The sequence below is a fragment of the Schistocerca gregaria genome, chromosome 7 (genome assembly GCF_023897955.1).
Source record: "Schistocerca gregaria isolate iqSchGreg1 chromosome 7, iqSchGreg1.2, whole genome shotgun sequence".
Taxonomy (NCBI): Eukaryota; Metazoa; Arthropoda; class Insecta; order Orthoptera; family Acrididae; genus Schistocerca; species Schistocerca gregaria.
The window spans coordinates 239,800,596-239,944,774 of record NC_064926.1 but is presented as its reverse complement, the minus strand read 5'-3'; positions in this window follow the sequence as shown (position 1 = coordinate 239,944,774).

Below are 144,179 nucleotides of genomic sequence, written 5' to 3'. Positions count from 1 at the left end.
GCAGCCGCGCGCCCGTGCCGCAGTATTTACGTCGCGCTCCGACTGTGACATTAGTTCTGTGCGCTGCACACGTTTGGGTGGCGCCTCTTTAAATTCTTCCCGGCCGCTGCACGCGCGCATAATTGCTGTCGCCTCGTCTTCCGAGCCGGCGCGCGCGCGCAATGGCCGCTAATGCCCGCAGCGTGTGGTCCGGTCAGGGGCTCTCTATTTGCCCGTCGCGCGCGGCCATGCGAAAGTCCGGCGCGATCAGCGGTGCGCGAAACTCGCGCCCCGGCTCTTGTATTCCTTTTAAAGCTATTCATTTCCCTCCCTGTCTCTGCCGTCTCTATTGACCGAATGCTACAAAAATACACTCACGCTCCAACTCACATCTAGAGGTTTATTTGGCGACAGACTTCGAGGTGTGAAGGCTTTCACACGGCGGCACGAGCCACGCACAACTTCACATCACTTTTCCTGTTACGCCTTTCATTTCTGTGAACTGTTCAACAAGATTCTCGAGTAAATTTTATAAAAAACAGTTTGTTTTATTCTGCCAGTGCGACTTAAATTTTAGCTTTACTTAGAGTTAAGATGGGTGTACAAACTTATGAGGACACAAACAGTCCATACATCATGCAGTTGAACGCCCTGAAACCAATAAAACTGTACCTACATATTCCGCAAGCCACCAAACGGTACATGGCACAGGGTAGCATATACCACTACTACACGACTAGTCATTCTCATTCTTGATCTACTCGCAAACGACATGAAGGATACTCGATGTCTATATACCTCCCAAAGAGCCCTGATTCCTATTATCTTCGCTGTTCTGATGCGAGACGTACGTTGCTGGCAGCAGAATCGTTCAACAGTCTGTTGCAAATGTCGGTTCTCTAAACTTTCTCAATGACATGTTTGTTTGCATGACTATCCTCCGCAGCAGCTGTTAATATCAATTATCCTATTACTGGTTTCTCCATCTTAAACTTACTGCAATAATTAAAGAAAATTTTACATCAGACGCGTTTCACTTTTATTTACAAAGCATCTTCTGTGGTCATTCTGGAAACATGGATACCTTTGTTCTGCAAATATGGATACATTTGTTTGTAAATTTTAGTTGTTATAGATTAAAAAATATTTATTTATAAGCTTAGCGTGCAATTTACTTACCGTGTTTCTGCCTCTTGTTCACATATTACGCAGATCACTGCTTTTTCCTTCTTTGTTATCGGACACTGAGGTCGGCGGAAACTTCGCTCTAAATCTACATTTGGCAACGTTTTGCCTCTTTGCTCTTTCTGTTTTGCTACATTGGTGTTATTTGCACTTCCTCTCACTTTAGAATAACACTGCAGTTCCATGTGTTTGCACTCAGCATAGTATTAGAGTGTTTATATTTGTTCATTTGTTTTTCGTGTAGGTTGAGAGCTTTGCCAACCTATTAAAAATAATTAACTAGTTGGCAACGCTCACAAACTACACGAGAAAAAAATGAACTAAAATAAACACTGCAATACTGCGCCGGATGTGAAAACATGTAATTACAGCTCTATTTCTAAATTAAGGTGCAGCGCAAATATCGTCAATGTGGCGTGAGAGAAAGTGCTGTAGAAAAAGGCAGAAAACTGCCAAGTGAATATGTACAACGAAGTTTCCACCTCAGCCTTCGCTAACAACAAAGAAAAAATGAGAATGTGTTAAGAAGAGCCAGAAACACCATAAGTAAATTGCATGTCAACATTATAAAGAAAAATCTACGTATAACATCAAAAGCGTAGTACAAACGTATCCATATTTCGAGAAAGACCACTAGAAGACGCTTTGTAAATAAAAGCGAAACACATCTAATGTAAAATTCTCTTTAATTAATTGCAGTAAGCTCAAGATGGAAAAACCAATAATACACTGAAGAGCCAAAGAAACTGGTACACCTGCCGAATGTCGCATAGGGCACTCGCGAACAAGCAGAAATGCCGCAACACGACGTGACATGGACTCGACTATTGTCTGAAGTAGTACTGGAGGGAACTGACACCATGAATACTGAAGGGCTGTCCACAAATCCGTAAGAGTACGAAGAGTGGAGATCTCCTCTGAACAGCACGTTGCAAGGCAGCCCAGATATGCTCAGTAATGTTCATGTCTGGGGCGTTTGGTGGCCAGCTGAAGTGTTTAAACTCAAAAGAGTGCTCCCGAAGCCACTCTGTAGTAATTGTGGACGTGTGGGGTGTCGCATTGTCCTGCTGAAATTGACCAAGTCCGTCGGAATGCACAATGGGAATGAACGGATGCAGGTGATAGGACAGGGTGCTTACGTACGTGTCATTGTGTCAGAGTCGTATCTAGACGTATCAGGGATCCCTTATCACTCCAACTGCACGCGCCCCACACCACTACAGAGCTTCGACCAGCTTGAACAGTCCCCTGCTGATATGCAGGGTCCATGGATTGATGAGGTTGGCTCCATACCCGTAGGCGTCCGTCCGCTAGATAAAATTTGAAACGAGACTCGTCCGACCAAGCAACATGTTTCCAGTCACCAACAGTCCACTGTCGGTGTTGACGGGCCCAGGCGAGGCGTAAAGCTTTGTGTCGTGCAGTCATCAAGGGTACTCGAATGGGCCTTCGTCTCCGAAAGCCTCTATCGATGATGTTTCGTTGAATGGTTCGCACGCTGACATGTTGATGCCCAGCATTGAAATCTGCAGCAATCTGCGGAAGGGTTATACTTCTGTCACCGTGAACCACTCTCTTCTGTCGTCACTGTTCCCGTTCTTACAGTATCTTTTTGCGGCCGCAGCGATGTCGGAGGTTTTATATTTTACCAGATTCCTGATATTCATGGTGCACTCGTGAAATAGTTGACGGGAAAATCTTCACTTCGTCGCTACCTCGGAGACGCTGTGTCTCATCGCTCGTGCGCCGACTATAACACCATGTTGAAACTCAAATCTTGATAACCTGCCATTGTAATAGCAGTAACCGATCTAATAGCTGCGTGGAACACTTTTTGTCTTATATAGGCGTTGTCGACGGCCGCGCAAGCATGAGATACGTACCTCTGTATTTGAATACACACACCATACCATTTGGAGATATTACCACTCAGGACGCCATCGCACTACTTGAAAAGTCTACGAACCACTCACAAAACTGAGTACGTAGTTCGTAAGCTCGAACCTCTCTCTGCAGTGTGCCAGCTTATCAAAAGCTCTCCGGATAGCTAGGAATATCAACTCTGCATGTTATCCTTGATTCATAATCTGAAGGATATCGGACGATAAACGCGAAGCTGACTGTCGAACGAACGATGCCTTCTAAATCCAACTGGTTCGTGGAACACTCTTCGACAATACTGCGATTTGATTCAGAAAATATAATACAGCTGTTGGTTTACAACAGAAATGGCAGCTTATATAAATCATTTCTTCGTAAGGAAAATAGTACGATTCATTAAAAGCAGAATATCCACAACTATTACGTTAATGACCAATTTGTGTGCAGAATATGGTGTCTTATGATAAGATACTTGTTACGGAATAACGTCAAGCACAGGCACGCAAGTCGCGAACAAGGGAGCAGAGAGAGCTGTGAAGAAGACGTCAGCCAATAGCACACTGACCGATCCCTCTCCAGTACGACAATGCGACAGCAGTGGCCTCTACGCAAAGAGAATATAAGCGCCCCGCCCGACTGGCCGCGGCCAGTTGTACGGAGGCTTACCGACTAGCGACGTGAATAGCAGTCAACTGTATTACTTCAATTGTATTAGGAATTGTATAAACTGAGGTGTTTTTTATTTGCATATCGCCCTTTGCTTGTGACACTTCTGTGTCATTGTCATTGTTCATTTCGTAATAAAACTCGTTAATACGATTTGAATGTTGTCTAGCGATCCGAGAAGGCAGGCTTCCTAGACCCTCCCCATATTTGACGTCAAGGCGGGAGTCAACAATACTAATTTGAAGGAGACAAAAGAAGATCTAGAGGAAGTCCTCAGAACAACGGAAAAAATTCTATACAATCAGTATGGAATGAGAATAAACAACAAAAAGACTAAAGTGATGGTATCAGTACAGGTGCAGATATGAACCTCTGAGAATGAGAATTGGAAGAGAGGAGCTGAAGTGATAGAGGAATTTACTTACCTCTGAAGCAAAATCACGAGGGATGGTAGAAGCCGGAAATAAATTGCGAGCAGAATACAAAAGGCCAAAATTACATTTAATCGGAGAAGGAACTTACTCACCAGCAACAACATGTCTGAAAATAAGGAAACGTATCATGGAAGGTTTCGTTTGGAGTGTGGCCCTATACGGATGTGGAACTTGGACAATTGGAAGAGAAGAGAAAAGACGGCTAGAGGCCCTGGAGATGTGGTGCTATAGAATATGATGAAGATCGGCTAGAGAGACAAAGTAACAAATGAAGAGATGCTTAGAAGAGTACAGAAAACGATATCTGTGTGGAGGCACATCCAAACAAGAAGATACAAACTTGTAGGGCGCATCTTACAAAACAACAGCATCATTGGAACAATAGCAGAAGGAGCTATTGAGGGAAGAAATCGGAGGGGGCGACTAATGATATCATACATGAAACAGATCATGAATGACGCTGGATGTAAGACATACGTGGAAATGAAGAGGAAGACAGACAGAAGAGAGGAATGGCGCTCTGCTGCAAACCAACCTCAGGGTTGAACACTTAAAGAAAGAAGAATTTGAACAGTGTTTTAAGAAATATATTATACGAAAGAAAATACAGTATGGCGCATGGAATAATAAGTTTATCGCCACACAGTATGCAAGCGACACTTTTTACTGTAGCATTTTTTTAGTAAAAAACGCCGTCTATGGAAGAAAATGGTTGGGTGGTGGTTACATATGGCACAGGCAAGACGTCACCGAACGCCGAATAGTAGACTGGAAACGTAGTTGTGTTGTGCTGTGCCACTGTAGGTAGTACGAGCTGACTTCAATTGCCATAACGATCGCATAGTCTTCGCCCAAGCGGAATGAAACCTTCTTCTGCGAACGGCAGTTTGACAACATACACAAACTAATAGTCCCTTACAGACACACGACATGTCAGGCTTTCTTTACCATTCTGGCTGTTACTTTCGTATTTTTTGAACATTAAGAGTAAATAAAATGATTGTATTAGTGGTCCAGAGTCGAAGTTATTCGGCCGCCCGATATAAGTCTTTTTAACGCCTTTCCAACGACTTGCCCTTCAATGACGATGAGATGAAAAGATTAGTCAAGTCCCCGTACCCGTACAAGATCCAGACCGTGCAGCAACTGAAACTTCATGGTCCGCAGCAACGTTCTAAATTTGCTCTTCGGTTTCTGGCACGGATCGAAGTTGATGACGTGTGGTCGGGCAATATTCTGTGGTGTGACGAGCCACATTTTACAGTACAGGATGCAGTGAATACACAGTACTGCCAACTTTGAGGTGCTGTTAAACCGCGTTTTGTGCACTAAGAGCCACTGCACTCGCCGTCTGTGACTGTTTGGTGTGGATTCCCGAGTACCTTTGCACTTGACGCGTTCCTCTTTGAAGAGAATACCCAGAGGGCCCGTCATGTGTATAGTGACACTTGCACGTTTTCGAGACCTCCTTGTGCAGCATGTGATTGCTGCTTTGGAAGAGCGCAACTGCGAGGAAACCACTGTTTCCATGCAAGATGGGACAGTATCTCATGTCGCTCGCAAAGTGAAAGATCTGCTTGATTCAACCTTCCACAAACATTTTGTCTCCAGAGGTTTTACACATGCTTGACTTGCAAGATCGCCTGTTATCTGAATCCATGACACTCTTAGCTCTGTGAATATCTACAAGTATGCGTCTATCAGGAACACGTTCATTCGGTCTCTGCCTAATGTGAAGGCAAGTATGCGGGAACACGTTGCTTAGATTCTACCGTAACTGCTGCCAGCAGCTACTGATGACGTCGTTTTACGGATACAGCACCTCGTCAACGTCACCGGTGCTCATATTGAACAAACTGTGTAAGCGACAGTTAATAATAAAACCAACATTGATGCCTTTCTCACTTGTTTGATCTTCCCTGCTCATGCCCAGTTCCTAGTCCATAACACATAGAAATATTTCTATACGCCTTTCTTGCATTCACAACGCCGGACTTGGAGCTGGTGGCCAAAATAGGAAATATTTTTTCCATTGTAAATCGGTTCCGCATTAACATATTAGAATATCTACGAAGTTTCGCAGGCATTCGAGAATTACAGCCCACACGGGACATCTGTGAGTAGTGGCACTTTAATTGTAACCACCATGTACAATATAATGGGTCTTTACTAAATGCACGTGTTGTTTGTAAGTTTTAATCGTTTTATAAACAGATCTTACAAATCATATGGGGGACGATGGGCGGAGCTTCTCTTCTGTTCCTTGCTTGCTAGTCAGAGTTTGATGACGGATAGTTCGTGGCAGTTCACAGAAGCTCCTCATCAGGACTGTACAAACTGTGTGTTTTGTTTCTTACTAAGGTTGTTTCATGACTAAGGCTCAATGTTGCTGAAATATGACTCGTTTTTTATTATACTGCAAAGATAGATTGAACTCCGGTGGTTGGGGTTGATTTATAGTACATACATGAAAAATTAGTTTTTCATCACCCCGGTTCCCACAACTCCTGAAGAGAGACGTTGACTGTGGATATTGTATCACAGACACATTGACTGTTCAGAGATGTCTCTAAACCCTTCCAAAGATGTAAACAACCATGCATGAGCAGCGCCTATTAGACAGAGGGGGTGCGACAGCCGATCAGTTCCAGTCATTCCACCAGGAAAGAGGTTCACGGCTCTGTTCTCTGTAGTTCAACCATGCCTTGACGGTCAATACCATGGTTCTATCGCGTCCGCACTATTACTTTGTGCCAGGAAGGGCTGTCTACAAGGGAAGTGTCCAGGCGTCACGGAGTAAACCAAAGCGATGTTGTTCGGACATGGAGGAGATACAAAAAGACAGAAACTGTCGATGACATGCCTCGCTCAGGCCGCCCATGGGCTACTGCTGCAGTGGATGACCGCTACCTACGGATTATGGCTCGGAGGAACCCTGACAGCAGCGCCACCATGTTGAATAATACTTTGCGTGCAGTCACAGGACGTCGTGTTATGACTCAAACTGTGTTCAAAATGATTTTGATGTCAGATAGATACACAGTATGGAGAGAAACTTGTGATGCGAAAGATCATCTTAACGTAGAGGCACTCAATGAAAAAAATACTTCGCAAGCTACACTTACCACAATTCGCATACGAGTCTTCAAAACATCAGCCGTGATTGATAGAGAACAGTGCCTAACAGGTTGCTCAAAAGCTAACCTGATCAAGAAAAGTTTGGCAACATCCAAGTGACTTGAATAGCTGGCGTTTTGTGCTCGGAAGCGTCTTTCTCAATACTGTACTGACCACAGGAAATTGCTGTGTGTGGCCAAGTGTGTGATGTAAGTAAAATCGCATTCTCGCAGCATCTCAGTAGAACGCGCTATGCCTCCAATCGTGAATGGACCAATGGGGATTTTGTGCGTTGTTCAGTCTGTAAAATTAGTAACGTATTCCATTGATCAATTTCACGGTAACCTTTATGATGTGGAACGTGCCAAGTGCATAAGAAATGCACACATGAATGAAGGTTTTTTCCCCATTCCCTTAAATGGCACAAAATGCGTATATTGTACGTATAGATTTATTTATTCCTACTAAAGAATTCATCTATGGTATAGAAGGAGTTGTCAAGGGGTATTATCTAAATTTATTTTTAAACCTGTTACTGCTGCCTGTCAGACATTTTATTTCAGCTGGTAATTTACCGAAAAGTTTTACACTAGCATATTTTATCCCTTTTTGTGGCAAATATAGGTTAAGTAGAGGATAGTGTACGTCTTCCTTTCTTCTGGTGTTATAATCATTAATGTCACTGTTTTTAATCTGGTCCATGTTACTGAGAACAAATTTCATTACTGAGTACATGTACTGTGAGGCTGTTGAAAGAATTCCTAACCTTTTAAAGAGATTCTTACAAGATGTGCGGCTATTAGCCCCACACATTATTCTAACAACTTTCTTTTGAGCATTGAATACTTTTTTTGGAAACCTATTTCCATTAATTTTGCGACCACGACTGCTGAGGTGTGTGCTGGTGCATTGTCGTGATCGAACAGGACTTCTTTGCGGTCTAATCACCGGCGTTTTTCTTGCAGCTCGGTTTTCAAACGGTCCAATAACGCTGAATAACATTCACCTGTAATAGTATTACCCTTTTCCAGATAGTCGATGAGGATTATCCCTTACGAATCCCAAAAGATAGTCGCCATAACCTTTCCGGCCGAAAAAATGATCTTCGCCTTTTTTGGTGCAGATTCTCCCTTGGTAACACATTGTTTAGATTGTTGTTTGGTCTCAGGAGTATAGTAATGTATTCATGTTTCATCCACAGTGACGAAACGACGCTTAAAAGTCCTGCTGATTCTTCCTGAACAGCTGCAAACCATCCTTGCAACACTTCACACGATTCCGTTTTTGGTCAAGCGTGAGCAATCGCGGAGCCCATCTTGCGGATAGCTTTCTCATGTCCAAATGTTTATGCATAATTATGTACCCGTTCATTTCAGATGCCCACAGCACTAGCATTCTCACGCACTTATCTCTTCTGTCATCCATCAACATATCATGGATTTTATCAATGATTTCTGGAGTCGTGACCTCCACGGGGCGTCCATAACGTTCAGCATCACTTGTGCCGATATGACCACTCGGAAATTTTGAAACCACTTAAAAACTGTTCTAACCGAAGGTGCAGAGTCACTGTAATGTTTATCAAGCTTCTCTTTAGTCTCCTGAGGCATTTTGCCTTTCATAAAGTAATGTTTAATCACCACACGAAATTCTTTTTCGTAAATTTGTTGACAATCACTAGACTTCCTTGATTCACACGAATGCGAAACACAAAAAATGGATCAATATGGCTAAACTTGGTGTGTGTTCTTTCCAAAGATGCTACTAACTATACATGACCTCGAAACGCGCCGGTGGTGCCATCTCTCGGACTTGGCATGGACTTTTCAAACACCCCACGTACATATTAGCTAAAGAAATATTTTTTAATTTTGTTCTCTTTTTAACTGTGTAGTGTGGGCTGAAGATATTATCCTTGATGACTTATTCTTCTAGGATGGGATATAAGGATAATAGGAAAACACTTTATTACACATTCAGTTAGGCTTGGGCACTCAATGGGTCCTTTAGCCTGCTGTCTTTGGTGATGTCTATCTGCTGTGGAGGGTGAGATGTGTCTAGGCTGTTATGTGTGACTGCTTCCTCGTGTTACGACAGATTGCCTATGGGGGTTGAAACGTTATTGACTTCGGCACTTGATACTTGTGCCATCTTGCAGGGTTTACCGTTCCTACCGATTCTAATTGTCAAACTTCGTCTTTGTCAAAAACTCGTAGAGCCTTGTCATGGACCTTCTCTTGTGTAGTGGTCTCGTGGTGTGCGGTGTGGATGTCGACGTTTCTAGTCCACCATGGAGCTCCTGTGATCCTGTGATCCATCGATAGCAAATGTTTTGCAGAGTTTGGAGTTTGTTGTAGGTGGAGACGCACGTAATTCCACACGAGGTGGAGCCATTTAACATTGTGGTTTCCACCGTTGTCATATACGATTGGAGTTAAGTCTCAGGGTTGAGATCCTTAGTCTTCAGGAACGGAATCAATAACCTGGCCATCTTCTGGGCTGCTGTCTTCTTGTTGTCAATATGCTGCGTAAAGAGCAATTTTTTGTCAAGCTAGACACCGAGACACTTCACTCCCGGCGACCATGGGACAAATTGATCAGCTATTTGGAGTCTGTCGTTCTAAACTGGTTTCCTCCGTGTGAACATAAAGGGTGCCGTCTTCGTCGGGTTGATCGTTATCTTATTTCGCAGCAAGTTGCCGTTGCATCCTAGCGAATAGCTGGTCCAAGTGTCGTCCAGTTGTCAGAAAGGCCGTATCGTCCGCATAAAAACACGCCGTAACAATGTGGGACTACAAAAAAAGGGCTCTGAGCACTATGGGACTTAGCATCTGTGGTCATCAGTCCCCTAGAACTTAGAACTACTTAAACCTAACTAACCTAAAGACATCACACACATCCATGACCGAGGCAGGATTTGAACCTGCTACCTTAGTGGTCACGCGGTTCCAGACTGAAGCGCCTAGAACCGCACGGCCACATTGGCCAGCAAGGGGGGACTATTGGGATGTCATTTATATATATAAGTTGAAAAGCAGAGTCGAAATAACAGAGTCCTGCGTAATTCCTGCGGAGATCAGTTTCATTTCGGAGTTTTTACCGTCGACTCGGACACACAGTTTCCTGTCCTGCAGAAAGCTGTCTGTGAGTCCAATGTAACAATCAGCAATAGGGGTAGTGCGATGCAGTTTGACGATAAGGTAGGGCCGCCACACCTTATCGTAAGCTTTTTCGATGTCACTGAATACACTAATCGTGAAGTGCTGCTTGTTGTATCCTTCTTGTATCCAATAAAAAGTATACGGATAACCCATGTAATGCACAATTGACCACTAGATGTTACGAAAAGTGTATACAAAAGAGGTGGAGAGTAATTTGTCGTTAGTAGAGGAGCAGGAATAGCTGAATGGGTCGATCGGCAGAACTCAGTGCTTTCGAACATGATCAATGAGTGACATATCACCTATTCTGAACCAACCCATGTCGACTGCTGTGGAATGGAAACGCGAAGGAACAGCCGCAGATAAACCAAGACGAGTCAGACCTGACGTAATGACAGACAGGGATTGTCGGGCACTGCGGAGGGTGATTGCTAAAAATGACATGAAAACTGCGGGAAGAACCACTCGTGAGTTCCAAAGCGCTACCAGCAGTCCATTTAGAACAATGACTGTGCGTAGGAAGTTAAAAAATGGGAAACAGTGGTCGAGTAGCTCCACATTAGCCGTACATTCCTGCAGTCAGTACTAAGCAACTCTTGACACAAAGGACGACGCAACTCGACGTTGTATGATAGGAAACGAGTGATTTGGTGTGATGACTCACGCTATACCATGCGCGGCAAGGTAATGGAATGGTTTGAGTTTGGAGAATGTCTGGAAAAGTTAATTATCACAGTGTGTAGTGCTGACTGTGAAGTGCGGTGGAAGTGGTATTACGGTATGGGGGTGTTTGTCATGGTTGCAGTGTGGTCCTCTTATCGCGCTTGAAAATGGTTCAAGAACTAGTTAAACCTAGCTAACCTAAGGACATCACACATATCCATGCCCGAGGCAGGATTCGAACCTACGACCGTAGCAGCATATGACGCATAAGAAGGCGCTGAATGTTGAAGTCTATTAATGCAAGGGCGTGCTGAAAAGTAAAGCTTCCGAATTTTTTATGTGAGACTCTTCAAAAATGGTTCAAATGGCTCTGAGCACTATGGGACGTAACTTCTCAGGTCATCAGTCCCCTAGAACTTAGAACTACTTAAACCTAACTAACCTAAGGACATCACAAACAGCCATGCCCGAGGCAGGATTCGAACCTAAGACCGTAGCAGCATATGACGCATAAGAAGGCGCTGAATGTTGAAGTCTATTAATGCAAGGGCGTGATGAAAAGTAAAGCTTCCGAATTTTTTATGTGAGACTCTTCAAAAACGGTTCAAATGGCTCTGAGCACTATGGGACTTAACTTCTCAGGTCATCAGTCCCCTAGAACTTAGAACTACTTAAACCTAGCTAACCTAAGGACATCACACATATCCATGCCCGAGGCAGGATTCGAACCTACGACCGTAGCAGCATATGACGCATAAGAAGGCGCTGAATGTTGAAGTCTATTAATGCAAGGGCGTGATGAAAAGTAAAGCTTCCGAATTTTTTATGTGAGACTCTTCAAAAACGGTTCAAATGGCTCTGAGCACTATGGGACTTAACTTCTCAGGTCATCAGTCCCCTAGAACTTAGAACTACTTAAACCTAGCTAACCTAAGGACATCACACATATCCATGCCAGAGGCAGGATTCGAACCTACGACCGTAGCAGCATATGACGCATAAGAAGGCGCTGAATGTTGAAGTCTATTAATGCAAGGGCGTGCTGAAAAGTAAAGCTTCCGAATTTTTTATGTGAGACTCTTCAAACATGGTTCAAATGGCTCTGAGCACTATGGGACTTAACTTCTCAGGTCATCAGTCCCCTAGAACTTAGAACTACTTAAACCTAACTAACCTAAGGACATCACTAACAGCCATGCCCGAGGCAGGAGTCGAACCTGCGACCGCAGCGGTCGCGCGGCTGCAGACTGTAGCGCCTAGAACCGCTCGGCCACTCCGGCCGGCCAAGAGTGAAACTCTCAGAGCTATTTAAATGAATCACACGTTATTAACAATCTAAATCTTTATTTTACATGTCTGCACCTTTACAGCCTTCTGCCGCTAGAGGGCTTTGAACCGGAACGTGTAACATGTCGGTACGTAGCTGTATCGGTGCTGGAGAAATAGCGCGCTGTAGTAAAGTTTCGGATTCGAAGAGTTCGTCCATATATGGAGCACGCTCGCCGTTAGCACGACAGTGCCAGACCACACACGAGCGCTGCAACAATCCGGCTCCTTGGGTTCGCTGTAAGTATCGTCCTCCATGCAGTCCCGACTAGGCCCATCCGATTTTCATCTGTTTTCAAAACTTGTGTAGCACCTTCCAGGGCTTCACTTTGACAGTGATGAAGCGGTGCAAGCAGAGGTGGGGGCTGTGACGTGGCCAACGAAGTCAAACACTCTACAGAGGCGGTATCAAAAAACTGGTCTCTTGCTGGAAGAAATATTGTAAGTAGGCTGTTTAGGTTTTTATGTTGGTAACGCCACGTAGCGCTCTAAATGAAAATCACTGGCTGCGCTGTGTGCAGTCTGTGGCTGGTTTGCATTGTTGTTTGCTATTGTTGTGTTTGGCAGTTGGCTGTGAACGGCGCGTAGCGTTGTGCAGTTGGAGGTGAGCCGCCAGCAGTTGTGGATGTGGGAAGAGAGATGGCAGAATTTTGAGAGCGGACGATCTGGTCGAGTGTCTGTCAGAAAAAGGAGATTTGTAAGACTGGATGTCATGAACTGATACATATATTATAACTTTTGAACACTATTATGGTAAATACATGGTTTGTTCTCTATCAAAATCTTTAATTTGTTAATTATGACTACCAGTAATTAGTGCCTTCAGTAGCTAGAATCTTTCATTTAGCTGGCAGTATTGGCGCTCGCTGTATTGCAGTAGTTCGAGTAACGAAGATTTTTGTGAGGTGAGTGATTCATTATTGTTAGTCAGGGTCATTTTTTTGTAGGGATTATGGGAAGTCAGATTGCGCTGCGCTATATAGATATATTCTTTGTGCCAGTTTAGTGATGATCAGAATAAGTAAAGAGAGAAATGTCGGAGTACGTTCAGTTTTACTCAGCTGTTTGAACGTCAAATAACGCAAAGAGGTTTATCAGCACAGTCATTTATAATTTTTCTAAGTGGACGTTACAATATGTTCGTCAGCAGGGTGACTGTTGAGAAAAAAATATGTAGACACGAAGAATGAAGACGCAGAATGTTAATAACGTTTGCTTTATTAAAATTCTTAGAGTTTTCGAAAAAATTCGAAGCCATTACTTTTCGGCACGCCCTCGTACATTTTACAACATTCTGTACAGTAGAGAAACAGTTTGGAGACGATGGTTATTTGTGTCAGCATGACAATGACGGCTGTCATCCAGAATCCTTAAGGCAATGGTTTGTGAACAATAACACTCCTGAAACTGACTGACCTGCACAGAGCTCCGATCTGAACCGAATGGAACATACGAGCGAAAAGAGGTTGTTAGCTAGTGAGTCGTGCGCGTGCAGATAGGTATTCGCGTCTCGCGCCGTCAGCGGAAACAAGAGACTCCAGCGCTGTGTCAGGAGCCCCCAACTGTCTTCCCTGCCATCAGTGTCAGCACACAGAGACAGTCACTTTCTTCTTCATACACAAGGTGCTCCGAAGATCCTAACAATATCACGAAATTCACGGTGAGTAAAATGACGACATCGGTTGCTTAGTAGGATGTGTTTAATGTCTTCAACGTCAAACCGTTGTACAATTCGTTCTAATACACATAACGATAATAAACATTTTTAGCATCATGATAAGTGTTTCTGGTGGTTATAACTATCATTTCGACTCTTAAGTAACCTTCAATGTATTTATTACAGTCACATTACATCAGCTGTTCCAAGTTTCTGCTGCTGGTTTTTATTGAGGCTTTATTAATTCGTTATATGTCAATCGCGACTAGCATGTTTCGGCATATTCTGACATTTTCAAGTGATCCTGCAATGATGATACATTTTTTCGTAAAAACGTACGTCGAAAATATGTTGCTGACGTCTATAGTATAACGTGGAATTATATGGCTTACTTATATCTTTCTAGTAACTTGCTTTATGTCTAAGATATTTTGACAAATATTACGTATCGCATCCTGGAGCGTACAATGAATCTTACTAGCGGAAATTTTACATAAGGTACTCAAATGACATACAAAGAATATCCTAGTACGACACCCAGGTAGACGTATATCCAAACGAAAATCTAAATGAACAAGCAGAACGAAAGCACAAATAACATCTAGAAAACTTTACTCACGTCTTAAAAGAAAAAGGATAAATTTTCAACATTTCAAGACACGTAAAAGGCAATAGAATATTTAACGGCTGGCCGGGGTGGCCGAGCGGTTCTAGACGCTACAGTCTGGAACCATGCGACTCCTACGGTCGCAGGTTCGAATCCGGCCTCGGGCGTGGATGTTTGTTATGGACTTAGGTTAGTTAGGTATAAGTAGTTCTAAGTTCTAGGGGACTGATGACCTCAGATGTTAAGTCCCATAGTGCTCAGAGCCATTTTTGAATATTTAACGTAAGTATTTTCGTGGCTCTTGGCTCTACATCTACATCTACATAACTACTCTGCAATTCACATTTAAGTGCTTGGCAGAGGGTTCATCGAACCACAAGCATACTACCTCTCTACTACTCCACTCCCGAACAGCGAGCGGGAAAAACGAACACCTAAACCTTTCTGTTCGAGCTCTGATTTCTCTTCTTTTATTTTGATGATCATTCCCACCTATGTAGGTTGGGCTCAACAAAATATTTTCGCATTCGGAAGAGAAAGTTGGTGACCGAAATTTCGTAAAAAGGTCTCGCCGCGACGAAAAACGTCTTTGCTTTAATGACTTCCATCCCAACTCGTGTATCATATCTGCCACACTCTCTCCCCTATAACGTGATAATACAAAACGAGCTGCCCTTTTTTGCACCCTTTCGATGTCCTCCGTCAATCCCACCTGGTAAGGATCCCACACCGCGCAGCAATATTCTAACAGAGGACGAACGAGTGTAGCGTATGCTGTCTCTTTAGTGGACTTGTTGCATCTTCTAAGTGTCCTGCCAATGAAACGCAACCTTTGGCTCGCCTTCCCGACAATATTATCTATGTGGTCCTTCCAACTGAAGTTGTTCGTAATTTTAACACCCAGGTACTTAGTTGAATTGACAGCCTTGAGAATTGTACTATTTATCGAGTAATCGAATTCCAACGGATTTCTTTTGGAACTCATGTGGATCATCTCACACTTTTCGTTATTTAGCGTCAACTGCCACCTGACACACCATACAGCAATCTTTTCTAAATCGCTTTGCAACTGAGCACTATGGGACTTAACATCTGAGGTCATCAGTCCCCCAGAACTACTTAATCACACACATCCGTGCCCGAGGGAGGATTCGAACCTGCGACCGCAGCAGCAGCGCAGTTCCGGACTGAAGCGCCAAGAACCGCTCGGCCACAGATGCCGACTATTTTCGTACCAGAAAAGAAAAACTATAATTATTTTATCTTTGTAAAGTGAGTCAACGGCCTTGCCGCAGTGGTAACAGCGGTTACGGCCGGGAGAGTGGTGTGCTGACCACATGCCCCTACGAGTCCACATCCAGTGACGCCTAATGTCTGAGTATGACACGGCAGCCGGTCGGTTCCGGTGGGCCTTCCATGACCTGTTTTGACAGTGTTTTTTAATCTTCGTAAAGTATTTAGGATCGCTGATTTTCCGCAAATAAAATTCATTATAGATAGATAAGCTTTCCTGGAGAAAACTGTCAAATATACACAATTGCTACATAACTTATGTTATAAACGTGAGCAATAGCACTGGGAAAAAAATCTAAAAAAACGCTCCAGCATGCATATATGCAATTACGTCACAAAATCTGAGAGAGAAAACCAGTAACGACTGACATATACGTAAACCGTATAATTCTTTATTAGACCCTACAGTACACACGTAAGCAACATCCGTTTATCGATCTTTTTTTACGAAAAATTCTATCATCATTCCACGCTCACTTGAACATGGCAAAAATGCTGAAACGTGCTCATCGTGATAGACATGTAACTAATTTATAAAGTATCAATAAAAAAGCAGCAAAAAGTTAGAAGAATTTATGTAACATGTTGTTCTTCGACTTAATAAGGACTGCAGGTCGATCAGAAAGGAAACTGTTGGATTTATTAACATGTTGGATTTATTACCAGCCAATTAGACGCACATTTATGTATGTGTTGCTGTAATGTGCTTCAGTCCGAAGACTGGTTTGATGCAGCTTTCCACACTAATATATCCTGTACACGCCTCCTCATCTCTGAGTAACTACTGCACCCTAATCTGCCCCCTCTACAGTTTTTGCCCTCCCTCCGCTACCAAATCGACAATTCCTTCAAGATTCAAGGTGTGTCCTATCAACCGATCCCTTATTTTCTTCAAGTTGGGCGCCCTAAATTCTTTTTCCCCAGCTCGATTCAGTACCCTTTCGTTAGTTGCTTTATCTACCCATCTAATCTACAACATTCTTCACATCACATTTCAAAGGCTTCTCTTCTCTTCTTGTCTGAACTGCTTATCGTCCACGTTTCATTTCCGTACAAGACTAGAGTCCAAACAAATCAATAGCTTCAGAAAATATTTCTTAACACTTAAATTCATATGAGACGTTAACAAATCCCCCTCTTTGCTAAGTGCACGGATTGAATAATATAGAGGATAGGCTACAGCCCTGTTTCACTCCCTTCTGAACTACTGCTTCCTTTTTCATGTCCTTCGAGTCTTACAACAGCAGTCTGGTTTCTGTGCAAGCTGCAGATAGCCTTTCATTCCCTGTCTTTTATCTCTGGTATTGCCAGTCAAAATCCTTCTCTAAATCCAAACGCTCTAAAATATTTTTAGGATAAGTCGTGGAGTTAGCGTTACCTCGCGTCTTTCTAGCGGTCACCTCAGAGTTTCGCATTCCTTCAGTTTTTCCGTCCTTCAATAAATAATTCGTGTCAATATTTTTGCAACCATGACTTATTAAATTGATAATTTGGTAATGTTTACAAATTCAGCAGCTCCCTTATTTGAAATTGGAGTTATGATATTCTTCTTGACGACTGGAGGTATTTCCTCTGTCTCGTACATCTTACACGGCAGTTGGAAAAATTCTGTCGTGTCTGTCTCTCCCAGGTACCTCAATAATTTTAAGGGGGATGCCGTCTACCCCAGGTGTCTTGATTCTACCTAAGTCTTTGAGCGCTCTGTCAAATTCTTCTCTCAGCATCGTGTCTCAGCTCATCTTCACTTACTTTCTCTTCTTGTTCTATAATATTGTCCCCGCGTTTTACTTATGTAGATCCACTGTATACTGCTTCCAGCTTTGTGTTTTCCTTTCTTTGTTTGGGTCTAGTTGACCATCTGAGCCCTTCATGTTCGTGCAGCTCCTCTTCTTGTCTCCTAAGGTCTGTTTAATTTCTTACAGGCAGCATCTATCTTTCCTCCAGCCACGCATATTTCTTCGGCCTTTAAATTGGCCTATAACCATTTCTGTTTAGCCATTTTGCATTTCCTGTCAGTCCCACTTTTACAGACTTCTGCTTTCCTCTTCGCCTGGTTCGTCTGCTATATTTTTATATTTTCCTTTCCATAAAATGAATTCAGCGTCTCCTGGGGCTTGTTTCATCTATACATATTATAAAAACGGATGTACACAGACACACACACACACACACACACACACACACACACACACACACACACACACACACATATATACTCCTGGAAATGGAAAAAGGAACACATTGACACCGGTGTGTCAGACCCACCATACTTGCTCCGGACACTGCGAGAGGGCTGTACAAGCAATGATCACACGCACGGCACAGCGGACACACCAGGAACCGTGGTGTTGGCCGTCGAATGGCGCTAGCTGCGCAGCATTTGTGCACCGCCGCCGTCAGTGTCAGCCAGTTTGCCGTGGCATACGGAGCTCCATCGCAGTCTTTAACACTGGTAGCATGCCGCGACAGCGTGGACGTGAACCGTATGTGCAGTTGACGGACTTTGAGCGAGGGCGTATAGTGGGCATGCGGGAGGCCGGGTGGACGTACCGCCGAATTGCTCAACACGTGGGGCGTGAGGTCTCCACAGTACATCGATGTTGTCGCCAGTGGTCGGCGGAAGTTGCACGTGCCCGTCGACCTGGGACAGGACCGCAGCGACGCACGGATGCACGCCAAGACCGTAGGATCCTACGCAGTGTCGTAGGGGACTTCCCAGCAAATTAGGGACACTGTTGCTCCTGGGGTATCGGCGAGGACCATTCGCAACCGTCTCCATGAAGCTGGGCTACGGTCCCGCACACCGTTAGGCCGTCTTCCGCTCACGCCCCAACATCGTGCAGCCCGCCTCCAGTGGTGTCGCGACAGGCGTGAATGGAGGGTCGAATGGAGACGTGTCGTCTTCAGCGATTAGAGTCGCTTCTGCCTTGGTGCCAATGATGGTCGTATGCGTGTTTAGCGCCGTGCAGGTGAGCGCCACAATCAGGACTGCATACGACCGAGGCACACAGGGCCAACACCCGGCATCATGGTGTGGGGAGCGATCTCCTACACTGGCCGTACACCTCTGGTGATCGTCGAGGGGACACTGAATAGTGCACGGTACATCCAAACCGTCATCGAACCCATCGTTCTACCATTCCTAGACCGGCAAGGGAACTTGCTGTTCCAACAGGACAATGCACGTCCGCATGTATCCCGTGCCACCCAACGTGCTCTAGAAGGTGTAAGTCAACTACCCTGGCCAGCAAGATCTCCGGATCTGTCCCCCATTGAGCATGTTTGGGACTGGATGAAGCGTCGTCTCACGCGGTCTGCACGTCCATCACTAACGCTGGTCCAACTGAGGCGCCAGGTGGAAATGGCATGGCAAGCCGTTCCACAGGACTACATCCAGCATCTCTACTATCGTCTCCATGGGAGAATAGCAGCCTGCATTGCTGCGAAAGGTGGATATACACTGTACTAGTGCCGACATTGTGCATGCTCTGTTGCCTGTGTCTATGTGCCTGTGGTTCTGTCAGTGTGATCATGTGATGTATCTGACCCCAGGAATGTGTCAATAAAGTTTCCCCTTCCTGGGACAATGAATTCACGGTGTTCTTATTTCAATTTCCAGGAGTGTATATTCCACATCTTCTCCTAAACCACTGGATCGAATTCAACCAAACTTGGTGAACACGCCACTTACTGTCTGGAGATAATCATCGCTGTGAGGGTAAGAACCACCTGCCTATCAAAGGGATGGGGACGGCGGTGAAAAAGCAGTGTAGCCCATGACGGGCGAATATCCATACTTTATTCATCAAGTAGAATGAGAGCACTTTGTGACTTGCAACTAACTTTACACAAAATTTCAAACATTTACGAAAGTTTTCCTAACTGACAATCCCTACAAAATTATGAAAGCAAAACAGTTTATCGCTTACAACATTACAGTAAAACTGCCACATCAAGTATATTGTTTTAATATATTACATTTTTGTTAACAACTGTATTAGCGATACATTTTGGAGGCAGTATTCACATATACAACTGAATCTACCAGCAAAATTATGTAATTGTGCAATTCACAGTTCAGGAAGTATGAGGCCACTAACATTGAGACGCTTGAAAAACTTCAGCATCATGCAAAACTTTTCAATTTATTACTTCTCATTTCGCAGACAGTATCCACATATGCCGCTGTATATATCTACAAAAATACAACATTGTACGACAAAGAGTTCAGTGGATATGAGGTCAAATGCTTAGACTTATCAAAAACTACACTTCTTTGCTACTAGCCCTATTCACCATACATTTCGCACACAGTATCCATATACTCCACTGAATTTACCTACAAAAATATATCATTGTACGACACACAGTTCGGGAGGCACGACGTCATAAACACTGAGCTGGGTCAGGGCGAAATTCACTAGAGATAAATGCGAAATGTATTCAAATACATTACTGGCCATTGGAATTGCTACAACACGAAGATGACGTGCTACAGACGCGAAATTTAACCGACGGGAAGAAGATACTGTGATATGCAAATGATTAGCGTTTCAGAGCATTCACACAAGGTTGGCGCCGGTGGCGACATCTACAACGTGATGACAAGAGGAAAGTTTCCAACCGATTTCTCATACGCAAACAGCAGTTGACCAGTGTTGCCTGGTGAAACGTTATGGTGATGCCTCGTGTAAGGAGGAGAAACGCGTACCATCACGTTTCCGACATTGATAAAGGTCGGATTGTAGCCTGTCGCGATTGCAGTTTATCGTATCGCGACATTGCTGTTCGCATTGGTCGAGATCTAACGACTGTTAGCAGAATATGGAATCGGTGGGTTCAGGAGGGCAATAAGGAACGCCGTGCTCGATCCCAACGGCCTCGTATCACTAGCAGTCGAGATGACAAGCATCTTATCCGCATGGCTGTAACGTGCCGTGCAGCCACGTCTTGGTCTCCGAGTCAACAAATGGGGACGTTTGCAGGACAACATCCATCAGCACGAACAGTTCGACGACGTTTGCAGCAGCATGGACTATCAGCTCGGAGACCGTGGCTGCGGTTACCCTTGAGGCTGCACAACAGACAGGAGCGCCTGTGATGGTGTACTTAACGTCCAACCTGGGTAGACGAATGGCAAAACTTCATTTTTTCGGATGAATCGAGGTTCTGTTTACAGCATCTTGATGGTCGTATCCGTGTTTGGCGACACTGCGGTGAACGCACATTGAAAGCGTGTATTCGTCATCGCCATATGGCGTACCACCCGGGGTGATGGTACGGGGTGCCATTGCTTACACGTCTCGGTCACCTCTTGTTCGCATTGACGGCACTTTGAACAGTGGACGTTACATTTCAGATGTGTTACGACCCGTGGCTCTACCCTTCCTGCGAAACCCTACATTTCAGCAGGATAATGCACGACCTCATGTTGCAGGTCCTGTACGGGCCTTTCTGGATACAGAAAATGTTCGACTGCTGCCCTTGCCAGCACATTCTCCAGATCTCTCACCAATTGAAAACGTCTGGTCAATGGTGCCCGAGCAACTGGATCGTCACAATACACTAGACACTACTCTTGATGAACTGTGGTATCGTGTTGAAGCTGCATGGTCGGCTGTACCTGTACACGCCATCCAAGCTCTGTTTGACTCAATGCCCAGGCGTATCAAGGCCGTTATTACGGCCAGAGGTGGTTGTTCTGGGTACTGATTTCTCAGGATCTATGCATCCAAATTGCGTGAAAATGTAATCACATGTCAGTTCTAGTATGATATATTTGACAGACGTAAACATGAGCAAAGCCAGGGGTAGTGAGCTCATCCTAATCGCATGGAACGGTTTGGTACACATATTAGTTACGATCTGGAAAGAAATACTGTGAGGGTAAGAACGATCGGTCTCCTATTGGGTTGGGGAAATAACGTAGAGAAAGAATGGAGGACGACGAAATGGACAGAGACAGGTGAGAGGAACAGATTGGAAGAGAGAGAGTGGGGAGGGGGGGGGGGGGAGAGATTGACAGAAGGGGAAAGATCAGATTGACACGGGGGGACGAGCAGATAGAGAGAGGGAGGAAGAGCAGATAGGGAAAGATAGGGACAGGTGGAGATGGACAGAGAGAGGGGCAGGAGGAGATGGGCGAAAAGTGAGGGTGGAAGAGATGGACGGAAAGAGAGGGAAGGCGGAGATGGACTAATATAAGATTGGAATAAATACATACTCGAGCAACGCCGGATTCCTGGCTAGTATATACATAAAACAACAGAGAACAAAGCTGTAAGCAATAGTAAAAATGCTAGGACCGGAGGAATATTGAAGACTGAGATTTTGTTTATACACTGAAGAGACAAAGAATCTGTTACAGCTGCCTAATATCATTCGTCGCTGGTCCCCATTTTGCAGGATCTTTATTCGGCCGCAGCGATGTCGGAGATTTGACGTTTCTCCGGATTCCTGATAGTCACGGTAAGTGAAATGGTCGTATGAGAAAATCCCCACTTCGTCGCTAACTCGAAGATGCTGTGTCCCATCGCTCATGCTTCCGCTGTAAAACCACGTTCAAACTCACACAGATCTTCATGACCTGTCGTTGTAGCAGCAGTAACCGATCTAACAACTGTACCAGACCCATGTTGTCTTATATAGGCCTTGTCGACCGCAGCACCGTATTCTATCTGTTAACGTATCTCTGTATCTGAATACGCATGCCTATATTAGTTTCTTTGGCGCTTCAGTGTATAATCTCAAAGCGTACCCACTTTCCTCTCTTTTTATCGCAGTCAAAGACATACAGCGAGGGATATAGTGCCGTGGTTACCACATTGGTCTTGTTTTCAGGCTGGTTAAGTGTTTCCTAATCTGAAGCTGTGAATAGATTTGTATACCCAACTTTACACTAAACCACTTCAGGTAAACGTCCTTATGCTTCATCCAACAAGATACCGCACTCACACTCGCCCAACTTTCTCCAAATAAGTCAGTGCTCCATCTATCACGACTTTAATATCGACGTGTAATGAACCCTATGTCTCTGCCATTCGCCTCCAGACCGAGCATGTAGTGTCTATGTGTGAGTGTGTTTGTTGGGGTCTTAGGGTGTAAAACATCTACGGCGAGAAGCACCCAAATCGTGACTTTAACTAGGCCGTTTTCTAGGGAAAGCATTCTGTGTCTCTTCAAGTTACTTAAGACACACGAGCCTAAACAGCACTAGCAGGTGGGGAAAACTATAATGAATAGCGACAGTGAACTTGGAACGATAGTTAAAAAACAACAAATATAGTGGAAAGATAAAATGAGCAATTGGAACGATCCTAATTTTTTGATAGACTGTTCGTTAGTGTCTGTAGGAGAAACGAGGTCCAAAATTAAATTTCCTCTGCTCTCTCTCTCTCTCTCTCTCTCTCTCTCTCTCTCTCTCTCTCTCTGTGTGTGTGTGTGTGTGTGTGTGTGGGCCTAGGTGCGTGAACACATGTTACAGGATACGGTACTAACAGCCGACAGAGAGAAAGTAAAATGAATGAAAAAAAAGATGTCCTTCAGATAGTTTACCTCTTTGTAAATAATCAACATCAGCCCTTCTGTTTATTTAAAATCTACATCAATATAATAATATTAAATTCACCACGGCAACGCATAGCCGTTATTTTAAGTAATTAATGTTATCTAAAATGACATGATCCACCACCCGTTAGTGCCTGTGAGCGCTCCATCAGCGCTGCGGATCAATACTTAATGAAATGCTGTACAAAGCCAGTAAACACGTGATTTCCTCGCCCTCATGTAATATTCATGCTCGGAGTTGAATCACGACAAAGATATAATGTTTGCACGGAGCAGCAAAATATTTCACTTCGGCGTTGAAATGCAAATACGACAGTACGGGCCGTGATTGTGACCGGGGTTTTTTGCCTCAGCTAACCGGAGCGTCATAAACGATGCAAATTCTGTACGCCAGATTGCATGCGGTGTAATCACAAACGTAATACGCTTTGCGCCATTCCCATGTTTCAGGCATGGTTGCTGCTATTTTGTGTGCGAACGTCAACTTCGGTCGCCTGATTTGAATATGAGAGAAGTCGCAGTTTAAAAACACGTGAAAAACGGATCGCAGCGTTCCGAAGCACGTGTTGCCAGCAAAATTTCCTACTGTACTGGCAGTACTCCTCTTATGCTAATAGCTGACTCTTACTGTTTCTTTATCACTTGGTGAGAGAAGTATTGTGTGCCAGCAACGAAGATATTCAGCGGTATTACTAACCCTCAACGAAATTAGATACCGAACTGCATCTGATTTCTGCAGTAAGTTCTGGAATTCGGCTTTCTCTAGTTAGCTCAATGTTCACGTCGTTGTTTTCCCTTCTAGCTTCCCTTGTAGGAACACTCGCCGGTGCTACAGAAAAATTTTGTATATCCTGAAGGGCCAAAGAACCTGGTACACCTGCCTAATATCGTATAGGGCCCTCTAGAGCACGCAGAAGTGCCGCAACAAGACGCGGCATGGACTAGACTAATGTCTGAAGCGGTCGTGGAGGGAATTGACACCATGAATCCTGCAGGGCTGTCCATAAATCCGTAAGAGTACGAGGGCGTGGAGATCTCTTCTGAACAGCACGTTGCAATGCATCCCAGATATGCTCAATAATGTTCATGTCTGGGGAGTTTGGTAGCCGTGGGAAGTGTTTAAACTCAGAAGAATGTTCCTCGAGAAACTCTGTAGCAATTCTGAAACTACAGGGTGTCGCTCTGTCCTGCTGGAACTGCCCAAATCCGCCGGAATGCACAACAATGGACATGTGATGCAGGTGATAAGACAGGATGTATACCCACGTGTCACCTATCAGTCGTATCTAGACGTATCAGGGGTCCCATATCACATCAACTGCACACGCTCCACATCATTACACAGCTTCCACCAGTTTGAACAATCCCCTGCTGACATGCAGGTTCCGTGGATTCATGAGGTTGTCCCCATACCCGTACACGCCCATCCGCTAAATTTCCAGTCATCAGCAGTCCAAGGTCGGTGCTGACGGGCCCTGGCGAGGCGTAAAGCTTTGTGTCGTACAGTCATCAAGGGTACACGAGTGGGTCTGCGGCACCGAAAGCCCAAATCGATTATTTTTCGTTGAATGGTTCGCACGCTGACACTTGTTGATGGCCCTGCATTGAAATCTACAGCAATTTGAGGAAAGGTTGCACTCTGTCACGTTGAACGATTCTCTGCAGTCGTCGTTGGTCCCATTCTTGCAGGATCTCTTTCCGGCCGAAGCGATGTCGGAGATTTGATCGGAGATGCTATGTCCCATCGCTCATGCGCTGACGTTCAGACTCACTTAAATCTTAATAACCTGCCATTGTAGAAGCAGTAACGGATCTAACAACTGCACCAAGCACTTGTTGTCTTATATAGGCGTTGGCAACCGCAGCGCCGTATTCTGCCTGTTTGCATATCTCTGTATGCCTGTTTGCATATCTCTGTATTTGAATATGCATGCCTATACCATTTTCCTTAGTGCTTCAGTGCTTAATCCTCAAGTATTTCTGAATTCACGTAATATTTCATACCTTTCTCCAACAGCAATCTTTCTTTAGTGCTTAGAAGTTGAGTATTCGGCGTTGGCCGGCTACGTATTTATTCCAATCTTCTATTACTCTGTCTCATCCCGCTCGCCCCCCCCCCCCCCCCCCTCTCTGTCCATCTTCTCCTCATACACCTGTCTCTGTGTCTCTGTCCCTCTTCTCCTCATTCTGTGCTCTGTGCATTCCCTCCTGCACCCTCTCTTTGACCGTCTCCTCTTTACCCCCTATCTGTCTCCGTTTCGTCCTTCCTCCTTGCCGTCTGTCGCGTCTCCTCCCCCCTCCTCTCTCCACGTATCGTGTTCACCCCGATAGGAGGTTGCTGGTTCTTACCCCCACAGTATTTCGTTTCGGATAGTAACTAATATGTGTACCAAATATTGTTGATATAGTTCCAGAGGTTTAGCACAAGATTTCCGCCCGTGCTTTTACCCGCATACGCTCATGTAAAATGTTAAAAAAAAGTTCAGATGTGTGTAAAATCTTATGGGACTTAACTGCTAAAGTCATCAGTACCTAAGCTTACACACTACTTAACTTAAATTATCCTAAGGACAAAAACACACAACCATGTCCGAGGGAGGATTTGAACCTCCGCCGGGACCAGCCGCACAGTCCATGACTGCAGCGCCAAGACTAGCCGGCACGGTAGCTCATCGTGTTCGGTCAGAGAGTTAGCTGCCCTCTGTAATAATAAAAAACTGAGTTAATCGATCAACAACGAAATTAAACGGATGTCGTACGACGTCCGCCCTGAGCAGATAAAGCGAGCAATATGAGACTAAAAAAAAAGACCCCTCGGCTAATACCGCGCGGCATGTAAAATATATTTCACGTATTCCATTCGTATTTGTACACATATTTCACCTGTATCTCCAGCGATTTTCGTCCTGCAGCTTCAGTGTTTGACGACGTATCTTCTGAACTATGTGCTGTATGATGATATAATTTTGCATGTACATCTGGTGGTATTTGTGGGTACTGCCTGCGAAATGTTTTGTCAATAATCAGAAGTACGGAAGTAAATAATTTAAACGACATACATGATGCCGCAGTTTTTCACGCATCTCAGTATTTGACGTCCATCTCCTAAATTGTTTGTCGTACAGTGATATATTTTTGTAGGTACATTCAGCGATCTATATGAGTATTACCTGCGAAATGTGTTGCGAATAGTGTTAGTAGTAAAGACGTCATAAATTTAAAAGTCATTCATAATGTGGAAGTGAGTTGTATTTGACGTCATATTTTTTTTAATGTACGGTACATCCATTTTTATAATATGTATTGATTTGTACGTCTGTAAGGTTTACATTTTTTCAGTAAGATTTGTATCTTCTTTTTGGTTTCTCTAGCGATGGAGGGGCAATGCTAAGACACTGGACTCAAATCTGGAGAATGCCAGTTCAAATCAGTCCCATCGCCAGCCGAGGCAGATTTACATTTACCACGACTTTTCTAAATCGTTTAAGACGAATACCGGGATGTTGCCTTTGTGAGGGCACCACTAATTTCGTTTCCCATCCTTTACAGGACGACTTTGTGTTCTGTCTCCAATGACCTCGTCGTCGATGGTAAGTCAAATCCTAATAAATAACCGTTCATGTTGCTGTACTTTTAGTTGAGAGTTTGAAGTGTATTTAGTCGAATAACAATCTTTTATTCTATGTACTTCTTCTACTTCTTTCACAACCTGTATTGATTCTCAATCTGGTTGAACGGATGACAGAAAATGGCAATATTATTAACGCGTTTTATAAGTTGCAAATGAGTCTTACATAGCTTATTACTTAAGGCTTCTTTTTTAGGAGCAGAAACTCTTCATTTCGTATTTAACGACTGTTTCTCAGAAGCAAAAATGGTTCAAATGGCTCTAGGCACTATGGGAGTTAACATATGAGGTCATCAGTCCCCTAAACTTAGAACTATTCAAACCTAACTAACCTAAGGACATCACACGCATCCATGCCCGAGAAAGGACTCAAACTTGCGACCGCAGCAGCAGCGCAGTTCAGGACTGAAGCTCTTAGAACCGCTCGGCCACAGCGGCCAACTTCTCATAAGCATTTATTGCTTTTTGGGTACTGGGAGAATCGCTTTATTTTATCTTTACACTGATATTCTGTTAGGTACAAGACCACCGAATTTGCAAATGGTGTTGAATTTTGTTTTGTTTGGTTGTACTTAAGTTGAAGAGCTTGACGTATCTGGTGCCTCTTCTATAAAATCAAGATTTGTGAGCGAAGGGAGACTTTCCTTTCGTCTTCTATCAAAGTAATACAATTACAACTCAACAACCAGCATCAATGTGTAATATTACGCTCAAATAGTAGCATCGCATCATTCTGGATAAAGCTCACAGGACATCATCCTGTGCAGATTTTAGTACACTCAGGGACTGCCGTTGACGTTAAAAGAGATAAAAGGTTTTCGCGGAAACCGACGATGTTTGGAAGTTTACTGAAAAGGAGGTCAGAATGAAAGAGAAAGAAAAGTTGAATGAGTTAACGCAATGTTGATGGTGCACAGCAGCAACCAGCCGGAATTTGATTTTGGTTTACTTTATCGGAAAAGCAGTTATTGGTTTTGAATTTATACATTCCTCATTAGACGGCTTACATGCTGTTTTTAAAATACGTGGACATTGTTTTAAAGAGAAATTTCGTAGAATATACATAGATTCATGATTTTAAAAAAAATGTGACAATCGTGATGGTGTTACAACGTCGTGTTACACGCAACTTACGTGAAATGACCACCAGAACATTTGTTTTTGACGTCTTTCTCGAACGAATAACACGTTGTTCTTCATGTTTACATACTAAGTGTTATTCGTTCCAGAAAGATGTTCCCGCTGGTCAGTTCCTGTAAACTGCGTTCTAACACGAGCTTGTAGCGCAACAAAATTTCAGGTTTTTTTTTCTTTTTCAAAAAAGCATGTGAGCCATGCGGAGATGAATGTATAAAATTGCAACCGGTAATGGTGTTTTTCAATAAAATAACTGTTCGCCATGTCCCGGCGGAGGTTCGAGTCCTGCCTCGGGCATGGGTGTGTGTGTTTGTCCTTAGGATAATTTAGGTTAAGTAGTGTGCCAGCTTACGGACTGGTGACCTTAGCAGTTAAGTCCCATAAGATTTCACACACATTTGAACATAATAAAATAAACCAAAAACAAATTGTCCAAAAATGTCCAAATGTGTGTGAAATCTTATGGGACTTAACTGCTAAGGTCATCAGTCCTTAAGCTTACACACTACTTAACCTAAATTATCCTAAGGACAAACACACTCACCCATGCCCGAGGGAGGACTCGAACCTTCGCCGGGATCAGCCGCACAGCCCATGACTGCAGCGCCTGAGACCGGTCGGTTAATCCCACGCGGCAAAAAAACAAATTGTGATTACTTGCTGCTGCGCACCAGAACCTTCTGAACCACATAATTGCCACAGTTCTTCAATAGTATTATCTGACAAAACTGCATGAAGGAGGTATTTTTCGAAAAAGTTCAACATAGTGGCAGAAACACATATACGAGTAGCAAATGGAAGCGTCCTCGGCTTTGGCTTTATTGACTCCTACATCACGGTTCATGGCTGTGAAGATCGTTTGATTCTCACTGTGTCCGATACCTTGAGACGCCCCAGTAAGGAATGCGGCGGGCGCTAGAGTTTCGCACGCAGGCTGTGTTATTCCAGCGCTCGAGCCGTAATACGGTAGGCGTTGGCGCGGCCGCTGGTATTTATTGTTTATACAGGACTCGCCGGCCGGCACAATGCATTCCGCAGTCTTTGTGTGTCGCCTCTGACAGCTAGACGCCGCCCACCTCTCCAGCGGCTCAGCTGCCAGCTTCTGGCATTCCCTGTGTACCTGGCGTGGTTGATTTTTCACCATGACTGTGCTTACATGTTATCTCACAGTGAAACCATTTCTGCAACAACTCAGGGCCGCATTTACGCTCAGGCGATTAAGACTACAAGTTATAACGATATTTTTACGTAATGTGTATATATAAACATACAGTTATAAATGTCCCCGTTCGTAGTCGCTAATTATAACAATATGTTTACTTTTGTACTGTAACATATAGCTATAATCAGCGGTGGAAATATATTTGCGAACGCCAACCGTGTGCAGCTTTTTTTTTTCTTTTTGGGTTGTCTAATCGGTCGGAAGTTGCATCGCAGAGGAGAGCAAACGCCTATTCAAAATACAATTATTTTTGGGTAGCTCAGCATGAATTTCCTAAGGAACTGTAGTTTGTCATGCATTTACCAGTAGAACATGGCGCGGAGAAAATATTTCGCAGTATGCAACTTCCGTCTGATTTCGACGAAAGAATTCGGGACTGTGAACTCTCTACTTGGTAGAAACATAAAGAAAATTAAATAACTTCGTGAAGGAGTGAGGCATAGATTCTATACTAAATAAATAGTCCACACACAAGTTCCATTTAACTCTGACTTTATGGCAATTAATAGATGAATTTACACTGCAATGAAGGATCTAACATGGATGCCGTTTTCACTGGCACTTCTCGTAATGAAAATAATTCCTTTGAAGTTTTCACATACACACCGCACAGTAAATCTACTGCTATGCAGTATTGCATTTTTAGTATTACACTTTTACTTTACACTAAAATAACATTATTTTTAACAATAATAATACGGCCTTAAGACATGTGCGTCCGACACAAGTTACAAGAGGCGAGAGAAAATGAGTAACCGAGTAACTGTTCATCGAGAATATCTCGTACATCAAAAGAATGTGTAAAAGTGTTCTTCTTCTGTCCGTTTTTCGCGCCGCGGTTTTAAAAGTCAGCAACTCACTGCATCTCTGAAGGCGCTTCGACAATAAACACGTTACGTCACAGGTCGTTCTCGCAACATTATTTGCTAACTGTAGCTGTTGCCGAGCGACTGCTCGATTAGTGAATGATTTAAAATGATAAGGCAATCACATAATGCTACAAGCTACGGGACCGCAACACAGAAGTTTAAACTGTTATAAATTCTTCATATTAATACTGGGGTGCCCTTTTACCAACTGTATAATACTTAAAGGTAACTATTTACACGGGTTTATTCGGCTGAATTTTTCACTGTACAGATGAGGTAACCCCGCCCCCACCCTTTGCCACTACGATTCATTTAAAGAACCGAACTCACGTGTTCATAACGAATTTCTCCTGAACTATGTGTCGTACGAGGGTGTATAGAAAAGAAATGTATCAGAATGTGTTATTTGAAAACCCTTAAAGCTTTGTTTTATTTAGAAACTTCATTGACAATAAAAAATTTTACTCTTCATTTCTACGCTCAAAACTGTAGGGAGTAAAATGGCGGTGTGTAATGTAACTACACTGAAGAGCCAAAGAAACTGGTACACCACCCTAATATCGTGTAGGGCCCACACGAGCACGCAGAAGTGCCGCAATACGACGTGGCATGGAGCAACAAACCGATGTTAAGGATATTGGTCTATAATTTTGAGGATCCGTCCTTCTACCCTTCTTATATACAGGCGTCACCTGCGATTTTTTCCAGTCGCTCGGGACTTTATCGTTGGGTAAGAGATTGGCGATAAATGCAAGCTAAGTAAGGGGCGAATGCAGTAGTGTACTCTCTGTAAAACCAAATTGGAATTCCATCAGCACCTGGCGATTTATTTATTTTCAACCCACTCCTTTATCGCTACCTCGGAGATGCTTTGTTCCATCGGTCGTGCGCCAATTATAAAACTACGTTCGAACTCTCGAATCTTGATATTCTGGCACTGTAGCAGCAGTAACCGACCTAACAACTGCGCCAGACAGCTGTGGTCGTATATAGGCGTTGCCGACTCCAGCGCCGTATTCTGCCTATATACATGTCTCTGTACTTGAATATGCATGCCTATATCAGTTTCTCTGGCACTCCAATGTGTATCGATGTGTGAGAAAGGGCGTGTTGTAGTCGAGTTTCGAATTCGATGAATCCACATAGGGTGCTCCTTCTCCTTAAGCATGACAGTGCTAGACCATACACGAACGCTGCGACATCTGCAACTACTCTACTCCTTGGGTTCACTGTAAGCGACACTGCGCCATACAGTTCCAACTTGGCCCCAACATATTTTCGCCTGTTTCCATAACTCAAAGGACATTTTCGAAGGCTACATTTTGACAGCGATGAACTGTTGCAGGCAGAGTTGGGGTAGCGCCTTCGTGAACGAAGTGAAACATTCTACAGTGAAGGTATCACCAACCTAATCTCTCGTTAGGAGAAATGTACTCGTCGCCAGGGTGATTATGTTGAGAAATAAATATGTAGACATGATGAATAAAGATGTAGAATGTTATTACCGTTTTTTATTTAAAAATTCTTGCCTAAAAATTCTAGGGAATTATTTTTCAGCACGCCCTCGAAATAAATCCTATTGAATACCTTAATGATTTCAATATATTTTTTTTAGATTTCAGCAACTCATTAAGTTCTAAATTTCATAATAAATCTTGCGTTGTAGGTGTCTCAGTGGTAAAGTGCCAGATTACGATGACTGGTGTTGTGTGCTGTCCTTAGGTTAGTTAGGTTTAAGTAGTTCTACGTTCTAGGGGACTGATGATCATAGATGTTAAGTCCCATAGTGCTCAGAGCCATTTGAACCAGACTACGGATGCAAAGGTTGTTGGTTCGATTCCCTATGTTTTATCACTTTTCCGCCGTTGGAAATGTTTGTTATTATAAAAAATGGAGATTTACACTGTGGTTCGTAGTCTATGTTCAACTAGAGCTAACACTGTAACTGGTTGAGTAACTGAGTTCAAAAATCAGAGGAAAGCAGCGGCATACCAACTGCAATAGGACCGTGCCAAAACCGACGTCCGGCTAGTGACAAGTTTACCTTTATAAGCTTTAGAAAATTGCTTTGAAATGCTATTTTTGTGGATTGGTTATCACAGAATTTCGCTTCGTAGTGATGCCCCCCCCCCCCCCCCCCCATCCCCGCCTTCTCCTTCCTCCATCCCACTGTCAGCTCAGGGACTTCAGAGCCTCAATACGGTCCTGCAACCACTGACTTGCATAACACAGTGCCGAGCTGGGTGGCATAATCGAGCTCTGTCAACGGAATCTTTGTGTTCATTGTGTAAAAGTACGAAGATGAAAGTATTCAAAGGTACCATTAAACATAATGAGGTACCTCGATCAGGAAGCCCTCCTCCACGCCAACCACCTCGGATTACGAAAACATCGATCATGCGAAACCCAACATGAGCCTTTCGTACACGATATCCTGAAAGCCATGGGTCAAAGTAACCAGCTGAATATACACCAACGATTATTAACAAAAGTACAAATATACAGGGGCGTTCAGTAAGTGATGACAACAGGTTTTTTCACGAGTAATTTCACTTGAGAAATTGAAGAATTTGTAGCATGAAATTCCCATAGGTGGCGGCGCTATATTTGGCCTTCAAAGTGGTGTCTGTAACGGAGACGCGTTCCGAGCAGAGAGCTGTCATTGAGTTTCTGATGTCGGAAAACCTGGTAATGAGAAAAGCTTGATGAGTCACGGTGAGGCGTTTGCCACCGTCGCAGAATGTCACGCAAACCTGTCGGAATAAAACCAACCTACAATATTGCCATATGATGACATGATGGAGACCGCGGCTGTTGTTTGAAGATAAATGCTGATGGCGTTGGGACAGCAACCAGCCACAAATTTACTTTCAGTTCCTTTATTCAAAGGGTACCGTTACCGGTTTCGAATCGTTGTGATTCATCCTCAGACGGTTTACAAGCTTTCTTTATGACATGTGTTGTGTTTTTTATAGATTAATTGTCCTAAAATACAAATAATACATAATTATAAACATTCCATACACAGATGGTTGCGTTATAGATTTTCGTTGCATGTGACTTACATGAAATGTCGGTTTGGAGTGTTTGTTTTCATAACATTCGTCCAACAGGTTTGAATACATTCTAACTGCATTCTTATTGTTGCACATGTAAATTTTTCTCAATGAACACTTTAGATTTGTCACTGAGAAGATTTCTATCACGCACTGCATGTTTTGATACGTACAAATAACTTACAAACATATGAATATCAAAGATGCTGTGATATATCGTAACATTTGACGATGATGTCCTATGTTTGGAAAGGATCATATATTCATTTACGCAACTGTAGTGCATTTGACACTAGTAGAGAGACATTGATTTTTTGAGTTGATATTGTTACATTAACCACAGTGTATAGGTAAAATAGGAAATTATTTAATTACATTTAGCATCATGAGAATTATAGTAACACATAAATTTGCTACTTGATCTGCAGATAGGCGTACTAATATTATTTGCTTTTAAGGTTGGAAAATAATTTTTGGAAATATTTCAGGAAAGGGGTGTTAGCTACTCCGTTTGTTCATTAAGGATATAGTCTGGGGTGCTGTTTTTGTGTGTGTGTATTTCTATTTCTTCTAATATGTTCATAGTGGCTCCTTTTTCTGCTAGATGTAAAATTTTTAAGCTGTCCTCAATGATTCCCACAGAATTGTTTTCTTCAGCAATATGGGCTGCAAATGCGGATTTGTTCAAGTTACCAAGTCTTAAAGCATCAATGTGTTCCCTACATCTAATTTCAAAACTTCTGCCTGGGAATTTTGGGCATGTATCGCATTTGAGTTTGTATGTTGCTGATTTACGGTAGGGACTCTTGGAGGTATTTACATCATGGATTACTTTTTGTTGTAGTTTATTATTTGTGTAAAAGTTGATTGTGATATTTTTCTTCCGAAATAAATTTGCTATTTGGTATGAAAGTGGGCCTATGTATGGGAGAGTAGCATATTTAGGTTTGGCTTCAGTGGCAACAACCTTCTTTCAGAAAAAAAAGGTGTTGCGTAACTTATTGAACGCCGCTCGTAGATGGCTGTCCAGCGTTTTTCGATTATGCCAGAGCTCTGAGCACTATGGGACTTAACATCTGAGGTCATCAGTCCCCTAGAACTTAGAACTACTTAAACCTAACTAACCTAAGAACATCACACACATCCACGCCCGAGGCAGGATTCGAGCCTGCGACCGCAGCGATCACGCGGTTCCAGACTGAAGCGCCTAGAACCGCACGGCCACACCGGCCGGCGACAGCGATTCAGTAAAATGAAAAGATACTCCTCTTATGACATCAAACGTAATTATAGTGCTGCAGAATATTAAATGAAATGCTGTTTAGACTGGGTTGTGAGGGAGTATAAGTTTCTCTAAAGCTATTTCTTTAACCGTCTTTGCCCCCAGGGGCTCAGCACTCATTTGCTGGGTACGGGCTTGGCGACCCCGGGGTTCCTGAGCTGGGGACTGGTAAGCGCCGCCAGTCCCCTGTCGCCGTAAGCTCTGGGCATGCTTCAACGACCACCGTGCGGCGCGGCGGTGGAATGTTGTGTGTCTCAGGGAGTGGGGATCTTGGCTTGGCCGCCCGGATCGCGAGGATGGAATAAACCTCTATAAGCAACCCCTCAATCTCAAGGTGTGCTGCGCGCCGATGAGAAGCATGGCTGTTGAGGTGGAACAGTCATTAGCGGGCAACCTCTGGGGAACCTGCCGCACCTCAGTTGTATAAGGCTTACCTAGGCGCGCGCGGCTCTGTCTAGGTGGACTTCTAGTTCCCTAGCTGCTCGTGGGACCGAGATGGATCCTTCGAAATCTTTTCCTCCTCCCAGCGGAAAGGGTGGGCCGCTGGAGGGTTCTAACACCCAGTCTCTGAAGAGGGCTCGTGCAGTCAGTCCCCCTGACTGCAGCACATCCTTGACAAGTGAAGTCTTTAGTAACAGGCTGCATTCTGGTACTCAGAATGTGTTTCTCATTGTGAAACGGAAGGAGGGTAGTTTCGAGAAGGTTTCGCCCTTCTATATACAAAAGGGATTGGAGGGCATCTGTGGCTCCTTGAAATCGGTGAAGCGCTTACGTAATGGGACCTTGCTAGTGGAAACTTCCACTTCCCAGCAAGCAACTAACCTCCAATCTGCTAAATGTCTTGGAGAGTATGCCATAGACACTGAATTGCACAGCACCTTGAACTACAGCAAAGGTGTAGTGACATGCCAGGATCTAGCTGACATTCCCAAGGACGAACTGCAACGTGAGTAGGCTCCGGAAGGTATCGTTGATGTCCAACACATCATGAAGAGGGTTGATGGCAATCTTGTCAAATCCGACTCCTTTATTCTGACCTTCAGTAGCACAAAACTTCCTGAACTTGTTAAAGCTGGCTTCCTTCGCCTTAGTGTGAGGCCTTATTTCCCGAGCCCAAAGCGTGTTTTGGGCATACCAGCTTAGGATGTAAAGGCGAAGCGACTTGTGGCAACTGTGGTAAGGCTGCTCATGAAGGAGTTGGTTGCTCGTCTCCGGCTAAATGCATTAATTGCTCTGGGAACCGCCCTGTTTGGAGTAGGGACTGCCGAATATTTTTAGAGGAACGCAAAGTCCAGGAAATCAAAATAACCAAGCGAATCCCCTATGGTGAGGCCAAGAAGATCTATAAGTCGATGCAACCTCCCGCATTTGCTACATCTTTCGCATCCCTGGTTCAGAAGCCTACTCCAAAAGTCGATGCCTCAACGCAGACCGAGGTGGTGAGTGTTGGCACTAACACTTGCAGCTGTCAGTGCACTTGCAACACAGCCAGTGTTTCAGAGCCGGTAGCCCCTACTCGAACGGCAGACAAGGGTATAGTGGGAACTTGGGCCAGCCCCTGTCGCCTCCAACAGCTGAGGCTTTTCCCAAGCCCAGTGCGCCAATTACCACTCCCACATCAGCTCCCGGAAAGCCCGCCAAACCACAGAAAGCTCCTGTACCGCAGCAACACCGGATCAAATCCCGTGGTAAACCGTCTGACCATGCGGCTGTTGTTTTACGTGAGGCTTCTGACTCTTCCCCAGAGTTGATGGAATACGACGTATGTGTGGGGCAATCAGCTCACCCCACACCTGCCCCTCCACCTGCTGCGGTCTCCCCGCCCCGTCGGAAAGACAGGATGAAGGTGCTACCCCCAACATAGATGGCTTCCATACTTCAGTAGAACTTGCAAGGGTTCAGGACGCATGTGGCGGAACTTCGTCTACTCTCTCAGGGTAGACCACTGTGTCTCTGTCTCCAGGAGACTTATTTCCATCCCTCATACTCCCCTGAGCTGCGAGGCTATACACTCCACAAAAAGGACGACCTGCGTGGAGAGAGAGCTAGAGGGGGTGTAGGTATTTTCGTCAGGACGGACTACCACTCCTCGCCTCTCTCGCTTATGACGACTTTACAGGCTGTCGCTGTGTCTGTGGAAGTACGTCATCCATTGACTGTCTGTTCACTTTACTTTCCCCCACATGATGCACTTGATGAAGTGGCCCTCACCGACCTTCTTACACAGCTCCCCCAACCATTTATTATTTGTGGTGATTTTAATGCCCACAATGTGCTTTGGGGCTCTGCAATTACCTGCCCCAGGGGTAGAGCAATTGAGAGGCTTCTCCTGTCATCCTGTGCCTACTTGCTCAATGGAGGACAGAGTACTCATTTCTGCACAGCGACTGGGTCGTTCTCTGCCATTGATCTCTCGCTTTGCTCTCCAGCTCTTGCCGCCAGTGCTCACTGGGAAGTGGTCGCTGACTTGCATGGCAGTGATCATTTCCCCATCTGGATTCACCTGCCAGATGGCGTGGGCCCCAAAAGGAGACCACCACGATGGGTGCTCAGTGGAGCTGACTGGACACTTTATAGCCAGTTGGCCCAATTCGAACACTGTGCGACTGTTGAGGTGTGGGTGGATCATATTACCGAAACGGTCCACCACGCCGCTGCAGCATCCATTCCACAGTCCATGGGCCCCCGGAAGAGGCCACCTGTGCCTTGGTGGAGTGCCGACTGCCGCTCTGCAATCAGGACCAGGCGTGCGGCTCTGCGTCGGTTCAAGTCTCGGCCGACTGCTGAGAATCTTGCAGTATTTCGGGTGGCGAGGGCAAAGTGTCGCCGCATTATTCGTTAAAGCAAGAAGAGGTCATGGCAACAGTTCCTGAACACCATTAATCATTCCACCAAAAGTTCCATTGTGTGGGAGACCATCAGGAGAATGTCTGGCAGAGGAGGGAGGTGTCCCATAGCTGCTGTAATGAATAACGGCGCTCTCCACACGGATCCGCGAAACATTGCCCAGACTATGGCAGCGTATTTTGCCACAGTTACTGCAACAACCAGTCAGCATCCGGGTTTCCAGCGCCATAGGGCCGTTGCTGAGAGATGTAGTCTGAACTTCCAGTCCACATCTCATGAAGTTTACAACTGCCCATTTTCTATGTGGGAGCTGGATTCTGCATTGTCTGGAGCTCGTGACATCTCCCCTGGTCACGACAGGGTCCATTACAGTATGCTATGGCACCTCACAATGCGCAACAAAGAAATCCTCCTCGCACTTTTTAATGGAATTTGGGCGTCGGGTCACTTTCCTGACGCGTGGCGTGAGGCAGTTTTAATCCCTTTTTTAAAACCTGGGAAAGACCGCACGAGCCCGAGTAGCTACCGTAGTGTTGCCCTCACTAGTTGCATAGGGAAAACCTTGGAGCGGATGGGCAACCGCCGCCTTGTCTGGATGTTAGAATCCCGGCAACTCCTTAGTCGCTTTCAGTGTGTGTTCAGGAGGATTCGTTACACCTTCGATAACCTGGCCCTACTGGAGGCGGCTATACAACAAGCTTTCCTACGCCATCATCACCTTCTAGGCGTATTTTTTGACATTGAGAAGACCTACGATACGACTTGGAGGCGTCTCATCCTGGAGCAACTTCACGAATGGGGTTTTCGGGGTTGTCTTCCTCTTTTTATTCAGTCTTTCCTCTCGCCACGATATTTTCGATACCGAATTGGTGACGTCCTGTCTGATCGCTTTGAGAAGGAGAACGGTGTCCCTCAGGGTAGCGTTTTAAGTGTGACTCTCTTTGCCATCGCTATTAATAGCATAACGTCCATAGTGAAAAGTCCTGTCCAGTGTTCTTTGTTTGTGGATGATTTCTCTTTGTTGTGCTCTTCTTCAAGCCTTGCAACGACAACTCGTGAGTTGCAACTTACGATTAGACGTTTGGATGACTGGGCGCGGAAGAGTGGTTTTAAGTTTTCCACCGAGAAGTCTGTATGTGTTCTTTTTAACCGTTCTCGATCGATTTTAACCTTTCCTGAGTTGCGGATGAGGGACACTATTCTCACTTTTAAAGACACGGTGAGGTTTCTGGGGATCATTTTTGACTCGAAGCTCACGTGGTTACCTCATCTTAAAGACCTGAAACGGCGGTCGCTTAAGGCTTTAAGTATTTTAAAATGTCTTAGCCACAGTACATGGGGAGCTGACAGGACTTGTCTGCTCCAGTTTTACAGGGCGTTTGTGAGATCTCGGCTCGATTATGGGTGCACAGTGTATGGGTCTGCGAGGCCTTCTTACTTAAAGATGTTGGACGTTGTGCACCATGAAGGGCTTCGGTTGGCCACTGGGGCATTCCGAACTAGCCCCAAACCAAGCCTCTGTGCAGAGGCTGGTGAACCGCCACTTCCTATGCGGCGACGGCTACTTACAGTGCGCCAGGCATATAAAACTTTGTCCACACCATACACCCCTGTATACCCTGCCATTGCTCAGCCTCCTCTGGCACAGTTATTTCATAACCGGCAACGTACGACGCAGCCCTATGGGATTCGCGCACAGGATTGCCTCGCTCCGATGTCTATGGCTGGTCTTCGTGTTTTGCGTCGCGGTTGGAGCAGATCCCCACCTTGGCTCCTCCGGAGACCCAAACTTATTTTAGATTTGACTAGTTTTAAGAAAGATCGCACACCAGATTTTAGATTCCAATGTCTGTTTTTTAATATTTTAGATGTGCATCACGGTTTCACTGTCGTGTACACTGATGGCTCCAAACAGGAGATTTTCCTTGGCTGTTCTGTAGTGTTCCCTGATCAAGTTACCCGGATTCGCCTCCCTGCTGAATATACTGTTTTCGCAGCGGAGCTCCACGCGATCCTGAAGGCACTGGAGCAGATGAATCGTGCTCGGGGCGATCGATTTCTTCTCTGCTCCGATTCTCTTAGTGCCCTACAATCACTGCAGAACCTGTACCCGACTGAGGCGATGGTTCAGCTGATACATGACCAACTGTACTTGCTCCAACGGCGGGGTACAGAAGTATCGCCGGCCGCGGTGGTCTCGCGGTTCTAGGCGCGCAGTCCGGAACCGTGAGACTGCTGCGGTCGCAGGTTCGAATCCTGCCTCGGGCATGGATGTGTGTGATGTCTTTAGGTTAGTTAGGTTTAATTAGTTCTAAGTTCTAGGGGACTGATGACCACAGCAGTTGAGTCCCATAGTGCTCAGAGCCATTTGAACAGAAGTATCCTTCTGCTGGGTGCGTGGTCATGTTGGCATCTGGGACAATGAACAGGCCGATCGGGCTGCCAAGGAGGCCTGCAGAGAGCAGGATGTGGTCCAGTGTCCTATTCCCTTGCAGTCAGTCATCGCTGCACTCCACAGGAAGTGCATGGAGTTGTGGGAGAACGAATGGCTGGCGGTGACGGCCAATAAACTGCGGTTGATAAAGTCAACCACTCGGCCGTGGCGTTCCTCCTGCCGGTTGCTCAGGCGGGAGGAGGTGGCCCTCACACGTCTTCGGATCGGGCACTGTCCTCTCACACATAGCTTTTTATTACGGCGGGAGGATCCACCGTTTTGTGATGCTTGTGGCGTGCACATCTCTGTCCGGCACATTTTAACAGACTGCATTTTATACCGTGATGCACGGGCAGAAGCATAAGTTGCTGGGGATCTGCCTTCTGTTTTAGCTAATGATGAGACGTGTGTGTCTAGGGCTTTTAAGTTTTGTGATGCGTCTGGACTCTGGCCTAAAATTTTAGGCTGGAGGTTTTACTGTATTGCAGAGTGGCTGACTCCTCCCCTTTTTTTCCTTGCGGTCAGCCAGCCACTTCCATCTGCTACATTGTTTTAGCTTCCTCTATCATTTTCTTCCTGTGTTGTCCATGTTTTACTGCTGACGCTCTGCTTCATCCCACGCTTTGGTGTGGGTGAGCACATGTTTTTCAACGATTGTTACCCATGTTTTCTGTTCCGTTTTATATTCCTGTTCTGGGATTTTTCTTGACACCCGTCTCACTAAGTTACTGAACGGGCGCTGAAGACCTTGCTGTTGTGCGCCCAAAACCGCTCTACTACTACTACTACTTTAACCGTCTTTTGGAAAGTATTGAATATATCATTACATAAGTTAAAAATTCGTAGATTCACATTCTAAATGCTTTACTTCAGCACTGTAGGAATCAGCATGGGTTTCGAAAAAGACGATCGTGTGAAACCCAGCTCGCGCTATTCGTCCACGAGACTTAAGAGGGCCATAGACACGGGTTCCCAGGTAGATGCCGTGTTTCTTGACTTTCGCAAGGCGTTCGATACAGTTTCCAACAGTCGTTTAATGAACAAAGTAAGAGCATATCGACTTTCAGACCAATTGTGTGATTGGATTGAAGAGTTCCTAGATAAAAGAACGCAGCATATCAATCTCAATGGAGAGAAGTCTTCCAAAAAAAGAGTAATTTCAGGTGTACCGCAGGGGGGTGTCGTAAGACCTTTGCTATTCACAATATACTGGGCGGTCAAAAAGTCAGTACAAATTTGAAAACTGAATAAATCACGGAATAATATAGATAGAGAGGTACAAATTGACACAAATGCTTGGAATACAAAAAAATACAAAAGTTCAAAAATGTCCGACATATGGCGCTTCATCTGATCAGAATAGCAATAATTATCATAACAAAGTAAGACAAAGCAAAGATGATGATATTCTTTACAGGAAATGCTCAATATGTCACCATCATTCCTTCCTCAACAATAGCTGTAGTCCAGGAATAACGCTGTGAACAGCACTGTAAAGCATGTCCGGAGTTATGGTGAGGCATTGCCGTCGGATGTTGTTTTCCCTAGAGATGTCCGTCGATCACGATACACTTGCGACTTCAGGTAACCCCAAAACCAATAATCGCACGGACTGACGTCTGGGGACCTGGGAGGTCAAGCATGACGGAAGTGGCGGCTGAGCACACGGTCATCACCAAACGACGCGCGCAAGAGATCTTTCATGCGTCTAGCAATACTTTATTTATTTATTGGTTCTAATAAAACCCCATGTCATTCCAAGCATGTGTGTCAAATTTTACCTCCCTATTTACATTATTCCGTGGTTTATTAAGTTTTCAAATTTATACAGACTTTTTGATCACCCGGTACATAAATGACCTTGTGGATAACGTCGGAAGTTTACTGAGGCTTTTTGCGGATGATGCTGTAGTATATCGAGAGGCTGTAACAATGGAAAATTGTACTGAAATGCAGGAAGATCTGCAACGAATTGACGTATGGTGCAGGGAATGGCAAATTGAATCTAAATGTATACAAGTGTAATGTGCCGCGAATAGATAGAAAGATCATTTATCATTTGGTTACAATATAGCAGGTCAGCAACAGGAAGCAGTTAATTCCATAAATTATCCGGGAGTACGCATTAGGAGTGATTTAAAATGGAATGATCATATAAAGTTAATCGTCGGTAAAGCAGATGCCAGACTGAGATTCATTGGAAGAATCCTAAGGAAATGCAATCCGAAAACAATGTAAGTAGGTTACAGTACACTTGTTCGCCCGCTGCTTGAATAATGCTCACCAGTGTGGGATCCGTACCAGACAGGGTTGATAGAAGAGATAGAGAAGACCCAACGGAGAGCAACGTGCTTCGCTACAGGATCATTTAGTAATCGCGAAAGCGTTACGGAGATGATAGATAAACTCCAGCGGAAGACTCTGCAGGAGAGACGCTCAGTAGATCGGTACGGGCTTTTGTTGAAGTTTCGAGAACATACCTTCACCGAAGAGTCAAGTAGTATATTGCTCCCTGCTAGGTATATCTCGCGAAGAGACCATGAGGATAAAATTAGAGATTAGAGCCCACACAGAGGCATACCGACAATCTTTCTTTCCACGAAAAGTACGAGACTGGAATAGAAGGGAGAATCGATAGAGGTACTCAAAGTACCCTCCGCCACACACCGTCATGTGGCTAGCGGAGTATGGATGTAGATTAGATGTAGAAATATGTTTATGTTTTTCGCCTGCAAATTATCGGAGTGAGACGCTCTTATATCCACGACAATCGTTTGTCAAATAAGCCAGTCGGACGAGAAACTTAATTGTATCTACTGATTGCAGATAGTCGTCGCTTCCTATTACCACATGCGGCAGCTCTCTGCAAGAATCTAGATCTACAAGTTGTCTAAAAGTATTATAACTAAAATTATACAGATGGCAAAGAAATATAAATTGTATGCTTTGACGGAGTAGGCTAATCGTTAGAAATTAATTTTTTTCATTGACATAAACACTTTACTTTTTTAGGATCGCGTCTGTATAGCAACTAAGTATTTGACTTTTTGGTAGCTACGCCAGCACCTAAAAACAAGTTTGCAAGTTCCTTTAAGAAGTAATGCTTGGTTTTCGACAATCAAACACGAAATGTTAAAAACAGCGTGGACAATCACGGCATACTGCGTACGACAGTTTGTTGATACCTTCATTGCAGAATGTTGACTTTGCTGACGAAGCCCTAACTTCATGTCTGTTGCTCTGCTTCATCACCATCAAAGTGAAAACATCGACGTTGTTCTTTAAGTATTGGAAACAGATGAAAAACAATGAGGCCACATCGGGACAAAATGGAGGATGATCGGTACAGTGAACCCAAAGCGTCGGACTGTTGCAGATGTCGCAGCGTTCACGTGTGGTCGGCATTGTCATGCTGAAAGTGAGATTGCTCCATGGGTGGACGGACTCTTCGTATTCGATACTCGACTCAGCACGCTGTTTCTCGCGTATCGTTTTTTCTTTGGAAGGCGACTGGCGACCTATGCTGGAGATCTGCTCTAGTGTTTGGGAACCGCATCAGGCCAGATTGAATTAAGAATCAATCTGCTACATTTGTTGCCGGTACGTTCGAACAACACGTAAGTGTTACGGAAATGCTTTGGGAACTCAAATAGGAATCCGAAGAAGGAAGGTGACGTTCTTTTCGAGGAAAACTATTGATAAAAGTTAGATGACCGGCATTTGAAGCTGACTCCAGAACGAATCTACTGCCATCAATATACCCTTCGCGTAAGGACCATGAAGAAAAGATGCGAGACATTAGGACTTATACGGAGGTATAAAGTTAGCCGATTTCCCCTCGCTCTGTCTGCGAGTGGAACTGGGAAAGGAAAGACAGGGTATAGTACGCCACGCACCGTATGGTTCAAAATGGCTCTGACCACTATGGGACTCAACTGCTGTGGTCATTAATCCCCTAGAACTAAGAACTACTTAAACCTAACTAACCTAAGGACATCACACACATCCATGCCCGAGGCGGGATTTGAACCTGCGACCGTAGCAGTCGCACGGATCCGGACTGCGCGCCTAGAACCGCGAGACCACCGCGGCCGGCGCACCGTATGGTGGCTTGCAGAATATGTATGTAGATGTAGTTACATCCCGCCATTTTATGCGCTACAATTCATAGTCTTCTGGCGGCAAAGGGTTCCAACTCGCGTCGGCGGAGCAGGAAAGTCTACCCAGTAATATGCATGACACTTGATAGCTCAACCTACAGTATATCGAGAGCAGGATAAAAAATTCTGACGCATTATTTTTAAGAACGCCCTCGTTTAATCTAGAAATGTCTACTCCTAAAAGGCGATTTTTTTTGTCCGTTCTCGACTTGCGTGAGACTTGAGTTACAAACGAAGCTGAGGCTACGTTCAACCTGTTCTGTGAAATCATACTTTCGGAAGACAGAAGATAAGTCTGTGTCTTTAGAAGACAGAAGGCGAGTAGAACTTCTGTGATGTGTGCCTGATGTGCAATGTCCACCTGGGAAGCAGCACATGAAATGTCAAGTTCTTGACCCCAATTGCACGTCCTTGGTAGTAATACAGAACTAAGTTCTTCCTTCTAATTTGTGAATGTGATAAATCCTGCGATTAAGATGTACTTGCACTTTCTTTCATTCCAGAGGAGAGGAAGTTTGTCAAAACGCAGCCCGTGTATCACAAAGAACACTGACGCGAGGTGACGGTCCGGTATTTCTTCAGCAGCCGTTTCAAAGACGAGGATACAGAGAAACGCTGGCATGGAGGCTACAGCTTCGTAGAAGTGTTTCATTGCGTTCCGCTAAAAGTGACGAGCAGGTTGCCGCCGGTTGTTGAAACACGTCTTAACTATTTCGGTCCTTCTTTTTAATTTAGCAATTGTCCCTGGAATGCCGAAAACTTTTAAAGCCCTCCTGCGCTGATGAAAGGTTCTCCGAGCGCAAAAAACAGCCGCAAGAAGAGCCGCCCGTCGCTTGATTTGGGTTTTTGTGGAGGCGGCCGTGAGGTGACTGGCGGAAACGGATCGCACGGAACTCCTGACAGCGGAAGTTTTCAAAGGCTGCCTAAAGCGATACCGCCGGCGGCGGCTTCTTAAAGCTGGACGCCTGTCATGAGCTGGGCTCTTACCCCTGCAGCCGGCGCGGCTAATTATGCGTTTTGTGGTAAATACATTTTATTAGCATTTTCGCTTACGTCACGCTTACCTTAAGTTTTTCCCTCCGAAGGGTGTCATTTCGTGCTTTGGTACGTTATTCACTTTTTGCTTCTTCCTTGCCGTCCTTTTTCGTGTCTGCTAGGGTAAGTGATTAAGTTACAATGATATTTGGGATGATCAAAATCTGGTGGAAGTACGAGGGGAGTTTGAAAAGTCCGTGCAAAGTCCTAGAGATGGCACCACCGGCGCGTATCGAGGTCATGTTTTGTTAGTAGCATCTTTAGAAAGAACGCACACCAAGTTTAACATTACTTTATGAAAGGAAAAACGCCTCAGAAGACTAAAGAGAAGCTTGGTAAACATTAGGATGACAATGCACCTTCGATTAGAACAGCTTATAAGTGGTTTCAAAATTTTTGGAGTGGCCATATGGGCACAAGTGATGCTGAACGTTCTGGACGCCCTGTGGAGGTTACGACTCCAGAAATCTTTGATAAAATCCATGGTATGGTAATGGATAACAGAAGAGTTAATGTGCGTGAGATTGATAGTGCTGTGGGCATCTCGAATGAACGGGTACATAATATTTTGCACAAACATTTGGACATGAGAAAGCTATACGCAAGATGGGTTTCGCGATTGGTCATACTTGACCAGAAAACGGAATCGTGTGAAGTACTGCAAGGATGGTTTGCAGCTGTTCAGGAAGAATCCGCACCGTGGATGAAATGTGGATACATTTCTATAATCCTAAGGCCAAACAACAATATAATCAATGGTTTACCAAGGGAGAATCTGCACCAAAAAAGGCGAAGACCAATCCTTCGGCTGGAAAGGTTATGGTGACTGTCTTTTGGGATTAATGGAAATAGTATTCAAACTAGTTTCACATGCCCCTATTCTCCGGTTTTGGCTCCCTTGGACTACTATTTGTCCCCCAATTTGAAGAAATGGCTGGCGGCACAGAAATTTTATTCAAACGAGGAGATGATTGCAGTAACTAATAGCTATTTTGCACACTTGAGCAATTCCTCTTATTCTGAAGGGATCAACAAATTAGAACAGCGTTGAACGAAGAGTATAAATCTAAAAGGAGACTAAGTCGAAAAATGAAAAATGTTTACCCCAAACACGAAAGTAGCTTTTATTTTTGCACGGACTTTTCTAACGCCCCTTGTATCTGGAGCTCTCGCTACTACACGGAAACATCAGCATCTGACTATTGACGACATTCTACGCAACACAAAAATGGTTCAAATGGCTCTGAGCACTATGGGACTTAACATCTGAGGTCATCAGTCCCCTAGTACTTAGAACTACTTAAACCTAACTAACCTAAAGGACGTCACACACGTCCATACCCGAAGCAGGGTTCATGCGACCGTAGCCTAGAACCGCTCGGCCACCGCGGCCGGCACGCAATACAATCGACGTAGAATAGGAACAGTATTTGCACGACAGGGCACAGCATGAATACTCGTGTTTCGAGAATCACACCGTAGTGCTGATTTTGTCTAAATGTACACTAGGGCCGTGCGCTGTGGCCGAGCGGTTCTAGGCGCTTCAGTCTGAAACCGCGCTGCTGATACGGTCGCGGGTTCGAATGCTGCTACGGGCGTGGATGTGTGTGCTATCCGCAGGTTAGTTAGGTTTAAGTAGTTCTAAGTCTAGGGGACTGATGACCTCAGATGTTGAGTCCCATAGTACTTGGAGCCATTTGAACCATTTTTTGAATCTACACTATCCTGACAACGCAGATACACTGTCCATTCATATTAACTTGACCACCCACCTATCAACGGACTCAACAATTACCTTTTGCGGCACGGTTCGCCGCGAGACGTGCATGAAGAGAGTCAGTGAGGTTCTGAAAGGTACCGACACAGATGTGAAGCCATGCAGACTCCAGTCCAATGGCCAGCTGTGCTAGGCTTCTCGGTTGAGGATACATGGTGCGAACAGCCCGATTGCGGTGCTCCAAAGATCCTCGATTGATATTAAATTCTGTGAGTTTGGTGGCCTGGGGAGTACAGGAAACTCGTCCTAGCGCTCTTCGAACAACGTACGTATACTGCGAGTTGTGTGACACATTGAATTGCCCTGTCGGTAGACGCTACCGTACAGAGAAGAAACAAACTGCATGTGGGGGTGGACATGGTCCCCAAGGGCAGATGCATACTTAAATTGAACCACTGTGCTTCTCAGAATGGCGAGACCATCTAACAATGCCACTAAAACACTCCCCAGAACCATAACCCTCCCTCCTCCGGTCTGGACCCTACCGACAATTGTTGCAAGGCCATCTATCAGATGAAGCATAAAACGTACATCTGAAAAGGTTGCTTGTTATCACTCAATGGGCGTCCAGTTGCGGCTGTAGCACGCAAATTCCAGGCCTCGTCGCCCATCAACAGCAGTCAACACGGGTGCACGAACCCGGCGCCTCCCGCGAAGGCCCATACGCAACAACGTTCGTTTAACGGTGTTCAGGAGATACTGTTGGTAGCCCCTTTGTTCATCCGGGCGGGCAATTGCTCAACAGTCGCACGTCTATTCGCCCGTACACATCTCCACAGTCATTGTTCACCTCTGTCTTCAATGGCCCATGGTGCACCAAAGTTGCCTCGGCGCTTTTTTGGATAGCGCCATCTTGCGATGCATGGTGTACTTCAATCACGACGGTACGCGAACAGTATAGAAACTTAGTCTTTTCGGAAATGCACCCACCCTTGGCCCGAAGTCAGTGAAATGCCATTTTGGTCGTCAGATAAATCGCTGTTTCCGCATTACGACCAAGAATGCGCTGTTTCCGCTCTCCCCTACGCGCTGTATATAACCTTCACTGCTAGTGTTGCGACCTGTAGCCTGTAAGCGGTTACAGCACGGTGATGTCGAACGTAGTCGGTTGTCACATTAATCCAACTGCACCATGTGACTTCGAGATTACATTACGAGGGTTGCCCAGAAAGTAATGCAGCGTATTTTTTTCATCAGCCGAAAACAATGCTACGAATGAGAAACGTTACGTATGTATTATATGAAGTTTCCTGAGTGAGCGCGCCAAGTTTCCGTACTTCCGACAGATAGCGCAGCTGCAGGACAGTTTCAAAATGGCGTCTATAGGTAACGTATGCCACAAGCAACATGCCGTCATTGAATTTCTCACTGCAGAGAAAGGAACCAAGGGGAATATTGGCGGACGCTTGTGCAAAGTCTATGGAGCATCCACTGTCGACGGAAGTACAGATAGTTGCTGGGCACGGAAAGTGTTGTCATCAGAAGATGGTTCGGCGGAGCTGCACGATTTGCAGCGGTCGGGGAGACCATCCAAGGCTGTCACATCTGACATGTTGCAGCGAGCTGATGTTGTCATCCACGAGGACAGACGCATTACGATTCGGCAGTTGGCGATGCATCTGCCAATCAGCAAAGGAAGTGTGGATGCAATTATCTGCATTCTTGGGCATTCAAAAGTGTGTGCAAGATGGGTCCCGCGGTGTCTAAGGAGAGATCACAAATCGCACAGAAAAAAAAAATATATTGGTTTGTTGCAACGTTTTGAAGCTGAGGGAGAGGTCTTCTTGTTCCGGATTGTGACAGGTTCGCCATTTTGAGCCCAAAACAAAACGACAGTCGGCTGAATGGCGACTTTCCCACTCCCCACAGAAGAAAAAATTCAAAGCAACTGCATCCGCCGATAAGGTCATCATCACCGTGTTCTGGGCCTCTAAAGGTGCTATTCTCATTGATGTGATGACAAGAGACGATACCATTAATTCAGAAGCAGGTGTGGACACATTAACAAAACTCAAGACGCGCTTCCGGCGACTTCGGTTGCACAGCACCCAAGGGGATATTTTGCTGCAACGAGATAACGCTCGGCCTCGGCAGTCTGAGGACTGCTGATGAAATCGCAAAACAATGTTGGACAGTGTTACCCCATCCACTCTACAGCCCTGATCTAGCCCCGTCGGACTTCCATTTGTCTGGGCCATTAAAGTATGCCATTCGTGAAAGACATTTTGAAGACGATGAGGAGGTGATTCTAAGAGTGAAGCACTGGCTCCGACACCAGGGCAAGGATTGGTACCGACAGAGCATACATGCCCTTGTTTCGCGCTCGAGGAATGGAGATTATGTAGAAAAATTGGGTGTGTCAGTAATTCTCATTATGTTCAATAAAGAATTGATGAAGAAAAAATGAGGTGCATTACTTTCTGGGCAACCCTCTTAATAAAAAAAATAGAGAAATTTTAAGTTGGTGGTTGTAATGCTGCAGGTGTTCTACATAGTCTGCTCTCACTTTAGAACATTCAACACACGAAACATTGCGTACAACCATGTGAAACTGACAAAAAAAAAATCCTTCTTTGGAAGGAGGTTCAAGTCACGCGTCCTACTGGTTGTGTGGTCAATGTGTTAACCCTTCATGTAAAATTTTGCGCTTTGTCGTTTTGTTGTTGGTTCGTACTGGTAACACTAAGCCTCGTTACCCTTGACAATTTATTCCACAAAAGAACTGTCCGCGTTTTGCATTCAATCCAAGTTGCAGAAGGCGTCCACGCGCCTTTCTGGTTCGGGAGTCAAGGGGTTGCGCGACAGACTTCGCACACACTTTTCTCTTTTTCGAAACAGCCTATAGGATAACTTGAACACGTGATTTAGAGATGCGATTGTGTCACAGCGAAGACAGAAACGGCGGCACATCCACTGCTTAGCACAGCCGATTGACTGGTCGGACGCACATCTGTGTTGATAGTTAACGTGCCACCCTAGTTATTACGCTAACATCGCTTAAACCACAGAAATAATATCAGTTTTGGAACTTTTTGTGCAGACAGTTTGCTCATAGGTTTAAGAGATAGCGCTTGGAAAGTCCGAGGTACGTGTGATGAGACCGCTGTCTACATCTACATCTACATTTATACTCCGCAAGCCACCCAACGGTGTGTGGCGGAGGGCACTTTACGTGCCACTGTAGTTACCTCCCTTTTCTGTTCCAGTCGCGTATGGTTCGCGGGAAGAACGACTGTCTGAAAGCCTCTATTCGCGCTCGAATCTCTCTAATTTTACATTCGTGATCTCCTCGGGAGGTATAAGTAGGGGGAAGCAATATATTCGATACCTCATCCAGAAACGCACCCTCGCGAAACCTGGACAGCAAGCTACACCGCGATGCAGAGCGCCTCTCTTGCAGAGTATGCCACTTGAGTTTGCTAAACATCTCCGTAACGCTACCACGGTTACCAAATAACCCTGCGACGAAACGCGCCGCTCTTCTTTGGATCCTCTCTATCTCCTCTGTCAACCCGATCTGGTACGGATCCCACACTGACGAGCAATACTCAAGTATACGTCGAACGAGTGTTTTGTAAGCCACCTCCTTTGTTGATGGACTACATTTTCTAAGGACTCTCCCAATGAATCTCAACCTGGCACCCGCCTTACCAACAATTAATTGTATATGATCATTCCACTTCAAATCGTTCCGCTCGCATACTCCCAGATATTTTACAGAAGTAACTGCTACCAGTGTTTGTTCCGCTATCATATAATCATACAATAAAGGATCCTTCTTTCCATGTATTCGCAATACATTACATTTGTGTGTGTTAAGGGTCAGTTGCCAATCTCTGCACCAACTGACTATCCGCTGCAAATCTTCCTGCATTTCGCTACAATTTTCTAATGCTGCAACTTCTCTGTATACTACAGCATCATCAGCGAAAAGCCGCATGGAACCTCCGACACTGTCTACTAGGTCATTTATATATATTGCGAAAAGCAATGGTCCTGTAACACTCCCCTGTGGCACGCCAGAGGTTACTTTCACGTCTGTAAACGTCTCTCCATTGATAACAACATGCTGTGTTCTGTTTGCTAAGAACTCTTCAATCCAGCCACGCAGCTGGTCTGATATTCCGTAGGCTCTTACTTTATCAGGCGACAGTGCGGAACTGTATCGAACGCCTTCCGGAAGCCAAGGAAAATGGCATTTACCTGGGAGCCTGTATCTAATATTTTCTGGGTCTCATGAACAAATAAAGCGAGTTGGGTCTCACACGATCGCTGTTTCCGGAATCCATGTTGATTCCTACAGAGTAGATTCTGGGTTTCCAAAAACGACATGATACGCGAGCAAAAAACATGTTCTAAAATTCTACAACAGATCGACGTCAGAGATATAGGTCTATAGTTTTGCGCATCTGCCCGACGACCCTTCTTGAAGACTGGGACTACCTGTGCTCTTTTCCAATCATTTGGAACCTTCTGTTCCTCTAGAGACTTGCGGTACACGGCTGTTAGAAGGGGGGCAAGTTCTTTCGCATACTCTGTGTAGAATCGAATTGGTATCCCGTCAGGTTCGGTGGACTTTCCTCTGCTGAGTGATTCCAGTTGCTTTTCTATTCCTTGGACACTTATTTCGATGTCAGCCATTTTTTCGTTTGTGCGAGGATTTAGAGAAGGAACTGCAGTGCGGTCTTCCTCTGTGAAACAGCTATGGAAAAAGGTGTTTAGTATTTCAGCTTTACGCGTGTCATCCTCTGTTTCAATGCCATCATCATCCCGGAGTGTCTGGATATGCTGTTTCGAGCCACTTACTGATTTAACGTAAGACCAGAACTTCCTAGGATTTTCCGTCAAGTCGGTACATAGAATTTTACTTTCGAATTCACTGAACGCTTCACGTATAGCCATCCTTACGCTAACTTTGACATCGTTTAGCTTCTGTTTGTCTGAGGGGTTTTGGCTGCGTTTAAACTTGAAGTGAAGCTCTCTTTGCTTTCGCAGTAGTTTCCTAACTTTGTTGTTGAACCACGGTGGGTTTTTCCCGTCCCTCACAGTTTTACTCGGCACGTACCTGTCTAAAACGCATTTTACGATTGCCTTAAACTTTTTCCATATACACTCAACATTGTCAATGTCGGAACAGAAATTTTCGTTGTGATCTGTTACGTAGTCTGAAATCTGCCTTCTATTACGCTGTAATACACTTTACACATACATGATGTGATGGCCAGAGTGAGCAGCGATCTGTTGCTGTTTGCTGATGACTCTGGGAAAGCGTCGTCTTAGTGTAACTATAGAAGGATACAAGATGACTTATACAAAAATGATTAGGAAAAACAATCCCATGATATTCGAATGCAGTATTAGTAAGTGCGACTCGACATATTTATGTCGATTAAATATCTAATCGTAACGCTGCAAAGCGATATGAAATGGAACGAGCATTTTAGGGCGGTAGTAGGCAAGGGGAATGGTCGACTTTGGGAGAATTTTTAGGGAAGTGTAGCTCATCTGTATAGGGGACGGGCGTAGAACACTAATGTGAATCATTCCTGAGTGCTGTTAAAGGGTTTGGGTTCCGCACCAAGTTGGATTAAAGGAAGACAGCGAAGCTGTTCAAAGGTCTGCTGTTAGACCTGCTTCCAGTATGTTCGATCAACACGCTAGTGTTACGGAGATGCTTCATGGAACTCAAATGGGAGTCCCTGGAGGGAATACGACATTTTTTTAATGATTTCTTGAGGCCTTCAGCTGCCATTTTCCTTACTTCCCGTACGATTGTGTAATTTCGGCCTTAGGCTATTTTCAAGTATCTAAAGCGGAAGTTTCATATAGTGCATACATGAGTGACACTTGTGTTTTTGATATTGGAACAAGTCATATCTGTAGATATACTAGGCGCATTATAACTTCCTTTACGGAAGATTTTTTGGTAACAGGTTATGTTATATACGTCGTTGCTCCTATGACATCATATCATGCTCATAAGTTAGTTTGAGGTGTTCACGCTATTTTAGGAGCACGTTACTTTCGAGCAGTTGTTGCAAAGCTCTTTTATATAACGTACTTAACACTAGGAAGGTTATAATTATTTTACAGAATTTTGCTACTCAACCTGCATATGCTTTTGTTCTCAGTTATATTTAATTATCTTAGTACAAAGATCTTACATATAACATTTATCACAGTATTCTGGCGAGATAGTGCTGAGAACCACGAGAGTCTAGTAAAAACGGCTTTATGGTTGCTTGATATTTCGCGTTACATTCATTCATATTTATTAATGAGTGCAGTGATAATTTTACATTCTATGCTTCTGTAGCGCTTCGCACTAGAGCTGATAGAAAATTGTCTAGGAGTTTCCCATTTCGCAGGTCTTTTTGCTCATTTAAAACTTTGTCTGACTGATCTTTTATGTATATGTAGATTTCAATTTCTTCCATTACGTCCATGACTTTTCCTTTCTGTAGCTTATGTAATATTTGAAGTGATCCATCTATATTAGGTATTTTGTGGTTGGTGTCTTTTAAGTGTGCAGCAAATGTGGATGGATTATTGTCGCTTATTGTCGTGTAGTCTTTAAATCGTGTACTAAATTTTCTTCCTGTTTGTCCAATACAAAATTTTGGGCATTCTTCACAGCTAATTTTATAGATTCTTCATTGCGGAAACGGCTCTGATTTACCTGGTATATGTCTCAACAATCGGTTTAGATTGTTAGTGGTTCTGTAACTGGTGTATAGTTTTATATCCTTGAGACATCCAGTAATTTTGTAGAAAATAATATCTAGATATGGCCATACAAGAACTTTATTTTTCTGTGGTTCGTTTTTGTCTCTAGTTAAAGGTATTTCATCCATGCGACTGCCACGTGTTTGGTTGGTTTTCTGGACAGAAAGGAAAAGTCGTGGACGTAATTGGAGAACTGAAATTTACACACATCTTAAAGACCAGTCAGACAAAGTTTTAAATGAGCAAAAAGACCTGTCACTAATGTATCCACTGTATGAAACTTTCGTTTTAGATATTTGAAAATGGCCTAAGGCTGAAATTGCGAAATTGTACAATCGTACAGGAAATAAAGAAAATGACAGGTGAAGGCTTCAAGAAATCATTCAAAAAATTCATCACAGCTGCGGACCCTATCGCATTGAAAGTTATAGAATAAGACTTTATTTTCAAGAAACACTATTGAGAAATTTTAGTGAACCCGCAGTTGGAGTTAACTGAAGAATGATTCTGCCGCCGACGTTAATTTCGCGTACGGACCAAGAAGATGAGATGACAGAACTTAGTGTCCTATGGAGGCATATAGACAGCTGTTGTTCCATTGCTCCTTTTACGAGTTGAAAATATCCTCTACCATACACCATACGATGGTTGGCGGAGTCTGTATGTTGACGCCTTTAAGGGCTTCCGTCCGTTTCCAACCGATCTGCGCGCTGGTGGTTACAACCACATGTTTGCAGTTCGTTTCGAAATTAGTTTGTTGTTTTAGGGGTGCCGGTTATAGTTGGATGTTAGACGCAGCTCTACGTGTATGCAGCTATTGCTGAAGAAGTTGTTTATTATGTTGGTAGCTGAAGCTAATTCGACTCAAAAAAAAAAAAAAAAAAAAAAAAAAAAAAAAAAAAAAAAAACCAAAATGTCAGATTTCTGAAGGCTGAATTGGTCCAGACATGGGTTATTTGAAACATAATAAATAAATTTATATTATATTCTTTAACAAAAGGTGATCATTTACAAGAAGTGAAAACAACAGATGCTGCAAAGATTAATTATCGTTACAACTTTGAAGTAGACAAATGAAGGGACGTAGACAGATTGCAATGATGCTACCAACAACAGTACCATTAAACTGGAGTTATTACACTGGTTTTTGAAACTGCTTCAATTATGAAGTTGCAATAAGTATTTCAGATTTCGAATTAAAGATAGCTATCAACTTGGTGAATCTGGAAGCAAATACCTTCGATGTGGCGAAGCAACTTAAGCCATGTAATAACGGAAAGTAAGTTGCGTCATTTAATATATTTAACGAAGAATGGTCTTCCAGTCCAGACTGTATATAATCTAGATTCCTTTAGGAGTAAGCCGATGAAATAGCTCAGTTTTTAGTAATCGTATACAACTGCTCGCTCGACGAAAGATCCGTACATAATGACTGGCAAGTTGCACATGCCACGGCAATGCGCATGGAAAGTAAATAGAAAAAAAAAGTTCTTTGAATTATAGATCCATGTCACCGACATTGTTTTGTAGCAGGATTTTGGATGTGTAATGTGCTTCAAAATCACGGAATACCTCAAAAAATAGTTGATAGCTAACCAGCACGAATTCAGAAAACAATGTTGGTGTGAAACATAACTAGCTCTTCACTCTCACGATGTAATGGGTGATACAACAGGAGATCGCAAATTGATTTCGTTCTTCTTCATTTCCAGGTGGCTTATGTCACCATTTTCCAAAGGCCGCTTCTAACTAAGTTACTTGTCTAAGCAATATCTCCCAGCTGTATGACTGCATTCGTGGCTTCTTATCATAAAATCCACAGACCGTAGTAATTGTCATCTAGTACACTTGAAATTACATCTTGGTTCCCCAAGCAAGTGCTGCAGGCTCTCTACTGTTCTTAATGACAAGAGGCTATTAACCATTTCTGGGACCAAGCTAGTCTCTCTATTGGAGCTAATCTGAAAGATGTCGAGCACAGAACAATGAATCAGTGTCGTAAATTGGAGACTTTATGGACTGGCTTCTGCTGAGGTTCAAGAACGATTTAGTTGACGTTCCGTCCCCAAAGCGAACCATCGTTGGAGATTTGGGCAGCAAATTGCAGAATACTGGGAATATTTGCGGCGAGGAACGTTCTGGGCGACCACGACGTCGCAAGGAAACTGTGGATACCGTAAGACAGGGTATCGAGCAGTGACCAAAAACGTCTACACTTCGTCTCAGCGGCACCCCAAAGACCACTGCATGGCAGTCCTGGAGCTTATTACTGAAGAAAAAGTCTTATAACATCCAGGTGTGATGAACCTGATGACTATGCGGTATGCATAATCATGTGCCACGACTTAACTGAGGCAATAAACAAAGTGTGTATAGGACTCACCCAGCAGCGCACATACGGTCCATTTGTTTTTTCTATAGCAACTATCACTCAACATCGTACCTGGACGTGCTTCAGCAATGCCTGAGGCCCCAATTGCTTGCCGACAACATTCTGAATTCGTTGGTGCCTGAACCGGGAGACGCCTTACCTCACTTTGTGCGTAATTACTTCAATGAGACGTTCCCAGAACGCTGCACTGGACGAGGTTCATCACGGTTCTGGGTAGGACACTCGCTTAATCTAACGCCCTTGGACTTCTCTGCATGGGGTTAAATCAAGAGTCAGGCGAAGGTTAGGGAACGCTTTTCGGTAGCGATGTGTACAATTAACCCAGCAATGTTGCAAATGTGTTCAGGTGCGCCTAGGGCAGATGGCAACTCAAGTTGGACTTGGAGGGCAGTCATGCCTAACGGCAGTGGTTTCATGGAATTACGCTGTCTTCTTCCGTGTTATATTCATATTCTTTCACATTGTAAATATTTCATTTGCATTAAAGTGCTCCTTCCCACGAATGGTTCGGCACTTCTCGGGCACAAGGTGTATAGAGACTATTTAGGAGACAATCTGAGCAGTCCTCTTAGACTGTTTGCATATGACGCTGTTGTTTACCGTCTAGTAAAGTCATCAGAAGATGAAAACGAATTAAAAAATTGCTTGGACAAGTTATCTGCCTGGTATAGAAACTGGCAGCTGATCATAAACAAAAAAAAGTGTTGGGTCCCTCACATAAATAAATGGCAACTGACCCTTAAACAGTAAAATAACTGACGTTTTCCACGTGAGTCCTAAAAAAAATTTCAATTTACTTGCAATCTCCATGACGTATATTAAATATCAACCGCTTGCACTGTTGCGGTAACGACGGACTCTGAATTCATATAGCTTCCTGCGACAGCGTCATTGATGCGATAGGCTGGCGGTACTTTGTTTGTGCGATGGGTTTCAGAAGCCAGGCAAGTTGCAACTGTATTTGCCAACAGGCCGCGCGGCTGTGCACACAAAGACCTACCAAGCTCTACACTTAATTATACAGGAAGCCGCGTGTCCTCGCAAATACGGCCGTTCACGGGCTGCTCTACACGCACTGCGTTCACCCACACTCTTGTATCTTCCATAAAAAAAGAAACCATTATTTTCGCGATATCTTTGAGCGTAGATTTCTGATAAGCCACCGAGCAGTTACTAGATCTTCCGTGAATCATGGCATCAAATCGGAGAGTATTTTGATACATTCCCATGGTATCACATGAAGAAAGTAAGATTACTGTTCAAAGGTGCGTTTGCATCTGGCACTTATCTCCGGAAATATATCTCGAGTATCCGGCTGAAAACCGCTTTGAATGTTTACATGCTGATAGAAGAAATCACCAGAAGATTATGTCATAGGTATGTGTCTGACAATGCCCGAATTGCTATAATTTGTAAAAAGGCTTACGGCCCGCTTAGTTACTGCATGATACATACAAAGGTATCCTGTATCGCACATGTGTTTAATTACGTTTACGACGTTAAATACACCGACACTTAAAATTTCGATCTGTGTAATTATTCTGAAGATGTCGAGAAAGAACGAAAAATTTCTGTGTGTGTTCAAGGGTGGATTTTGGGAAAATTTCGGTACTTGCGATAAATTAACAATCTGAGCCTGGTATTGAGGATCCACAGCAGTTTTCGAATTTGTTAGGAATAAGACCAGCTGATTTCGAAAACCTTGCTTGTAAAATTGGTCCGCTTATATCAGAGAAATATACTGAATACAGGAATGTTATTAGCGTAACAGAAGCACTTGTTGTAACTGCGATTTTTAGCATCAAGAAAGTAGGTGTCAACAGTACTTAATTAAAAAATATTTTATTCCATGAAGTGCTCATAAAAGTATATTGTTTGAAACTGCTCTTTATACATTTATAGTTGTTTCCTACGCAAGAAAATTTCCAGTTGCCGGTTTGCACGCAAAGCCTCCTTGCAGAAATAAGTAACAGTAAATTGTTCTACGGATATTCTGATACATGTGATTCTTATCTGCCCTATCCATATTTCGTTTCTGCGCCTCTTTTTAAATTCTCTGTGAAACTGACTTCTCAAGTTAAGAATATTTCTTTGAATCTCTAGTACGGTCGTACTAAATTCTTCCACCATTTCCTTAAAAGCATTACGTTTCTTCCTTCTGTCTTTATAACTCTTATTTGTAACGTCCCAAAGTTCATATTAATTAATTCTTCACCAACTTTTAACCGCTCTTTCTAGTCCGCCATGTTCCCTCGACACTTATTTCTCAGTGCCAGAAAAGTAGACGAGAAGACAACTCCTGCGATATCTGTCACAGGAGTTTGAACTAGTAAATAAGCGGTGTTTACTTTTGTTGGTATAGATATGTCGACACATATCGCTGGTTGAGGTAAGTCTCCACTGTCTACATTAGACGCGATTTCCGTCTGACATAAATGTTAGCCAACAACTGTTAAGGTGTGATTATACCGTAACATACACCTGAACTTTAGGAGGGCATTTGGTATGGTTCTACAGTTACCGGATTAGATTTTTGACTGGATTTAGACCTTCTTGGACATAGAATTCAACATATCGCTCTCAAGGGAACAAAATGGACAGATGTAAAGATAACTTTGTATGAGTACCCGAAAGAAACATAATATACAGTACACACAGGGGTTGGACAAAAATATGGGTACACCGCGAGAAATGCGTGTTTCAACGTAAATGCAGATGTTAGCCGAACCAGCAGATTCCGCTGTTGTATTTGGCCACGAACCGCACCTTAGCAATGCCCTCTGCAAGTCATTGCAAAGTCATTCGTGATCAGAACAGTATTCTATGTAGTTATGAATGCATTAGGTCGGAGCTAAGTGAATTCGAACGTGAGCAAGTTGTTGATTCTAGTCTGGTCATACATAAAGCACAATCAATACCTTCACTGCGCGATAACAACGGTGAAGTCACTGATGACAGGGCCACTAAAGCAGAGTTATTAAACATGGTTTTCCGAAACTCCTTCACCAAAGAAGACGAAGTGAATATTCCTGAATTCCAATCAAGAACAACTGCCAAGATGAGAAACATAGAAGTAGATATCCTCGGTGCAACGAAGCAGCTTAAATCACTTAATAAAGGCAAGGCCTCCGGTCCCGATTGTATACCAGTCAGGTTCCTCTCAGAGTATGCTGATAAAATAGCTCCATATTTAGCAATTATATACAACCACTCGCTCACAGAAAAATACGTACCTAAAGACTGGAAAATTGCTCAAATCACACCAATACCCAAAAAAGGGAGTAGGAGTAATCCGCTGACTTACAGGCCTATATCACTAACGTCGATTTGCAGTAGGGTTTTAGAATATATACTGTATTATGAAGTTTATTGAGATATAGTCAGCACGGATTCAGAAAATATTGTTCTGTGAAACACAACTAGCTCTTTATACTCATGAAGTTATAAGTGCTATCGACAGGGGATGTCAAATTGATTCCATATTTTTAGATTTCCAGAAGGCTTTCGACACCGTTCCTCACAAGCGTCTTCTAATCAAACTGCGTGCCTACGGAATATCGCCTCAGTTGTGCGACTGGATTCGTGATTTCCTGTCAGAAAGGTCACAGTTCATAGTAATAGAGGAAAGTCATCGAGTAAAACAGAAGTAATATCCGGCGTTCCACAAGGAAGTGTTATAGGCCCTCTATTGTTCCTGATCTATACTAACGATATAGAAGACAATATGAGTAGCCGTCTTAGATTGTTTGTAGATGATTCTGTCATTTACCGTCTTGTAAAGTCATCAGATGTTCAAAACGACTTGCAAAATGATTTAGATAAGATATCTGTAAGGCGCGAAAAGTGGCAACTGACCTTGAATGAAGAAAAGTGCGAAGTTATTCCACACGAGTACTACACGAAATCCGCTAAATTTCGATTACGCGATAAGTCACATAAATCTGAGGGCTGTAAATTCAACTAAATACTTAGTGAGTACAATTACAAATTACCTAAATTGGAACGATCACATAGATAATATTGTGGGTAGAGCAAACCAAAGACTTCACTGGCAGAGCACTTAGAAGGTGCAACAGGTCTACCAAAGAGACTGCTTACACTACGCTTGTCCGCCCTGTGCGGTTTGGGATCAGCATCAGGTGGGACTGACGGATGACATCGAAAAAGTACAAAGTAGGGCAGCTCGTTTTGTATTATCGCGAAACAGGGGAGACAGTGTCACTAATCACGTAGATGATGCAGATGTAGTGTTGTTGGTGCTTCCACAAACAAGGGAGCTAAAGTGTTTGGTGTTTCAAGAGGCACCGAATCGAAGATTTATACATTCAGGTATAGCACGAACGGAAAATATCTGTGGAGTGATCGTGATAGTCGGTCATGAAAGAGGACGTGAAACTCATTTTGTCGGATGTGCCTTGTTTCAAACTGTTTCCAACTTCTGGCAGAGTTTAAATAGCAAGAGTGAGACATGGCGGGGATTCGGCTATGATTTGGACAGCCATATCGTAACATTCCACGGGCCCCATGGGTACTCTACAAGGTCGCTTTTTTGCCAATGATTATGTGACCATTTGGCTGATCTTGTCCATCTCACGGTGTAATGTTTGTTCCCCAATATGTTTCTGTGTTCCAAAACGAGAAGGCCCCAGTTCACACAGCTTGCATCTTCCAGAGCCGGTTTTGTGAGTACGAGGATGAATTGTCGCATCTCCACTGGTCACCATAGTCACCAGATCTTAATATTATTGAGCCACTGTCGCCTACTTTGGAGAGAAGGATGCTCGATCGCTATCCACCTCCACCGTCGTTACCAGGACTTGCAACTATTCTGCAGGAAGCATAGTACAAGATTCCCTTGAAAACCATACGAGACGTGAATTTATCCATTCCGAGATGACTGGAAGCTACTCTGACAACAGTTTTCCTTCACTGTGTTTCGCATGGTACTGTGCTATGTTTGTGATGTTTCTATATTTTTATACACTTCCCGTACCTCTCACGTGATGACCACAATGAGAAAATTAGATAAATTAGAGCTCATACAAGTACTGGGACAGTGTATGTGCTGGGCAAAAATACTGATCTCATCATCAGCGCTTTCTTATATGTAGTGTCATATTAGAACTGATAATGCATGTCATATCAACATCAGCACTTCATTATCACCAAGCTCATTCCGGAAACTGTTGCTGTGTTCGTCGCACTTTCGAGGGAACGAATGTCAGATGTGGTTCACACGTCTGCTATGTTCACGCGTTTCGTGTGAACGAGTCACACGTGTAGTACACGTGCTACGTTCGCACTTTCTGTGGGGGCGAGAGGTGACTGTAATTTGTACAACTTGCGCGCGTGTATTGCTGAGTACTTGAAATCTGACATTCCTGTGTAAGTACATGCACATACTGCAGAGTATTCGTAATCTAATGCACTCGAGCGCGCTCTTGCACATACTGCAGAGTACTTGTAATCCGATGTGCCGGAATAATGTAGCCTCAGAACCGTGTGGGTGTAGACAGTTTTATGTCAGACGACTGTTTGCATTATTGAACAATGCTGTGTAGAACACGAGAGATGTTTTGGCCTTCGGTACCCTGAGATATCAGTGGTAGCGCAGCAGCATGGTCTAAAAAATGGACAGGTACTGCATTCGACGAGATATCTGTTATTACACTAACCAATAAGTTTCTGGGGTAGCGTCATAAAAGAAGTGACTGAGATAAAAATTGCAACTACCCCATTAGTAAAGACGGCGGCCTGTAGCTGACCACAGCTTGGGACCCAGCCATCGGAAGATTGAAGCAGGCGAGCAACGAATACATTACCTTATATGGAGCTGGAGTGCCGTCACGAAGAGAGAACTGCTCTATAAAGTCGGTAGCCGCAAACAAAAGCAAACAAAAGTCAAGTCACCACTTGGAACTTATGTGGAGCACTCGGATTTTAAACCACTTGGCGCGGCTGGAAGCACGAACTAACTTTTATCAGTACATATCGCCACGAAACCTTGTATTTGTACAGTACACAAATTGTAACTCGGTTGATTTTAAATGGTGATGCAGGGTTTAAGTGAAACATGTATAACTTGGGAGAGGAGTGGTGCAGAGGAAGTATGTTTTCTAACAGGTGTTTACAATCAGTGTGGTTAGTTAGTTTTCTTTTCTGTGAAGATAACAATCGCGGTGCATAGGGTAGTACTTCATCATTCTATTAAAAAAAAAAACGGCTGTTACGAATAAGCAATACCGATTGCCTCACTGACTCACTAGTTCGTGGTTTAATAAAATATTTACAAACACTATACATCATTCTAAAAATAAAACTGTTAAAATTTTTTTCTTTTCAATGTTTATTTAGGCACTAATGTGGTGAGGGAGACGTGGGGGAGAGGGGGAAGGGAGGGGTCTACTATCTAATATTTTATTCTATTCACGGATAACGGTCTCAGAAAGGTTAGAAACAACTGACCTAGAGGGAACAGATGGAAATGTACCTGCAATCAATGGCTGGGAGTTGAACACCGCCCTGTCCACATCGCTACCATTTCCATCTGAGTGTGTGAACTTTAATCCTAGACCACTAAAGAGGGGAGACGTTACCTTGCTACTAAACCACTGCATTGGAAAGAAGTCGTAATCTGTGTTATTCACTAGGTACAAGCTGTTATAATTATTATAATTCCAAGAGTACGATATTCTACACACAAAACGAATACATTCTTCTGCTTCGGACGCTCTAAACAAGACTTGGTGTTCTGCACAAATCCCTATTGGACAATTATTGTAAAATATCTTCATTCTTCATTTGCTCGAAGGACAAAATGAGCACACTTTTCTCCCTTGAGGTGTTTGTAAGTTCTGGCTAATTTCAGCAGCAAAGGACGAGATTAGCACTGCAGAGGAGCAATGCGATACAAACTAACGCTTTTCTGACTTCTACTGTATGATATTTCACCTAAGATGCAACACTAAGATAAGTTCTAAAACATTACACAAACATGCTTGCTATTAGAAAACAGGCACACCATTACTAAATATTCGTAATATCTATTACAAGAGCACCAGTGTCAGACAATACATAATACAACCATTGTCAGGAACAATGATTGCCATGAAGGTGCTGAAGAGCACGTGTCGCTGATGTGTCCAGATTGGCGGGTACCCAGAGGAGTTACCAACCGCAATCGTAAATTTTACGAGGATTTCTACATCTACATCTATATCTACATCCATACTCCGCAAGCCACCTGACGGTATGTAGTGGAGGGTACTTTGAGTACCTCTATCGATTCTCCCTCCTATTCCAGTCTCGTATTGTTCGTGGAAAGAAGGATTGTCGGTCTGCCTCTGTGTGGGCTCTAATCTCTCTGTTTTTATCCTCATGATCTCTTAGCGAGATATACGTAGGAGGGAGCAATATACTGCTTGACTCCTCGGTGAAGGTATGTTCTCGAAACGTCAACAAAAGCCCGTACCGAGCTACTGAGTGTCTCTCCTGCAGAGTCTTCCACTGGAGTTTATCATCTTCGTAAGGCTTTCGCGATTACTAAATGATCCTGTAACGAAGTGCACTGCTCTCCGTTGGATCTTCTCTATCTATTCTATCAGCCCTATCTGGTACTGATCCCACATTGCTGAACAGTATTCAAGTAGTGGGCGAACAGGCGTACTGTAACCTACCTCCTTTGTTTTCGGATTGCATTTCCTTAGGATTCGTCCAATGAATCTCACTCTGGCATCTGCTTTACCGACGATCAACTTTATATGATCATTCCATTTTAAATAACTTCTAATGCGTACTCCCAGATAATTTATGGAATTAATTGTTTCCAGTTGCTGACCTGCAATATTGTAGCTAAATGATAAGGGATCTTTCTTTCTATGTATTCACAGAACATTACACTTGTCTACATTGAGATTCAATTGCCATTCCCTGCACCATGTGTCAATTCGCTGTAGATCCTCCTGCATTTCAGTAAAATTTTCCATTGTTACAACCTCTCGATATACCACAGCATCATCCGCAAAAAGCCTCAGTGAACTTCCGATGTCATCCACAAGATCATTTATGTATATTGTGAAGAGCAACGGTCCTACGACACTCCCCTGCTGCACACCTGAAATCACTCTTACTTCGGAAGACTTCTCTCCATTGAGAATGACATGCTGCATTCTGTTATCTAGGAACTCTTCAATACAATCACACAATTGGTCTGATAGTCCATATGGTCTAACTTTGTTCATTAAACGACTGTGGAGAACTGTATCGAACGCCTTGCGGAAGTCAAGAAACACGGTATCTACTTGGGAACCCGTGTCTATGGCCCTCTGAGTCTCGTGGACTTTGGAACGCTACGCTCTTCTAGAGACCTACGGTACACCGCTGCAAGAAGGGGGGCAAGTTCCTTCGCGTACTCTGTGTAAAATCGAACTGGTATCCCATCAGGTCCAGCGGCCTTTCCTCTTTTGAGCGATTTTAATTGTTTCTCTATCCCTCTGTCGTCTATTTCGATATCTACCATTTTGTCATCTGTGTGACAATCTAGAGAAGAAATACAGTGCATCTTTCTCTGTGAAACAGCTTTGGAAAAAGACATTTAGTATTTTGGCCTTTAGTCTGTCATCCTCTGTTTCAGTACCATTTTGGTCTGGACATTTTGTTTTGATCCCCCTACCACTTTGACATAGGACCAAAATATCTTAGGATTTTCTGCCAAGTCAGTACATCTTTACTTTCGAATTCATTGAACGTCTCTCGCATAGCCCTTCTCACACTACATTTCGCTTCGCGTAATTTTTGTTTGTCTGCAAGGCTTTGGCTATGTTTATGTTTGCTGTGAAGTTCCCTTTGCTTCCGCAGCAGTTTTCTAACTCGGTTTTTGTACCACGGTGGCTCTTTTCCATCTCTTACGATCTGGCTTGGCACATACTCCTCTAACACATATTGTACGATGGATTTAGTAATAACGAACCTCCACATTTCTCTAGAATTCGATAACACAATTCTTTATCCTTATTACGTTGACAATTATCACTTTAGATTCGTCTACCACAACTGATTAAAACAAATTTTTCTCGCCATTCGCGTTTTGCCTTTTTTATATGCAAGGCATCTTCGGCGACTTGTAATATGGGAATATTTATATATTAGTGTTTAAACCATTTTTCCTTTACATTTTGGACATCACATACTAAGGTAACAAACACCTCTGGCTCATTCTGCTTATCTATGATACAGTGACAGTAAAAGTTTCAATTTACAGTTTTGGAGATGCAGTTCTACAAACCTTCTTTTTCCTGTTTTACAGCTGTTCCTCGTCTGTTTTCTGCCATACGAAATTTCGATTTCACAACATTAGGACATGAACATTTTGTTTGCGACATCAGTGCAACTTTGACATACAAATTTGTACTTTACTTATCCCTGGAATTTGTCGCTTTTGGTTGGCTTGCGTTTGTCTGGAAAGTTTTCCCAATTTTATATGATATATGGACTCCCTATTTTTGTTAGTATAGTATGATTCTCATTCTGTATGAATGTAAGTGATAGTTAGTGTACCATGTGATTTGTTTTAGTGTGGTAACACGCAACCGAGGACACTAAACAGTTAATGAACTTTATCCTTAATTTAAAATAAGCAATAACATCATATCGCGATACATGAATCCCAGTGGTATGTTCTAAGGAGATTCTTGCTGCTTCAGTAACAAACTTACGAATGTAAAGAGCACTAGACATTGGATATTCACGATTGAAAGTAAGGTTGATTATATGTATACGAGAAATCGTTTCCGTCTTCAAACGTTATTCATGGGTAGTTCACTTGGCAACCATCAAAGAACACTCGACACCAAAAGACAAACAATAAATAACACGTACAGTATACAGCTAAAAACTACAACCAACGAAATGAACACGCTTGCCTCGTGAGTAACTGCCCTAGAGAGCTCAGCTGTGGTAGGACTCCTCTAGTGGTCTCCACTTGAAATTAGTTCAATGTCTATGGCATGCTGATTACTTCGACCGACTGTTCCTGTACGGCTAACTGAAATTATTGAACAAAATATTACTGCCAGATTAATGTTACGGCCGGCCGGAGTGGCCGTGCGGTTCTAGGAGCTACAGTCTGGAGCCGAGCGACCGCTACGGTCGCAGGTTCGAATCCTGCCTCGGGCATGGATGTGTGTGATGTCCTTATGTTAGTTAGGTTTAAGTAGTTCTACGTCTAGGGGACTGATGTTAAGTCTCATAGTGTTTAGAGCCATTCATTCGACGACGGGGAAGACATCAAGCGTGAAGGGAGGGAGGTGGTTTGCAGCTCTCAGCGTGTCTTCGATTATCACCACCGGTCCTATGCAAGCGCAGAAGAATGTCTCCCACAGCATAATACTGCTCCCACCAGCCTGCGTCCGTAGTGCGCGTGCGAGCCGCCATTCATTTCTATGACGGCGTTTGTGGAGACGGCCATCGACCTAGTGCAGCAAAAAATGTGGTTCACTCGAAGAGCCGACGCGTTTCCGTTGGTCGATGGTCGAATCGGCGTGGTCCCGTGGCCACTACAGTCGTCACTGACGGTGGCGTTGGGTCAGCATGTGAACACGTAGGTGTGGTCTGCTGCGGACTTCTATATTCTATGTACGATGAACGATGTGCTTCGAAACACTTGTGCGTGCACCAGCATTGTGCTCTTTCGGCAGATCACCATCAGTCCTACTTTAGAGGAGGAAGCACGTTCTGTGAAGAGTCGCGGACACCAAACTTTTAGCGCCTAGTGGTAGTTCCACTGTCCTACCTCTTTCCGTGGATGCTCGTGACAGCAGCACATGAACATTTGACCAGCTTCGCCGTTTCCAAGATACTCATTCACAGGTTCTGCGTAATAACAATCTGCCCTTTGCCAAAGTCACTTATCTGATTGGATTTCCCCATTTGCAGCTCATATCTTCGCTAGTGCTGTCCCCCGTCCGTGTCTGCTCCGCTTACGGAGTTTTGTTACCACCTCACGTGCCAGCAACGCCACAAGGCGGCATCCAACGTCACCGTCGGCGTGGTCGTAATGTTTTGGCTTATCAGTGCATGTACGAGTATTAACAAGTACATAGCACTGCCTCAGTATCACAATCCAGCTGTCTTGTGATGAATCAAAATATTCGTATCGCTACAAATCCCGGCTCGAATCACGACCCGCCCTCAAAGATTCGCTTCTCTCTGCATGTCTCTACTACTTCCCAAAGTCCACAGAAGAACTCTTGGTTACGTCGTCGGGCTTGTCGCGCTGCAAGAACAGCTGAAACGAAGAAACGGTTTAGCCACAGCCAGAGGGAAAAGTTTCAGTTTAGTAGGAAGTTTCAAAACAGCGCACACTCCGCTGCACCATGAAAGATTCAGTCTGGAACAAACGTCTCTCGTTAGCAACGGGTCGCAGCAGCACAGTGAACGCGAGGTTACCAGGTGGCGCAGGGCTATAGCAGGTCCCCAGGAGGTCGTCGCCTAACTAAGTGCCCATTGAATGCCCCGACGGCGTGCTGAAGCAGAAGTGATCGTCGCCCGCTGCGCTTGGCAGGGCGGCTGCGTAACGAGCTTACACTCCACCAGCCTCCGCCTCCTGCTCTCCCACACGCGGGTGCCACAGTTTGCCAACACTAGATGTAGCGCACACGCGAATCACAAGGTGGCAGGAGAGGGTGTTGTGACCCGAACCACCCTCCCGTCTCCAAAGAACATTTTACTATAAGCGTTTATTACAATCTGGTGAGCAAAATGTACGAGACAGACGAAATACCCGCAGACTTCAAGAAGAATATAATAATTCCAATCCCAAAGAAATCAGGTGTTGACAGATGTGAAAATTACCGAACTATCAGTTTAATAAGTCACGGCTACAAAATACTAACGCGAATTCTTTAAAGACGAATGGAAAAACTGATAGAAGCAGACCTCGGGGAAGATCAGTTTGGATTCTGTAGAAATATGGGAACTCGTGAGGCAATACTCACTACTTATCTTAGAAAATAGATTAAAGAAAGGCAAATCTACGTTTCTAACATTTATAGACTTAGAGAAAGCTTTTGACAGTGTTGACTGGAATACTCTCTTTCAAATTCTGAAGGTGGCAGGGGTAAAATACAGGGAGCGAAAGGCTATTTACAATTTGTACAGGAACCAGATGGCAGTTATAAGAGTCGAGGAACATGAAAGGGAAGCAGTGGTTGGGAAGGGTGTGAGACAAGGTTGTAGCCTCTCCCCGATGTTATTCAATCTGTATATTGAGCAAGCAGTAAAGGAAACGAAAGAAAAATTCGGAGTAGGTATTATAATCCATGGGGAATAAATAAAAACTTTAAGATTTTCGGATGACATTGTAATTCTGTCAGAGACAGCAAAGCACTTGGAAGAGCAGTTGAACGGAATGGACAGTGTCTTGAAGGGAGGATATAAGATGAACATCAACAAAAGCAAAACGAGGATAATGGAATGTAGTCGAATTAAGCCGAGTGATGCTGAAGGAATTAGATTAGGAAATGAGACACTTAAAATAGTAAAGGAGTTTTGCTATTTGGGGAGCAAAATAACTGATGATGGTCGAAGTAGAGAGGATATAAAATGTAGACTGGCAATGGCAAGGAAAGCGTTTCTGAAGAAGAGAAATTTGTTATCATTGAGTATAGATTTAAGTGTCAGGAAGTCGTTTCTGAAAGTATTTGTATGGAGTGTAGCCATGTATGGAAGTGAAACATGGACGATAAATAGTTTGGACAAGAAGAGAATAGAAGCTTACGAAATGTAGTGCTACAGAAGAATGCTGAAGATTAAATGGGTAGATTACATAACTAATGAGGAGGTATTGAATAGGATTGGGGAGAAGACGAGTTTGTGGCACAACTTGACAAGAAAAAGGGATCGGTTGGTAGGACATGTTCTGAGGCATCAAGGGATCACCAATTTAGTATAGGAGGGCAGCATGGAGGGTAAAAATCGTAGAGGGCGACCAAGAGATGAATACACTTAACAGATTCAGAAGGATGTAGGCTGCAGTACGTATTGGGAGATGAAGAAGCTTGCACAGGACAGAGTAGCATGGAGAGCTGCATCAAACCAGTCTCAGGACTGAAGACCACAACAACAACAACAACAACAACAACATTTTCCTTTATCGAAGTTCGAGAACAGCTATCGTGAAACCGCGCGAGATTAGCCGCGCGGTCTAGGACGCTGCAGTCACAGACTGTGCGGCTGATCCCGGCGGAGGTTCGAGTCCTCCCTCGGGCATGGGTGTGTGTGTGATTGTCCTTAGGATAATTTAGATTAAGTAGTGTGTAAGCGTAGCGACTGACGCCCTCAGCAGTTAAGTCACATGATTTCACACACATTTTTTTAGTTATCGTCAAACGTTTTTGCTCAAGAGCCAATACTGACATTGTGAGGTGACACCTCGGGCCGCATTATGTCCCGATCATGTTATTAATTTGTGACCTACACAAATTACATACGATATTGCAGTGCCTTTGTTGCTCAGAAGTACGATGCAATGTTCTTTCGAACATGCATGTATGTCCGGAGGAACAGGCACTCCGAAGACTACAGCCGTTATGAAATGTATTCGCAGTTGCGAATATGGACAACCAGCAGCTTTTTGCAGATGACGCTGTAATTTACCGCCAGCCGGGGTGGTCTAGCGGCTCTATGCGCTACAGCCTGGAACCGCGCGACCGCTACGGTCGCAGGTTTGAATCTTGCCTCGGGCATGGCTGTGTGTGTTGTCTTTACGTTAATTAGTTTTAAGTATTTCTAAGTTCTAGGGGACTGATGACCTCAGAAGTTAAGTCCCATAGTGCTCAGAGCCATTTAAACCATTTTTTGTAATTTACCGCCTAGTAACATCATCAGACGATAAGTTCCAATTACAAAATGATCTAGAGAGAATTTCCGTATGGTGCGAAAAGTAGCAATTAGCACTAAACAAAGAAAAGTGCGAGGTCATCCACATGGGTACTAAAAGAAATCCGATAAATTTTGGGTATACGATAAATTGCACAAAGGTAAGGGCTGTCAGTTCGACTAAATACCTAGGAGTTACAATTACCAGCAACTTAAATTGGAAAGACCACATAGATAATGTTGTGGGGAAGGAGAAACATTACACTTGTCCGTCCTCTGCTGGAATATTGCTGCGCCGTATGGGATCCTTACCAGGTAGGATTGACAGAGGACATAGAAAAAGTGCAAAGAAGGGCGGCTCGTTTCGTGTTATCGCCGCAATAAGAGTGCGACTGTCAGTGATATGATACGCGAGTTGGGGTGGCAGGCACTAAAACAAAGGCCGTTTTCTTTGCGGCGAGATCTATTTACTAAATTTCAGTCACCAACTTTCTCTTACGAATGCGTAAGTATTTTGTTGACACCCACCCACGTAGGGAGTAATGGTCATCATAATAAAATATGAGAAATCATAGCTCGAACGGAAAGATTTACGTGTTCCTTTTTCCCACTCGCCATTCGAGAGTGGAATGGTAGAGAAGTAGTATGAAAATGGTTCGATGAATCCTCTGCCAGGCACTTAAGTGTGAATTGCAGAGTAACCATGTAGATGTAGATATGGAATGATGACAATGAATATTTGTGCCGGACCAGGACTCGAACCCAGATTTCCCGCTTACAGCGAGCGGTTGTCTTACCGATAGCATATCCTAGCGCGCTTTACGGCCAGACCCAAATTTCCATATGTCGTCAACCGTGCTTCTTTAATTTTTACTCGTACATTAGTTACGTATAGTTCCGTACAGGAGAGACATTTTTACTGAAAGTCGCTTGCCCAGTGTCTGGGAATAAATACAAAATTTCAACTTCGCATGGCATTTCTGAACAACACAGCTACTGTCTGCAATTTCGCATTTGTCTGCCAATACTGGGCGAGCGACTTTCAATGAATATGTCTCCTTTATACAGGAATATACATAATGGATGCACGAGTGCAGGTTGTACACACATGGTTGACGATATATCAAAGTTTGGGTGTGACCGCGAAGTGTACTTGGAGAGCCTAATGGTAAGGCAGCCGCTCGCGATAATCCTCATATTCGGTTTCGAGTCCCGGTCCGGCACAAATTTTCATTGTCATCATTCCACTATAAAACTGATGGTTGTCTATATTCGAAACTGCGAATGCATTTCATGCTACAAAAATTAGTTTGTTATGACTAGCTACACTACGGGCGTGATAAGTTGGCCGCTGGTCCTCTAGTACTGATTGGTGAAAGTCCCCACCATTTGGAACACTTAGTGTCGCCTATTACCTATTTTAGACTGCTGCAAACCTCAATCATCTAACAGGTGTGGTAGTACAGTTTCATGGTGAAGGATAGATGGATGGGTGGACGGAATGTTTGTATGGGCGCGCGACAGCCAAAATACTCACTGATAACCTACTTACAAACAACACCTCCGCAAAGTAAAAACACTCACAACATGAAGTTATATCACCTGCGTAGTAAAGTGGTATGGCAAAATACCTGTTTTCATCGCTTACTCATATTGGTTGTATGTAACTGGATCACTGTAGATGTGATTGGTTTCCAAATTCATTTGATGATGGATTTTGTAACCTGAACGATCATGTGTTTTGTATTAAGAAGCAATCCAATAAAGAGCTACCAGAGGAACTCTGTAAACTTTCACACAATGGAAGTCTTTTTCTGCATTTTCAGCAGCTACTGTATGGACAGCTGATTTCAAAATGTCACTATTTGTCTTGAAGGTAACTTCTGTGAACATTATCTAGAAACTGTATCCACAAATGAAAAGTACACTCCACCGTATCTTTTGATGTTATAAGGTGTCGATACTTTAGACGTGCATAATTTACTGTGAGAAAATTCATGCAAGATTGAAGTAATATTTGTCCACAGAAAGACCTGAAGATAATTAAGAGAGTATGGCAGTAGTAAAATGATATTCTCCTCATCTTCAAAAATCGTACTTCACATCCCAAGTCTCAAATTTACGGAAAATGAGGATCACATTAGAAGTAAGCATTTTGCTAGAGGGTACTACATATCCAATGGACTGTGTCCAGTGATGTTCCATAACGCTACAATGTAGCCTTGCAAATATCTGAGAATCAGACCCCATGATTGCATACAAAAACGTTCACTGTATACTTGTGTGATAGACTTGGCGAGCGGGAGAAGCTTAATCGCAATCTTGCCCCAATATCTAGTACTGTGCTTTGTTTTTAAAAAACTTAAGGTGTGTACAGTTAAGAATGAATTTATGAAGAGTACAGAAACGTTTTTCGTGGTGGAAATACATTTTTTTCTTGAAACCATTATTTTGGATCGACAGGAAAAATGAAAATAAGGTCACTGATCCGAGCGACCTCGTGAAGTCTTGCGCCCAGTGGAGTCATTTGCCAACGAAAAAGGTGAGAGTATTTGATGGTCGTGACAGTCTGATTGGCCGTGAATGAGCCCCAAAGAATCGTACTTCACATCAGAGTTGTGTACAACGGACTGGCCATGGGATCGCGGCCGCACTGCTGCGCACTGGGCTACGATGTCTTGTTTACATTATCTTCGATTTTTCCATATTTTCGTATCAGATAAACTGTGCACAGAAACTAGACGTAGTTTGTTATGGAATGTGCGCATGTCGAGAAAAGGGAAATAAAAGAAAAAAATAATCAGTGTGACTGAAGAAACACAAAGCCTGAAACGAATTTTAAAAGTTGTATTTGGATGGTGTTTAAGCCAGTAGCGTATGCATAACTGTTAGCTGCTGTGGGCGTCTACACACGCTCTGCTACGCTGTTTCCCCAGGTGCTGTGGACATTAAGCGCGCCGCTTGGTTTTTCCTACAGTGCTATTGACGTCTGTATGCGCCCTGAGCCGCCGGCCCTTACTGCTGCGGACGAGTTACTTTCATGTCTCGATGAATAAAAAAAATTCGAGTGTTCTTCGTGCGAAATACGCGAGCGACCATCAGTCGGATATACAACCCAATAACTCCAGAACGAAACGAGATTCTGTCCTGCTTTCAATTTTAAATAAAATTTCGATCTTCAAAATTTTTCACAATGTTTTACTTAATTTGATGCAGCGCAGTACCTATGGCAGGCAACGAAAAGAAACTCAGTTCTTTATCGGGTGAAGATGTCAAACTGTAAGATGTGCCACTCTCAATTTTTTTATCTAAAGTTTGCTTAAAGTCGGTTGACAAGTATTTCATAGCAACAAGCAAGTTCGCATAGTCAGAACCAGACGTGCCGCACACCAGCGTCCGCGGATATAAAACCCAATACTTCGAGAACAAAATGAGATTTCGTTCTGATCTTAATTTTAAATGAAGTTTCAATATCTTATCTACATTATATTCATTGCAATGTAAGAGCTAAAATCAACCATATGCAAAGTTTTCGCAATGCGTTTCTACCTCAACAAACTCTTAACTGCGTGCAATATTTTACTTAATGCGGTAACTGTGCCGGGTACCGAAAAGAAATCCAGTTCTTTGTCTAGTGAAGATATCAGACTGTAAGACGTGCAAAAATCAATTTTTTCCTAACATTTTGCGAAAAAACAGGTGATAAGTATTTCTTATCGGCCGGAACACTGTTTCTCAGCTCAGGCACCAGCATTTGACGAACAGTACAACCATAACAGAAGCCGCCCTCAGCCCTGAAATCAGAGAGCACGTCTATAGCAGCGGAAAGATTAAGGCGATTTACGTCTCTTGGTATTCACGAGACTGCTTTGAACGACATGCGTTTTACGACTGGCCAAGTTGTTCCTGCCTCACGTTAAATACGAGGGTTGGAACTTTAATAGTGGTAACTATTTATTTACAGTTCGTACACAATAGATACGTCTTTCAAAGTTTTACTGGCCTTCAAAGTAGTCACCAGCATTGTGTATAGCCCATTGTCAGTGATGTGGAAATCGTAGGATATTCTTACCAGTGCCAGTTGTGTTGACAGTTTGAACGGCACGGTCTATTGCCCGGCGAATTTGTAGCAGTTCTGAAGCGAATGTCGTGAAGTGTTTCCTTCAGTTTAGAAATCGAGTTGAACTCACGAGGGCTTAAGTAAAGTTTAGAAGGTAGGAGACGAGGTGGAAGTAAAGCTATGAGGAAGGGGCGTGAGTCGTGCTTGGGTAGCTTAGCTGGTAGAGCACTTACCCGCGAAAGGCAAAAGTCCAGAGGTGGAGTCTGGGTCCGGCACAGAGTTTTAATCTGTCAGAAAGTTTCACATACGAAATTGTTGTTATACAGAGTGGTACAATGGTGAGAACAAGCTTCGGAAAAATGTTGAATAGATTTACGGCGTTCCAAAGACGTTAGCAAAGCTCACAAATTTGCTGACAAAATGGTTCAAATGGCTCTGAGCAGTATGGGACTTCAGTTACGGTCATCAGTCCCCTAGAACTTAGAACTACTTAAACCTAACTAACCTAAGGACATCACACAACACCCAGTCATCACTTTTGCTGACACATCAACCAATGTGCTACCTCTAAATGTTCACTCTGACATATTAATAGTTATCGTAACCACAGTTTCTGTTCATATGCTTAAAACAAATCAACAATGAAACGCAGTGGGTTACTCAAGGTGAAAACATGTTTTTGTTCTCTGAAATTTGAGCCAGACAAAATGCTGGAAAGAAAAAAACAATAGCAAGCAATTTTTCGTATATATGTAATTTCACAATTCGTATTACAGGCTTCTCGGTGCTGTAGAGCGACTACTGGTGATCCACGGACCAGTCCCAGGGTTAGCGGTCGGTGTGTATGAATGCATGCGTCACATATACATGTTGTGCAACGAACGGCAGTGGAGCAACTCCTGCACAGAGGGCTTCACAAACTTTTACACTGAAGGAACGTTTCGAGAATCCTGTAGACTGTTCCTGATACTTTGATGGAACACCTTGTTTATTTTGAAGATTGATAAAAATTTTAAAAAATCAGATAAAATTGTTTTATTCCGTGATAGCTTCAATTTTAAACCATAACTAATACCACAAAAAACAATAGTAGCGTCAAAATGTCGAAAAAAGAAAACCGCCATGTTACTGAAATGAAACGATCGTATGGCATTGTTGGCCGGGAGTCCCCCATTCGGGAATGTTCGGCCGCCGTATTGCAAGTCTTTTTTAGTGGACGCCACTTCGGCAACTTGCGGGTCAATGATGATGAAAGTGATTATGAAGGACACAACACCCACACCCCTGCCAGGAATCGAACCCGGGCCCCCTGCGTGGTAGGCGGTAACGCTACCGCTACGCTACGGGGGCGGACGCCAAGTTGTTAAGTTAATAGGTTTTCTCGGAGCACTTATTCATTTACCGCGGAACAACAATGTTCAGCAGAGCACAGTTTGGGAAACCCTGCTGTAGCGCACACTCATGTGACAGCAATGTTCGTACCATGAATCAGCAGATTTGAAAGCGATCCAGTCTTCTTATTTTAGTGGTACATTTCCGAACACGTGTTCCTCGTAGAAACTGAGTTCCCTCTACATCCGCTAGATGACCTATTAGCCAGTATTCAAGAACAGAATGCAACAAAATTTTCGGCAAGGGACACGATTTCGTAAGCTTCGGTCATGTAAATGATATACCTATCCTTAGAAAAATATTTGCCTTGAAACGTTAAAAGATAAGAGTATACCGTACTCTTGCTTGCTTACATCAAATTATGAATGTTGTTCATTCTCTGCTAATTCTGTTGCCTTGCAAAGAAGCCACACAGGGAAACGTGGAATATATTTTGCTGCCATCATACACAGAAAAACCGCCGCGTCAGTTCTACACTACGGACAGGAAACCTGTCGAAAGATTTGAGTGTGGACTGAAATTCTCGTGTTCATACGTTTATATACTTGTCCATGAGTTAAAGGGAGTGTCGGATAAGCCCAGCGGAAATTTAATGGAAGATACTCTTCCCTTAGAAAACTGTGCCAATACTAGAAAGTAATCTATATACAGGTTTCGTTAAGTCTATACCTTCACAATTTCTTCTCTCTTTTAGTCCTTTCCTTTTACCCTTCGTCAGTCACGTGTGTGTCTGTGAGACACACGGGTTAATTTTTCTTCAATGTTCCCGCAATAAATATAGATATGTGACTGCCGCCCCAGGAAATCTAGCATCATACCCTTATTGTTTCACAGAAGTATCAACCTAATCTCCACAACGCTGAGGTCACAAGACAGGCAAACGCATTGTTGCCGCTATTGTATGGAAACATTACATTGTTTAGAGCGTGCTCCAGTCGGTAGTTTTTGTTGTTGTTTTGGAAATGAGGCTACGTTTCTTTATTACCACGAATCCTATCTTTGAAAACGAGCAACGTTTACGATTTAGAAAATCCTAAGTATCTGGAAGAGGTATGTCGCCCTCTTTTCGATGAACAGGTACCTTTTGAAGATCATTTTGTAGACACGACTGAAAGAAGATCTGTAGACTAAGCTAAAGATCATGAATTTGGTGACGAGGAAAATAATGAAAGGCAGGAAATTTATGAAAATTATTTGGTGACATCAAAATACAACAAAAAAATACTAGTAGTCTTAAGAACAACATAGCAATACTGATAGGTCAACAACTCTCATCAAATGAGATTTCGGAAGGATTACAGGAAAAGCCGGAAATTATGTTTCATCGTAGTGACATCAAACCCGGTTGACGTAATTGACAACCTCTGTGCAAACTACTAGGCCAATAGCTGTGCTACGTCAGCAAGGAGGTGATCTATGCTGATTTTTTTCCCATATGCTAAACGTTGCAGGCATCAACGGATGGGTAATTTTCTTGGGCAACAAGAATAGATATTCAGATAGGCGTGAGTACTTCAAAGTTTTGGCTCTGACTCCACTGGAACACCATCTCAAAAGAAGCACACTTCAAAAGAAGTGCACTGGTAACAAAACTACCAGATAATGTAAGTAAGTGCTGGTGAAATACAGAATCAAACTACCACGAAAAAAAAATGCTGAACTTCTTTGGAACCACGGAACATGAAAACAGGAACCAGCAAAGAGAAACAAGACAGAAGGACTTGCCTCAGCAAGTATGCGAGTGACAAGTGTGGTACACAATTAGTTCAATTAATGCTAATACATAATTAACTTGGGTCTATGTGTATAGCTATTACATACACTTTTGCATTACATTATATTAACTACTGATATTAAGTTTAAAACCTAATGAGCCTGATGTTCAGGTCTGTATGTGCCATATTTACACCAATAAAGAGAACTACAATCTTCAAAAACTGAAAGCGAACACTGACACAAGAATCGTCGTCTGTATCCAAGAGATACATTGCGGGTAGCGGTGTCGCCAAAGTTAACGCACCAAATGGAAGTTTAAGTAATTAACTTACAAGGACATCGCAACATATTTGTTTAACGAACGTTTATGTAAATTCTGTGTCACGGAGATAAACGTTTTTGCTTCTAAGCTGTTGTATTAGCTACTAGAAATTATACTGGTTTAATGGTTAATTAGGTGACGAAGAAAAGTGTAGAGAGAAAAGATCTTTATCATAGTTTTCAGATAGATCTGTCTTCTTTAAAGACCATATGCCAGTTTGTCACTCAGTGAACCTCCGAGTGACGGAAACCAGAGTGACTGTCTTGCTATAAATGATTTTTACAGAATAACAATGTAAATAAAGATTGTCGAACTACCTACCAGTAAAAAACTAAGTTGTACCGAGTTTTATCACAAGCCTGCAATGTTTCAGCAGCGTCAGCTCTATACTCGCTTAGTACGGATCAATAGCGCTTCATTAACACTATAGAAGATTCTGTGCTTTACTGTTATAATCAATCAAAATGGCGATGAGGATCATTGGCACTTACCTCAGCTCCAAGTAGACGGCGAAGAGCCTGGTCTGGTACTCACCTATTTCTTCTTGTCGGATCCGTTTTAGCGGAAAAGCCGGCCACCAGCAGCAAAGCGAAGCCGTGGACAGCGAACACAGGATAGTTAGCGCCAATGGATCTCTCTCGTAGTCGTCCAGTAACACTAGTGCCGCAGTCGAATAAATCGAAAGGTATTACAACAGACGCGATTGCTTTTCAGCAGTGATGTCGGAATTTTTAACCGCGAGAGAATGCCTTCCGCACAAATTAAATACAGACTCGCCGCGTACGGTGTATAAGAAGTCCCCGTTCTACTAGAGTTGGCCTATGTTAGTCACTTGTCATTCTCGCAAGTCCAAAGCACTAACAATAAGATATCCAGATGTTGAGTGATAGTCATAGATATTAATATATTTAATACCCGTCCTGTTACCCCACTGACTTACCGTACCAGACGCGAAAGCTCCGCTAACAATTCGGGCCAGCACGTATGCGGAAGTTTAATTATACATACGACATTTTGAAACTATTTTTAATATAGTGGTATTATTGCTATGGAATTTCCTCTTTGTATGAAAACGTCTGTAAGAACAATCGGTGTATGGGTCTAGTTTCATATCATAGTTTATTTAATCATTTTGATTTGTTTATTTCAATTTTCATTGTTGTTTGATCGTAATGATAAATGCCAAGCGCGTGAATTAATTTAATGATATGTTGAAAATATTTCCAGCCCACGGCAATTAGTTTTCTCGTATCTGCAAAATAATATAGTAAGAAACGCTTATTTTAGGCACCTAAAATAATATTTCGTGGCAATCTTCGCTCCAGCTGTTTGAAAGGGTTGCGTTGAATTGTAATATTCTCAATGTGATGCGCAAGGTTCACTTAGTGATGATGACCTAACGGTTTCAGAGCACAAATGATGAAATGACACATTGATGAGAAACTAAAAGGAGTTTGAAGATATCGACACGGTGGAAAAGTATATTCTTCTAAATTTGTTGTTAGCGCGCAGTATATACATATGCTTAATATTCATATGTAACTGCCTGATTTTGTATTCTGCTTTGAAAAATGATCTATGAGCAAATTACAGCTTAAGACAAGATTAAAGCTGGCAATAAGGCTTCGTTACTTTGAAGTCGACGATACGCTTACAAACCTGAGCTGCTAATGTAGTGTTTCTAAACAATTTAGTTCTGTTGATCCTCCTGAATCCTTAGTTACCTTATGGAGGTTGGTACTAGTTGTGAAGTTTAATTATATTTTATTGTCCTGGTATGTCTTCTTTAATGAAATTGTTCGACGGTAGTATTTTCACATAAAAAATAATAACAGAGTAACTTCACTTATTTTTTGCTATGAAGAATCGTTTAGAAATAAGTGAAGTTTTGGTATTTAGAAAGACAACGGGATTCGAGCAAAAAAACAACGACATTCACCACCACGGATTATCGTTTCTATGTCGGAGACATTTCCAGTTTATGCAAGATTTCTCAGTTCATCAGAGTCAAAAGGTATTAATCAGAGGTCACTACTGAGGTTACTAAGGGTGTGCCCTGATATTTTTAGTCATTTAGCCACCAGAACTGTACATCCAGAATAACAGTTTAAATCCCTTTGAATTACATCATAAGACCCGGCTCTTGTCGGTCATACGACAAGGACTGGAGGTTATTTTCTTTGACGCGCGTCTTTCGTTTTCGACAAAACACTCTTGCGCAAACGCATGCTTTCCTCTGTTGTTGAAAAGCGAGAAGTACGTTTGCAGATACGAACGGAAGAAGTCAAAGTTTATTGTTTCTGCCCTGCTCTAAAGACGACCGTTGACAGCTACGGTGCGTTTACTATCAATTTCCTCTATGACGGGTCATTACGTTCAAATAGGTCAAATGGCTCTGAGCACTATGGGACTTAACAGCGGAGGTGATCAGACCCCTAGAACTTAGAACTACTTAAACCTAACTAACCTAAGGACATCACACCATCCATGCCCGAGACAGGATTCGAACCTGCGACCGTAGCGCGGTTCCAGACTGAAGCGCCTAGAACCGCTCGGCCACCACGGCCGGTGGGTCATTACGCACTTTGCGCTTAGTACGAGGTGCATTCAAGTTCTAAGGCCTCTGATTTTTTTTCTAATTAAATACTCACCCGAAATCGATGAAACTGGCGTTACTTCTCGACATAATCGCCCTGCAGACGTATACATTTTTCACAACGCTGACGCCTTGATTCCATGGCAGCGGCGAAGGCTTCTTTAGGAGTCTGTTTTGACCACTGGAAAATCGCTTAGGCAATAGCAGCATGGCTCGTGAATGTGCGGTCACGGAGAGTGTCTTTCATTGTTGGAAAAAGCCAAAAGTTACTAGGAGCCAGGTCAGGTGAGTAGGGAGCATGAGGAATCACTCCAGAGTTGTTATCTCGAAGAAACTGTTGCGGAACGTTATCTCGATGTGCGAGTGCGTTGTCTTAGTGAAACAGCACACGCGCAGCCTTTCCGTTTTTGTTGCACAGCAGGAAGGAATTTGTTCTTCAAAACATTTTCGTAGGATGCACCTGTTACCGTAGTGCCCTTTGGAACGCAATGGGTATGGATTACGCCCTCGCTGTCCCAGAACATGGACACCATCATTTTTTCAGCACTGGCGGTTACCCGAAATTTTTTGGTGGCGGTGAATCTGTGTGCTTCCATTGAGCTGACTGGCGCTTTGTTTCTGGATTGAAAAATGGCATCTACGTCTCATCCATTGTCACAACCGACGAAAAGAAAATCCCATTCATGCTGTCGTTGCGCGTCAACATTGCTTGGCAACATGCCACACGGGCAGCCATGTGGTCGTCCGTCAGCAATCGTGGCACCCACTTGGATGACACTTTTCGCATTTTCAGGTCGTCATGCAGGATTGTGTGCACAGAACCCACAGAAATGCCAACTCTGGAGGCGATCTGTTCAACAGTCATTCGGCGATCCCCCCAAAAAATTCTCTCCACTTTCTCGAGCATGTCGTCAGACCGGCGTGTGCGAGCCCGAGGTTGTTTCGGTTTGTTGTCACACGATGTTCTGCCTTCATTAAACTGTCGCACCCACGAACGCACTTTTGACATATCCATAACTCCATCACCACATGTCTGCTTCAACTGTCGATGAATTTCATTTGGTTTCACACCACGCAAATTCAGAAAACGAATGATTGTACGCTGTTCAAGTAAGGAAAAAGTCGCCATTTTAAGTATTTAAAACAGTTCTCATTCTCGCCGCTGGCGGTAAAATTCCATCTGCTGTACGGTGCTGCCATCTCTGAGACGTATTGACAATAAACGCGGTCTCATTTTAAAACAATGCGCATGTTTCTATCTCTTTCCAGTCCGGAGAAAAAAAATCGGAGGCCTTAGAACTTGAATGCACCTCGTATTTGATTGCTCGCAGAATCATGTGTTATCTTTTTTGAATATTGTGGAGATCGACCATTTCTTGCTGTGTTAGTATTTACTTCTCACCACAAAAGGCCAAGACTGAACTCCTGCGCTTCTGTCATCTGCGTCAGGAATTGCCACATTATGGTGCGTTATAATGTCGGGTTTGACCGAAAAGTGTAAAGTTTGTAGGTTCGCAATGCGCCATAACTAAACACGTGGCCTTTCTTAAAGTTCATAAATCTCATAGTACTTTAGAAGTAAACAACAGTATGTAGATCACACGCTTTCATAGATGTTTATGAAATAGGCAGAAAACATACTGTTGGATAGAACAAACTCTCGAGTTTTACATGGATCCTGCTAGGTAGCAGCAGTGTGAGCCCACTTCAGTTCTAGTAAAAATGGTGTCGGGACAACAGAAAGCGTTTTGTTCAGAAATGTTCAAATATGTGTGAAATCTTATGGGACTTAATAGCTAAGGTCATCAGTCCCTAAGCTTACACACTACTTAACCTAAATTATCCTAAGGACAAACACACACACCCATGCCCGAGGGAGGACTCGAACCTCCGCCGGGACCAGCCGCACAGTCCATGATTTCAGCGCCCTAGACCGCTCGGCTAATAATGCGCGGCAAAACGTTTTGTGTTCTACGTTTTGCACAGTGTAGGTCAGTAATAATTGTTCAGCGTAACTTTCGTACTGGGTATAGTGTGGAACCTCCTACAGCACAGAGCATTAGACGATTGCATGAACAATTCCGAGACACAGGTTATCTGTGTGAAGGTACATCGCTGAGCCGTCCCCGAGTGAACGGTGGATCGATCGCACTGGACCAAATGATTCAGCCTTACATAGCTGGCCTCCAAGGTCACCGGACCTGAGAATGTGATTATTTCTAGTGGAGGTTTATAAAAGACTCCGTTTATGTGCTTCCATTACCAACAACAATGACTGAACTGAGACATCGCGTAACAGCAGTCAAAACATGCTCGCTGCAGTCTGGCATTAATTTGAAAATCGATTTGACATATGCCGTGCATATCAATGGGGGAGCTTATTGTACGCAACTATGAAAAGGCCGACCGTAGTGGCCGTGCGGTTATAGGCGCTACAGTCTGGAGCCGAGCGACCGCTCCGGTCGCAAGTTCGAATCCTGCCTCGGGCATGGATGTATATTATGTCGTTAGGTTAGTTAGGTTTAACTAGTTCTAAGTTCTAGGCGACTGATGACCTCAGAAGTTAAGTCGCATAGTGGTCAGAGCCATTTCAACCATTTCAACTATGAAAAGGTATGAAAAAAAAAACCCTTTCTTGAGTTGACCGTTCACAAAAAAAAAAAAAAATTATTGTATATGTTTAATAGACGTGTCAAAACGGATGATTCTTTTGATACACCCTATATACGTGCAGTGTTATCCACATTGAGTAATTACGCTGTTATCAGTCATCAAACAGGTAACAAGTGTCTTATTCGTGTGTGTAGTGTCAGTTCTTTTAGACATGTCCAAAACATGTCACCATTCATGATCCTGCAGCAGGAGACATGACGAAAGAGAAGCTCCGACATTGTCTGCAATAGGACGTTGAAATAAATCCAGTAACGACAAGTGAAAATTTAAGACGGCTCAGGATTCGGACCCAGGGTTTCTGTTTATCGTGAGTGTTCGCCTTAATCACTACTACCATCCGCGCGCGCTTCCCTTCCAACCAGAGTTGCCATATGTCACCTGTCCATTACCCTTATCGCTTGCAGCCTCGCCGGATTCTCGTAAGCGTCCGCGCTGATGGCATACTTATTTACAATCAAGGGTAGGCGAAGTGATTAAGGCGACCGCTCGCGATAAGAGAGACATCTGGGTTCCTGTCCTCGTGCCGCTGGCTTTATTTCAATGCCGGACTGCAGCCGATGTAGAAATTTCTCATTCGTCATGTATATACACGGAATCTTCAATCATGAATGGCGCCTGTTCTTTCGGACAGCAAATAATGAAGCCTTCAATGCGGATGCACTCTTGGCTCGACTTCTTGTGGGTATCAGGTGAGGCAGCGAGCAATGAGGATAACGGACAAGGGCACAACGTAATTTTTACATGTCGCCATTGGACTTATATCAGTGCTTGATTTCAGCTGATGTCAGACTTTCTCTTTCATCTTGGTTATGTTATGTTACGTTAACCGTGGACCTAGAAACGACGGAGAGTCTCTGTCCCCGCCGCAGCCGCAGTGGTCCGCAACCCCACGACGACTACCGCAGTCCACTTCACCCCTCCGCCGCCCCACACTGAACCCAGAGTTATTGTGCGGTTCGGCCCCCGGTGGATCCCCCAGGGAACGTCTCACACCAGACGAGTGTAACCCCTATGTTTCCGTGGTAGAGTAATAGAGGTGTACGTGTACGTGGAGAACTTGTTTGCGCAGCAATCGCCGACACAGTGTAGCTGAGGCGGAATAAGGGGAACCAGCCTGCATTCGCCGCGTCAGATGGAAAACCGCCTAAAAACCACCCACAGACTGGCCGGCTCACAGGACCTCGACACAAATCCGCCGGGCGGATTCGTGCCGGGGGCCGGAGCTCCTTCCCGCCCGGAAATCCATGCGCACGGCCAACCGGGCGGGCTTTTATCTTGGTTACTATGTTTTGATAGTATCCGCGTTTATTTATTTTCTAGAAAAATGAACAACAGGGTTTGCATTAAATTTTGCTATGAGAACGAAACAAAATGAAAAAGTTTCATAAATGTAAAATACAGGGTGCATCAAAAAGAATCATGCGATTTAGCACGTCTATATTTCTGAAACTAATAAACATATACAGTGAATTTGGCCCTCTTGAGATGTACATCATATGTCAGTGCGGTAACGGAGTCATATAAAAAGGGTCTTTTATAAACCCCCCCCCCCCTCCCCCCCGGTGATGTTGGAGGCCAGCAATGTAAGGCTGAATCAGCTGGTCCAATTCGTCCGATCCATCGATCAGTGTGGCAGTACCCCATTATGTTAGTCGTTCGAATCAATCTCCAACTATGGGAAAAGAAAGTTCTTAAGCATATTCAGATATGTGCTTCCAGTAACAGTGTTCTCGGCAAAGAAAAATGGACCATACACCTTTTTTCCGTGAAACTGCACAAATCACATTAAATTTTGGAAAGTCCCTCTCATGTTGTACAACTTATGATGGTTCACCTCCCCATTTCAATGGACTGTTGCCTCGTCGCTAAACACTAAGTGTGGAAGAAAACTGCATCCCCCATCTTCCAAAGAACGAAATTACAGAACTCCACATATTGTTGCTTGTCACCTTCACGAAGAGCTTGCAGTAGCTGAATTTTGTATGGTTTCATGTGTAACCGTCGACGCAACACACGTGACGGTCATCGGGGGCTTGTTGAGCTGTCGCACGCCCAACGGATTTCTGTGGACTCCTTGTGAAACTATGGCGGATGCGTTCGACGTCTGTGTCAGACACTCGGGGAGGGCCCGGCGATTTGCCCTTTACACAAACAACCTGTTCCTCGGAATTGTTCATGTCATCGTCTAATGCTCTGTGCTGTAGGAGGATCCACACCATACCTAGTACGAAAGTCACGCTGAACACTTATTACTAATCTGCTCTGCGCAAAACGTAGAACACAAAACGCTTTCTGTTGTTCCGACACGATTTTTCTAGAACTGAAGTGGGCACACACTGCTGCTACATAGCGGGAACCATGTAAAACTCGAGAGTTTGCTCTTTCCAACAGTGCGTTGTTCATACACATATCTAAAATAACATAATCGTTATGATGTTTTAAATCGGACGATTCTTCTTGATACACCCTGTATTCCTTCTTGTGAGTCTGTTCTAAGTAAAAGAAGGCTTTACACAAATTGTACAAGTCTTTCGATGAAGGCCGTGAAGACACTGAAGATGCCGAGCACTCTGGACGCCCTAGAACATCGTCAACCGATGAAATTATGGAAAAAATGTAAGGAATGAACGATTTCCGAATCAAAAAAATGGTTCAAATGGCTCTGCGTACTATGGGACTTAACTGCTGTGGTCATCAGTCCCCTAGAACTTAGAACTACTTTAACCTAACTAACCTAAGGACATCACACACATCCATCCCCGAGGCAGGATTCGAACCTGCGACCGTAGCAGTCGCACGGATTTCCGAATCACAGTCAAGGGAATCGCAAATGATATTGGCTTACCAGTTAGATCATGTCATGCCTTTTTCACGTGGAGTGGGTGTGAAACGTGTGACAGCAGAACTTCTTCTAAATTGTTGCTCAGAAGCAGTTAGAAGAAGTCAACAACTATGTAGAACTGCTGAAATGTTTCGTAACTGTTGTTGAAACTAAGGACCAGTCGTTCCAGAAGAAGCATTCTGGGCCGCCAGGACTGAAAAAGATTCGATAATGCGGTCAAATGGGAAGGTTATAAGGTTACGCTCAGTGTATTCGATTTTAACGGCAACTCACATCGTGGGTTCTTGCTACAAGGTATAACTATTAGTAAGGAGTACAGGGTAGTTATAGTTGAATTTTCGCTACTTGAGACAGTAGACGGAAAACTATTTGCCGTTGTGTGATGTCCTTAGGCTAGTTAGGTTTAAGTAGTTCTAAGTTGTAGGGGACTGATGACCATAGATGTTGAGTCCAATAGTGCTCAGAGCCATTTGCACCATTTTTGAACCACTATTTGCCGTATGGGTACCCAGCTTTATAGGAATGATGTTCAAACGCTGATCCATGAGCTGAATTAAATACAAGATATTGTATTTAGTTTTGCTCATGGATCAGCATGGATCGAAGAAGAGAATCAAATGTGTCTGTTATTATATGTAAAGGAGAACTTCGCATGAAGGCACAAATATAAAACTTGCCAAGAAATCAGCGCTGCCGTCTGACGATAAGCTCAGGCACGAATCTAGTAACGGTACAATAAAATCATTTTTGAAAAAAAAACTACAGGCGTGTTGCGAGTATCGTCGTATTATAGGAATACGGAGAGGTCATCTTTCCGCACCATGGCTGAAGAACATGCTTCGGAAGTTCGAATTAACTGGCGATTTGGGAACTGCTCCTGCGACGGGCCGATGGCCTATTGCGCCACAAATTGTTCAAGAAGTTATTGTTACCATTGGGGAGAAGACTGGACGCAATGAGCGGACTCAAGCAGTGCAAGAGCTGTGTCACGTCAGCTGAACATTCCACGGTCCACCGTTCGAAAAGTGCTGCGGACAGTAATCTGGAAAATCATGGTACGCGATTAACATATGTTATCATCTAACGTGGCAATTAAAAAGTGTTTCTTTCAGTGGCTTATTCGTTATTTCTCTTCCACATGTCCTTACAAATGTTTCCACAAAGTATCATTGTCGTACGTTCACTCGTTCTTCATGCGGACCCTCTCTAGTCGCGAAAGTTTAATTACAAGCACAATGTACTGAGCGCAACTCCAGTGCAGTTTGCATGAAGCAATCCCAAAAGGAGCCCCCAAATCTGTCATTTTGCAAGCAAAGATGAGGAGATTAAAATGCATCGCTGATAGAGCGAAAACTACCTCAAAGATCGAGTTCCAGATGTATCGGGCGCTGTAATACAAAACCACTGAAAAGTAGTCTTGATCACGATCGTTATTTTATTAAAATGACCGGATTCGGCCTTTGGTCAGGCCATCTTCAGACAGCGCCATCAGCTGAAATCGACGATTCGTCGTCATCATCAGCTGATGGTGCTGTCTGAAGGTGGCCTGAGCATAGGCCGAATCCGGTCATTTTAATAAAATAACCATCGCGATCAAGACCGTTTTTTCACTGACTTTATATAGATTACAAGATCGCTGTTTTCCCTAAAATTTTATAAAAATTATTAGTCTAATGACGATTATTTTGAATGGGACAGTAGTTTTATGGACGAGTAAATAAAAATAAAAAAAAATCCGTTACTTTTTTAATACAACTCGTACATTATAATATTTGAACCAGTTTTGTCACTGGTTGTTGGTGGTAAATGTTCTTCAAATCAGATAGCGCATAATATATAGTTTTTACAAGTGATGTTTCCTGCACACTACAGAGATAGTTCATACATTTTAGTTCTCATTGAATTAGTAGTGAAAGCTTACCTCCCAGAATACCATTACATCTTCCAATACCAATACACACACACATTACGCAAATGAAATTATCAAATACTTAGTATCGATACTTATATTAGCAATAACGAAGTGTGCGTATTCGGAAGTACCTGCAAACAATGTTTAAGTTGCAGTATGAAAGCGGAGTTAGACAGCAGTTTAATTGATAATTTTCATCACAGGATGCTATTTTTCTCTTCAGCACGGGTTGTCGCTAAAAGTCGCCTGTATTTCACTACTTAGCCACGGATTCCCTCGACCTGTTAATTGCTGACGAAGTATCTTCAGTTCACAGGAAGTCGTGTTTGACTGACGGCTTCTGAGGACGGTACGTAATGACGCCACAAAGGTGCGCGCAGGGATTTCCAGACCGGAAGCTTTAGCGACAACAGTAAACAAACAGCAGATAATCGCCTGGTAACCCGCTCCCTGGCCTTTTGTAGTTGTTTGCGAGCCGTGTCGCCGTCCGTGAGAGAACGCGGTTTTCCCCGCAGAAGACTCTCACAAAGAATCCTCAGCAGAGGCTGACGCTGTCTCGCAGGTGCTTCTCAGACTTCGGTGCGAGTCCAGCTAATGGTCATTGAAGGTCATCTTCCAATAATACACTTTGAAATGACACAGCCACAAAGATGTTATTTGGCCACTCCATACGAAGTTTCGAAATCTAACGTAATGCCGATATCGAATCCATATATTTTTATTATTATTATTTTCGATTATTCCCTTTTAAGAGAGCGATTGAACTTGAGTAGTCATGATTTCTTCTTATTTCTTCGTTCTTCCCCAATTCTCTTCATACGTTTACTGTCTTCTCTCCTACGTTCTTCCGACATTCTTTTTCCCGTTCTGTTCTCCGTATGTTCTTGTTTAAGTGTGTGTTTCTTTACGATGTTTCTAAACTGTTCTCTATTTTTTATGTTGTCTTGTGTGATCCCCAGTTCTTTAATGTTTTGTTTTTATTCAATGATCAACTTTGTCTTGCTTTTGTTCTTGTTTACTATCTCAAAGATTTGCCTTGTGAGCCTGCTTTTATTCATCCTGCTGATATGTCCATAAAATTTTATCCTTCTCTTTCTAATAGTGTCTGTTATTGTATCTATGCCTTGGTAAATCTCTCTAGTTGGCGTCTTCATCCAAAATCCTTCCCGAAACACTGATCCATTTCCTCACAATTTTTCTTTCCTGCTTTTCAATCTCTCTGATCTTCGTAAGACCATGAATCATTGTAGATTCTGCAGCATAATGTGCTTCTGGTAGGACTACTGTGTTGTAATGCCTTAGTTTCGCATTGGCAGAAGTAGATTTCTTATTATAGTGACTCCAAGTGAGTTTATATGCTTTTTGTAATCTGGAGATTCTGTCTTTATTGGCTAATGAGTTCAGTCCCGATGGTTGGATTATCTCTCCCAGATATCTGAAGTGGGCAACTTGGTCACTTTCCCGTATTGGGGAGATTATCTACAGGTTTCTTTTCCAAATACTGTGTTTTATCGTAAGAGATTTCTAGCCCAGTTTTCTGTGAGATTGCCGGCCGCGGTGGTCTCGCGGTTCTAGGCGCGCAGTCCGGAACCGTGCGACTGCTACGGTCGCAGGTTCGAATCCTGCCTCGGGCATGGATGTGTGTGATGTCCTTAGGTTAGTTAGGTTTAAGTAGTTCTAAGTTCTAGGGGACTAATGATCACAGCAGTTGAGTCCCATAGTGCTCAGAGCCATTTGAACCATTTTTTTTCTGTGAGATTTCATGTAGTTTTTCCAATGCAAGTTTGGCTTCCTCTCTATCGTTCGTTAGAATGGCAAGATCGTCCACGAAAGCCAGACACTTCACCCTGATTCTCTGCTCTTTTTTAATACAAAGCTGAATTCCTTTTTACCTCCTTTTGCCATGTGCTAACAGTTTTTTCCAGAATCATGTTAAATAGAAGCGGGGACATTCCATCTCCTTGGCGAACACCAGTATGGATATGAAATACTTCTTATGTTTCTCCAAAGAATTTAACTTTGGAGGTTGTATCTGTTAATGCCTGTTCAATAATTGACGTTGTTTTCCTGTCAACCTTGAACTCCTCTAAAGTGTGGAATAATGTTTGTCTATCTATTGAATCATAAGCCTTTTTAAAATCCATGCCGGCCAGTGTGGCCGACCGGTTCTAGGCGCCACAGTCTGGAACCGCGCGACCACTACGGTCGCAGGTTCGAATCCTGCCTCGGGCATGGATGTGTGTGATGTCCATAGGTTAGTTAGGTTTAAGTAGTTCTAAGTTCTAGGGGACTGATGACCTCAAAAGTTAAGTCCCATAGTGCTCAGAGGCAACTGAACCATTTTACAATCCATATATATATATATATGTGTGTGTGTGTGTGTGTGTGTGTGTATGTTCCACATCTCCTCCAAATGCATTGGACCGATTACAAAAAAAGCTTGGTACACGTATCCATTTTAAGGAGATACGACGTCATAGACGATGAGATGCATGAAAAACTGCATTATAATAGATAACGCTTAAATTTATTACTACTGTGCAACTAACTCTATTCGGAATGATTTTCTCAGACAGTTTCTACATATGCAGCTAAATACATCTACAAAATAGTGTCATGGCACCACACATACTTCAGGAGATGTGACGTCATATGAACAACTGCTGTATTGTGCATGACGTTTAAATTTGTTACTTCTTTGCTACTAACTCAATTTGCAACAATTTTCACAGACAGTATCCATAATGCCGCTGACTGTACCCTACAAAAATATACCATTGTACCACACATAGTTCAAGAGGTACCACTTACTCCGACAGATCTCCCCTTTCACTCGAAGAGACTGCAGTTTCCAAAAAGACTTGCACTTGTCACTACAATCATCAAGTCATAGGGGCAGTCCATTAAAAACTGCGGAATAGATTTGACATATCATGTTTTTCTCATGGACAACTTTATCTCACTTGCCAGAAAGTGGCTCCACCCAGAATTTATTCATCGTTGCTCATGGACATGTAATCAGAAATATTGTCCTTGGAGTCTTTTGCGACGGCATACATGAATAAAATGTTCTCGGTTTTCCAGCCGCGTCATTTCGAATAAAATCCTCAAGTTTCCGATGGCCATCTCCGCCATCGTCGTCAGGAGTTCAATGACGGCCGGGGCTGTTACGGTCTTTCGCTTATATAGGCATGATGACATCATCAGCAGCCCATCAAATCGATCCAATGTGGCGCGCGCGCTGAAGTCGACCCGGGCAGCTAGCGGAGCTAGCACCGGTGACCTCAGGTGGCGCCACGTTTGAAACTACCGCTCCCGCGTCGCGCATCTGTCTCTGTTTTCTTTCGATGTCCAACGCCCGTCCCCATGCCCTGCTGAGTGTGTATCCCTGGTCTCTGTTGATATGGTTGTTGTTTAATCGAATCTCGGCCGCTTCCTTTATAACGGAGTCCCAATATGTAGAAGCATGAGCCAGAACTTTTGTATGTTCGAACTGTATTTTATGTCAGTTTTCTGGGCAATGCTCCGCTATGGACGAGTTGTCAAGCTCCCTTTGTTTTATATGGCGTTTGTGCTCAGTACAACGCTCCGCAACCGTGCGAATTGTCTGTCCAATGTACATGCTGCCACATTCACGGGGTACACCATACACACCGGACACTCGAAGAGCAATGTCGTCTTTAAAATGACGCAACATATCTCGTATCTTGGGGGCGGACCGGAACACTGGTTTTAGCCCATGTTTCTGCAGCAGACGTCCTAACTTACTGCTAGTTGCTCCACAGTATGGCAGGAGTACAGTCCGTTTGGCCTCTTCTAATGATTCACCACGTGTCCTTCGTCGGCGGCCCTTGAAAGCGTTTGATATGTCTCTTTTGCTGTATCCATTTTCCCCGAAAACACGTTTTAAGTTCTGCAATTCAGACTGTAGGTGGTCGTCGTCAGAGATAATCTTGGCTCTATGAACCAACGTGTTCAGTACAGCTTTCTTGTGTACAGGGTGGTGGAAACTATTGGCGTTCAAGTACCGATCAGAGTGTGTTGGTTTCCGGTACACTGAATGACCAAGCTCCTTGCACCAAAACGGGACGTAGAATACTGCTTTCTGCTCAACAAAAACATCCAAGAATGATAGCTTGCGTGCTTCTCCATTTCGACAGTAAATTTAATGTTGGGACGGACACCATTCATATGATCGACGAACTGCTGTAGTGTATCTTCATCATGAGGCCATATCAGGAAGGGGTCATCAACGTATCGTAGAAAACAAGTCGCAGTTTGCAGAGCCTGCTCCTCAAAGTGCTCCATGAGATGACTGACGGCACAGCCATGGGATCTCCACTGTCTCCAGCAGCGCGCACCACATTGGATCGATCGAATTGGCTGCTGATGATGTCGTCTTGCCTATATAAGCGAGAGACAGTAACAGCCCTGGCAATCAGTGAACTCGTGAGGACGATGGCGGAGATGGCCATAGAAAGCTCGAGGATTTTATTCGAATCGACGCGGCTGGAAAACCGAGAACGTTTTGTTCAATCAGAAGTATTGTTTATAACCACGTTCTGAGTTAAAGAAATTTTACAGAGAATTTTTGTTTTGCATACTATATTTCTTAATTTGGATACTGTACTTTTACATTTTCACATTATGCATATTTCATTGCAGGATGTTTCATATTTTTAAAGGTGTTTTCACAAATACATCAAAATGAATTTTTTTCGATATTACACTACAAACGCAGTTCATTTTTTGTTTCCTTTGCTGTTAGAAAATTGGCAAAATGAGTATCGGGGCAATGCTGGGTATGTCAGCTAGTCGCTATATAAACTCTGGATCCAACATACAAATGACTTATGAATTTGATCATCTTGTATCAAGAAACTGGACCAAAGAGATACATTCCAAGAGAAATAAACGGTGCATCACGAAGCAATTATACGAATAGGACGGAAATCGATAGACGTGACTTACATGTACAGACAAACAAATGATTACAATTTCAGAAAAAATTTGATGATCTATTCAAGAGGAAGAGCTTCACAATAACGCGTGGTCTACCTCTGGCCCTTACGCAAGCAGTTATTCAGCTTGGCATTGATTGACGGAGCCGCTGGATATCCTCCTAATGGATATCGTGCCAAATTCTCTCCTCAAAAATGTTGAACCGCTTGGAGGACTCTGCCAGGAATGTTCCGAAAGTCATCAATTGGGGAGAGATCCGCCGACCTTGCAGGACAAGGCAGAGTTTGGCAGCACGAAGACAGACGTTATCTTCCCGATATGTAAGCCGAGGATGTCTTACAATGAAGTGCACCAAAACGGGACGTAGAATACTGTCGACTTGCCGATACGCTGTAAGGGTGCCGCTGATGAGAACTGAAGGGGTCCTGCTATGAAAATAAATGGCAGCCCAGACCATGACTCTTGACTATCGTGCCATATGGCGGGGGCGGGCGTCAATCAGGTTGCTATCCCACTGCTGTCCGGAGCGTCCCCAGACACGTCTTCGCTGCTCATCGGGATACAGTTCGAATCGGGACTCATCACTGAAGACAATTCTGCTCCAGTGAATGAGATTCCAGGCTGAAGTCAACGCCAGACAGAGGTGAGATGCCAACCTGATTGTCTCCCGACATACGACCCTTCAGCCAGGGCTGATGGTCTGGGATGCCATTTATTTTTATAGCAAGACCTCTTCGGCTGTCATCTGCAAAGCCATTTCAGCACATCGGTAAGCCTGCGACATTCCATGCTATGTTTTGTTGCCATTAATGCAAGCCATTCTGGGTTTAAATTTCAACAAGGTAATCCCTCCCCTCCCCCCAGAGATTGTACTGTTTGTCTTCATGCTTGTCAAACCCCACCGTGGCCAGCGATGTTGTCAAATGGCTCCCCAATTGAGAACGTTTGAAGCATTATGGGCAGGGCCCTCGACCAGCTCGGGATTTTGACGATCTTCGCCATTTGGACAGAATTTGGGACAATATCCCAAAGCCGGCCGATGTGGCCGAGCGGTTCTAGGCGCTTCAGTCCGGTACCGCGCTGCTGCTACGGTCGCAGGTTCGAATCCTGCGGGGTCTGGGTTCGATTCCTGGCACCTCCTAAGAGTTTGCCTAAGGTTGCGAGGTGTGTAATGGGGTCCACTCAGCATCGCGAGCCTAGATAAAGAGCTGCTTAAGTAAAGAAGCAGCTACATCATCAGGATTTATCTGCTGGTAATAACGGCTGGAAGGATTGGTGGCGAATGCCGGACAGTTGCGATAGTATCCATTTGCGGTCGGCAGGGTTTGCCGGACATTTGCGGTCAGCCCCTTCGCCAGGTAGTTTGGGCTGCGATCGCTCAAGCAAGGGAAGCTCTTCCTCATACTCGTCGTGTCCGTTTTCAGGCCACCATCTCCACATCTCACCTGACACAGCCAGTGCGCAAAGGGTCTCCTCCTTCAGAAAAAAAGTGCGGGAATGGTTAAAACGAAGAACAACATACTCCACATTAATTTGTAAGTAGGCTGTTTACATTTTCTTATTGGTAACGCCACGTAGCGCTCTGTATGAAAAATCACTGGCTGTGCTGTGCGCAGTCTGTGGCTAGTTTGCATTGTTGTCTGCCATTGTAGTGTCGGGCAGCGGCAGCTGGATGCTAACAGCGTGTAGCGTTGCGCAGTTGGAGGTGAGCCGCCAGCAGTGGTGGACGTGGGGAGAGAGATGGCGGAGTTTTGAAATTTGTAAGACTGGATGTCATGAACTATCATATATATTATGACTATTAAGGTAAATACATTGTCTGTTCTGTATTAAAATCTTTCATTTGCTAACTATACCTATCAGTAGTTAGTGCCTTCAGTAGTTTGAATCTTTTATTTAGCTGGCAGTAGTGGCGCTCGCTGTATTGCAGTAGCTTGAGTAACGAAGATTTTTGTGAGGTAAGTGATTTGTGAAACGTATAGGTTAATGTTAGTCAGGGCCATTATCTTGTAGGGATTACTGAAAGTCAGATTGCGTAGCGCTAAAAAAATAGTGTGTGTCAGTTTAAGCAAAATCTTGTATAATTTTTCAAAGGGGACGTTTCAAATTTACCCAGTAAAATCCGATATCCCCTGCGACCAAAAATTCATTAACAATGTGTCGTGGGACAACATTTAAAACAGAGAAAGAAAATATGGTTACTAAATAGGAAATTAAAGTTGAAAAAGCCGGCCGGGATGGCCGAGCGGTTCTAGGCGGTGCAGTCTGGAACCGCGCGACCGCTACGGTCGCAGGTTCGAATCAAATGGTTCAAATGGCTCTGAGTACTATGCGACTTAACTTCTGAGGTCAACAGTCGCCTAGAACATAGAACTAATTAAACCTGATTAACCTAAGGACATCACACACATCCATGCCCGAGGCAGGATTCGAACCTGCGACCGTAGCGGTCGCTCGGTTCCAGACTGTAGCGCCTAGAACCGCACGGCCACTCCGGCCGGCAGGTTCGAATCCTGCCTCGGGCATGGCTGTGCGTGATGTTCTCAGGTTAGTTAGGTTTAAATAATTCTAAGTTCTAGGGGACTGATGACCTCAGAAGTGAAGTCCCATAGTGTGCAGAGCCATTTTTGAAAGTTGAAAAAAATATATATGTAATTGGGATTTCTGCCAACAGGAGGGTCATTTGAGCTAAGCCTAATCCCACTACTCTTTGGTTACACGCTAGTGAACCAAGCTACGACCAACTAGTTTCATCATTAACCTACTTAGGAACACTATTGTGAGGCCTGAAACACTTTTTAATTTTGGCTACTAATAACGAGAGGTTCCCATCACACTTTGGATAGGCTTTGGACTGTGAGAATGAGAAATGATGATTTACCGTTTTGCGTGTTAAAAATCAGCTTAAACAGGCTTCATAATTTTATGCAAGAATTAGATAACTTAATATTAGCGCCGATAACGCCGATGATTTCAGTTAAGTAATCTGTGAGGTCTCAGTGATCTTCAAAGCTGTTTGTCATATTTTAGCTCAGTTTCTGAATAAGGGCAGTGGCTTTCAAACAGAACCTAGTATTGCCAGTCTCTTCATTTTTTTCCCTTCTTTCTCTCGCCGGCCGGAATGGCCGAGCGGTTCTAGGCGGTACAGTCTGGAACCGCTGCTCAGAGCCATTTGAACCTTTTTTTGTGTGGATGAAGGTGTTATTCACCGATAAATCGAAGTTCGAGATTTTTGAAACAAGAAGGTGAATATTTGTTCGCCGATTAGTAAGGGAAAGGTAGCCCAGCAGTGTGTTCTACCTACAGTTAAACACGATGGAGGTTCTATCACGTTTTGGGGCTGTTTCGCCGGAGATAGAGTTGGCGACATTGTAAAAATAGAAAGCTGTATGGATCAGAAGCAGGACCACCGCATTCTTTAGTATCATGCAATACGAAGTGGGTTGTGCTTAATAGGGAAAGGGTTCACCTTAAACAGGATAATGACCCGAAACATTGGTCGGCATACTGTACGAACTACGTTGCATCAAAGGAAAAACAGGAAGTACTGAATGATATGGTATGGCCGTCCCAAAGCCCCGATTGAAATATAATATATTTAATAACGTCTGTGAAATCTTATGGGACTTAACTGATAAGGTCATCTGTCCCTAAGCTCACACACAACTTAACCTAAATTACCGTAAGGACAAACACACACACCCATGCCCGAGGGAGGACTCGAAAATGGTTCAAATGGCTCTGAGCACTATGGGACTCAACTGCTGTGGTCATCAGTCCCCTAGAACTTACAACTACTTAAACCTAACTAACCTAAGGACATCACACACATCCATGCCCGAGGCAGGATTCGAACCTGCGACCGTAGCAGTCGCACGGTTCCAGACTGCGCGCCTAGAACCGCGAGACCACCGCGGCCGGCAGGTAGGGCTCGAACCTCCGCCGGGATCAGCCGCACAGTCCATGACTGCAGCGCCAGAGACCGCTTGGCTAATTCCGCGCGGCTCCTCGATTGTAATCCGATTGAAATGGCCTGAGATGAAGTGGACAGACGTATCAGGGAAGTTAATATACCCAGCAAGGAACATCTCTGATATATTGTTAAGGACGTGTGGAATCATATGGACTCACAATACCTACAAAAACTGATTGACCGCATGCCTCGAACTTGTGGGGCAGTCATTAAATCCGAAGAAGGATACTTTGATAAGCGTAAAATATAATTATTGTGATTGTGTTATTTATGTGGAAGCTAACATAATTATATTTTGTGAGAAATAACGTTTGATTTGTGTTGTAAATCTGAAATACCAGGGTGTATTGAAATTAATGAGCGGTAGTGCATGAACATTCAATGAATACTTGATCAGAATGTGAACGTCATTAGCTGCCTCATCAGCACATTCAATGAAGTCCATAAGCCTATTTCTTATTAACTTTCAGGATCAATACACAGCCCAGATAGAGAGAAATGTTTCTTTTATGTGGCCGAAGGCATCGACTGCAGTAGAGCAAATCAATGAAGGTCTCAATATTATTTTGATGCGAAAACCTTTTTCCACAGTTGCTTCTACCTTAGTTCGACCACATAACATCATCTTACCCAAATTATAATAATGGAGAATGTTCTTCCATAATTATCCATGATTCTGTAGTTGAAGGTACACTTGACGGTATGGAAACTATTGCTAACGCAACTGAAACGTTTTAATGTACTTACAACCATTATCAAAATATCTGAGTACATTTTAGGACACCTTCACTAGTTTTTCGTTCCGATTATGAACTTCTACAAAAGACTGTTGGATGCAATCGGCATTACCCCTGTGAGCGATTCGGAAGCCATGCACACATACCACACAAATTGTATGAATCAGTTGAGAAGTAACGAGTGTCTTTAGCACGAATGTCTCCTTAATCTACTTTCGTGACTCCATATTACCTCCGCGACTTATGTATACCACGGGTGTTGATCGATACGAGGCGAGACCATCCGTTACGGCCAACACTGACCGAGAAACAAGTGAACATCCCTCCTCTCACGATCCCTCCAGACGCGTAGGCCAAGTCATTCTTCCTCCGCTTCCCGCATTGCCTTGTGCTAAACCGTTTTCCTTCTGTAGAAACACGTACAGGCAAAAAGACTATATGTAGACAATAGTATCGGTTATTGTAGGTCAGGGATTTTGAACTATCGACAGTACTTCTCGGGACTGATATTTATAACAGCGAACACTAACGAAATATACAGGAGGAAGAGGCGGTCAATAAGGGAACCGGGTGTATTAAAGAAAAATTGTAATGCGGTAGATCCCGGGAAAAACGGGAGAGTTGGTCGCCCTAGCATGAGGACTTGTGTTTCGACCAGTGTGGTGTTATCCTTTCGGAGCAGGTAAAACCATCTGTGTCTGGACACCTTCCAGGGGAATTCCAGGGCGGGGCGGTGGGACGCGAGGACAACCCTTCAGAGCAGATAAAACCGCACCTGTCCGGAGTCGCAAGTCGACGCGTTCCTAAGTGTCCGGACACTATTGGCGACAAACTGCTCACATATCCCACGATCATAGCTCCCCCTGGTAGTGCCTACTAGGCAGCAGTCGCTGAGTGCTGTTTCGTATTAAATTAGGCGAATAACGATACAGAACAGCATACCTGAAGGATACCAACCGATATAATTTCTACTAGACGAATGTTCTTAGAATCAAGGAGGAGAAAAGGGCAAAGATGAAAAGCAAGTATTGTGATGGAAACCATACTAACTCGTGGTTAACTTGACTGAACAACCAGGGTAAATAAAGGTCCTTCGAGCAGAACATAATCAACAAGAAACACAACATACACAACAACAATGAGCAGGATTGATCGCACAGTACAAACGTTTACAAATAATAAATGCTTGCGGCGTAAAAAAGACTCTATGGCCCTAAGCTTGAGAAGTGAAATATGCCAAAGAAATATGTAACGAACCGTGTAAGAATGATACAGCACACGCAGAAAATAACTTTTTCTGCTGTTAATAAGTCCATGTAATATGAATCGTGGCTGCATATTCCACAAAAATCTTGCTTCGGAACAGAAGATTCTACACGCATAAAGCAGTTCAGCTGTTTTATAATAAAAATATATATAAATAGATAAAAAATAATAAAATTGGATGATTGATCCCTGAAAAAGCGGTAACTGATTAGTGTCTGGCGTTGCATAGTTTATGTCCGATTGGAGTCTAAATTTCAAGTATCATCTGTGAAACAATGTGTTGCGTTAACTTTATCTTACAAGTACATAATGCGAAAGGTGCTATAAACATGATCAAGTTTTGCATTACCCCTCTATGTCGTGCAGGTGTATTCCCATTGTGGCTGTTCCTATACCAATCGGGTCACTCCTAGCGTTGTTTGTAAACATACATACAGTGGTCACAGGCGTCACTTACGGGCAGGACGCACCACTCGAATAGACTGCAGCGTTTCAGTTGAAATCAAAGCACCAGTAGAGAAGAATTAGCTTCGTCTGTGCAATAGTAAACATCACTCATTAAAATGGTTCAAATGGCTCTGAGCACTATGGGACTTAACATCTATGGTCATCAGTCTCCTAGAACTTAGAACTACTTAAACCTAACTAACCCGAGGACAGCACACAACATCACTCATCCCACGAAGGATAATCGTGAGCAATGATCGGGTCCGCAACATCATGTTACACACAGAAGGCTTGTCAACGAGGGATACGATGTGATCCGGACGCGAAATCAGTTCCAACTGACAGTGTTGAGGACTTAAACAGCACAGGCCGTCCGTGTTCGACAGCTGCACGGAATGATAGATAGGTATGAAATTGGAGTCAAAGGAACCATGTTTGAGTACTCCAGAACTTAACTTGGCGTCCGAAAAGGCTACAGGACGTTATGTATCACATCTAAATATTAGGAGTCGATCGCATGATATGACTCTCCATTGCCGACAACCACTGTGAGCAACACGTCGTATACCCCAAAATAACGGACTCCGTTACACACAGAGCGAGGTGGCGCAGTGGTTAGCGCACTGGGTTGGCATTCGGGAGAACGACGGTTCAAACCGACATACGACCATCCTGATTTAGGTTTTCCGTGATTTTCCTAAATCGCGTCAGCCAAATGCCAGGATGGTCCCTTTTAAAGGACACAGTATGTTTACAGACGAAACTCGGATATGTTTGTACCTCGATAACCAAAGACAGCGTCTCTGGAGACGCCTCCCATCCTGCGTGCCACACGAGCAACAAGGTTGTGGTGGAGTGATGTTCTGTGTTGGCATTACATATGGCCATCGGGTACAATTTTTGGGGGCAGTCTCACTGCTCTACGGTGAAGAGACGAGATTCTGTAATCAATAGTGGGACCGTGCCGGCAATATTTTGGTGATAGTTTCATCTTGATGAATTATAACTCGCGTGCTCATTCTGATGCTCTCGCGAACGCGTTCCTTCAGGATGGACTGGCTTGCCTGTGCCCCAGATATGAACCCAATCGAATGCCTCTGGGACTGATTGAAGGGAACTGTTTTTGACATCGACGACGACCACGTACAGTACACGACTAACGCAGAATCCATTGAAGACTGGGACAATTTGAACCGGAGATGGCTTGATGATCTCATCGATGTTATGCCACGACGGATTAATGCCTGCATCCGAGCAAGGGAACGTTCCACCACGCACTGACTTTGTCCAGGAGTGATGTGAAAAATCCCCCAAGGGAATGAGACGATTTTGTCGTTACACAAATGTTTGTCGTTTTGTTTTGGTGATCTGGAAAAATTGCATATGAATACGAGGGATATCCAAAAAAGGGAATTATTTTTAAAAAGCTGTATATTTTCAAATTGTTTACAAAACGACCTTATTCCCTTCAAAATACTCTCCATTACAACTAATACATTTGTCCCACCGGTGCTTCCAGTTTCCAAACATTTTCTGTACTTATCTTTAGAAACTGCTGACAGCTCCTCCCTGGTTTTTTCATTGATGCATTCAATGTTGTCAAACAGGTGTCCTTTTCATGCGTGGAAATAAGAAAAAGTCGCATGGCGCCAGGTCAGGAGAGTAAGGTGCTGAACCATAGCATTTTTAACCAAAAACTAGCTAACACGGATGGCTGTATGTGCAGGTGCGTTGTCCTGGTGGAACAACTACTCTAGTGTCTGCCACAAATCGGGTCTTTGTTTTTTGCCCGCGGCTTCTTCCATGAACACATACATCACATACATTTCGCAGCCACTGATCCATTGTGTGTATGTGGCGGGAGTAGGGCGCGGGAGGGAGGGGGGGGGGGGGGGTTCAAAAGGCTCTGAGCACTATGGGACTTAATATCTATGGCCATCAGTCCCCTAGAACTTAGAACTACTTAAACCTAACTAACCTAAGGACATCACACAACACCCAGTCATCACGAGGCAGAGAGAATCCCTGACCCCGCCGGGAATAGAACCCGGGAACCCGGCGGGGGGGGGGGGGGGGGGTTGAAACATATGGGACAAACGTGTGTGTACATACACACATATGTTGTATATCTATCTAATCGAGGTCTCGGTAAATGATATTAGTCTGAGTGGCACGTACGTTTGTTCAAGCGGTAGAGTCCGAACTCTTGTATCGGTCAAGTTACTAAAGCAAGTATGATTTTTTTAAAATATAGTGATACACTTTCCTAACGGCATTTGAAATCGCTTGCAAAGACGAGTACAGTCATATAATGACTGTTAATTTTGAGGCTGAAACTGTTCGCGAAAGAATCCGAGAAATATTCTAAAGTGGAAAGGCAAGTCGGCAGGAATCGACTATCGCATTGTAAATCCGCTTATGCCAGGCTACGTCGCTGTATCGCGCCTTTCGCTGTCCGACTCGGTAGTTGCGCGGTCAGCACGGCGGATTGCGAAGTGAAGGGGCGCGGGTTCGGTTCGCGACCGGGTGGGAGATTTTCTGCGCGAAGAGAGTAGGCGTTGTTTTGCCCTTACGTTCGTATTGTTATACTTGGCATTATCATTGAGACGGATGAATGGCTAGGCTCGAAAGCCAATTAAAAAAAGGAAAAAAGGCCTTTTTGCACTTCGGAACTGTCTGGAACTGTGTCGTCTGTTAGCAGGTCATGTCCGCTTCACCGTTCCTTGCATGCAGACATGTACACCAATGAAGAGAAGTTCCACGTGCCACTTTTATCGGTATAGGAATATCTAACGTGATTGTCGCTGTTCGTCGCGCCGGTGTGAACTGGCACCTTCAACGTCAAACACAGGACGAAGACTGCAACTGGCAGAACACATGAAGAAGCTGTTCTGGCTGCGTCGCTTACACCCGCATGATGCCACGTGACGTATTGCCAAGGACTGTGGAATCAGCCAGATGAAAGTCAATCACATTTTACCACGACATAAATTCCACCCTTATCATGTCTGACAGCATCAGACACTCAGAGGACTTGATTTCGAATGTCGTATGTAACTTTTTTCGGTTTATCCTGCAGCACCTGGGAGACGATGTAAATTTACGTAACATGCACAGCTGGGAAGCTGAAAACGCCAGCTGGCTTCGTCATGTGCTACATCGACGACCCTGGACCATGAAAGTATGCTGTGATGTCGTAGGAAATTCCAGATGTGTTAAATGAAAATGTTTATGCGCACTTTCTTACGAATATTTTACCTGTTCTTCTACAAGACGTACCACAGGATAAGAGACAATCTGTGTGGTTGCAACACCACTTGATGCAACGCCAATGCTGAATGAAAGGTTCCCTGACCGTTGGGTTGGACGGAAGACCAGGGTGACCATATTTTCTTCGGACAAAAGTGGGACTTTCATACATTTTCTTGGCCAAAAAGTGGGACAATTTTTATTTCTCGTTAAATATCACTTTTAATGCTAACATTTCTTCTTCTTCTGCAAATATAGCCTTCACTGATATTTGTGTGTGTGTGTGTGTGTGTGTGTGTGTGTGTGTGTGTGTGTGTGTAAAAAACCAAACAAAGAATGGAAAAACTGTAAAGAAGTACATTTCGAGTTCTCAGAAATTTACACATTAAGTAATGTAACATTTATAACACAGAATGTAGAACACAAGTAATTTATGGTTTTGTGGATTCCACACTGCAATCATATTTCTTCGATGATGAAATTTCATTCTGCAACTCAGGTTTGCCTAATGGGTATGCAACTGTGTTTATTGAAGTTTAAACAGGTCAGTAAAATACACTTAACGCTCCTCACCATAAATCTATTCCTCTCATCTGTCCACTGTGACGATAGTAAGCTGAAAACTCTTTCAACATTTGCATTGTGGGCAGGGAGTGAAAAGAAGCGATTCTCTGAACTGTTCATTACACTGGCAAGATCTGAAGAACATACACCATTTTTCATGTGACATCAACTGAATCCATTGTTCACTGTCTGTTTCCACTTGTTTTACAAATGACTGTATATGAACTATTTCATCAAATAAGAGGCTGTCATTTACTAGAATGCCCTTTTCATTTAGCCACATTAAAGTATTTTCAACTACTGACCATTCTGGTGGTTCTGTGAGCATCATCCATGAGAATACAAAAAACTCAGCTATTCTCTGTAACCATGAGGATAAATAGTCTACTGAAACATCATAAAACGTTGATACTGCTATGTCAAATTTCTTAACAGACTGGTCATCACAATCATTCAGCAGTTTTTTTTTCACTTAGTGGTACAAATGTTAATGTTTCCTTGAATTTAGACTTGTTAAAGCTTTATTTAAGACTGCTAATACTTCACATATGGAATTGTTCTGTTTCTCAGTGCTCAGAATGGATTGTTGGAAAACATTCATTTGTGAATGTGCAAAAAGTAAATAACATTCATTTATAGGATCACTGAAAAAACTCTTCAAGATTGAAGGGCACTTTGAGTTAGACTGTGACAAAAAGTAAGATTTCAAAGGTTCATGTATTTCAATATCATATCTATGGCTGGCAACAATGAAAGCCATCATGTTTTGCAAAAGGAAAGTAAATTTTTGTAAGTTACACCAACAAATTCACAGAATTCAGTGAGTTCTGCAACGCGAATAGAAAAAATATTAAAATGGTTGTACAACTTCATGACAATGCAGTCAATGTCAATAGGTAAAACATCACAAGCACTTTGAAGTGTGTTATGAACAACATGTGCTGGACAGCCTAAGCCAACAATATTAAAGTTTTTTAATTTTTCTTTCAGATATGTGGAAACATTATTACCCTCTTTCTTCATTAACCCCCCAAAATTACAGTTAGTATTGTCTGCACCAAATGCAACACACTTTGAGATGATACTGAATGACTGTATAACACGAGAAAGATAATTGGAAATTGTTTCGGACTTTTCGTTTTGCAATTCATCAAGATGAAGCAATTTCGTCTGCAGTCCACCCTCACTTACAGAAAAATACTGAACTATCACAGGAAAAATTTCCTGATGCCCGTGGTTACTAGCATCAGTAGACATTGAAAAGTATTTTGCACTGTTTCCAGCAGCTGTTACCTGTTTCTGGGAATGCAGAGCTATAACATTGTTGATAATTTCTTCACACTTCGTTCTTCCACACGAAACATTTTCTACAATCTGCGAACCAGGAAAAAACTTTTTGTTTAGTTGAACACTGCAGTCATTAGAACGATAGCTTTGGTGGTGTTTAACAACATGGAACGACAGGATTCCTTTCCTGTGTACTTGAAGTTACAAAATATCTCGTCATTTTTTACAAGGAACCTGCCGATGGAAGATTCTTCCTGTGTTTCTCTGATTCCATATGATGCTTGAGATCTGCAGCACCACCATGAGACACGGATACAGCACAGTTGCATACGTTACGTTTTGCTGAACAGTCATTGTCTGTAGCAATGAAGCAAGGACATTTCCTCCGAAGCTCTTCCGAAAACTTTGATTTTCATTTCGGCATCGCCAAGACGTGCTTCACTTCACGAAACTGATACTGAGTGCTGACAACAATGGCAAGCAGAAGCAAAGAAAATAAGAGTACGCAACAATTACAGGGGGTACCAAGTACGGAATGTCAGTTTCAATTGATAGCTTATAAAATCGACACTCAGAAAATATTTTAACCACTTTGTAAATGTCTGAAAATAATCCTTGAAAATCGGGACAAATTGCTTGTTTTTTTTTTATTAAAAAAAGATGTCTGGACAAATTTTTGAGCCTCAAAAAACGGGACAATCCCAATTAATCGGGACGTATGGTCACCCTACGGAAGACTGTAGCAAAATGGCTGGCCACGTCTACTCTCATTGATTTCTTTCTGTGGGGAGCACTGAGCGGTGTAATCTATCGTGACACCCTAATAACGCCAGATGATATGCGCCGTCAAATAGCCACAGAATACAACGGCTTATCATTCAATCTCTCAAACGGCGATTGCAAATATGCGTTTCAGTCGATAGTAACAAATTTGAGCACATGGTTAAGTGAAGTGTAAAACTATGTTTCGTAAAAAAAATTATGTTGTAGGTGATGTCAGTCATTCTGAACAAAATGTTTAGTTTATTTAAAGTGCATTGCGTCTAAATACAATTTCGAGTAGTATCTGCAGGCAGATTTGTACGATAGCAGGCATTCTAAGACAGCTAAAGTATTCTTTTCCTTCAGATCTAAGATAGTTATTGCAGTAGTTTCTTTTCTCCCTGAATAGGGCTGTTTATCATTGTGACATACGAACGACCAACGTTTCTGTTTCGGCTTTGACAAGTAAGCGGCAACGGGGAAGGTTTCAGTGGAAACGTGCCTGACGAAACTGTGATTGTTTCCACGAAAACACGGAAACGTGCACACATTTGAAATAATTCCGAGCTGAGGCGCCAAAAGCCAGCATATGCCGTAGTTCCATATTCAGCAATCATAGGTGGCCCGGTACCTATGACGTATGGAAGATGAAGTTTTGTTTTAGTAGCGTAGGCCAGTATTGTTGCGTGCAACAACGGAAGCCGACATGAAAGCTTTGCTTGGCGGTTTATACACGACAATGGACGACTCTGGCCGCTTTGCTTTCCAGTTTTAGTACATTTCTCGGATTATTTTGTGAAAGGTTTCAGCGTCAATATTATAAAGCGCTACGTCACTGTAATTGTCTTTCCAAGCGCTATTGAATAAAGTTATGAAAGGAATAAGGTCTCAATTGAAAAAAACCGTACTTGTTTCAGTATTCTGGTTGGTACCAGAGCGTTATCCATTCAAGGCATGACGGGCCCCTCAGCTTTCTATCAATCGTGAAAAACCTCGTTTCGATATATGGAATCATCCGGAGTAACCCTTGCTTCTGTAAAACTACCTTCATAACAATGGAGAAGGCTGTAACATACACTAATGGAAACGAACAACACACAACACAAGTACACTATTATCACAGAATTTTCAATCTGTTCTGTCAGTGTACAGTACAGGAGGCAAAAAATGGAAAACCGTTCCCTTGCAGGTATTATACAAATCATCGAACACCAAGATCACGGCAGTGTTCAGCCACGCACCATCGACTATCTTATTAGGGGGGAGTATTCCATGAGTTTGGTGTACTACTTCCGCGGCTGAGGGAATTCTATCACACCAGATTCGTGCGAGTGTCCACTAGAGTCTCGTAAAGTAAGCTTCTTTAAGTTCTAAACAACCCACAACAAGAAGAAGTCAATTGGTGTCACGTATCATCGACGTTTGCACCATTGCGCACTATTTTCATCGCAATACAGATCCAAAGAGCTACTATACAAACGAGTAGCCAGAGACCAGGGTCCTTCGTATAGAAATGCTCAGAAAGTGTTCCTGAGCAACCTGTGAAAGTTAGTCGGTGGAGTTGTGGTTATATTCTATAGGGTGTTAGGCGTGAAGGCTCAAATATTGTGATCATTGGTAACTTAATATGTACCTACTTCAGTGTTTTAGTTATTTTTTCTCTGCATCTAACAGTTTACCCGCAAAAACATCACTTAATTTACTAGGCGATATCTTCTTCACGGTCGTAAATGCACCTCGAAGTGGACTACGTGTAGCAGTATAGACTTTCTGTTTTCCGTCCATGTGTTCACACTTTAGCTCCTGAGCTGCTGCCAGGGAGAAAATAAACATTAATGTCTTGCTTGGGCCATACGTACTTGGAGGTTGTAACCAACCTAAAAAATAATACTCGTAATAACAATAATTATTAGTCTGCAATTTAAGTAAACAGTAACCAGCTGAAATGCTCCTATCGGAGCACGAAGAAAACGAATACTTTCCTGTTTTAAAAGACACTGGTTGAAAAATTGGGCACCAGCTGCCTCATGCTACCTTCCTCAGTACCTTTAAAAATTTTCCCATAGATTTTGGCATGCAAACATGTTCGGAGCCTTTTTAACATGCAGCTCACATCACATGCAGGCTCCCCTAACTATAGCTCACTCACACCCACTTCTCCATTGCTCATACTCACCCACCCCCACTTGCCTATTCTCACTCACACATTCAGCTTAACACTCTGCATTATCTCTTTGTGTCTCTCTTTCACTGTCTCCTATCTGAAAGCGACGGTCTCCTTCGTTCTGTCCTCCTGCTATTGTCTCCTCTCCCTGTCACCCTCTTGCTCTCTCTCTCTCTTACTGTTGTTATAACATTCATTCCTTCCCACTGCATCTGTCTCTTTTCACAGTCACTACCTCTTTCTTCCTTGTTGTCATTATCAAAGACTATGTCTCTCATTATCACTGGCTCTCACCCATTTCCACTTTCTCCTTCTCATTATTGCTCTGCCATTGACATTGTCTCTTTCACTCTTTTCCTGGCACTCTTCTGTCACTATGAACTATGTTCCAATTCCATTGTGTCTCTCTCTTTCTCTCACTGTCATTGTCTCCTTCACTCTTTCTATACCATGACAGCTGTCTACTATCTTCCAGTACTTTTTCCGTCTCTTTCCCATTCCACTTAATCCTTCAACCTCAACATAAAAAAGCTCGAATATGTTCACATGCTAAAATTTTTGGGAAGTTTTTTTAAAAGTGCTAAAGTAGGTGTAACGAGGCGTCTAGTACTCACTTTTCAGAGTCCTTTAAAACAGGAGCGTATTAGCCTTTTTTGTCTTCGATAGGAGCATTTTTCCGCTCGTTCTCTTCTTTTCCCTGCTGCAGCAAGGCACGCCACTCATTTGAAAAGAACTTTATGGTACAGTAAAATTTTCAGAGATTACATAAGTAAAACTGAAATAACGCAAATCCAATTATACACCTGAGATGGGATTTTATGTGCACAAAAATTTTGTATGTGTTTCAGTACTACAACATGGTGTTCCCAGAACCATTATGATGATAATAGGGACATTTTACAGCCTTTTCTCGGTGCTACGTCACTTTATAAACCAATGTTTCGTCTCACACCGGATATTTAAGTGACTCTGAGTACTATGGGACCGTAGCGGTCGCGCGGTTCCCGACTGAAGCTCCTTGAACCACTCGGCCACACCCGCCAGCACACTGGATATTACTTGCATGCCTTACGCGTTCAAGTAGGGTAAATTTGAACCTCTGTATCTCGGAAGCGGATAAAGATACGAAGAGAATTTTCAAGGAAGTTCGAGATCGGGATTTTAGGAATATATTGTAAAAATTTCAGCCATTTGCTGTGGGTACCCGTCTTGGAATGGTTCAAATGGCTCTGATCACTATGGGACTTAACATCTACAGTCATCAGTCCCCTAGAACTTAGAACTATTTAAACCTAACTAACCTAAGGACATCACACACATCCATGCCCGAGGCAGGATTCGAACCTGCGACCGTAGCGGTCACGCGGTTTCAGACTGAAGCGCCTAGAACCGCACGGCCACACCGACCGGAGCCGTCTTGGAATCCACGGCGCTGTTTTGGTACCCAAAATCCATGTTTTTCGGATTTTCCCAGGAACGTCCATGAACTAAATGATGGCCCCATAAGCCCCTTAAGGAGCATCATAGACCACAAAGAATGCAAAAAGAAGCAACTGATTTGATCCACTTGCCTTAGCTGTAGGAAGTGTGTAATATTCAAACATCGACCCGGTTCTGTAGGATAGGCCTTTCTTTTGTTGGGTGTAAGAATGGTCCCTAGCCCTAGGGCTTGACAGTATATTTCTGTCACCTATAGAACCCAAGGTATGAGCCGCGAAATGATACCGTTTTTAGGCGAGGCGTTTTGGAACAGACTCGTATTAGGTAGCGCATGCTGTCGCCTGCTTACCGATGTAATGTTCTTCAGTGTACTCTCCTCAGTCACTAATATCTGCTCTTATACCCATAACACAGGGTGTCCCAGGAGGAATGGTCAATATTTAGGAATACGACAGGAAAGGTGATTCGAAGCAAAGAAGTCTAGTAAACATGGGCTTAAGAGCTATGAGCACTTCTTCATCTTCGATATTGCCAAACAAATCTCGTTTACTACAAGCACTTTGGTTTCCATATTTTGGAGAAGGTAGTAGGGACCAAACCAAGAAAAAAATTTCTAGTAAACACACACTCTGAAATGCATACCTTAAAGCTATGAGCACTTGTTCAGAAGGATAGATGTTTCACTGCCTGGCTGGCGGTGACAACACACCCGTTGCTGGTGAACGGCTGGGATAAACCAGTGGTGGGTGAGACTCTGGCTGGGAAAACCCACGGTGCAAAACTGTTCGGTCGGAAGTCCGACGGTACCTGAGGCAGCTGCAAAAGGGTCGAAACACCACGATCGGAAAGTCCAAATATACGCCGTTAACACCACGACAGAAACGGCTGCGTTGCTGCTGTGCCGTGGTCCGGAAGCATGGACTACTAACGAATGACGTCGCCTTCTGTTCAGCGATGGATTGCTCTGCTGCACTGCCCCCGAATGTACGTAGTCGACGAGTATGGCGGTATATGGAGAGGTCACATTCTTCCAGTGTTTCGGAGAAGCACATACTTTTGACGTCATGGGGTAAGCAGCCACTGGGTATGACGTCATGTCACATGTGGTAGTAATGGAGGGAACTCTGCCAGTACATTACGTCAAGAATATCCCGTATCCTCATGTGTTATCTCTGATGCTACAGTATTGAAGTATCATTTTGCAAGAGAACAAGCTCATTCACACTTGGCACGCGTTCCTACGAATAGTCTGCGTGATATTGATGTACTCCCCTGATCGGCAAGAGCACACGATCTGTTCTCGATAGAAGACTTGTGGAACCAGCTCTGACTTGAACACCAACCGACCAGTTAACAACAGTTATGGGACAACTTGCCAGAGGAGAGGATTCAACGGCTTTGTGACACCCTTCCCAACTGAATAAGTGCACGTATCCTTGACAGAGAGGATGCAACGGCACATTGATAAGCGGTCTCATAATGCCAAGTCATTTGTAAATTTGTCTCGATTTTGTAAACACTGAAATAACGTCACGTACCCTCTACACTGGTGAAATATTGTTCCGTTTCCTCCCCTCATTTTTTTTTTTTGTGAGGCAATTTATGTTTCCATTTTCTTAGCCTCTACTCTCCGACTTGAATTATTTTTTGGTTGCCATTTTCTCAAATGAATTTAATAATTAATTAGGAAATTGATGTTATCAATCCCTCCTGCCTTGTTCCATTGCAAGTCATCGAAAGCTCTTTCATTCTTGACTCTCTTGCAGCAGCATCTGTAACTTTGAAAGCAGACAGTTCTACCCATTCAATATACTCTTTCCATCTATTCACTTTCTCCTCTGCATTAAACTGTGGAAGTCATTTTGCGCCCTTAATGTAGACGTCTTTGCTTTTAAATTCTCGGAAAGTTTAGTTATTTTGACTTTTCTGTTAACTGAATACGAGCTTCCAACAAGCAATACCTTTTCGATTTCTATACATTTTTATTGTAACCATTTAACGATAATCTCCTTGCACTTTCTATTGATTTAATTTCGATGGAACATATATTACCGTATTCGTTTCTTTTCCTGAACATGTTTATATTTCTTTCTTTCATAGAACGAATAAAAAAGTATGTTTTCTGATACTCACAGATTCTTTGTAGTAGTCTTTTTTGTATCTGCATTTGTGCTTCTAATTTCTGTGATTACTCTTCTTAAGGATCCACAGTCTCACTCAACTGAGCAGCCAACGGTGGGTTGCGTTACCGGTGACGTATTATCTGGAGTCTCAGATAACACTGAACGCATATAACCGTTTCTTCGTAGCTCTATACTCACTTCTCTCACTTTAATATTTCCTGACGATTCTCTTACAAATCAACCTAGTCTTCATAAATACTAAATTATGAGCTACGTCTGCTTCTGGTTGCACGTCACGGTCCAGTATCTTATTTCGGAATCTCTGTTTCATCACTATGTAATCCAGATGGTGTCTTCCTGTGTTTGCAACCTCACTCCTTACGATTTTCTGTTTCCTATTACTGACTGAAATTTGTATCAGAAACCACTTCTCTTCTGACATTCCTACTACCTAGCCCGTTCGCCCCCTTAACTCTGCCTTCCATTCCTCCAATTATTAGAGAGTTCGCTTTATAAACTAAGCTTCCGCTTAATATCCTCACATACCCCCTCTATCTCATGTTCTCCTAGTACAGTCGCCATGTAGACCTGCGTTACCGCTGTTGTCGTTGGTTTCATTCCGATTCTGACGTGAATAATCCTATGACAGAATTATTCACAGTATCTCACTCTTTGGACTATTTTCCTGTTATAACGAGTGTTCACCTCAAAGCATTTACCGATGCTTGTAGTATTACCCTCTATTCCACTGGCCAAATGTCTTTTTCATATTTCAGTTTCACTTCGTTTGCCCTACAACGTCTAGATTTAGCTTCAGAATTTCCATTTCTTACCACATTCATTCCATTTCTTACCACATTCACACGCTGTAACTCGCAAAATGTTATCCTTTCACAGGTTTTTCAATATTGTTATCTAATAGTCATTTACTCCTTGGCAGATTCCTAAAGGCGACGAATCCAGTATTTTTCGTCAGTTATCATTAAGACATTTTTAAACACATTTCTTTTCGATACATGTTATGTATCTTCAGTTCAGTGATTTACATTGCGTTCTGCATCCTCAAAATGGCTCTCAGTACTACGGGACATAACTTCTGAGGTCATCAGTCGCCTAGAACTTAGAACTAATTAAACCTAACTAACCTAAGGAGATCACACACATCCATGCCAGAAGTAGGATTCGGACCTGCGACCGTAGCGCACGCTCGGTTCCAGACTGTACCACCTAGAACCGCACGGCCACTCCGACCGGCCCTGTACCCTCAAACCATTGATCATTGTTAGTTCTTTCCCCTTAGGGGCAGTGTGTCCTGAACCTATATTAGTTTCTCTAACACAAGGCCTTTGGCAGAATGTGGCTATCCTCTTATGAAGGAAGTCTTTGTGTTAGCCATTTCTGGAGATATTTTAATCAAAATACACTCCCGGCCATCAAAACTGGAACACCATGAAGGCAGAATATAACAAACTTCAAACTGATGTGAAATATTCCACATGCTTGAATATTCAACTGATTACCATTTCAGTTCAGTCGCACAAATTAGGTAGAAGTACAGCCACATACATTCAGCATATAAGAAAACATTTCTCATTCAAAAATAGCATTTGATTAATGCTTATTTGTGAGAAGACCGTTTCATGCCTCGCGTAAGAAGCAGAAACGTGTTCCACGTGTTCCAGCAGGTATCGGAATGCGATAGTGGCAGGATCGTAGCTTGTCGAGACGTTATCGTTCAGTAAGGTTGCTGCTCACAGTGGTCGTGATTCATACGAGTACTCAGTCGATGCGGTTAGAAGGGTCATGCTCAACGCCATGCAGGATGTCAACATACCCACGCGATTAGCGCCCGAGAGGACAGACATCCTGCTCACTTGGACGTGCAGAAGCGTAGAGGAACGTCACGTCCCTCAAGTCAGGAAATCAGTCTGTTTGCAGCAAGACAAGCAACCACATTCAGAGTGCGACATCGTCTGGTGCATCACGGCGCCCATTGTTGCGGTTTCCCATGGCGCAAAAGCAGCGAGAGCACTGCACCTAACGATAACTCTGGGCCAAGCGGAGTGGCCGCGCAGTTTGAGGCGTCATGACATAGACTGCGCGGCCCCTCCCGCTGGAGGTTCGAGTCCCCCCTCGGGCATTGGTGTGAGTGTTGTTCTTAGCGTAAGTTATAGTAGTGTGTAAGCCTGGGGACCGGTGACGTAAGCAGTTTGGTCCCTTAGGAATTCACACACATTTGAACATTTTTTAAAATGGATAACACTTGTCTCAGTAGCGACACCTTCTTTCCAGACAGTTCAACGTATTGGATCACGATGGATACATCCATGTTTTTAGTCTCCAAAGAGAAAGATTTTGCCATCATGCGGACGCGGCACCGGGTATCATGTTAATAGGGTAGCATTGGCTACATAAGACGATCAACTTTGACTCATATAGCCGGTATTCTGAGTGATGTAAAGCCGCTGGCTGTGCCCTGCCTTCGAGATCTACGTGTCGTTATGTTTCAATAACTCAGTGCAAGTCTGCATACTTACTGGAAGGCTGTAGTTAAAGTGTAGCTACTCACAGAGGTCTAATGTGTGCTGTAATTACTGTATGGCAACAGAACTTGGCAGATATTGCAATGCGTTAATTCGGAACCGATTTACCCCGGAAAAAAATTAGTTCTCATTTTGGCCACCACGTGCACGTTTGGCGCTATAAATGTAAGATAGACATGTACAAATGTTTCCATATGTAATTTATTAGGAACTGAACGTGAGCAGAAAAGGTCAAACAAGTGAGAAAGCCATTGTATGTATTGTATTGTATGTTAACTGGGGCCTAGAAACGACGGAGAGGCTCCGTCCCCGCCGCAGCCGCCACGACGACTACCCCAGATCACTTCACCCCTCCGCCGCCCCACACCGAACGCCCGAAGCACGAGCGGTCGCGCGGTTCCAGACTGAAGCGGCCACAGCGGCCGGCCACACGTGTTCTGGTAAACGCGTTCTTTGAGATATTCCCAGAGCCAAAAGTTACATGGATCCATATCAGGTGATCTTGCCATCCATTCATCTGGAAAACCTCTGGAGGTAACATATTCGTTGAAGGATGCATTAAGCAATCTTTCGCTAGATGAGCGACATGAGTTGTTGCCCGTGTTTCCACATAGTTGGGCTCTTCCAAAGCGGGAATCACTTGCTGTACGAGGTCTCGACAATGTGCAGACGTCACGGTACACCTGACGGGCCCTCCGTGTCTGTTACCTTGAAACAAGAACGGACCGACAATAAAGATGCTTGTGAACCCACACTACTCATTCAAATAAGGCGAGTGCAATGGCTCTTCGTGCGCGGCTTAACAATACCCCAAATTCTGTAGTTCTGTGTATTCACTGCACCGTGAAATGTAAAATGTCTCGTCACTCCACAGAAAATTGTCCGGCCGCATGTCACCAACATCGATCCGTGGCAGGAAACGAAGAGCAAATTTAGAATGTTGCTCCGAATCTTGAGGTTTCAGTTGCTGCAGCGTCTGGATCTTGTACAAGTGCCAGTGTGAAATAGATATAGGAACTGCTCGTACTGTTGGCTGTGGGATGGACTATTCTCGTGACTTTGCATGAGCTCTAGCAAGTGCTGCATGGTCAGTTACAACAACAGCAACCGCCTTAATAAGTTCCACCTCTTCCAGGTGCCACACCAAGCTCACCTGTGCTTCCGAATTTCATTATCATTTTTTTTAAAACCATTTAATGACATCGGGCCTCTCCTCAGACCCTTCGGTCGGCGATACTCTCTCAATGCAGTACTGTCATTGTTGCGGTTCACATAAAATACTTTCACTACTAACGCACGGTTTTTCTTCTAGATAGCTACACTGTTTACTCACATTATGTTTTTTCAAATGGCAGAGTGGATGTCATACCGTCATACAGTGTACGGTGCTAGATTTGCACCTGGTGACTACAATAGGAACTAATCTTTTCCAGCGTAAATTGGTTCCGTATTAACGCAATAGAATATCAACCAAGTTTCATCGCCATATAATAATTACAGCCCACATTGGACTTCCTTGAGAAGCTACACTTTAATTATAACCACCCAGTACGTTGTCTGTGCTGTCTGGGGCCCTGGCGAAAACAGAGGTTGTTTGACAAGTATCCAGATTCCCAGATCTGTCATCCACTGAAAACCTCTAGTCATGTCTTGGGGAGCGACTGGCACTCCATCACTCGCCAACTACAACGACTGACGGGCTCTGGCACAGTGTTGAAGTTACAGGGAATGACGTGTCGTATCTCTCATCCAAGATAGATTCGATGCTCAGCACGGTCAAAAGGCGACTTCTCTGCGTACTAAATGTCGCACTATATATATACTCCCAAATCAACTACAGAATAAATGCTGTTGTTGTTATTGTGGTCGTCAGTTCTGAGACTGGTATGATGCAGCTCTCCATGCTACTCTATCCTGTGCAAGATTCTTCATCTCCCAGTACCTACATCCTTCTGAATTTGCTTAGTGTATTCATCTCTTGGTCTCCCTCTACGATTTTTACCCTCCGCGCTGCCCTCCAGTACTAAATTGGTGATCCCTTGATGCCTCAGAACATGTCTTACCAACCGATCCCTTCTTCTAGTCAAGTTGTGCCACAAACTTCTCTTCTCCCCAATTCTATTCAATACCTCCTCATTATTTATGTGATGTACCCATCTAATCTTCAGCATTCTTTTGTAGCAACACATTTCGAAAGCTTCTATTCTCTTCTTGTCCAAACTGTTTATCATCCATGTTTCACTTTCATACAAATACTTTCAGAAACGACTTCCTTAAACTTAAATCTATACTCAATGATAACAAATTTCTCTTCTTCAGAAACGCTTTCCTTGCCATTAATGTATTCTCATTACTATTCTGGATATGCACAATTAGCAAAATTTCTTTATTTTGTATCCTTCGTGATGTTGCAATCTTAACGACCAGCAATGTATGAAGGATGTTAGAAAAAAAGTATCCAGTGTTTTTAAAAGTGGTAATGTGGTCCAAAACAAGAAACAAATGTCCAATAAATATAGCATCTAAAATCCATACCTTAAGAGCTACGAGAATCAGCTCATTTTTGCTGATGTGGAAAATTTTTCCTGAAGGTCTTTGCTATTACGATCGATCTACATACAGTCGCGAAACTCCGTACGGCAAAGACAGCACGTTTTGAGTCGTTACTACGCCCTGATTGAAGCTCTAGCGTCGCTTTAGCTCTCAAAAGCTGGAACGTTGCTAGCGTTCTAAGCGGCTGTGTATAGTAACAGAAAAATCGAATGCTATTAAGCAGAGTACCAGCTGTTTTTAATGATGTTTCCGTCACTAAACGAGGCGGTAACTTTCCCAATATGGAAAGGAAAATGTAATTAAAGTAATACTTTATACCGTTACTGGAAAAATACAATAATTAAGTCTCAGTGCAATGTAATACATACGGTTCGCAGAAGAAGAGTCGTAATCTATCATTTGGAACCTTATATGTTTAAATTCAAACGGAATTGATTACGAGCACATACACGTGGTTGCCACCTACATGATGCTAAGCGCATGGTGTTCGTTTCACGAGTTTCTTTGCAGATTTCAGACTCATTTTAATAGATTCATAACTGGGCATGATTTTCACAATCTCAGGAATATTTTTTATAGCTGCTACAGTTTGAAACGGCCCAATTAACTCCGATATACAACCTCAGTTCCCTTTAGAACGTGCTTCTATACTCCATATATACAATACAGTACACGTCATTTCGTGACTTGGGAGCGCTGCAGTGCCGTTATGATAAATTTGTGAAATTGTAGTTTCATCTTTGCACTTCGTAATGGAAGCCTGTTAGTTCATTCGGGAAATGACAGACACAATTTGTCTTATGCTCTGGCATATGGAAGCAATTGTCCAGCCCATGTCCTGTACACTGAAAAATATCTAGAAAGCAGGGTGCCATCTGCACAGTTATTTAGCCGTCTTTACCAGCGACTATTACACTCTGGCTCCGTAGCTCCAACAGACGCGGATTGTGGCAGACCTGGAACCATTCATATTCCTGTTGTGTTTCCCGGAGGCGAGGGCGAATAGGAGCCCACAGCTCTTAAGGTAAGCATTTTAGAGTCTATGTTTATTGGAAATACATGTCTTCCTTTGGTCCTTACTACCACCTCTTAAAATATGGAATACCGTTTTTAACATCCTGTATAATCAACGCTTAGATTCGAACCTTGGACCATGACCATTTAGGTTGACGTTAACCTTAGGCCACCAATAAAAATGAGAATATAAAATGGCAGTGAGACTGTACTGTTGATGACTCTGAGGTTTCCCTCTTTCTATTAATATTCATAATGGATGGGTAATCTTTGTTTCAAGAATCCTCTAACAGCAAAATAGGCAGTGGTAATACACTAGACTCACATACGCTAGGACGGCGTTGTAATTCTTCGCTCCCCCCCTTCCCCCCACCTTTCCCACTCCCTCACTGTCTCCGCCCCCTGCCATCAAAATTTTGGCTTCTCGTGGTTTCTCAGATTAAAGCAAATACAGGGCTGTTTCCCCTGAAAAGGGACGCAGCAAAGTTTTCTCGCAATCCGAGACCGTGCTCCATCTCTGATGAATCCCGTCGTCGACATGATGTTAAACGGTAATTTTCCTTCCTTTCTTACGTAAATTATTTGCAATGAACTTTATTTCAAAATGCAAATGTTATCCTCCAAAGGAGTATGTACTAAAATGAACGACCCTGAAGATAAAAACTATCTCTCCTTTCAGAACTAGAATTAGTTCTTTAACTTTCATTAGCAATGTCTTTCTTATGTATGACTGATGCACACTACATGGATCCAGTCAGAGGTTCAATATGATAAAAAATAATGCTACTGCCCTTCCAAACCATCCTCCATGCCTCTATGAAAAAGCACCACAGGAAGAAAATGCGCCGGCCTGGGTGGACGAGCGGTTCTAGGCGCTACAGTCTGGAACCGCGTGACCGCTACGATCGCAGGTCCGAATCCTGCCTCGGGCATGGATGTTTGTGATGTCCTTAAATCCCATAGCGCTCAGACCCATTTTTTTAAAGAAAATGCTATGTAGGGTATGTTGCTTTAGACGAGAACGGTGTATTTCCACGGAGAAAATTTACTTTGCTGTGTACGCGAAAATGAGCCTTCTGACTATATTAAACTATGACGGTGCTGAAATAAACCGACACACTTGAATTAGGAAGCTTCAACCAGCAAAGCAGAGTTGAGTGTTTGGAATTTCGAACGGGCCAATAGGGAGTGCCCATAGTGCTCGAGTTCTAGAATATTTCCCACGAAGGAAATGTTCTGGGTTACAGCCTCATAGCTTTAATGAAAAAATCCCACATACGTTCAGAGGCCTAGGAGATGGTCCAGAACAGCTCAGGTTGGGTGTAAAACTTTCACTTTGTCTCAGTAAATAATGCGCACGACGTAACTGAACACCAATACACATGGCAGGCTTCAAGGTTGTGGTCCAAAGACAACCCACACTGATTAAATCGAATGAATTGTGGTGGAACGTGGCATTTGAGAGGTTAGTGAAGGAAAACATGGTACATCATCGAGGGTCAAACATGAAATCTGACAAATTTCTTGTTGTTTATGAAGCAACGAGAAAGAGTCCCAGATGGATGAAACTAAAGCCAAGAAGAAAGCATAGCAATAACTGGAGAAGTCGTAGAAAGGAACATGAGATATGCCCTCGCGAATAAAATGTGGTAGGTACGTAAGACACAAAATACGAACAATACTCGGATAAGACCAATAAGCATTGCGTGATGAGCGAAGCCGTAGATGGTTCACAGAAGACAGAGCTCGTTTACCACAATCAACGGGAGAACGAAAAGTGGAAAGAAGAGAACATTCCACCAGCAACACCTGCAAGTGCGAAAAGAGCTGAAATATATGAAAAACGACAAAGCCCTGGGTGCTGGAAATATAAATGTCGAACTTGTAAAGGCTACATCAGTGGTACTGTAGGGAGAACTCTAGAAAAAATGCTTAAGGAGAGATAGAAACAATGGAAACTCCAGGCAGGAGTATCAAAAATGCGGGAAAAGATAGACTTCTATTTACTGTAAAGGACGCAAGTTAAGTTGCAGACACTCATAAGTAAAAGGCACATAAAGCTTTCGGCTACAGCCTTAATCGGCAAAATAGAAACAAACACGGTAAGTAGCAACCTGTCTTTTCCCACAATGTTAAGAAGAGATATAATTCCAGATAAATGTAGGGAAGCCATAATCCGCTCTGTTTATAAAAGGGCTGTAATGGCCGCCGAATCTTTAGGGTGATGCCGATCTTCACACGATTATTTGGCGGAAATCTGAAATAAAGTGTAGAATTGGATGTACGTGAAACAGAAGAGCAGTTTGGATTTAGATCAGTACATTCATGCTTAGATCTAATGGAGACACTAACAGCAGAGGGCATAATGACTTATTTGTTCTATGTGGAGCTGCAAAAAGCCTACAACATCGTATCACAAAATAAGTGATGAACCAGTATTATAATAACTATGTGCTGAACATAATGTAGCGATTATTGGATTCGTAAAAAGAATAAAATCTTCCTGTCGCAACACAATACTACATCTGAATATGCTTACTATCTAAGTTGTTCCCTACGTGAATTTGCATTAGTTGGATGTACTACGAGAATAGCTCCTAACCGTCTGCACTCGGTAATTCGATGATTGTTGGAAGAGTTGCCTTGTTACCGCATGCCTTCGAAAGATATCTTGTTATCCTCATCGGAATTTTTCTTCGTCGGTCGTGGCTTCTAATGTATCTATTTTCAACAGCGAAAGTACCTTTGGTCACTGGGATCACAAATGTTGTTACTACAATAATATTCACAGTTTTTGGTTTAAGTAAAACGATTGCCATTTCATTTATTTCTTCAGTTGGGTAAAATAAACACTTACGTCAAGTGACATAGTAAAAGCAATGCCGTGTGAGAACCAGTAAAACACCACAAGTCAACATTATGATCGCTTTGTCTCTTCACAATATGGACCGCTGCAACTGTAAGGGGTCGTCAAATGAAAACGAGATACAAGGAAAAAAGTAAGTAAATATTATTTCAAAACTGATGCATTTATCCACTGTGAGACAGGACGGTCCATGCCTTCATCGGAAAACGTTTGCGACCGCCTGCGGAACCATAATTGTACCCAGACGTGCGCCTCTTCCTCCGAAGTTAATCAAGGGCGACGAATGTCTTCCTTCAGAGCTCCAAAAATATGGAAATCGCATGGGAAGAGATCGGGACTATATGGACGGTGTGTAAGAGTTTCCCAGGAATCTTTTGCAGCTTACTCGAAACAACCGTGGCTGCATATGGGCACGAAGAAGAGTTCTTTGGAGATGAAGCCCAACGTCGGATTGGGCAAGAATGTTGGAGGAAATGTCCGTATCTTTTCCAAAGGGTTCATCTCAGTATTTGTAAGAGAACCATGGAACACTTAAATCTAGATGGTTGAGCCGGTATAGTGGTGATATTTGGAGTGGAAAGACAGACAGTACGTTCCCCCCGAGTCGTTCTTCGTGTCCTCGTGCGCGCTTGCTTCTGTGTATCCGCTTTTGTTGTGTTTTAGTTTATGGTAATCTGTGTGTGCACGAAGACGTTGTTTTCCTGTTGGTGCTCGTGTGGTCATTCAACACACGAAGACGTTGATTTCCTGTTGGTGCTCGTGTGGTCATTCAACATGTTCCTTTTCTCTTTGTTTTCCTCTCTCGTACCTGTATGAACTGACCTTCTTGGATAGTGAACAAACCCTTCTTTTGTGTTATTTTTTCGAAATAATGGCTGTGTGTGTTTTTATTCCAGAGTGGTGACGGTTTTCCTGTGTCACTGATCTAGGTATATAGAATATGTACTCCTTTCTTTCAGTACTCTGATATGCTCATTGATCTGCTGTTAATATTTCTAACAGTATTTGCATTTTTTAGTTTCAGTCGTTACATTTTAATTAACATTTTCCTAAACTATTGTGCTACTCGTTTTTTGTTGTTGCTGTATTTAACTGCTTCTATATTTTATTGTTTGTGCTTTTTAATTAATTTAATTTTGAGTGTAAATTTATTGCGCTTTGTCCTTCCATTCCATTTTATGCCTTCGTGTGGTCCCGAATGAATGCTGCAAGTGGGTATATTGAATGTATTTGTAATTTTGTAGCCTTTATTTTCTATTTTTCTTTTGTTAGTTGTCTTTGAACCACGGTCTCCGTACAGAGTCTCTATATCGTGTGCCCGCGACATGCTAGTTTGCGACAAAAAAAGACTAGTTTTTATCAGGCATATGTCATGTTTGTAGCAATTTTGATACTGGAAATGCACCCATTGTTTGATTTTGGGATTCTGAAGCATAGTTCGAAGTTCGGCCATCGTTTCAATGCGTCTGACATTGTCATGGATTAGTACTTCTCCCGTTTTGTCTGTGTTTCAGGTCGCTTCTGTTTCTTATAAATATGAAACCTTTATTCAATTTCCTGAGGCTTATAGACAGAAGCGGAATCTACGTGACAAGAAAGCTACATGTCGCAATTGAAAAATATAACGTATAAGGTGTCTGTGCTATCGTGCTATTAAACGCTTGAGAAATAATGTCTATTGATGGTAACTCTAAAGTTGCAGAAACTGAAAAGAAGTCTCAGAAAAAGGGAATATCAGACCTCAGTCAAATTTATTTGGGAGGATAAGAAGTCACAAAGTATCAAAATAGGCTAACAATTTTCACGGTGCACGTTGGATGGGCAAACACATAGTGTTACAGGTTCGTTGTTCGCAATTTGTAAAATCTAAGACTGGAGAAGCTATGTTATGAATTAATTAGGAATCGAAGACATGTGAGTGATAGCAGACCATTTCCTGTGAACTAACCTTCGAAGCTGGGTATAAATTTCATTACAGCTGAACACAACATCGGTAGCGCCGTAATGAATCCTGCATAAATACTCCGAGAATTTATTAGAACTGAAAAAGAGAAATCTACCTCTGAAAATTACATAATAATCTGAACAATATCGAAATAATTATAGCAAAATATACATTAAAAATTGAAATATGTAATCTGAATAATTTTGATACAGGAAACTCTATGATGAAAATAACTACGTTATCGCATCAGTCGGAATTAAATCACGAAACTAAATATTCGCAAAACGTGGATTAACGAAATGTACGTTTGAATATGCTTTTATATTTAGAACAGTCAAACACACTGCTATAAGCGTAATTTTAATCAGTTGTTGCATAGTGTTTAATTATGTTAGAAGACCGTTTATTTTGAATAATGTCAATGGACGAACTGTAACGTAATGTTTCACAGAAGCAACTTAAATGATAAGATGTGCTAGTTTACTAATGAAGAAGAAAAATATGAAGAATTCTCGTATTACATTAACGACAGCTATTGAAAGGTATTATTCTTTACACATTAATGTTCCATGATTTTGATACACCACTGGAGACGCTAGAGAAACTAAATCTTTCTCTACACAGAACACACTCCGTCCCGCACAGTACTTAAAGTCTCTAAACCATAGTACACATATGTCTTTTGTATGCAATAAATGCAGTGTCACTTTATTCCCTTCTGTTTCAGAGGACGCGAGTTACGCTTTTTAAATATCACAATTTTAAAATTATTTATCCGAAAGTTTCTATTATAGCTTATCGGAGAAAATATAGGTAATGCGAAATTGCAATGTTAATAATGATGAGATGAATGAAAGAGAAACAGGAAACAATATTATCAGATGAATGAAAGAGAAACAGGGAACACAATGTAGTTACAGGCAGTTACGTAGAAGACTAGAGAAAAACTTCCGTAATTGTTTAACTGATTTGTGAGTTACTGAAATGTTGTCAAGTTTCAAATTCAGAAAGCTTCTGTGTATCAGAACTGGTACAGGAAAAAGAAATGGGTCAATTCATCACGGTGAGATCGTTACAGAAGATTGGCTATACCAGTTGGTTCATCTTGAAAGAACAAGCTTGCCAGTTTTCTGAAGTCTTAGTAGCATCAAGGGGAATCTAAATGTTTGGTCTGCGGCTTCTGCTGAAAACTATTTCAATCCTAAAATCACTATGGGTTCTTACAATCACTCATTAATGAACTGTAGCTTTGTGGGCGTATGCCCAGAACTATGTCCCGTGAAAAGCGCTAGCGGTACTTTGCCCATTGTTCCAGCTCTTCTATGGTACTCTAAGGTCAATAACGAGACACTCTCATTCACTTCATGTTGCCTCTGCAACTACTTGATTACAGATAGGTTGGCACCCGATAACAACTAAACGCGAAGTTCAGCTTTACTGCCAAAGACAATTTTCCTATGTAAAAATAAGGTTGAGGTTGTTATTATTCTGAATGATTATAACATTTAAACAACATTTCGTGTTACTTATCTCATGCAAAGTTTAGCTTTACCACCACAGACAATTTTCCTTCGTTAAAAATAAAGTTCGGATTGTTGTTATTCTGAATGGTTATAACATTCAATTATGATTTTCGGTCAACATTTTCAGAAGACATCTCTTATTTGTAGGTAATTAATGATTAAATTTCAAGATTTGGTCACGTGATCGAAAACGTAACATCACAGGCTAGGAATAAGAGAAGCTATAAATGTGTCGCACGAGTGTTAGCCGATGCTGCTGGCGTTATTCCGTATTATTTCTATAAACAGTTCAGTTATTTAGTGGTGTAAGACGCAGTTACAATCTTTTAGTAACAATGGAAAGGAATTTTGTGAAGCTTGATAGTGGAAACTGTCCGAAAATTGATGCATTTAGTCTCTTCCTTCTTCAAACACAACCCAAATTTTTCGTTCCTAAAATAAGAAACAAAATGTACAATGGATAGCTACTGGGACGGAAATACTGCGAAACTACATTGAGTCGTAGAATTGTCTTAAAACCGAGAGAATCTGTAAGTGGATTATTTGCTCCGAACACGCTGAAAAGGTTTCCATGAGCAACTTGTGACAGCCTGAATAATAAAACATAGCGGAAACTTTTTCATTCAGTAGATAATTGTGATTGTTAATTGCTGTGGTTACTGCCACAATTACGACTGTTTTCCAGGTACCTCTTCTCTCAATTCTCAAATTTTCAGACAGCGTAATAACAGTCGCGGGGAACTGCAGAGCATCATCGTGATTTGCCTTCAATAGCTTTATACACTGCAGTTTTTCTTTCCCCCAGATCATTAATTTAAATCACCGTAAAATTATGTCTATAAAATGTGCAGTTTAAGCAACAGAACATAAATATATGTTATTCTACTACATACTTAACGGGTGCTGAAATGAACTGATTTAAATTTACTTAAGCAGGACCAACATCTATTTTATCGTAATGCACTGGTCTTATTTCCTCGTAAGTTTCAGGCAATGACCAGTATTTCAGTCTGTCAAAAGCATTCAATTTAACAACAGGCTAAATGGAGGCAGCTGGAAGTCTTAAATCACTGTCTTCAACGACTTTTCTCGAAAGAATAAAAAAAGGAAAGAAAGGAAAATATCTTACTTCGAATGAGGATCGCTCTTGCTAACATTGCATTAGCAGTTCAGCACGCTGCGTTCCTACAGCCGACGATGTGCCATATGGAATGCATATTATGCATATTTACATCAAACCGATCTTCACAGAAGTGAACACACGCCTTCATCGTCTTGACCAGTTTCCAGACCCAGGCTGGGTCTGGCCTCGCAAACTAGTTCGCTTTCCCACCATCTATCTGTGTTCACTCTGGTCCAGTTCTCGCCTCTTTCTTCAACACACTCCTCCACACCTTTCAGCCATTTATCCCTTGGTCTTCCTCTTGGTCGGTTCCTTCGCGTCACCATATCATGTATCTTCTTACCAGTCCTCCTGTTTTCCTTTCTCTTTAAGAGCCCACACCGTCTTAGCCTTAATGTTTTTGTCCTGCTCTGCAAGAGTTTATTCTTTCTCTATTTCCCTTACCATTTCATTCCTCATCCTGTTATAACATAGGCTCCGGAAAAAAGAGTATAAATTAAATTGTCGATACTAAACAATGGAACCGCTAAATGCGCTCTCAGAATAGAAATTTGTAGTATGTTTATCATTTGGCACAAAAGGGATGAACTTTTTTGTTTCATTGTCTTATTGGTTCTGATGTTCTAACTGACGGACGCTTATTGTTCACGGTCTGTGACTAATACAATTATCTGTAGTAACACTGGTAATATTTTGGATATGTATGCAACTACAGCTTATAAAAATTGTGTTTTTGTCAGTAGCAAGTACCTTTCCTGCCCATGATTTAGTTACGTAATAATTAAATGTTTCCCTAGCCATTTTCTGTAGGCTCATTGCTGTAGCGACGCCATTAATGATAAAAATAATATAAGCTATTTTAGTAGTCATTTAATGCTAAAAGTATTAAAAATAATAAATAGAAAACGGCGTCTTGTAATATTTTCCAATTCATTTTTGGCCAGAGGTGCAGTTTTATTAAGAATAATTTCTATAAAAGTGTACGCTGCCATTGCACATAAGCAGCTATCCAGGAGCATCAAGCCTCTCTGAAAAAATACCATAATTACGCATTGTGTTCTATTGGCTTATCGCGTAATATCAAAGACAGATTTTTTTTAATCCATCGTGAGTAAGTCTTCACGTTGGAATACGGATGATATTTCTGGCGATAGCGCCCTGAGAAAATTTAGCCGTGGCTTTTAACAAACACAAAAGAGAATTTTTAACAAAACATTTGATTCAATTATCAGAATATTCTCTTTAAAAGAAAGTTACGCGATACTATTTCTCCTTGTTACTCTTGCCCTACTTCTGAGCAATTCCATTTCCCATGCCTGCCATTTCACAATCTGCGAACGTCTCAAAATGGAGGACGCCTTACAGAGGAGAATACCGTGGTGATTTAGAGTTCCTCAGGGCCAATACGGTAACTGTGAAGGCTCCTTAAAGTTGGTCTGATAAAACTGTGGTAGGCCTAGCTTGCCAACAGAGGCTCAACAACCAGCTTTCAACAAAGTAACTAGTCTCGGAAAGGATGGATATAAAGGACATGAACACATTTAGTGACCACCGTCTCTTCTGGAAGTATACAAGCGAGATGCAACCACATTGTAAGCATCGTCTCGTTCTTTGAAACACTCAGAAACAGCCTTTCAGAATTTTTTATAGATGTATTCGTAACATATTTTCCGAAACGTAAATTTCAAAAGAAGCTACCACTGGAAATTTTGGAAATTTGTGGTAAGTTCCTATGGGACCAAACTGCTGAGGTCATCCGTCCCTAGGCTTACACACTACTTAAACTAACTTACGCTAAGGACAACACACATACCCACGCAAGAGGAATGACTCGAACCTCCGACGGGGGAAGCCGCGCGAACCGTGGCAAGGCGCTGCAGACCACGCGGCTACCCCACGTGGCAGTCATCAATGCGAACTAGCTTTACAAGAGCAGGAGCAGCGTGCGAGCCGGTGATCTCACAGGCCTCAAGTGACTTAAATGCAACATTTGAACGGTTTTACAAATTATTTGAATATCACTTCCGTATTTTCTTAAATATCGAAATTCACGAGGAAAAAAACATCTTATGAGCATAAACTGACATAATAGCCATTTAAGACGTTTTCTAGAAAACGATAAAATTCCCTATTGTGATACTGTGTGACTTAAAGGGTCATTCTGTGCTTAAATCGTGCCTGGAGTAACTTTACACTGTGGAGACAAAAGTCATGGGATACCTCCTAATATCGTCTTGGGCATTCTCTTGCTCTGCAGACGGCCGACGGAAGCACCGCCGTGGCAGCGTTGGGGAGAGGCGCAGACGGCGGCGATCAGACAGCTGGACGCGTGTAGAACGGACGCATCTCCCAGAAGCTAGCACTGAGTGTGTGGTCAAGGCTGGGCGGGAAAGGCAGTGGCGGCAGCCGAAGCTGATGGCTCGGCCTTTGCTTGGTGAATCAGTGACAGTGAACGGGGCTGCTGGAGAGAAAGCAGTTCTGCGGAAGGCACGTCCAAGACCCTGCGCATCGACACTGGACGGACACAGTCAGCGTGACGACGTTCGCTTGTGGTCAACAACCTGTTGATCCTGAGGGAATTAGATTAGGAAATGAGACACTTAAAGTAGTAAAGGAGTTTAGCTATTTGGGGAGCAAAATAACTGATGATCGTCGTAGTACAGAGGGTATAAAATGTAGACTGGCAATGGCAAGGAGGGCGTTTCTGAAGAAGAGAAATTTGTTAACATCGAGTATAGTTTTTAGTGTCAGAAAGTCATTTCAGAAAGTATTTGTATGGAGTGTAGCCACGTATGGAAGTGAAACATGGACGATAAATAGTTTGGACAAGAAGAGAATAGAAGCTTCCGAAATGTGGTGTTACAGAAGAATGCTGAAGACTAGATGGGTGGATACCATAACTAACGAGGAGGTATTGAATAGGATTGGGGAGAAGAGAAGTTTGTGGCGCAACTTGACCAAAAGAAGGGATCGGTTGGTAGGACATGTTCTGAGGCGTCAAGGGATCACCAATTTAGTATTGGAAGGCAGCGTGGAGGGTAAAAATCGTAGAGGGAGACCAAGAGATGACTACAATAAGCAGATTCTGAAGGATGTAGGTTGCAGGAGGTACTGGGAGATGAAGAAACTTGCACAGGATAGAGTAGCATGGAGAGCTGCATCAAACCAGTCTCAGGACTGAAGACCACAACAACAACAACTACTGCAGGTGCTCGTGAATGTCTGATTATCATCTCGTTCTGAAATTCATGGTTTCAGGCTCAGCTGAGGTGAGTGGCTTTCTTCAGACAAAAACGCTACACACGCAGCCTGTAACAGAATGTGTTGTTACTGCCACCGAAATTTAATACTCTTATTTTGTTCCCAAAATGGTTACTAGCGAGGTAAACACAGAAATGAAATTAGTGGAGATGCAGTTAGCGCACTTTCCCGTAGTAACTGAGGATGGTATTGATTTTCCATAATTTTTGTACTTTTTAAATTAGATTGGATGAGATTCAGTTTTCATTCCATAGACCCAAAAAATGAGATGATTCTTGTGGGTGTGTTTAATTTACTGTTTTCTAGTAGCCAGCCGGGGTGGCCGAGCGGTTCTAGGCGCTACAGTCTGGAACTGCGCGACCGCTGCGGCTGCGGATTCGAATCCTGCTTCGGGCATGGATGTGTGTGATGTCCTTAGGTTAGTTAGGTTTAAGTAGTTCTAAGTTCTAGGGGACTGATGACCACAGAAGTTAAGTCGCATAGTGCTCAGAGCCCTTTTAATCATTTTGTTTTCTAGTATTCGTCCCTTTTTAAGTAAATGTCCCAATCTGCTACTAACCTAATTTACGACACATCACAATTAGTGTAATACATAAAGCAACACAAGTAATACAGTTTCTTTTTGGATGTAATGATCGAATCTTGTTAGCAGGTGTGCTTTGTCATTCTGTTTACTTGGGATTAACAGAATCTACTGTAATGAGTGTTTGAAAGTGGGTTACCTACCTGTAGCAGCTTCTTTGTGGTGATGGCGGTATTGGTCGCAGTAGGAACGCTTTAGAAGACTGCAAGCATTAAGGAGTGTTCCTAATTCTTGAGGACATACAGGACTCCTGCGTGTGACTCCGCGTCATCGGATCAGGGTTCATCTCTTCAACATTTTGCATGTGCTTAATCTGCTTGAAGACAGATGAAATCAGTTGGCTTGTGTGAACCATAGAATCTGCATGGCGTTCGTTTAGCCATTCTGATACAATTTGGAAGCAATGAAGAGGGCAATTGCCTTAATGGTTAGATATGCCTTTAGCAGAGAGCTAAGATAGAACATCTTTTAAATGAAAGAAACTAGAAGATCCTCATTGTCTTGGCAAGACGTGTCCAAGTTGCAATAGAGTGTGAGTATATGTGAGGTTGTCGTTGAAAATGTACAAGTCCGCCAGCCACATTTCATAGTTTTCCTGAAAGTCACTAACCTTGTATCTTCAGGGATGTCCCTTCGCTGCGGTGGGGGCGCTGGTCGTGGTCTCGAACAGAAATGGTTGAGGTGGTGCTGTAATGGTGATATCTGACGGAAATTCTTAACTACTTCAGTTGCTGTAAATAATATACAATTAAGGACGTAATTTAATGGTTGGTGTTGTTTTTCACATCACAGTTCACTGTACACTTAATACGTTGCACAAAATTAATTATCGATTTCGTCCTGCTGTTGGAAGCAGATTACATTTAAGTAACTTTGACATTTAATTACTTCCGACACGCTTTACGCGACCACACAATAGATTGACCCAAGACTATGACAAACAATGTTTTTAATGATATTTTTAACAGCTGACAAGAGCCACCATCGATACTTCCAATTACTGTGGCTCCCCCCTGAGACAGCTGCTACCAGCACGACCTTCAGGCCTGCCGAAACAAGTGAGCCTCTACGTCACTCGTAACAGCCAATCCTAGCCACGGAAATTCCTTTTTACTGTATACATTGGGGCCTAGCTCAGACAATCGAAGGTTTCTGACGTGGGTGACGTCGTGACGCCAGGCTGCGTCACCTAGGTGCCACACTGGAATTTCCGCGTCATTCCGGCGCCATATTGTCCTTCTATGCAGACAGTAGGCTTCTTATGTTACTCCGCAGCCTTATACATTCCTATATACCTGTTACCTAACATTGTTACAAAATCACTGCACATGTATAACTGTACATGTATCCCATAGAGATGTACTCCGTATGAGGATACCAAATGGTTCAAATGGCCCTAAGCACTATGGGACTTAACATCTGAGGTCACTAGTCCCCTAGACTTAGAACTACTTAAATCTAACTAACCTAAAGACATCAAAAACATCCATGCCCGAGGCAGGATTCGAACCTGTGACCTTAGCAGCAGCGCGGTTCCGGACTGAACAAGTTGTAAACGACAGTCATTGATTTCTATGTGAATTTTGGTTTATGCTTAAACTGATCTAAGTATTTCAATACATTTTTAAGATAATAACTACACACCTCAACAAAGCCTTAAAGTATTATAGACTTTATTATAATGGCTTCTTACAATGAAACCATTGAGGTTTGTGTAGTACCTTATTAACAAAATAAACGCAATTCATTCTGAAAACAAGAACGCTTTTGGTTAGTTACAAAAATCATAACAAAACAAAGCAGGCTCTCTCCTAAGTGTACATATTGCAAAAAAGAAAATCATGAAGATGATTGCAGTCTTTAGTTGTGAGTATGTCCTCCCCGCACAGAGATGAGTTCTTCCATTCTGTGAGACATGCTATGGATGAGACCTTCAAGTTTATCTTGGGATATGAGGTCCCACTCCTCAATGGCAGCTTCAGTAACGTCCTGAAGATATTCGGGCGGATTCGGACGCTGTGCAATGATCACCTTCAACAGGTCTCGTGCTTCTCAGCTGTTCAAATGGTTCAAATGGCTCTGAGCACTATGCGACTTAACAGCTGTGGTCATCAGTCGCCTAGAACTTAGAACTAATTAAACCTAACTAACCTAAGGACATCACACACATCCATGCCCGAGGCAGGATTCGAACCTGCGTCCGTAGCAGTCGCACGGTTCCGGACTGCGCTCCTAGAACCGCGAGACCATTCTCAGCTGTATTCATTCGTGCCTGGAGACTGTGCTGGCCAATGTATTCGGTTGATGCTGCATCTTTGAAGATACCAAAACACTGCTAGAGTACTGTGTGGTCTAGGATGAAGTAGTCACCGACGTCATGTCTGTAGTGGCTTACAGTCGTTTGTAGGACCTCTTGAAGGTATCGTGGATGAGTCAAACTGCCGTAGATAGGAGTTACAGGGGTCCATCGTCCCATCATTATTACCGCCCAGAACATTAAATTGCCACCTGCAAAGTAATGGACTTCCTGAACGCATCGGCGTTCCTCGTGTCGTCTAGAGCTTCTCCCAACCCTAACACGTCTAATGTCCGGTCGCAATCCAATCCTAATCTCGTCAGCAAACATTATACTATTGCATTCTGCAGTGGTCTAATGTTGATGTGGAAGAGCCTAGGTCCTTCGATTGCATCGGTTCCGTTGCTTCAGTGCAAAACTTCTCATTGGTCTTCTAAAATTAATATCACCTTAATGCAATCTCTTACTCACTGTTTGGTCTTGGATACGAAACGCTATTTCATAGGGGAAGATCTGGAAAGAAATACTGTGAGCGTAAGAGCCAATGTACAGAGAGAGGGGACAGTAGGGAATGGACAGAATCAGGGGAGGTGAGAATGGACAGAGGAAGGAAAGACGAGGTGGTGGACAGAGCTGGAGAGGGTGGGGAGGAGAGATGGGCAGAGACAGGGGAGGAGGAAAGGAACAGAGAAAGAGAATTGGAGGAGATGGACAGAGAGAATGGGAAGAGCAGATGGATAGAATAAGGGGAAGTGAGAATGGACAGAGAGAGGGGAGGAGATGGAAAGAGAAAGGAAAGACGTGGTGGTGGACAGAGCTGGAGGGGAGAGGGGAAGTGATGGGCAGAACAGGGGAGGAGGAAACGGACAAAGAAATGGAAGAGGAGGAGATGGGCAGAGTGTGGAAAGAGGAGTAGATGGACAGAGGGTGGGGGAGATGAACTGTGAGAAGAGTATAGGGGAGGAGACTGAAAGGGACAGGGGGAACGTGGTGGTGGGCAGATGGGGAGGAGCACATGAAAAGAGAGAGAGGAGAGGAGCATACAGATATAGAGAGGCAGAAGAGGAGTCGAGAGAGAGAGAGGAGTAGAAGGAGACTGACAGAGGGAGTGGTTGTAGGAGATGGGCTGATAGCATATTGTAATAAATACATACCCAGGCAACACTGGGTACTCAGCTACAAAATAAATAAATAAATTACAAAGGAACTATGGAGCTGAAATGTTCTAAAAGTGATCAGAATCCTACAGGTTTACGACACCCTGTGTACCTGCTCTTCTACTTCACTGTACACAGGTTACAAACTGGCTATAGAGCTTACCAAAATTTGGCTGCCTCACAGAAAATCTGTAATCTTTTAAGCATAGAAGGCCTGTAAATGATGAATTATTAGCCTGATTTTCTCTTTTTTTGTGCGTATGGGTGTGGCAGGTGCTCCATTGGTAAGCCAGCGCTAAACTAACCCTGCTTCGGTATCAGACAGGAGCGTGCAGTGGTGGACGCGGGGAGATTTCACGGCGAGTGCCCACATTCAGCCAGTGGGTGAGGTGGGGAATGGGGAGGGGGAGGGGAGGCGGCTTTTAATTCCGACGGAGCGCTGGCCGCGCTTTGACAGGCGCCGGACACTGTGGTGGGTGTAATTAGTCGTTTAAATAGAGACGCGCTCTAACAATGCGCAAAATAGCAATAAACGCGAAATCGTATTTCGGATAGCAAACAATAGGGCTTTTTTCCGCGCATATTTTAATCTTTTATTCTGCACAAACCATTTAGTAATCCAGATTAAAAGAGAACAAAGCGCGGCGAAAGCTGGAGTTCAATTCCCCGTAACGGAATTAGCGTCTGGGCCGAAAACGAACGACAGTCTGCATTTATTACGCCATTTTCTTTACACATATTCGACTTTCCATTTTTTTATCCATTCACGACCGAACTCGGAATTTTTGCTGATAACGCGAAGGCTTTTAGGTACGAATACAGTTACAGACGAACTGAAATTTGTTTCACACTCATACGCCTACCGACTAGGTTCATACCGTCGGCCATCTTTCCCATCTGTGAATGCTCTACTGCAGTTTTTAATCTCTTTATATCATCTACGCCCAACAAATCAGTTTTCACTTGTCTACGCTTTGTCTACCAACACAGTTTTCTATATCTACGCCAAACAAATCAGATTTCACTAGTCTACGCTTTGTCTGCCATCACAGCTTTCTATATCTATTCGTAGACTAGATCCAAATTAACTCTTACGCCTCTGTACGGATTCTTCTTTGGGATGAAACTTCTCAACAGAATTCATCATGTATCGCCTCAGTCTATGCTTCTCCAGTCAATAATTTCCGAATATCCCTAATTTTTGATGCCCACAGTTCCATAGAAATTCAAACGTTTCCATATCGTTCTTGGTGTCATTTTCAAGTAGCATTGCATTTGCATACAATGCTGTGCGTCATACGTTACTGGGCAAGAACTAAATGGTTCAAATGGCTCTGAGCACTATGGGACTTAACTTCTGAGGTCATCAGTCCGCTAGAACGTAGAACTACTTAAACCAAACTAACTCACGGACATCACACACATCCATGTCCGAGGCTGGATTCGAACCTGCGACTGTAGTGGTCGCACGGTTCCAGAATGAAGCGCCTAGGACCGCTCGGTCACTCCGGCCGGCGGGCAGGAACTCCATTCTCACTTGGATTTTTTTCTTTGATGTTATGAAACTGCATCCGTAGAAGAGAATTTTACTTGTCACCGCTATTATGTAACTAATACCTGCCTTAGTTAACTAGAGTAATCTTCCTGCCTTTACAACAGTAATCAAGAAACAAAAATCCCTCTACTGTTATCTATTAGGTTGGTGAATAATTTCTCATAATTAATCTGTGGGTTCATTTATCAATTGTAATTTTTTAGTTATTGTTCATTGTTGCTATTTGAGCTTACAGATTGTCGTTCTCTCTTTTGGAGATAGTAAGTGGAGCTGTATACGCTAGATAATGGAATGCCATGTGGAGAAATCGGAACTTTTCGGCGTATTCTTTTGTTTGCGTTCAAAACACGGGGTTACAGCAGCGAAAGTAGCCAGCAACATTTGCGCCGTATGTGGAGATAATGCCATTGGACAGAACGCGGCAAGAAAAGGATCGTTTTGACATTAGTGACACTCAACGTTTAGGAGAACCTTCGGGGTTTGGCGAAGATCGTTTAAACGCACTCATACACAACGATCCACGTCAGTGTCTCCAGAATCTCAAACGTGATGAACTGCGTGAAGATATAAAAATCGGGTATGGGTACCGCATGCTCTTGGAGAAAATCACAATAATCAGCGGGTTGCCATAGGTGCTTCTCTCCTTATTCGTCGTCAATTGGCTCGTGAACAACATCGACCATTCCTATAATGTATCGTTATCTGATGATGAGAAATGGCATCATTATGCTGCCACAGGGAACAGAAAGAAATAGTTGAGCCCAGGCAAAGCAGCATTTCCCCGTAAAAATACCTGCGCGCATCCACAAGAGGTAACGTTATGAATCTGGTGAAACAGCGACGAGGTGGTGTACTACGAATTGCTTCCCTGAGGTGTAACCATCACTGCTGATATTTATTGTCAACTGAGGTGTCTTGCAGAGCCAATCCAACTACAACGACCAGGAAGTGATGCTACTCAACATAACGCCTGTAGTTGGGATGGAAAGTCATTCTTCACCCAACATTTTTCTCTAATCTTGCGCCCTCAGATTTTCACCTTTTCCGCTCTCTATTGACCAACATTCAAGGAACTTTCTTTCCGGACGAAGATGCGCTCCGAGCATGGCTCGACGAGTTCTTAGCCACAAAACTACGTGATTTCCACAGTCGAGGGATCGATAAGTTACCCTAAGACTGCCAGACTGTGTTTATCATTAAATTTATGGGAAAACGCTACGAACTTATGCGCCAACCTAATATATTTTGCAGTTGTGGACGTGACTGTATTCTGTATGCAGAATGGATGAGTGATACCACCGTTAGTCACTAAAAATGCAAAAATGTTTTCTTTTGTTATTTATTAACTCCGGCCCCCTCCCCCACGACGAGTCTATGATCAGTCGGAAGTCGTGTAATAAATGAATTTTTTGTGACTGAAGACGTTAATATTCTTACCCTCTGTGTAAACAAAATCTTCGTATCTTCTACTTCACCTTTCCGCTCTTTGATATTTAGTACGGTATTGCTTTCCTTTCCTACTGCATCTGATCCAATTTGTAGCGTTTTATTCATCGCCAATTCAAAGTAAGTGCTAAGTTACCAACAGATCTGGTGGTTCTTGTAAGCATGCATTACTTTCAGCCACGTGCGTGTTTCGCTTGCGTTCGTATCTGTCCATCTTCTACTTTTACTGACAGAGCCATTGTTGTTTAACGTTTATCGTATGTACTAATGATATAGCGGATAATGTCTGTAGCCGTAAGGCGCTGCTGGATGACGACTGAGTTACGTAGAGAAAGGAAGCTGTCAGGAAATAAATGGAATGCGAATCATATAAATAAAGAAAATACCCGATAACATCTGAGTACGCGATCGGCAAAGAGTCAGTGAAAAAAATTTCAGTCTTGCAATATCTAGGAATATAGAAAAACGTCTTAAAACCGATCTCATAAAAACATTTTATTGTAAATAAGCAACACAAGTCTGGAAATACACTCAAGAGCCAAAGAAATTGGTAGACCTGCCTAATATCATGTAGGGACCTTACGAGCACCCATAAGTGCCACAACACGGCGTGGCATGGACTTTACTCAACTCTGGAGTAGTGCTGGAGCGAACTGACACCATGAATCTCGCAGAGCTGTCAAGAAATCCGTACGAGTACGGCGGTGTGGAGGTCTCTTCTGAACAGCTCGTAAGCCATCCCAGATATGCTCAATAACTTTCATGTCTTGGAGTCTGGTGACTAGAAGAAGAGTTTAAACTCAGAAGAGTGTCCCTGCAGCCTCTCTGTAGCAATTCTGGACGTGTGGGGAGTCGCATTGTCCTGCTGGAATTCCTCAAGTCCGTCGGAATGCATGGACATGAATGGATGCAGGTGATCAGACAGGATGCTTATCTACGTGTCACCTGTCAGAGTCGTATCTAGACGTATGAAGGGTCCCATATCACTCCAACTGCACACAACCCAGCTTGAACCGTCTCCTGCTGACATGCAGGGTCCATGGATTCATGAGGTTGTCTCCATACCAATACGCGTCCATCTGCTCGATATAATTTGAAACGAGACTTGTCCGACCAGGCAACGTGTTTCCAGTCATCAATAGTCCAATGTCGGTGTTGACGGGCACAGACGAAACATAAAGCTTTGTGTCGTGCAGTCATCATAGGTATACTAGTGGCCCGACGGCTTTGAAACTCCGTGTCGACTACGTTTCGTTGAATGGTTCGCACGCTGACACTTGTTGATGACCCAGCATTGAAATACGCAACAATTTACGGAAGGGTTATACTTCTATTTCGTTGAATTCTCTTCAGTCGTCGTTGGTCCCGTTCTTGCAGGATCTTTTTGCAGCCGCAGCGATGTCGGAGATCTGATGTTTGGTCGGATTCCTGATATTCACGGTACACTTGTGAAATGGTCATACGGGAAAATTCCCACTTTATCGCTACCTTGGAGATGCTGTGCCCCATCGTGCGACGATTAAAACACCACGTCAGACTCACTTAAATCTTGACAACTTGCCATTGTACCATCAGTAATAGGTCTGACAATTGCGCCAGACACTTGTTGTCTTACATAGGCGTTGCCGACCACAGTGCCGTATTCTGCCTGTCTACGTAGCTCTGTTTTTGAACACGTATGCCTGTACCAGTTTCTTTGGCCCTTCAGTGTAATCTTGACGTCATCATCTGGCAGAACCTGCATCCAATACACAGCAATAGCACACGTTTTTTGCTAAGACAAAAGACATAATGCAATATCATAATGAGTTAAAATTACTGATGTACTTTTGTAGGTACATTCAGTGACATACGAGTATGTGGATACTGTCTGTGAAATGCGTTGCGAATAGAAATAGTAGTAAAAGCACTCCGTCCTCAGGCCACAAGTGGCCTGAGGACCATCCGACCGCCGTGTCATCCTCAGTTGAGGATGCAGATAGGAGGGGCATGTGGTCAGCACACCGATCTCCCGGTCGTTATGATGTTTTTTTTTTTTTGTTGTTGTTGTTGACCGGAGCCGCTACTATTCGGTCAAGTAGCTCCTCAGTTGGCATCACGAGGCTGAGTGCACCCCGAAAAATGGCAACAGCGCATGTCGACTGGATAGTCGCTCATCCAGAGCCGGCCACGCCCGACAGCGCTTAACTTCGGTGATCTCACGAGAACCGGTGTATCCACTGCGGCAAGGCCGTTGCAGTAATAGTAGTAAAGAAGTTTTAAAATAAGCGACATGCATAAAGGGGCAGATTTTCACGCATCTCAGTAATTGACGCCATTTCTCCTGAGCAATGAGTCGTACATTGGTACTTTTTTTTTTTGGTACATTCAGTAACATATGTGGATACGGCCTCCGAAATGTGTTATCAGTAGAGTTAGTAGCAATCAAATTATAAGTTTAAAGCTGATGTATAATGCGAAAGTTATTCACGCATCTCTATGTTTATGACGTTGTATCTCCTGAAGTAAATGTCGTAAAATGAAACAATGTTGTTGGTACGTTCAGTGGAATATGTGAAAACTGCCTGCAAAGTGTGTCGCAAAGTGTGATGCTTCATGTGGTGGTTTTACTGTATGAGTAGCGAATATGTAGTAAGCGATATTTTTTTTTCCTTTCTTCAATTTGTGGGGGTTGTCAATGAGAAATAGTTTCATTCTCAAATAAAGGATGAATGCAGTATGGGTATTCGCGCGGTGTGGGTAGGCTCCTTTTTCAGCCCTATCCCCATCCGTTTGACAGGTAGGTAGTTCTTACCCCGACAGCGATTCTTTTCAGACAGTAAGAGATATGTGTACCACGTTTGATTGAAATCGGACCAGTGGTTCAGGTGGAGATGTGGAACATAGTTGCATACACACATACATACGCTCATCAGCCAGAACATTATGACCATCGAGTTAGTATCCATGTAAAATCATCCAGGCAATAGCAGCGTCCTCTGGCGAGAAATGACAGCTTGTCAGAAAAAGGCACATTGCATGCAGTATCAGTGAGCGTGCAGGCCATGTCTAGAATGGGGAAGGCGCTCATTATGTCTCAGTTCGACTGAAGTAGATTGTATTGTCTAGAGGCTTGGCAGGAGCATTTCGGAAACTACACGACGTGTCGGGTGTTCGAGGAGTGCTGTGGTGAGTGTCTTCAACACGTGGCGAAACCAAGGTCAAACCATGTCGAGACTTCGTGGGGTTGGGCGACCATCCCTCATTACAGATGTCGGACGTCGTAGGCTGGGCGAACTGGGAAAACGGAACAGATGGCGAACAGTGGCGAAACTAACATCAGAATTCAATGCTGGGCAGGGTAGAAGTGTATCTGAACACACAGCACACCGAAAACTCATAACGATCAATCTCCGCAGCCGACAAGCAATGCATGTGCCAATGTTAACTCCACGACATCAGCAACTACTACAGAACTGGACCATCGGCAGTGGACAAAGGCGTAGTGGCAGAGCGTTCTATGGTCTGATGAATCCCGAAACCTTCTTCATCATGCCGGTGGGAGGGCGCGAATCCGTTCCTTGACACCTGTACTGTGAAACGGAGACAAGCTGGCGGCGGCTCCAGTATGCTCTGGGGAACATTCCCATGGGTCCGATGGAGTTCATGCAAGGCAACATGACGGCCAAGGAGTATCATATTCTGGTTGTAGACCACGTACACCCCCTCATGACGATCGTGTCCCGAAGGCAGTGGCAGTTTTCAGCAAGATAATGCGCCATGTCACAAGGCCAGGAGTGTGATGGAGTGGTTCGAGGAACACTGTGTAGAGTTCCAATTGAAGTGTTGGCCTTCCAACTCGCCAGATCTGAAACCAATTGAAATCGAACAGATCAGTGATGTGATTGAACGTGGCGTCAAAACTTATCCCCCCATGCCCGGAATTTATGGGAAATAGGTGACTTGTGTGCAGATGTGGTTCCAACTCCCTCTAGCGACCTACCAAAGCCTCATTTGTTCCATGACACGAGCCCTGCCAAAGGCTGTTAGGTAGGTGGTTATAATTTCTGGCTGACCAGTGTACATATACAGGTATACATACATCCAAATTTGTATGTATGGTTTCTGACGCATATGTGGTGTTGCGCAGGTCCAGAGCTCCATAGCTCTCCACGACTGCTTTTAGGCAGGGATTTGTAAGATTCTCTTCTTTTATTCCCTCTTTGAAAGTAGCGTTGATTTCTCTTATCCTTTGATCCCTGCTTATCTTCTTTTGTTGTGGTTCTCCCCCTCCGGTTTTATTAAATACTAGCTTAAATCACATGCAAACTAATGATAAATTTTGACAGTATAATAAGGTATTTCTCAGTGTAGTTTTGAGATCAAGGGCGCTAGATACCTTCGAAGTCTCAGTTTGGAGAATAAATCTGGGAGTGCACCCTGGATGATCACGCACACGCACACACACACACACACACACACACACACACACACACACACACACACACACACACTGTAAGTAGGCTGTTTAGGTTTTTATGTTGGTAACGCCATGTAGCGCTCTATTTGTTTTTTGTCGGTAACGCCATGTAGCGCTCTATATTAAAAGTCACTGACTGTGCTGTGTGCAGTCTGAGGCTGGTTGGCATTGTTTCAATATTTGCTATGGTAGAGTTGGGCAGTTGGATGTGAACAGCGGATAGCGTTGCGCAGTTGGAGGTGAGCCGACAGCAGTGGTGGATGTGGGGAGAGAGATGGCGGAGTTATGAGAGCGGATGATCTGGACGTGTGCCTATCAGAGACAGTAAATTTGTAAGACTGGATGTCATGAACTTATATGTTGTTGTTGTTGTTGTTGTGGTCTTCAGTCCTGAGACTGGTTTGATGCAGCTCTCCATGCTACTCTATCCTGTGCAAGCTTCTTCATCTCCAAGTACCTACTGCAACCTACATCCTTCTGAATCTACTTAGTGTATTCATCTCTTGGTCTCCCTCTACGATTTTTACCCTCCACACTGCCCTCCAATACTAAATTGGTGATCCCTTGACGCCTCAGAACATGTCCTACCAACCGATCCCTTCTTCTGGTCAAGTTGTGCCACAAACTTCTCTTCTCCCCAGTCCTGTTCAATACTTCCTCATTAGTTATGTGATCTACCCATCTAATCTTCAGCATTCTTCTGTAGCACCACATTTCGAAAGCTTCTATTCTCTTCTTGTCCAAACTATTTATCGTCCATGTTTCACTTCCATACATGGCTACACTCCATACAAATACTTTCAGAAATGACTTCCTGACACTTAAACCTATACTCGATGTTAACAAATTTCTCTTTTTCAGAAACGCTTTCCTTGCCATTGCCAGTCTACATTTATATCCTCTCTACTTCGACCATCATCAGTTATTTTGCGCCCCAAATAGCAAAACTCCTTTACTACTTTAAGTGTCTCATTTCCTATTCTAATTCCCTCAGCAGCACCCGACTTAATTCGACTACATTCCATTATCCTCGTTTTGCTTTTGTTGATGTTCAGCTTATATCCTCCTTTCAAGACACTATCCATTCCATTCAACTGCTCTTCCAAGTCCTTTGCTGCCTCTGACAGAATTACGATGTCATCGGCGAACCTCAAAGTTTTTATTTCTTCTCCATGGATTTTAATACCTGCCCCGAATTTTTCATTTGTTTCCTTTACTGCTTGCTTTCTATAGAGATTGAATAACATCAGGGAGAGGCTGCAACCCTGTCTTACTCCCTTCGCAACAACTGCTTCCCTTTCATGTCCCTCGACTCTTATAACTGCCATCTGGTTTCTGTACAAATTGTAAATAGCCTTTCGCTCCCTGTATTTTACCCCTGCCACCTTTAGAATTTGGAAGAGAGTATTCCAGTCAACATTGTCAAAAGCTTCCTCTAAGTCTACGAATGCTAGAAACGTAGGTTTGCCTTTCCTTAATCTTTCTTCTAAGATAAGTCGTAAGGTCAGTATTGCCTCACGTGTTCCAACATTTCTACGGAATCCAAACTGATCTTCCCCGAGGTCGGCTTCTACTAGTTTTTCCATTCGTCTGTAAAGAATTCGCGTTAGTATTTTGCAGCTGTGACTTATTAAACTGATAGTTCGGTAATTTTCACATCTGTCAACACCTGCTTTCTTTGGGATTGGAATTATTATATTCTTCTTCTTCCCCCCCCCCCCCATGAACCATGGACCTTGCCGTTGGTGGGGAGGCTTGCGTGCCTCAGCGATACAGATGGCCGTACCGTAGGTGCAACCACAACGGAGGGGTATCTGTTGAGAGGCCAGACAAATGTGTGGTTCCTGAAGAGGGGCAGCAGCCTTTTCAGTAGTTGCAGGGGCAACAGTCTGGATGATTGACTGATCTGGCCTTGCAACATTAACCAAAACGGCCTTGCTGTGCTGGTACTGCGAACGGCTGAAAGCAAGGGGAAACTACAGCCGTAATTTTTCCCGAGGACATGCAGCTTTACTGTATGATTAAATGATGATGGCATCCTCTTGGGTAAAATATTCCGGAGGTAAAATAGTCCCCCATTCGGATCTCCGGGCGGGGACTACTCAGGAGGATGTCGTTATCAGGAGAAAGAAAACTGGCGTTCTTCGGATCGGAGCGTGGAATGTCAGATCCCTTAATCGGGCAGGTAGGTTAGAAAATTTAAAAAGGGAAATGGATAGGTTAAAGTTAGATATAGTGGGAATTAGTGAAGTTCGGTGGCAGGAGGAACAAGACTTCTGGTCAGGTGACTACAGGGTTATAAACACAAAATCAAATAGGGGTAATGCAGGAGTAGGTTTAATAATGAATAGGAAAATAGGAATGCGGGTAAGCTACTACAAACAGCATAGTGAACGCATTATTGTGGCCAAGATAGATACGAAGCCCACACCTACTACAGTAGTACAAGTTTATATGCCAACTAGCTCTGCAGATGATGAAGAAATTGAAGAAATGTACTATGAAATAAAAGAAATTATTCAGATAGTGAAGGGAGACGAAAATTTAATAGTAATGGGTGACTGGAATTCGAGTGTAGGAAAAGGGAGAGAAGGAAACATAGTAGGTGAATATGGATTGGGGCTAAGAAATGAAAGAGGAACCCGCCTAGTAGAATTTTGCACAGAGCACAACTTAATCATAGCTAACACTTGGTTTAAGAATCATGAAAGAAGGTTGTATACGTGGAAGAACCCTGGAGATACTAAAAGGTATCAGATAGATTATATAATGGTAAAACAGAGATTTAGGAACCAGGTTTTAAGTTGTAAGACATTTCCAGGGGCAGATGTGGACTCTGACCACAATCTATTGGTTATGACCTGTAGATTAAAACTGAAGAAACTGCAAAAATGTGGGAAATTAAGGAGATGGGACCTGGATAAACTGAAAGAACCAGAGGTTGTACAGAGTTTCAGAGAGAGCATAAGGGAACAATTGACAGGAATAGGGGAAAGAAATACAGTAGAAGAAGAATGGGTAGCTCTGAGGGATGTAGTAGTGAAGGCAGCAGAGGATAAAGTAGGTACAAAGACGAGGGCTGCTAGAAATCCTTGGGTAACAGAAGAAATATTGAATTTAATTGATGAAAGGAGAAAATATAAAAATGCAGTAAATGAAGCAGGCAAAAAGGAATACAAACGTCTCAAAAATGAGATCGACAGGAAGTGCAAAATGGCTAAACAGGGATGGCTAGAGGACAAATGTAAGGATGTAGAAGCTTATCTCACTAGGGGAAAGATAGATACTGCCTACAGGAAAATTAAAGAGACCTTTGGAGAGAAGAGAACCACGTGTATGAATATCAAGAGCTCAGATGGCAGCGCAGTTCTAAGCAAAGAAGGGAAGGCAGAAAGGTGGAAGGAGTATATAGAAGGTTTATACAAGGGCGATGTACTTGAGGACAATATTATGGAAATAGAAGAGGATGTAGATGAAGACGAAATGGGAGATATGATACTGCGTGAAGAGTTTGACAGAGCACTGAAAGACCTGAGTCGAAACAAGGCCCCCGGAGTAGACAACATTCCATTAGAACTACTGACGGCCTTGGGAGAGCCAGTCATGACAAAACTCTACCAGCTGGTGAGCAAGATGTATGAGACAGGCGAAATACCCTCAGACTTCAAGAAGAATATAATAATTCCAATCCCAAAGAAAGCAGGTGCTGACAGATGTGAAAATTACCGAACTATCAGTTTAATGAGCCACGGCTGCAAAATACTAACGCGAATTCTTTACAGACGAATGGAAAAACTGGTAGATACAGACCTCGGGGAGGATCAGTTTGGATTCCGTAGAAATGTTGGAACACGTGAGGCAATACTGACCTTACGACTTATCTTAGAAGAAAGATTAAGAAAAGGCAAACCTACGTTTCTAGCATTTGTAGACTTAGAGAAAGCTTTTGACAATGTTGACTGGAATACTCTCTTCCAAATTCTAAAGGTGGCAGGGGTAAAATACAGGGAGCGAAAGGCTATTTATAATTTGTACAGAAACCAGATGGCAGTAATAAGAGTCGAGGGGCATGAAAGGGAAGCAGTGGTTGGGAAAGGAGTGAGACAGGGTTGTAGCCTCTCCCCGATGTTATTCAATCTGTATATTGAGCAAGCAGTGAAGGAAACAAAAGAAAAATTTGGAGTAGGTATTAAAATTCATGGAGACGAAGTAAAAACTTTGAGGTTCGCCGATGACATTGTAATTCTGTCAGAGACGGCAAAGGACTTGGAAGAGCAGTTGAACGGAATGGACAATGTCTTGAAAGGAGGATATAAGATGAACATTAACAAAAGCAAAACGAGGATAATGGAATGTAGTCAAATTAAATCGGGTGATGCTGAGGGAATTAGATTAGGAAATGAGACACTTAAAGTAGTAAAGGAGTTTTGCTATTTAGGAAGTAAAATAACTGATGATGGTCGAAGTAGAGAGAATATAAAATGTAGACTGGCAATGGCAAGGAAAGCGTTTCTGAAGAAGAGAAATTTGTTAACATCGAATATAGATTTATGTATCAGGAAGTCGTTTCTGAAAGTATTTGTTTGGAGTGTAGCCATGTATGGAAGTGAAACATGGACGATAACTAGTTTGGACAAGAAGAGAATAGAAGCTTTCGAAATGTGGTGCTACAGAAGAATACTGAAGATAAGGTGGATAGATCACGTAACTAATGAGGAGGTATTGAATAGGATTGGGGAGAAGAGAAGTTTGTGGCACAACTTGACTAGAAGAAGGGATCGGTTGGTAGGACATGTTTTGAGGCATCAAGGGATCACAAATTTAGCATTGGAGGGCAGCGTGGAGGGTAAAAATCGTAGAGGGAGACCGAGAGATGAGTACACTAAGCAGATTCAGAAGGATGTAGGTTGCAGTAGGTACTGGGAGATGAAGCAGCTTGCACAGGATAGAGTAGCATGGAGAGCTGCATCAAACCAGTCTCAGGACTGAAGACAACAACAACAACATATTCTTCTTGAAGTCTGCGGGTATTTCGCCTGTCTGATACATCTTGTTCGCCAGATAGTAGAGTTTTGTCAGAACTGGCTCTCCCAAGGCCGTCAGTAGTTCCAATAGAATGTTGTCTACTCCAGGGGCCTTGTTTCGGCTCAGGTCTTTCAGTGCTCTGTCAAACTCTTCACGCAGTATCGTATCTCCCATTTCATCTTCATCCACATCCTCTTCCATTTCCATGATATTGTCCTCAAGTACATCGCCCTTGTATAGACCCTCTATATACTCCTTCTACCTTTCTGCTTTCCCTTCTTTGCTTAGAACTGGGTTTTCATCTGAGCTCTTGATGTTCATACAAGTGGTTCTCTTTTCTCCAAAGGTCTCTTTAATTTTCCTGTAGA